At 31.5% G+C, this 111,066-nt stretch overlaps 11 protein-coding genes and 2 long non-coding RNA genes across 14 annotated transcripts in view; 8 read left to right on the top strand and 5 right to left on the bottom strand.

The window, feature by feature from the left end:
• Nucleotides 1–3,246: 3,246 nt before the first annotated feature.
• On the top strand, nt 3,247–4,816 carry LOC106644012 (uncharacterized). The gene is made up of 3 exons (XM_014359354.2): nt 3,247–3,417; nt 3,713–3,828; nt 4,462–4,816. The coding sequence occupies exons 1-3, from the start codon at nt 3,247–3,249 to the stop codon at nt 4,814–4,816; spliced, it is 642 nt and encodes a 213-aa protein (XP_014214840.2).
• Nucleotides 4,817–8,126: 3,310 nt separating this feature from the next.
• LOC106644011 (uncharacterized) lies at nt 8,127–10,194 on the top strand. The gene is made up of 3 exons (XM_089591612.1): nt 8,127–8,306; nt 8,579–8,691; nt 9,837–10,194. Exons 1-3 carry the CDS (start codon nt 8,127–8,129, stop codon nt 10,192–10,194), a joined length of 651 nt encoding a protein of 216 aa, XP_089447738.1.
• A 4,351-nt stretch (nt 10,195–14,545) lies between these two features.
• LOC106644009 (uncharacterized) lies at nt 14,546–16,130 on the top strand. The gene is made up of 3 exons (XM_089591611.1): nt 14,546–14,716; nt 15,007–15,122; nt 15,776–16,130. The coding sequence occupies exons 1-3, from the start codon at nt 14,546–14,548 to the stop codon at nt 16,128–16,130; spliced, it is 642 nt and encodes a 213-aa protein (XP_089447737.1).
• Nucleotides 16,131–23,475: 7,345 nt separating this feature from the next.
• Nucleotides 23,476–25,422, top strand: LOC149374924 (uncharacterized). The gene is made up of 3 exons (XM_089591610.1): nt 23,476–23,655; nt 23,947–24,062; nt 25,065–25,422. The coding sequence occupies exons 1-3, from the start codon at nt 23,476–23,478 to the stop codon at nt 25,420–25,422; spliced, it is 654 nt and encodes a 217-aa protein (XP_089447736.1).
• Nucleotides 25,423–28,822: 3,400 nt separating this feature from the next.
• On the top strand, nt 28,823–32,271 carry LOC106644008 (uncharacterized). Its single transcript, XM_089591609.1, has 3 exons — nt 28,823–29,231; nt 30,428–30,543; nt 31,914–32,271. Exons 1-3 carry the CDS (start codon nt 29,061–29,063, stop codon nt 32,269–32,271), a joined length of 645 nt encoding a protein of 214 aa, XP_089447735.1. The 5' UTR covers nt 28,823–29,060.
• A 757-nt stretch (nt 32,272–33,028) lies between these two features.
• On the bottom strand, nt 33,029–36,338 carry LOC106644029 (D-amino acid oxidase 2). The gene is made up of 7 exons (XM_014359373.2): nt 36,052–36,338; nt 35,581–35,787; nt 35,229–35,454; nt 34,707–34,774; nt 33,404–33,521; nt 33,238–33,339; nt 33,029–33,145 (listed from the first exon to the last, which is right to left on the bottom strand). Exons 1-7 carry the CDS (start codon nt 36,234–36,236, stop codon nt 33,029–33,031), a joined length of 1,023 nt encoding a protein of 340 aa, XP_014214859.2. The 5' UTR covers nt 36,237–36,338.
• Nucleotides 36,339–36,890: 552 nt separating this feature from the next.
• LOC106644007 (5'-3' exoribonuclease 1-like) lies at nt 36,891–44,613 on the bottom strand. The gene is made up of 12 exons (XM_089591607.1): nt 44,532–44,613; nt 42,537–42,971; nt 42,020–42,467; nt 41,675–41,960; nt 41,222–41,604; nt 40,481–40,767; nt 40,101–40,384; nt 39,745–40,018; nt 39,409–39,669; nt 39,166–39,326; nt 38,715–39,091; nt 36,891–37,225 (listed from the first exon to the last, which is right to left on the bottom strand). The coding sequence occupies exons 1-12, from the start codon at nt 44,604–44,606 to the stop codon at nt 36,891–36,893; spliced, it is 3,606 nt and encodes a 1,201-aa protein (XP_089447733.1). The 5' UTR covers nt 44,607–44,613.
• Nucleotides 44,614–47,962: 3,349 nt separating this feature from the next.
• Nucleotides 47,963–56,416, bottom strand: LOC149374923 (uncharacterized). 2 transcript variants are annotated; one of them, XR_016292939.1, is made up of 4 exons: nt 56,298–56,416; nt 54,341–54,738; nt 48,654–48,887; nt 47,963–48,049 (listed from the first exon to the last, which is right to left on the bottom strand). It is a non-coding gene; the product is annotated as an uncharacterized LOC149374923 (long non-coding RNA). The 2 variants fall into 2 exon arrangements; XR_016292940.1 differs by having other exon boundaries at nt 54,341–54,603.
• Nucleotides 56,417–61,353: 4,937 nt separating this feature from the next.
• Nucleotides 61,354–63,291, bottom strand: LOC149374922 (uncharacterized). The gene is made up of 3 exons (XM_089591071.1): nt 63,089–63,291; nt 62,036–62,275; nt 61,354–61,527 (listed from the first exon to the last, which is right to left on the bottom strand). Exons 1-3 carry the CDS (start codon nt 63,108–63,110, stop codon nt 61,493–61,495), a joined length of 297 nt encoding a protein of 98 aa, XP_089447197.1. The 5' UTR covers nt 63,111–63,291; the 3' UTR covers nt 61,354–61,492.
• Nucleotides 63,292–77,909: 14,618 nt separating this feature from the next.
• Nucleotides 77,910–79,622, top strand: LOC149374921 (protein lethal(2)essential for life-like). The gene is made up of 3 exons (XM_089591070.1): nt 77,910–78,272; nt 79,112–79,171; nt 79,297–79,622. The coding sequence occupies exons 1-3, from the start codon at nt 78,090–78,092 to the stop codon at nt 79,540–79,542; spliced, it is 489 nt and encodes a 162-aa protein (XP_089447196.1). The 5' UTR covers nt 77,910–78,089; the 3' UTR covers nt 79,543–79,622.
• An 11,656-nt stretch (nt 79,623–91,278) lies between these two features.
• LOC106636705 (uncharacterized) lies at nt 91,279–92,339 on the top strand. Its single transcript, XR_001338888.2, has 2 exons — nt 91,279–91,415; nt 91,505–92,339. It is a non-coding gene; the product is annotated as an uncharacterized LOC106636705 (long non-coding RNA).
• Nucleotides 92,340–97,826: 5,487 nt separating this feature from the next.
• On the top strand, nt 97,827–106,651 carry LOC106636712 (rho guanine nucleotide exchange factor 39-like). Its single transcript, XM_089591069.1, has 10 exons — nt 97,827–98,015; nt 98,101–98,168; nt 101,168–101,279; nt 101,360–101,490; nt 101,574–101,795; nt 101,886–102,072; nt 103,772–104,184; nt 105,386–105,529; nt 105,710–105,928; nt 106,012–106,651. Exons 3-10 carry the CDS (start codon nt 101,180–101,182, stop codon nt 106,198–106,200), a joined length of 1,605 nt encoding a protein of 534 aa, XP_089447195.1. The 5' UTR covers nt 97,827–98,015; nt 98,101–98,168; nt 101,168–101,179; the 3' UTR covers nt 106,201–106,651.
• A 4,064-nt stretch (nt 106,652–110,715) lies between these two features.
• Nucleotides 110,716–111,066, bottom strand: part of LOC106636704 (uncharacterized) — a 12,234-nt gene continuing 11,883 nt past the window's right edge. Inside the window, exons 3-4 of the mRNA XM_089590723.1 lie at nt 110,868–111,000; nt 110,716–110,769 (exon numbers count right to left, since the gene is read on the bottom strand). Coding sequence (XP_089446849.1) covers nt 110,716–110,769; nt 110,868–111,000 — 187 coding nt within the window. The remainder of the gene's footprint in view (nt 110,770–110,867; nt 111,001–111,066) is intronic.

The following is a 111,066-nucleotide window of genomic DNA, read 5'->3' as shown; positions in this document are numbered from 1 at the left end:
TTATTTTTTTTATGTATTACTATTTTCAAAGTAGTGAATTAAACGTACTTATACTGAGTCACATAAAAGTCTATGTTTTTATCGTAAATACGTGGTTTTGTTACTTTATGCATATTGAGCTACTTATGCCCTTCTAACAATCTTAACATTGCCTTTCGATCTTTTAGTGGCTTTTCAGCGTCGCAAACAGACCATGTCTCTGTGTTTCCTTCTCTCTCTTCTCACGTTCTTGGTTAGACTTCTAGAAGAACGACCCTTACAAGTCGGTCTGTTTACGGGGAGGTTAGTTTTAGTTGGTAGGTGCCAGCATTCTCTGGTGAATCCAACATTGTTTTGGAATTAAAAAAAAAAACCCACTTCCCCAGGTTTTAGTGATGATTGATGATTTCTATAGAGACAGATGGGTCAGCTTCACACTGATCCAAGTGCAGAAGGCACACAATTTTTTATTTTTAATTCACGCTTACATTATTTTGGTTGATGCATATCAACCTTTTTATATAACTATTTATGTGCACATTTTTATGCTGTATTATTACATATGTATACACTTTGTTGAAATTACTATCCTTATGTTTAACAAGGCAATAAATATTCCAAAGCAACATGAAGAATCTCGCCAATTATAGTATAAAGCTGACTTATATCACAAAATCTTGAGTAAAAAAATTGTAGATCTTGAAAGAAAAGTTTACATTTTTATGAAGTTTTTTCAAGATTTTTTACATGCTCTAAATATTAAAAAAAAATACTTCCACTTACAAAAATAAGTTCTTTTGCTACATTTCATTTTCTAGTTTACTATGCAGTCAAGAAAAGTTAGTACATTTTATTTTCCTACATTTTTTAAATAAACGTTTACTTATAAACTTTAATTATTATTGTTTAAATAACGACTATTAACAAAAATAACTGAAGTCCAATGTAATGGTATCAATATTAATAAATTACAAAAAAATTGTATAACTCATTTGAATGTGATAAAAAATGTAGCAGTAGTGCTTTAGATGCCAAAATTTTTTTATCAGAATAAATTTAGCCGCTGGTTTTAACTAATTTTTGCTTACAGAAAATTATTCTTACTTACTCTGTAACCAATAACTCAAGCTGCCACATGCTTACTCATTGTTTCTTAACTCTTAAATTACGAAAAACTAATAGACTACTTTAAAAATATTACTTTTATGCAGTCGTGTCGTAAAGCTCCAATTTGAATGCGTTATATTTACAAGTGTATGTGTGTCAACTTTATCGATATTTCTATTTTTAACTATTCTAGAAAACATGAAAAAAAAAAAATAAATAAAAAATGAACTAGAATGCATTGTTGCTGTTAATTAATCAATTTTATTTGTTTCAAATTTATTTCATTATTTTAGGATACTTTACAATAGGAAATCTGAGATATTGTAAAATTACATACAAAAATGTATTTAGTTAGCATAAAAAAAAAAAAAAAAAAAAAAATAGATATGAAAGATTGACCCAGTATTTTCTATTTTAGTTTTATAATCTTTAATCAATTGATCATTTTGTTTTTTCTAATGTCTTTGGGTACATAGGAGACATAACAGATACTTTTATTAATGTTATTTTGTATTTATTATCATCTATGTGTTGATAAGCTACACATTTTTTAAATGTTATTAATAAAAACATAAATGTGTTAATTTATTGTCTATATTGTATTTCAAGTGAATATATACTCCAACATATGAGATTACCAATCAAGATGTATTGTTCCAATGACCTTGTGAAGATCAAACGCTAGTATACTTTCTGCCATTAACGTTTTTCCCCAGTACTTGATAATATATGTGAGGTACGCACTCGGATGGAGTGGCCTTTGAAACTTACTAAAGTAACGAAAACTACGTAAAGTCTTTTGAAAGGGATTCTCAATAAAAATTTGAACTGTGATGTTCGGAATTTCAAGCTCTTGAATGATGTCAAAACAAAATATGGTGAGGCCAACTTATTTAAAAGATATTGGCGATTAATTTTATAGGTTAACATGGGCTAATGAAAAGGTGATAATAGGCATCTGTTTTGAAAAAAGGTAATGTTTTGACCCTGAGACTGAATAATTTTAATTTTTTTCCGACGAAATTGGCTCAACATATTTTTATATTTTCAGACTGTCTAGTTATGATATGAAAAAGAAGCTACATAAAAAATTTAAGCTTAATCGAGTGTAAACTTTTAAGGATACTCGAGTTACATGTCTTCATAAGCTCATACAAATGTTTTAGTATGCTATGCGCATAAATTTGTCGACCCTCATATCATGTTCAAAAAATTTTCTTACACACAAAATAGATTAATTAATCCTAATATCATTTTCCACTTACATTGTTGTAAAACAATGATAACCATTAAAAGCCCGAACTACTTACGATTAAAGCACTAGATTAAAAAATATTAAAATTACAGGTTTGTTTTGTACGTGCATATAATTATTTATAATTTGTATATGGTACACATTAAATGAAAACGCATTTATCACATAAATTTAAATCAAGACAACTGTTTACAATAGACTTGCATTTTTTTCAACTTTAAAAGCGTATATATATGTATACATATAAACCTTGGTATATTCAACCAGGGTAATCATGAAGGACTTACAGACCCTTCTTTGCGGGGGCTTTGGTTATCGGTGTTGCGCTGGTAGCATAAGGAATTTAATTTTTCCAGAAAATGTAAAATTATTTTCACTATAAAAAATTACTTAAGATTAAAAAGTGGGGATTAATTTTAAATTTTAACAGCTGTTATTTAACAAGCATTTTTTATCTATCTTCTCCATTCAAGTAAAAAGTTCTTGTGAGATTGGAAAAAATAAAATTTTAAAGACAAATAAAAGTGAATAACAAAAATATTTCCAACTACTCAATGAAAGTTATATTTTTTACTGCTAAAAACAAGAATCGTTACACTCATTTAAACTAGTAACTTTACGTAATGCTTTACTCAAAAAATTATCTTCTTTTAACTTATAGTACACATGATAAATTCATCATTTAGCTTTGACATTGGATTGGATAATTGTAGAAAAAACCCAAGTACACTTTTTATAGGTACAACCTATTTACTAGTCGAAAAATTTATCTTATAAAAGCTGACTCACGAACGTCCCTTTCAAACAGTCGCTTCTTGCATTTTATGAACTGATGAAATACAGTTTGCGACAAGACGAGTAGAGTCAGATATTTTGTAGCAATTGGTAAAAAAAAAATTGTCAAAATGTTGTTCAAAGTACTGGTTGCATGTGCACTGGTAACTTTTTTTTATACCTGGGAAGTCAATGCTCACGGCAGACTTAGGGACCCACCAAGTAGATCATCTGCGTGGAGAGAGGACTTTAAAGTTCTGGAGAATTTCAACGATGACGAACTTAACTGTGGTGGAGTTGGGGTAAGTGTTATTCCACGATTTCCATGATTGGTACACAAATTTCATGTAAAGGAAAATCTAATCTTGCCTCAGACAATAGGTACAATTTAGTTTCTAATTAATAGTTGAACGTTTTCTCTCCATTATTTAAGAAGTTTTCAAGTAATTTTTCTAGGATGAACCCTAATTTTTTTTTTTTTTACACTTAGCTAAACTGCCAAAGTATCAATATATTATTCTATACGTGTTGCTTCGCTGTAATTTTAAATTCAGGTATGAGTTACATGCACGTATAATAAATGATTGATTATTCTAGTCTCAGTATGTACAAAATGATGGAAAATGCGGACCATGTGGTGATAATTGGAACAAGACTCAACCAAGAGCCAACGAAAATGGTGGAACTTACGGCCGAGGAGTAATTGTCCGAAAGTAAGTGGTACTTATATAAAGAAATGAAAATCAATTATGAAGATTAATAACTATATACAAGTGCTTTCATAAACAATTTACGCAAAGCCATAGATGACAAATAGTAGTTTTCGTCGGATAAGTGCCATCGCCTCCGGGGCTATTTTGCGGCCCGAGTGTCCTGCAAAGCAGGCCCGAGGGTTCGTAAGGTTGCTCTGGAGGGATGGAGCTCATGTGGCGAATGCTATTTTTCCTACCGAAGGCACACCAGCCTCTCAAAAATGCCCGAGGTAGGAGAAGTACTATTTCCGCCCTCGGGTAGTTTTGGGAGGCTGGTACTTCCTCGGGCAAAAAAGCAGTTTTCCGGTACTCGTTCGAAAAGTCTCCTTTACGAACCTCGTTACGTACCTCGCCTTTGGCTCGGGCCGCAAACCTCTCGGTTCGCAAACAGAGACTTTTCAAACTCGTAGGAAAACTACTATTTGGTACCTGTAGCGTCTCTGAAGGGCAAAATAGCCCTGGGGGGATGGCTCTACTATTATTTAACTAAAAGCCGAATTCAGCCATACCAAATGAAAACAGAATTTTTCTTAAGGCACTTTAATAAACATATTTTTATTATTTCACGGATTCATTATTGTGATTTTTTTACAGCTACACTTCCGGCCAGTCAATTGACATAAAAGTCGAAATAACAACTAATCACTTGGGTTACTTTGAATTTTCCCTCTGTCCTCTGAATTCAAGCAAAGACATCGAGACCGAGGAGTGCTTTGATGCACATCCCATTCATCTAGCTGATGGCAATCTACGTTACCAATTGGGAAAACGTGGCGGTTTCATAAAAATCCAAGCTGTCCTTCCAGAAAATATGAAATGTCCTCACTGCGTCTTAAGGTGGCACTACCGCACTGGAAACAATTGGGGTATTTGCAAGGATCGCACTGGAAGACTTGGCTGTGGTAACCAGGAAATATTCCGCGGATGCGCTGATGTATCAATTATTTAAACTATTTGGAAGTTATATTTAAATGTTTATGTTCATATGTTCTTACACAATAGATTTTTCAAACAGAATAATTTACCTATACTGAATCACTATGTTCATTTTTTCTTTCAAATTTCTAATGATTATTAAACAAAATCTCTATATAAAGTTGTTAAAAAAATCTTTTAAAACTGTAAGCGAGTCAGAAAGTCAACATATAGATAAAAAAATCTGGGGTACTTTTTAAGGTGTTATTATTGTAGATGTGTCTAAATAAATTTACGTTAATAATAATTTTACAGTAAAATTTTGTATGATAAATATGCTAATGAATTAGATATTTTTTTATTCGTCCTTATTTATATTATCACAATCTTGTACTTAACTTTTTTAATTCATTCAAAAATAATACTTATGAATGATTGTTAATAACTGATTATTTTTATTGTATTACATTATGTATCGGATAAAGAAAAAATAATAAAAATAAAAAAACAAAAATCTTTGCGTGAATTAGTTGTACTAATTGATCTCTCGTATAAAAAAAACTTATTGTCACTATTAATTTTCAATAATAACTTGTCACATATACTTGTGAACATGAAGTTTTATTAATTATCTCAAATCTAGACTTATTTGTAAACTGTAATTTATTTGTTTTTTTTTTTTTTGTTTTTTTTTCAATTTGTTGTTCAAAAAAAATAATTACTTAGCAATTGGATGACATTGTTTCCACTGGGATACAGAATAAAAAAAAAAAATAATCGAAATTTGTATTGAATGTATTGTTATTGTTTCAAAATTTTTATTTGTTTTTTTAACTTTTATTTCAAGCAGTATACCATAAGATCGTCATGAATAATTTCTACATGTAAAATTATGAGACCGTGGACTTTTTATTCATATCACCGTATAATTATATAAAATGCCATCACTATCGATTACACAATACATAGACCAATTGAACCTAATAGAACTTCGATGACTTACTGCACTGCTCACCTCTTAGTCGGTGACATTCAATGAGGGGTTGTGAGTTCAAAGTCTGTCAAAAAATATAGAAATTAAAAATTTTTTGTAACCACACATCCAACACATTACATGTAATTAATTTCTTACACTTCTTACTCTTTTTCATTCAACAAATATTTTTTTAACTCATATATACATGTATTATCGATCAGATAACCTTAGTGTCTTGTTATATGATCAGTTAAGGCTTGATCCGAGGGTAACCTATTATCCTTAGCTCATGATATCTGTTCCGGCACCCAAACAGGTCTTTTCTAGAGATTCCAATGAAATTCTATTAACTTCTGAACTGGACTTATTTGGCCCACTCGGACACCTGTTCAGATCTAATTGGATTCCGGAACGAAGTTTTCACTCGATATACGCAAAAATCTAGCAATTGATGTACATGGATCCAAACATAAAACAACAATGAAATTCCACCTGAAAAAATTTCAAGTGAATTGTAGATATTAATGTTCACAACTGCCAAGTTATTTTGTTCAAGTGACCTTGTGGTGCCCTCATTTTGATATTTTTTGATACATAGACGTTTTTACCCAGTGCCTAATTAACACCTAAATTATTTGCTACAAGTTATTTTTTAGTTTATTTCAATAGCAGGAAATATATAAAGTCTTTAAGAAACGATTTATTAATAGATTTCTTAAGTAACACAATGCAAATGATAGTTTAATCTTAACTTTACTCTTGATTTAGCACTTTCAAGAAAACCAAGCGAAAATTAATTAGATCCGACTGCAGGTCCATTTTTCCAAAACCTATTTTAATCTAATTATATATTGTTTAATAAGCTTTTACAATTTGTGAGGGTGTTTTGCAACTATTTTGATTTTGCCACAATGCCTACTAGTACATCTATATTAAAATTTGGAGACAGAAAAAATTGTCGAGTTCCTTCGCTCCAAAGTATTAAATTTAAAAATTAACGCATTCTAGAATTGAGAAGCCGGTTTCAATAACTCGATCTGCGTGAATGAAATTTCTGAACCTTTTTATTTTTAACTAGAAAACTATGCATTTAACAAAGAAACTGTAAATAGAAAAAAAGTTGCGTTTTTCGATTCTGTATAAGCTATTTTTTTTTCAAACGATTACTTAAGTTTTATAATTTGTTTTATGACAGAACTTTTTAAGGCCTCCGAGAGCGGATCAATTGATCACTTGCTACGAAATTGTTTGTTGCAAGTGCCGAATGTTTGCGTAATAATTTACATCCTCACCCTAAAAAACATGTTGGTATTTCTAAAGTACAAGAAAATATCTATTACTATTACTGTATGGATAATGTACCTGAGAAACCTTGTAAAAATAACCCGTTGGATCAGTAAACCGAGAAAAGTAGAAAAACCGAAAATAATGAATCATAGATATCATAAATTAGCTTATTTACTCGATCATTTTCCATTGAACTAATTTTTTTATGAACTTGTATTACTAAAAAATGATTTGTAATATTTATAAAAAGTTCCAACCTAGAAAAATTAAATTCGATGTCACAAATAAAACCATAAATTGCACTTATATATAGAGTTGGATACAGTTAATTTCTCCCTTCGGTATCCATTATTCATGGGATACGCAGGTAACTGGCTTTACTTGAAAAAAATAAAGAATTGAGACTTTTACTTTGGATTCGTCAAAATTGCACCGAGTGATTATTTATAAATAATTAATTATTAATTTATCACATGAATTTCGTGATAATCATTTTAATAAACAACTCTTGAAGTACAGTCAAATTTTGGAAACGTTCAAAAACATGGTTTTCACGACTTGATAACTTTCTGCTCCAGTTGGTACACTCTGGGTGGATACTATTCAAACATGTAAATTAACGCAAAAGGAGTGCACAAGGCCTTTTTTGTCACTAAAAGTAATCAGCATTTTCCACGTATCTAATGTTTAATAATGTTCTTTTAATTTTATCAAGACAAAATTTCAACGTTTTCTAAACGTTGGGCGTTTATGGAATTACGTGATAAAATTATAACACTCAATTTAACAAATTCCCTTACGCAATAGCTTACACAAAATATTTTTTTTTTAATTACAATACCTTGGCTAAGTTGATCAATTGCTTTGACATTGGATTGGATGATTATAGAAAAAACCCAAGTACACTTTTTATAGGTACAACCTATTTACTAGTCGAAAAATTTATCTTATAAAAGCTGACTCGCGAACGTCCCTTTCAAACAGTCGCTTCTTGCATTTTATGAACTGATGAAATACAGTTTGCGACAAGACGAGTAGAGCCAAATATTTTGTAGCAATTGGTAAAAAAAAAATTGTCAAAATGTTGTTCAAAGTACTGGTTGCATGTGCACTTGTAACTTTTTTTTATACCTGGGAAGTCAATGCTCATGGAAGTCTTAGAGACCCACCAAGTAGATCATCTGCGTGGAGAGAGAAACAGTTTATGTTCAAATTTGAACGAAATTATAACGACAACCAACTTTATTGCGGTGGCAAATGGGTAAGTTAATAAACCAAGTATTTTGTAGTTTGCACACATTTTGTTTTGTAAATACAAATATAAGCTTGATTATCTTTACAATTCATATGTAGTTCAGATGTAAAATGTTCTGGATTCATCCAAATGTTCTAATGAATTAATTTGTATGGGCAAATGTACATTTTTTTTCTTGTGAGCTTCAATTAAAAAATTTCGTAGGAAAATTTAACTTTACTTATAAAACATATAAGTTCATGTTCCAATCGTTTGTATGAAATTATTAAAAATTATAGGTACAGAAAAAAAATGATGGAAAATGCGGACCATGTGGTGACAATTGGAACACTACTAAACCAAGAGATAACGAAAACGGTGGAAAATATGGCCGAGGAATAATTGTCCGAAAGTAAGTTGAAATTATTAGGAAACAAAAGTTAATGATAAATATACATAGTAATAATCACCTATTTGAATCATTACTTCAAGCAACACCTCACACGACAAACTGACGAGACTGAGTTACTTTAGCGATTGGATCCCTAGATTGGAGGTTCTGAGCCATTAATACAAAAATAATTACAATCGTATTGGGTGATAATGAAAGAAGTGCTTTTTTTATTAAAATGATTAATCATGTAATCTAAAAAATTTTCAACGTTAAAATCCAAATTTACTTTACTGTTGCAAGACATAACAGTAAGGTCAGGCTTAATTTTTATGAGCTTTATAATAGAGTGAAAATGATACATTGGGAGGAAAAAGAAAAAAATCTCAGGCCTTTGGCGTTCTGTACGAAGCTGAGGGTGACATGAATACAATTGACGGTTTCTTTGTTTCCTCCTAATTCTAAAAAAAATTTTTCTTACCAATTCCTCTATGCTTCCTCTCAGAGAAAGCTTTATAACTGACGAAAAATCACATTTGGCTATGAGGCGATATAAATGTGTTTTATAAAGGTTAAAATCGAAACAAAGTATGACACTGTTTTTTGTAAGTGTGAGTGTATTTTTATACAATCAGTCAGACCTTACAATTAGAATTTTCTAGACTAGTGGTTGTGTGACCTATTTTTTAATTTCTGGATACGTATTACCGCTGAAAAATTCAATTTTTATCGATTTTTTTGTATTTCGATTTTATAAATTAAAAAAAATATTTTTTTTAAGAAATTGTTTTTTTTGCCTTTACTTTTTTTTTTATTGCATATTGCTTGTTATTCATTAATAAATAATCCTTTTTTTTATTTATTTTTATACTTTCCAAAAAACTAATTCTGTCAAAAAAGTGTTTTTTCCTCATTATTTTGGAATATTTTAGATTATACAATCTTAAAATATCTTATGCCATTTTTCTTCATGATGCATGACATTTATTACACCCAATATTTTTTTATTTTCTTACCATGATCCTAGTACCTGATCCAAAAAATACGAATTTCATTCATTCTTGTTTTAAAGATTTTTCGAGATCAGTATCATGTACGAATAATCAAAGAATAGTTTAAATTACGTATGATTATATATTACACTGTCTTCATTCGCTCTTTTTCAGTTATCGTAGTGGTCAGCTGATCGATATCAAAGTACATATAAGTGCCAATCACTTGGGGTACTTCGAATTCTCATTGTGTCCTCTCAAATCACCCAAAGCCATCGAGACCGAAAAGTGCTTCGACGCACATCCCATCTACCTTGCCAACGGCCATCGACGTTACCCACTAAAGTCAGGGGTCTATGGCATCGTCGAAATTCGAGCTGTGCTGCCAAAGAACTTTAAATGTCCTCACTGCGTCTTGAGGTGGCACTACCACACTGGAAACGATTGGGGTATTTGTGAAAACGGCATTGGCAGACTTGGCTGTGGTCCTCAGGAGACATTCCGCGGATGCGCTGATGTATCAATTATTTAAAATATTTGGAAGTTATATTTAAATGTTTATATTCATATGTTCTTACACAATAGATTTTTCAAACACAATAATTTACCTATACTGAATCACTATGTTCATTTTTTCTTTCAAATTTCTAATGATTATTAAACAAAATCTCTATGTAAAGTTGTTAAATCTTTCAAAACTGTAAGCGAGTCAGAAAATCAACATGGATAAACAAATCTGGAGCCTTTATCAAGGTGTTATTGTTGTAGGTATATCTGAATAAATTTTCAATGATTATTATAAAGTAAAATGTTTATATAATAAATATATTAATGAATAAAAGAGTAGATATTATTTGATCCGTCCTCATGGTAATTTTTCAATATTTATTTCAATCAACGACCAATTCTATATAACATTTTATGTATGCGATTGACTGAGATGTATAATTATTTATTTACTCCTTTTCTCATGATATGTGTATTTGTGATGGAATTAAAACCTATAGTTACTTGTTTGGTCAACACCTATAATAACTTATTAATCGAAATTTAAGTATACATCAATGTTCATCAGAAAACTCTACAACTAGTTACAGTATCTTTAAAATTTCACCACCTTTGATTTAACTTAATCGTACGTAACTGCCTATGTAATTATTAATCTAGTTTTATTACGTTACGATTAATTGCTACAATGTTGGAAAAAAAAATCCAACGATCCTTAATTTTCACGTGTTCGATGTTGCTTTCAAAACTTACGTACATTAATTTTCTATGTTAAGTAATGAGAAATGTATGCACTTACCATATAGTATAAGTAAACAATATAAAGTTGGAAAACTAAATTTTTAATACTTTTGGATGAGACTATAAACTCTTTTCATAGTTATGTTACAGCGTAACGGGTTATTACTACAGTTAACTTAAATAACCATCACTTTCATTTTGTTGTTATAACCATGCCTTTAAATACATATTATGAAAACAGATTAACATAACAAACCGTACACTCAAATAAAATTAGTTTAATTAATGTAACCAAAACTTAATTTTTCAGTGGTGATATAGAGATCTAAGAACAAAAAAATAGGCCAAAGTTAATAGAAACTTTTCGTAGAAATTCTTTGAAATTACTGATTACACATACACACACGCTCGCGTGCAAACAGTCTAGAATTTCAAACCATAGTCCTCTTTTTAAAATTTAAACTTCAAAACAATATTTATATTATATAATTTTTTATGCACAAGATATGTTAAACGCACTTCGTGCGATCTGATTTATTATGACTACTTTGTAAATACTTTCACACTTAGTTTTGCTGTTTAACATAGTTTAAATGGCATATTGTCATGTGAATGAATAAGTAATAATTTAAAAATATTTTTTTTTTTTAAATATCCGTGTAACATAATGTAATTAATGTAAGGGATATTTAGAAATTACGTATAATTTTATTTCGTCCCTAACTTTAATCAAATTAAGTTTTTCGTCTAAATATATTATTTGGAAATTAAATGAATAAAGTAGAGTTACTCTTGATTATGTCTACATAATGAATTTATTTCATTTTAATTTTTTCTGCAATTGATACTCGAAAAATTCCGCCAAGCTACACTCAACTGGTTTTTAACCAATTACACAACGAACAAAAATGCTTCAGTCACGTGACAGTCGTCTTTTATACAGGATTACAAAGTTTCCGATTTTAGAAACTTAAACGATTTGAAGAATCAAGTAGAGGAAATTATCATTTTGTAAGTATATTATAACAAACTGCTACAGTATTAACGCAAAACATACATAAGTACATTTATTCGAGGCTTTAAAACGTATTAGTTTTTTCATTGTAGTCAAAAGGACTGTTTGTGCATAAATGTTTTGCGATTATTTATTCTAGTTGCTATCTAAGATAATATAATGAATAATTAAGAGATGATTGTGATTAAAACTAACTGATAAAAACATTAAATACAATAATTGCCATGTGCAATTGCATGGGAGCACTACAAAGTTTGAAATGTAGCATTTTAGTTTGAAACAAGCGTCTTTGGTGTTAATGAGTTAACGTTGACCAGCTAAAAATATATAAAACAATTTTTGATGGTGCAACTGAAAAATATTTTCTGTACATCGAATTTTATTCCCTTATTTAATGTTACTCTTCTACCGTTTACTCTGAAATTATTACGGCTTTTCATCTTTCAAATTGGGTCGTATCGATATTCTAAGCAATAATTTATTCTTATATGTTTTGAATATAGATTATACGTAGAGCCAGTTTGAATAAGTAACTGTAAAATGTAAATGGCAATCCATATTTCAACAAGGGTGGAAATAATATACACTTTTGTTATCTGAAACCTTAAGATATTTACGAGAGGACAATTCTGTAAAGTAATGTTATCATGTAATTATTACCAACTGTCAAATAGTGGACCATTAATCATATGTTAAATTTTGTCATGAAAAACACTATTGTGTTAAATCATCTACAAAATTTTCTATGAATTGTACACTTTGCCATTAAGGTGTTTTGTTCCATTGACCTCGTGGAGAACTGACGCTATTACACTTTTTGTCAAGAACGTTTTTTCCCAGTACTTAATAAATATGTGAGGTAGGTATTTGCTCCACCTTTTAAGTTTTCTCGATTAATGGAGTATACATAAAGCCTTTTGAAAAGGATTCGGTTAAAATAATTTTTTAACGATTTTCAATACAACTTGATGCAATAATATTTTTAAATTTCAAGCTTTCGAATGATGTCAAGGATAATATAGCAAGACCAGCTTATTTGAAAGATATTGGTGATCAACGATTGGTACAATTTTATAGATTTAAATGAGCTAATGGTCATGATAATGAACACAATATGTTTTTGATAGTCTCGCAGAAACGAGTATGTTATATAACTGTATTGGTATTATGATGAAAAATGGAAATACCCCTTCAGCACCTAAAAAAAACAGGTGATAGTGAAAAGAATGGCTCTTTTGGCTAGAAATATTTTTTTCAGTTGTTTTAAAGAAAAAAATACTGAATATTTTAATTACCACAATAAAAAAAAAATCCGATGAAAAAAGGCTCTGTGACGTAGGATAGAATAGATATACATGAGCCCGTGTTCCATGACATATGGTCGAAACTGGACTGGACCTATGAGATATGATGGTAAAGAAAAGGGATGAAGTTGAAGGGGAAATAAAGGACTGAAGAATCAAGGACCAGAAGATAAGGGCCAAATAATTTATAATAAATGTACGTAAAAAAAAATATTGTCTGTAATAAAAGTACACCAAGTGATTGGTTAAAAAAAAGGTACGTGTACATTCTATTCAAAATCTCCGCATCAAATTTTGCATAGGCTTTCTCAAGTTAACAACAAATTGACAACGCATTCAGCTTAAAGAATTGTGGACGATTTCAGCTAATTTTATTTTCTTTTTGGGATATCAGATCGACCTAAAATTTTTTTTAACAAATAGTGAGTTCTATAGCTTTTTAAGGGAGGCGTATCATAAACAAAGACTTTCAAGAACTGTTATTTTTTTAACTGTTACCGATTATAAGAAAAAAAACAATAATTTTCTTCTAAAAAATTTTAGTGCACTAGTAAGCTTAAATACAAATTCATCAATTTATCGGTACATTAGCTAGAGAGTGAGGTATGTCTCCTCAGCACCTGGAAAATTATATATTGTGTACAACCTCATCATTACAAGATCGCTGATATTTTCTTTCAACTACTAATAATAATAAATACTAATGACTTTAAAGAAAGAAAAAGTAATTTAATACTTAAGTGGAGATTAATTAATTCCTCATCAACCATATGATCCGTACGAAAACTATTGTTATTGTTTTAACATCCCTATTAAAAAGTACTAAAAATTTATACATGGATTTAGATTAACACAACTATGTACAAAAACTTTTATACTTTTGGACATTTAAGCTTCCCTTGGTGAAAAAAATTTAGTGCTATAGTTAAGTATAACAGATGAAACAAACATACTTAATATTGAATTCAAGTTATTTATCTTTAATATTTTTACCTTTAAAAACTAGAGTTGGCAACTTGGTTAAGCAAATAAACTTGCGTAATGCCTTACTCAAAATATTTCTTATCTTAATTAACAATACAAAGGCTAAGTTGATCAATTGCTTTGACATTGGATTGGATAATTGTGGGAAAAGCACAAGCACATTCTTTACGGGTGTAACCCATTTACTAGACGAAAAATTTATCTTATAAAAGCTGACTCGCGAAATACCCTTTCAAACCGTCTTGCATTTTATGAACTGATGATATACAGTTTGCGACAAGACGAGTAGAGCCAAATATTTTGTACCAATTTGTTAAAAAAAAATTGTCAAAATGTTGTTCAAAGTATTGGTTACATGTGCACTTGTAACTTTTTTCCACACTTGGGAAGTCAATGCTCACGGCAGACTTAGGGATCCACCAAGTAGATCATCTGCGTGGAGAGAGGACTTTAAAGTTCCAGAGAATTACAATGATGCTGAACTAAACTGTGGTGGCGTTGGGGTAAGATTTATTATATTTATTCTATAATTGCTACACACTCTGCATACATAGAGTCAAAGCAATGCTTGCCTCAGATAATCCATGCAACTTATTTGACGGGTAACGGTTTAACATTGTCTTGCGATTATGCAAAAAATGTACAAGTAACTTTTCAAGGATAAACATACATTTTTTTATACTTAAATTTATTGCCCAAGTGGCATTATATAACTCTATATGTATTACTTTGCTGTAATTTTAAATTAAGGAATAATTTACCTGGACGTATGATAAATGATTGATTATTCTAGTCTCAGTATGTACAAAATGATGGAAAATGCGGACCATGTGGTGATAATTGGAACAAGACTCAACCAAGAGCCAACGAAAATGGTGGAACTTACGGCCGAGGAGTAATTGTCCGAAAGTAAGTGGTACTTATATAAAGAAATGAAAATCAATTATGAAGATTAATAACTATATTCAAGTGCTTTCATTAATTATTTTAACAATTAGAAACCATAAGCCATAGACAACAAAAAAACCTTCACCATTCCATACTTAAAGTTTTCTTCGTTAAAGTAAACAATGAAGTGAAATATAAAATTATAAAAAAATCTAAGCTGCTATTTAAATTGGAACTAAAAAACCAATAGAATGTTACGCTCTAAATCTCAGTGTGTTATGTAGTTCCATGTTTACATCCAATCGATTTTATATTATTATATTATTTTTATTATATTATTAGTAAAATTTTCCAGTATGCGTTCAATCGGATTATTTCAACCCTTTTTAATGAAGTTCGTAGATAATGTTTTACTTAGTAAAACCAATTATAATGTTTACAATCACATAGATGCCAACGTATAAAAAAATGTTACAAACGCGTGATATGGGTTAAAAAACCTTAAGCAATAAAAAAGTAAGTAAAAAATGGTTCATTTTTAAGAAAAAAAGTAGCTTTGTTTAACTAAAAGCTATATTCACCCATTTCAAATAAAAAAAGTAACTTTTTTAAAGCACTACAGTAAACACATTGCAGTAATCACGTGTTGATGATTGTGATACTTTTTTTTACAGCTACACTTCCGGCCAGTCAATTGACATAAAAGTCGAAATAACAGCTAATCACTTGGGTTATTTTGAATTTTCCCTCTGTCCTCTGAACTCAAGCAAAGACATCGAGACCGAGGAGTGCTTTGATGCACATCCCATTCATCTAGCTGATGGTAATCTACGTTACCAATTGGGAAAACGTGGCGGTCTCATAAAAATCCAAGCTGTCCTTCCAGAAAATATGAAATGTCCTCACTGCGTCTTAAGGTGGCACTACCGCACTGGAAACAATTGGGGTATTTGCAAGGATCGCACTGGGAGACCTGGCTGTGGTAACCAGGAAATATTCCGTGGATGCGCTGATGTATCAATTATTTAAACTTTTCGGGATTTCTTACAGAATAAATATTCCTTACAGAATTATTTAGCTATACAAGAAGTTTACGTTTAATTAACAAAGACAAACCAATGCAGTTTACTTGTTCAAGGATTATTCTTGTTACATCTTTTTAAATGTGTATTAAAAAAAAAATAAAAATATTTTCATTAAATTTAAATTAATTTTTAGTAAATTATTCAGTATACTTTACAATATATACTCGTGCTGAAATTCAGCAGGAAGACATTTCTTTTTATTTTTAATTAATCAACTAATTTATATGTAATTATATTCATAAGATTTATTTACGTACGTGTGTGTTTATTTTTATGTTGGTTTACCGGGCATTTATCGTAATCATTTTATTTTATTTTTTTTATTTTTATTTTACAGTCATTTGAGGTATCCCATAGGTCCTATTTGACTCTGCATTGCTGTGTTACTATGCAATTATGTATGCTATCATCACCGGCATAGATAGTCAAAACTGTATGAAATTTATTGTGAATTATTCACTGTCCTAGCAATAGAAACTTCTGAATGATCGGACTATCATTTAATTTTAAACGTCTTAAAAAGATACATATGGTTACACTGATTGACGACTTTTCATTTATAATATATAACAGCTTTTCTTCATCCATTTTTCGAATTATTAGCTCGAAAGTACAAATTTTTTGTGTACAGAACATTTTTTCTTCTAAAAATATATTTTTCCAAAAATGAAAAATCGAAAAAAAGTATATAAATTATAAACAATTTTTGCGGCTAACTTAATTTACATTTTTAAAAATTATTTTGTTTATTTTTTAATCAAAATTATGTTTTGACACGAGTTTATGTTGCTTCACAGTTTTTGCTTTGTAAATAATACATTTTTTAGTATAAAATGAAAAAAGAGGGATTATTGAAATTGTTACTTCAAAAGATAATTTGCAACATACTTAAACTGCATTTCGTGGATGCATCGACTTTCACTGAAGCCACAGATTCAGAAGAAAGTCTAAAAAATCAGGAGATTAAGAGGACAATGCATACCACAAATATGCACATACACTCAGACGTTGGTGTCACTCTATCCTTTCCGTTTATTATACTTAGTTTTCTTGTTCGAAGATATTGACTAATAGAATGAGTTATTTATTTCCCATACTTTTTTATAAAAAGACACATCAATGTCGATGAATTGTTATACTTTCGAAATTTTAATTTGTTTTTTATTCTCATTTTAAGCAGTAGAGCATAAGACTGTCGTGCAAAATATTCTCAAAATATTTACATGGAAAATTAATAAATCGTGGATTTTTCAATTCAAATCACCTACAGTTATATGAACTGCAACTGTCTATTACGTAATAGATAGACATGAAATAATTAAACCCAACAGAACTTCGATGGCTAACCTCTCAGCTACAGAAATTCAATGAGTGGTCGTCAGTTCAAGTACTTTCAAAAAATATTTTCGATACGATGAGTACCCAAGATATCAAAAAACCTCTTATACGAGTTTGAGCCAATTTTTTCCAGTGGATGAATGGACCTAGTCGTCTGAAACGAACTTCGAAGTAGGGATCCGCATGAAAGTCTCGCATACTTGAAGAAATTCACCATAATATGCTTGACTGCCTGTGCAGGTCCTTAAAAGGCAATATAAGGCATTTTCTAAGTGTATCTTAGTTCTCATTGAATACAGATTCTGGTGGGGCATTGAGTTACAAGTTATGAAAAATATTTTTTATAACCTTTTGCGGTACAACATAATAATACCCCATACGGCTCGCAATATTATAAGATGATACGTTGTAATTATTTTAAGCAAACACCCACGGCTACGTTTGCACATCATTATGTGTCAGCTGGGCCTCAATCGCGTTGCAAAAACGGCGCCCTCCATTGAGAAATTTGATAACTATGTGGGCCTAGCATGATATCAGTATATCTGTATAACCGATTACAGTCAAGTTGGTCGGGCATATAGATGTACTTACCGATACGCCAAGCAATCAACACATACACAAGTACCTCACTTACAGGCATTTTTTTATCTATACCAAACTAATGATTGAAATTTACTATTAAACAAGCCGGGCAGCAAGAGCTCAGTAGCTGCGTGGTTAAATGCGTATGAAAGCTTTAGCTATCAGATATTGAGTTGCCAGGAGGTCCGGGTTCGAGACCCAACCTTCGACGTAGTTTTAAGCGGTGTTGGGTAGAAATTAATTAATCTATAAGCCTTAGTCAGTAAGCAAATAGATTTTAATGTAGAATTAAAAATCGTAGATTTAAGGTAGAGTAGTAAGACTAGATGTAAGGTAGAACAATAAGAGTAGATCTTAAGGTAGAATAATTAGAATAATAATTAGAAATAACGTAGAATAAAAAAAAAGGTGTAAGATAGAATAAGAAAGATAGAAATAAGGTAGAGTTAATCCTAGATCTAAGGTAGAATCATAAGTAGCACATTGAGGGGTTGTAGGGTCAGATATAAAGTAGGATAGGGAAACTGAGCCAGGAGCCTTACTAGGGTGTTAGGAGATTGTAATAACAACTACTAGGGATGACAGGTCAGCTAATACCTGGCTCAAGCGCTGTTGTGCGCACCCAAATTTTTGCAATTTTTTTTTTCAATCCATACCACGTGCTTAATAAACTTATTGATACCATGAAAATCTATTTGGCGATGGTAAAAATATGTTTTAATCAGATAGAAGTCTTTAAATCAAGGGTTATGAAACAAAACTTTTAGTTAGCAACTGGATACATTTTTTTGACTTTAAAAAAATCTCTGAACAAAACATTTAATATTATTTAATTGTACATTTTAAAAAGGATCACCGAGATCGTTTTCAGGCATTATCAGTACACAGTGGCTTTTATTTAAAAATAAAAGTAGTTAGACGCATTACATTACTATTTGACGGGGTTAAAATAATTATTAGCATAAAAAGTCAAGTTTGTCTTGTGCTGCGTATGAAAGTGGTTATATACTTGATCATTTGGTCCATAAGAAGAAAAACAGCTTTATTTGTATATTTGTACACAAGATAGTCCTTGAATTAAAATCTTTGGGCTCTGCAAGCATAAAAATATTTTATACATTGCGCTGTTGCGTGTGATGATGGCCTTATAATTTATTATATATGACTTTAACATTTCGGTAAAACATAAAAATTTATACTCGAGGAAGAACCATCATTTTTATGCATTCAGTTCATCTAATACATGCATGATTTGACAGACAATCATACTAGAATTATTTGATTATTTTCGTAATAATCACTAATCATTAATTAAAATATTTATATGCCACTAACGTTCTCTGATACTTCTTTTTCTAGATGAAAATTGATACTCCTGAATTGCAGAATACCTTGATCGTGCTGATAAATGACTCCAAAGAGATGAAACAGTTTCTTAAAGTTAGCATTATGTTAATTTTGGTTGTTTTGTTTTGATAAAAAATGTTTGTAGTCGTGAACTTGATTAAAGAAACAAGAAGCATTTTTCAGATTTCACGATCTGAAGATAGTTTTTGCTAAGCAGTTTTTATTTATTTGTATACGTTTTTATACTACTTTTGTAATCACAGTAATTGAGTGTGCGATACGCTTTTAGGAAATATCCTTGTGGTTTGTAACGGACAACATTTAATGGATGATTTTTTTGAGTGAAAAAACAAAAGCTGATGAATTTTTCTCCAACAACTACATTCCTTTCAACTGCCTATTTCTCGTAGTGCAGAAAATTACGGGTATAAATGCTCGAGAGCTTAGCGAAGTTTACCAAATTGCAAGGGATCGAGAATTGATTAAAAGTCATTTTGGAACTTGGGATGAAAAGAAAGGATTAAGGGCAACTAATCTGGCTTTTGATCAGCGCAGAAATGATCTTCAAGGACAAATAATCCGAGTTGGTTGCTTCAAGGTATTTTACCATCATAAAGAGGTAGAAAATAATGAAATGCATTGTTTGACGAGAAATTCTTTAGTATACAAGTTATTGTCGATATCAATAAATGTGTGTTTGACCTTGTTGTGGAATTATGCATTTTATTTTTTACACCTTTAAATATGATTAAATGTAACAGCGATTAGTTGAAATATTAGAATAATTTAATTTGGACAATTTTCAACAGAATAGGAGTTATATTTTATATGCAAGGTTGATTAAATTGGTATAATTTATACAATTAATATTTTACTCCAACGCAAATAAATAATTAAAATATGAAATAGTTATACAACAGTAATATAGAGATCTAGACATGCTGTTTATCTTGTTCTCCCATTTATGCGTGTTATTAGTGAATACCTGGAGATAAGCTTGTCATGAAAGAATTCTAATTGTCTTTTCTTGTCACGAATAAATTTTTCGTTGTCCGAGCGATAGAGTCTTAAGCGAGTATACAAACTATCTGTTTGTTTTTGTTGCAGATTCCACACATTCTTGAAATAGATACCGATTCCACTGGCAGGATAACCATACGGAATATCTTTTTACGAGCAGTACTGGACAATTTTCAGAAAAATACGAATTGCTCGTCAGTATATATTTGTCAATTGAAACTGCAGTTTTAATTTATTAAACAAAATATCTGATTATTTGTTGGAAAAATAATTTTAGTTAAACGTTCATCAAAAGAGATACCCTATCGGAGTGCACGAATAATTAAATTAATAAAATAATTAAATCAATAAAATTAATTTAAATAATTAAATCAATAAAAGATTATTATATTAATTAATACAGTGAAAAACAGTTAGGTTTCTTATCGCCAATGCTCACTCGCCTCAAAAATTAATTTTTTAATTAATTGTCAAATAATTAGTTGGGTTTCTGATCGCCAATGCTTACTCGTTGAAAAGATTATTTTATAAATAAATCCAGTGAAAAACAATTGGGTTTCTAATCGCCTATGCTTACTCGTTTAAAAGATTATTTTATCTATAAATCTAGCGAAAAACAGTTGGGGTTCTTATCGATGATGCTTACTCTTTTAAAAGATTATTTTATAAATAAATCCAGTGAAAAACAATTGGGTTTCTAATCGCCTATGCTTACTCGTTTAAAAGATTATTTTATTAATTAATCCAGTGAAAAACAGTTGGGTTTCTAATCGCCGATGCTTACGCGCCTCAAAGATTTTTTTTTAAATTAATTGTCAAATAAATAGTTGGGCTTTTAATCGCCGATGCTTACTCGTTTAAAAGATTATTTTATTAATAAATCTAGTGAAAAACAGTTGGGTTTCTAATCGCCGATGCTTACTCGTTTAAAAGGTTATTTTATTAATTAATCTAGTGAAAAACAGTTGGGTTTCTAATCGCTGATGCTTACTCGCCTCAAAGATTAGTTTAATATTTAAATCCAAAAAAACAGTTGGGTTTTTAATTACTGCTGCTTACTCTCCAAGGCAGATATTGTTAATAAATATACTGATAAACTATTGGGTTTCGTATCGCCGATGCTTGATTGCTTAAAAGGTTATTTAATTAAATTAAATTTTTTTTTTGTTATTCAAGATTTAAATCCTAATTGAATCGTTATTATTTCTTGAATCTTTGAATTCCGTGGACAGCCCCTCGCCATACGGCTAAAAAAATTAGGCAACAAGCCATTTCTCTGTTAAAGAAAATTTTATTTTTATTCACTACAATATTTTATCTTTTACGAGATTAACACCAACAACAATTAATCAAAAATATCATTCATGATCCTAAAATATTAAAGGTGTATTAAAAGGTATATTACAAGGTGTACTCAAAGAAGTATTGAATGTGTTAATTAATAATGTTCATGACTGGGCAGAGTAGGAAACTAACTGGAAAATGATAAATAAGAAAATTCTGAAGCAAAATAAATTTGAAGATTGATTTGGTTTGATTAATTATTTAATATTCGTTACTTGTTTATTTTCTTTAGCCATTCATAATTTTTTTAACCACACATCCAACACATTACATGTAATTAATTTCTTACACTTCTTACTCTTTTTCATTTAACAAATATTTTTTTAACTCATATATACATGCATTATCGATCAGATAACCTTAGTGTCTTGTTATATGATCAGTTAAGGCTTGATCCGAGGGTAACCTATTGTCCTTAGCTCATGATATCTGTTCCGGCACCCAAACAGGTCTTTTCTAGAGATTCCAATGAAATTCTATTAACTTCTGAACTGGACTTGTTTGGCCCACTCGGACACCTGTTCAGATCTAATTGGATTCCGGAACGAAGTTTTCACTCGATATACGCAAAAATCTAGCAATTGATGTACATGGATCCAAACATAAAACAACAATGAAATTCCACCTGAAAAAATTTCAAGTGAATTGTAGATATTAATGTTCACAACTGCCAAGGTATTTTGTTCAAGTGACCTTGTGGTGCCCTCATTTTGATATTTTTTGATACATAGACGTTTTTACCCAGTGCCTAATTAACACCTAAATTATTTTCTACGAGTTATTTTTTAGTTTATTTAAATTGCAGGAAATGTATAAAGTCTTTAAAAACGATTTACTAATAGATTTCATACAATGAATCACGGTAATCACACATTAGCTTTTTTTTATTATTTTCTATCAAGCTAACTTTATTCATCATGTGATATGCAGGTAATTGATTAATTGATAATTGGCATTACTTGAAAGAAATGAAGAATTGACACTATTACTTTGAGTTAATCAAAATTAAAGTGAGTAATTGTTCTCATAATAAATAGCTTTTAATTTATCACATGAACTTCGTGATAGTCGTTTAAACAAACAACTCTCAAAGTATATGAAGTTTTAAAAACGTTCAATAACATAGTTTTCACCACTTGATAACCTTCTGCTCCAGTTGGTACACTCTGGGTGGATACTATTCAAACATGTAAATTAACGCAAAAGGAGTGCACAAGTCCTTTTTTGTCACTAAAAGTAATCAACATTTTCCACGTATCTAATGTTTAATAATGTTCTTTTAAATTTTATCAAGTCACAACTTCAACGTTTTCTAAATGTTGTTCGTTTATGGAATTACGTGATAAAATTGTAACACTCAATTTAACAAATTTCCTTACGTAATAGCTTACACAAAATATTTTTCTTTTTAATTTACAATACCTTGGCTAAGTTGATCAATTGCTTTGACATTGGATTGGATATTTGTAGGAAAAACACTAGCACATCTTTTACAGGTGTAACCCATTAACTAGTCGAAAAATTTATCTCATAAAAGCTGACTCGCGAAATACCCTTTCAAACCGTCTTGCATTTTATGAACTGATGATATAGTTTTCGACAAGACGAGTAGAGCCAAATATTTTATAGCAATTGGTGAAAAAAAAATTGTCAAAATGTTGTTCAAAGTATTGGTTATATGTGCACTTGTAACTTTTTTCTATACCTGGGAAGTCAATGCTCACGGAAGTCTTAGGGACCCACCAAGTAGATCATCTGCTTGGAGAGAGGAAAAGTTTAAATTTAAAGTTCCAATCAACTATAACGACTACCAACTTTTTTGTGGTGGTATAGATGTAAGTTTTATTCTAACTATTTTTTTGTTGGTACACGTTTTGTTAGTAAACACAAATATAAGCTTGTTGCAAAGTACCTTTGACAATTTCTTTATAATTTAGATGTCAAATGTTTTTTCTCAACTTATCTAGAAAAATATTACTTGTCTGTAGAGTAAAAATCCTAATAGATTTCTTTGTTAGCAGGAATGTAGATTTTTTTGTGAGCTTGAATTTAATAATAAATCAAGCTTTATTTATTTAGCGTTTATATTATTGTTTTTATTTGTGTAAAATAATTGAAAATTATAGGTACAGTATAAACAAAATGGTGGGAAATGCGGACCATGTGGTGACAATTGGACAGATACTCAACCAAGAGCCAACGAAAATGGTGGAACTTACGGCCGAGGAGTAATTTTCCGAAAGTAAGTTGATATTATTAGGAAACAAAATCTATTGATTGATACATATAATAATAATCACCTACTTAAATAATTACTGTAAACGAACATCTCAGACAACAAAAGTGTTAGAGTATTTTGCCCTAGAGATTGAGCCTATACCCTATATTATAGAGATTTTGAGCTATTAATACAGAAACATTAACTACAATCGTATTGGGAGTAAAAGAAAACAATTTTTTTATACACCCCTTCAATAATGTAATTTGAAAATTGCTCACTGCCAAAATCAAAATTAACTTTACTGCTGTAAGAATAAAAACATCGTCTTTTCTTAATGCATGATATTAATTTTTTTACAAAATATTTCAATGCAGAATTATAAAGGAATTTAGTACATAAGTTAAATAAAATAATGAAAAATTCATTCAAATCTACTATTTATATATTCATCTAATTCATCTAATTCACAAAAGTTCATGACGTGTCGTAAAATATGTATTTTGAGTTTAGAGTTTCATTTTTAACATCAATGTCCGAATCCAAGAAAAATCTGCAGCATAAAGTCAAACCTCAAAAATCAGTAGCCGAATGATATTGCTTTATTTTTTATATGAATAAACAAAAATCAGTTTCAATTTTTTAATTTTATTTTTGACGTGTTCTCAAGTTGGAAGTATGAATGATAAATTAACGCGAGAGTCGTATATTATAAGACTCTATATTATATTCATTCGACGTTGAGTGACTGTCAAACCAACTTAGAATAAAATAGATCAATTTTTAAATTCATTATAATAGAGTCAACGTTGACTCAACACAAAGTATTTTGTTGTATTGTTAATCTTTTTCATAGTCGAATCTTATTTTAATACAATTAGAATTATTTTTTAATAAATTAGTATTATGTCCTTATGTTATTTCTTGTTCATGATATATCACATTTATTACATGAACCAAATAATATGAATTTGATTTCTTTGATTATGATTGTATATTACACTGTCTTCATTCGCTCTTTTTCAGTTATCGTAGTGGTCAGCTGATCGATATCAAAGTAGATATAAGTGCCAATCACTTGGGTTACTTCGAATTTTCCTTGTGTCCTCTCAAATCACCCAAAGCCATCGAGACCGAAAAGTGCTTCGACGCACATCCCATCTACCTTGCCAACGGCCATCGACGTTACCCACTGAAGTCAGGGGTCTATGGCATCGTCGAAATTCGAGCTGTGCTGCCAAAGAACTTTAAATGTCCTCACTGCGTCTTGAGGTGGCACTACCGCACTGGAAACAATTGGGGCAAGTGCAACGACAACAGTGGTAGATTGGACTGCGCTGATCAAGAGACCTTCCGTGGCTGCTCTGATATAACCATAAGTTAAATGATTAAATGTTTGAGATTTCTATCCAAACAATTATTTAATAATATTCTTGCATAATAGATATTTCATAAAGAATAATTTAGCTACGTTAAAGCAGTGTGTATGCATTTCATTGTAGTTTTTAATTATAATTATTGAATAAATTCTGTTACAAAGATGAGAAAAAATCTTCCAAATGATTCTTAGTTAATTCTTTTATAGAAAACAATGACCATGAATAAAATATGGATGCATGTATTATACTACGTTCTATAAAATACATAGTTACTAGATTTTATTATATTTGAACCTTTGTTGGTTTCAATTACTAAAATTATTTAATTTAGGACATTAGCCTTGGCTTGAAAGTATTAGTTACCTTGACTACAGTATTTTATGTTACGTGAGTGTATTTAATATATTTTTCCGCCCTCGGGTGGTTTTGGGAGGCTGGTACTTCCTCGAGCAAAAAAGCAGTTTTCTGATACTCGTTCGAAAAGTCTCGTTTACGAACCTCGTTACGGACCTCGCCTTCGGCTCGGGCCGCAAACCTCACGGTTTGCAAACAAAGACTTTTCAAACTCGTAAGAAAACTACTATTTCGCAATAGTCTGCGGAAAATAGGAGTTTTCGAAAAAACTTATACGCAACTCGTGCGGGACGATTTCCCGCACTCGTGTGATAGACTCGCACTCGTGGCCGGTGACGGTAACTCGTGCCGTGCAATTACACTCGTGCCATGCACTCGTGTGCTCAACTGGTACTCGTTCCCGTCAACTCCGGCCACTCGTGCGAGTCAATCACGACTCGTGCGGGAAATCGTCTTTTCCGCACTTGTTACGTAAATAACTATTTCATAATAGTGTGTGGAAAATAGGTGTTTTTCGCACTATTTTAAGTGTGGAAATGGTAGTTTTCCTACGAGTTTGAAAAGTCTCTGTTTGCGAACCGAGACGTTTGCGGCCCGAGCCAAAGGCGAGGGATGTAACGCGGTTCGTAAAGTAGACTTTTCGAACGAGTTCCGGAAAACTGCTTTTTCGCCCGAGGAAGTACCAGCCTTCTAAAACCACCCGAGGGCGGAAAATTGATTTTCCTGCATAGTGTGCAAAAAAAGTGTGCAGCAAAGGTTTTTCTACACACCAGAAATTTCACGGGGAACGAATTAAGATACCGTATGTGTACAACTATCATAACCCTACCTGGTGTAAATTTAATGACTTTTTTTGTTAATTCCATTAAACTATGTCATATTCCAATTTCAGAATATTTCATTGGGAACCACAATCCTATTGTGTTAGCGCGGGGTCCTTTGAAAAAATTTGCTAAAGTTATAAAATTCTTTGAAAATGTTTTTGTTTAAGTAATTCAAAGTTTATTTTTTAAAATAAAATTTCAACTTAATCTAATTTCTGTTTATATATTTGAGGCATAAAGTTACTTTTTTTTGAACGATCATTTGGTATTTTTGCAGTCAGGGAGGCTTTAATCTTTTTTGAACTTGTTACGTAAATAACTATATTATCACTAACATAGTATCATAAATAACGAGTGAGAGAGCTTCCTTATAAAGTGTTCAAAAACCTCTTAGTTTTAGGAAAAAAATGTTTAATGTTCAAGAAAATGTGCGTAGCGTGTTAAACATCTAATTGTAATCTAATTGAAAAACTATGAACAGTTATAAAACTATTGAAAGTCCTATCGCTGAAAGGAAAAGATTCAGATTTGATAAGTTGAAAATAGTTGAGCAACAGATGAGCAAAAAAAGGTGTAAATGAGTAAAAAAACACAGTTTTGAAAGTCTAAAATTTTGTTTCAATCAAGTTATGTTATGGAAATTTTGAAAAAAATCTTTTATGATATAAATGAACTAAGGAATCTAAAAAAATCCTTTGGGACCAAAAAAATTTTTTTTTAATTTATCATAAACAGGTCACAGTAGCATTTGGTCAATAAAATTACTGTTTAACAAAACAAAATACATAAAATTAATGTATGAGAGATCTTGAAAAGTGGCATAACTATTGTGTGACATAAAAAAATTGACAGTACTTAAAAATAAATTTATGTGTTCTTATGAAACTATATAAAAGATCTGTATAAAATAATTTTTTTTACGTATAAAAAATTTTTTTTAATTTTTTTTTAAAACTACATAAAATAATTTTTAACTAAAACAATTTTACATTGTTAATACATTAAATAATTTTTTAATTCAATCAATTATAATTGATGTTTATTGATTTTTAAATGTTGATACACACACAGTAAATAATGAATCACAGAAAATTATCTCAAGATCCTCGATAATAGGGCCATCTAATCTAGTCCATGTTTGCACACTTTCCCATTAAATTTTGAGTTATGATAGCTTTTATGCTGTAATTTCAAGGTTCTGTAAAAAAAGTGACTTATCGAGCTCAAGGGAATCAGGATTGTTGATAGCTTTATTAAGTTTTATGATTACAATTCAAATAAAATATCTATGAAATTTCATTTTGACAAACGTAACATGTTGGCCCGTAAGTAGATCTCTTATCTCTATCGCTGCATAGTTACGTATCAGCAGTATTAGAATGTATTGTCAGTGTTTCATTGTTACGTATCATTTATTGCCTATGATTGCAGCCTTCATCAGTAAAAAGACAATGAGCATTGCTTACGCAACGAAAGAAGGATTTACTAAATTCAATCGAAAGTGCTTGTTGCTTCGGATTGATTTCAGGAAACGTATCAGGTACGATCTGCAATCGCAATACATTAAAAAAAATAGAGATTGTAAATTTTATCTACCTTATATAGTAAGAAAAAAAAAAAAAAAAAAAAAAAAAAAAAAAGTAAGGTGTATGTTAACTTGACAAGGCACAATTGTCGTTTCTTAAATGCCGAAGAAAATAACTATCTACTCAGAAAAATGAAAATTATAATGTATTTGCTTGTCTTAAGTGTTAGTCAAGTGTACATTCACAATTAAGTATCTGTTTTTATTTTTGAGGTATTGTAAACTATAAAAATATTTAATTTTTATTAATGAAAAAATAATTACTTCGAAGTAAATAAGACTGCAAGAGTTTATTATATTAAAAATTCAGCTTTTGTAATTTCTCTCTTGATTATCTTTACCTGTCACTTCTATGATTAAATCACGAAGAAGTTAATTAATTTTTTTCAAATCTAATTAATGAGAGTACTTTTATGAATCAGCTGACATTTTATGTGACTGCATGAAAAGCAATTTCAGTTTGTAAATAGATTGTTATGTGATTCAAAATTTATTTACTCTCTACAAATAATAATGATAAAAAATGATCATTGAGAAGTTTAATCAATCTAGAATCATTAGGATTAAAAATAATCGGTACGTATAATAAGATTGTTTGTCTCACTAATCTTTTTTTTGCAACAGTACTCGAATCTGGCATGAGATAAGGCTATCGACAAACAGGACGTTTTTTGGAAGTGCAATCGTTATCAATCTAGATCATCGGTGCGACCTTATGGTATAAAAGCCGAATTTCTGTGACATCGCAAGCAAACGTTCGACATCTCTATTAGGTGATCGATCGGACTTTACCAAACTCGAGTGTTACGGTTGTTGGCTGGAAAAAGCCGAACGTTTAGTATAGTTGACACTCCAAGTGAAAAAAATAGTGATCCCAGCAATGGCCTTTAAAGTTATGGTTACGTGCATTCTTGTCATTTGTTTCTACCTCTTGCAAGTCAATGCTCACGGAAAACTTCTGAATCCAGTGGGTAGATCGTCTGCTTGGAGAGTGGGATTCAATGTTACAGAAAATTACGATGATAATGAACTTTACTGTGGTGGTATTATGGTAAGTAAACAAATATGTTTAATAAAGTAAAAGCGTCTATCACGATGTGTGCTGTCCTGTGTAAACATAAATATATACATCTATCTTTGTGTAACCGATGGAATTTTAGACCTAAAGATTTTTAAAATTGATTCGACAAAACAAAGCTTGTTTTTTGTGCGTTTTTTAAATATTATTTGCGTTAAAAAAATTGATTGTTGCTATTTTTTATGACGTTTCGAGTCTCAAAAATCCTGTTTCTACAGTTTTTCTGATCTATATTTTTTTATTAGCATGCTTTAGGTATGTCTTACAAAGCATGAACGTTTTTTTAGTTTTAAAAAATAGTTTACATACACATTCATAACTAATTACCTTAACAAACGCGTTTGATAACAAATTACTTGTTTCAAGTAAACATCTCATTAAGTTGTTAAGTTACTTCTGGAATAATTAAATTTTTGTAAAAAAATCTTTTTTCTGCGTGTAACGTTTTTACTTAACAAATTGTCTTAAAAATCCAGATGAAAATAGTAATATTTAAATTATTTGTTATAAGATGTACATAGAAAAAAACTTTTTTCGTAAATACCTCCAAGTGATAACTGAACTGGTGGTAATACATTGTACTTTAAATAAAAATAACACAATCAAATATAGATGTAGAATAAAACATACTATTGTGAAAATAAGTGGTAACGTGAAAACTACTACTAAAAATAAAAAAATTTGGTAAAGTGGTAAATGAAAACTTGTCACGGAAACTCTACTCATGTTACTTGGCAGTAGCTGTTTTTATTTAAATAAACATTTCATCCTTAACCTGTGCCTATATAAATTCGGATACTTTTTTCGTTATTTCTATATAATGTTCTAATTTGAGTCACTATCATTTATTGAAAAAAACACCAAAGCTCGAAAATACTCATATAATACAATTCTTATTTATTCTTATCTCATACGATTTACTTTCAATCAACGTATTCATTATCTAATTAATCGTAAACATAGATCACGTAATTTGTTTTTTTATCGAGTGCGTGTGTGTATTAAAGTGGACTGTTGCAAATACAATCAAAATTTTTCACGATTGATTAAAAATTATTGTTATGTGTTAATTAAAAGCAAACGTTTAAACTTTCTAGAGTAAAATCACAATTTAATATATTATAAGACTAAAGTTTACTCAAGTTGTAAGAACTGTAAAAAAATTTTAGGTACTGCATGAAAAAAATGGTGGTAAATGCGGACCTTGTGGCGATGATTGGTCAAAACCTCAACCTCGAGATAACGAAAATGGTGGCACCTACGGCCAAGGAGTGATTGTTCGTAGGTATGTTAGGATTTTCCATACAAAATAGAAAATTCCTTTATTTCCACAAAAAATATTCATAGTAAATTTTTATACGATTGGTCAATAAATGAGGACTCGGAAATTTTTATCAAGAAATTTGCTCTGAAATTATGCGCCAGGAACTTTTTATGTTATAACGTTAAGTTGTAGTTCAAATATTTTTTATTTGTGGGTAAATACAGTAGCATTTCCCATATAAAACTGGAATCTTTGAAAATAAAATTTGAAAAAAGATTTAGTTACATACGTTTCGTCAAAAACATCACACCAAAAAATCCTCGTACAATCAATTGAAAATAATGTTTAACGAAATTCCTGAAGTGATTATAAATTTATATAGCTTATAAAATTTTACTTTCAATACACTATTACTATATTTTAGTACTCTTTTTTAAACAACATGTAAGCCCACACTTTAAAAAATTTTTAGACTTTGAAATGCTTTTGTTTTCAAGACAGCAATTAATGAAAAAAGAAATTCTGTGCTTTTTAACGTTCGCCATAAGTCAATAATACACAGCAGTATTGACTTTATGGTAAGCATTCCTACAAATTTTTAAAACGTTGAATCAGCGTTTTTAAAACTGTGAAATGTTTTAAGAGGGACTTTCAATAAAATTATTGAAACGTTTATAAAATACGTCGAAAATATTCGCTTCTGCTTGTGACTAAGAACAATAATTATTTCATTTTTATTGTTAGCTAAATAAGGTGCCATTTCAACGTTGTCACGTAAATGATAACAATTATAGTAAACAACTAAATTATTTTATTACTATTTTAAATAACGATTATAAATTACTACATTTGTTTGAATAATAGTAAAACCACTATAAAAAAGCTTAGTTTCTGATAAATTTAAATGTTTGCATCCAAATAATAAGAATATAGTACACTGTTTACGTGCAGTTCAACTTGCAAGATTTCAAATGTACCTTTTTTTAAAGATGTAATGTTTTTAAAACGTTACGTACTTCCAGATTTGGTAGTGGTAATATGGCCAGAAACATGCCTCATTAAATTTCCGAAATATTACCTCTTTAGTTGAAAAAGTTTTTTATTTTAAATTTATATGAGATGTAGTATTTTAATTTAAAAAATTCATGTAAATTCACAAATAACTTTAAAAATTGTAAGGATTTTTAATTTTTTTTTTAGTGTTTGATGTACTTATAAAATTCAAATGTGTAATGACCTCTAGTATTTTGTAAGAATTTAGTTTTCCGCAGATCAACTACTATATCTTTGTTAAGGTTACAAGTATTAAATAACAAGAGAGTTATAACGATCTTTGAAATCTTACTTATTAAAATTATTTTATCAATTTAATTAAATCACCACTCTTACAGATACAGTCCAGGAGAGCTGATAAATATTACAGTATCATTGGACGCCAATCACTTGGGTTACTTTGAATTTTCCCTGTGTCCTCTCAACTCGACCACAGACATCGAGACCGAGGAGTGCTTTGATGCACATCCCATTTACCTCGCTGATGGTAATCGACGTTACAAAGTTATTGGAGGATTCGAAGGTCTTGTTAAAATTCAGGCCAACCTGCCTGAAGACTTTGTATGCCCACACTGTGTCTTCAGGTGGCACTACTACTGTGGTAACAACTGGGGTGTTTGCGAGGATGGCACTGAGGGACTTGGCTGTGGTAACCAGGAAGTATTTCGTGGATGCGCTGATGTATCCATTGTTTAAATAAATCTTAGTTTTAGGTGTAAATGTTGTTATACCAAAATTTTTCACTGTTCTCGAAGTACGATATTGTACCTGTATATATATATATATATATGTGTAAACTTACGTTCTTAAAGAATCATAATAAAAATTTTTTTACGGCACTTAATTCTTGTAATGTTACACGGTAATGGATTCTTAAAATACTTAGGAAATAAAAAAAAAAAGATGAGATTTAATCACTACCCTTTAAACTACTTAGCTTTATCATAGTATAATGCAAGCCAGAATGGATTTTATTACAATCGAATTTTTTTTTATATGAATCATGACAAAATCCTACACTTAAATGAAAAAAACTGAAACACCAATATTAAAAAATGCTATCAAGTTAATAACTATAGTTTTAAATAATATATTTAATACCAATGTTATAAAAATTGGGATGTTTTTTTTTTATTTTTAAACTCAAATTTACTCAATCACTAATAGCTCACAACGATTAAAAAGAATGGATCTAAAAACTTTATAATATTAAAAGAAGAGGTTGTATTACAGTTGTTAAAAATTTTTTAAGACGTTGAAAATGTTCATCAATTTTTGTGACTATAAATTGTTTAAGTACCAATAGTAGAAGATTAAATCATTTTACGGCGATCTTGCTATTAATAATAATGACAATAGTTATAATACTAAAAATACAATAATAATAAAAATAATCATAAAAATAATTAATTAACAGTACTGGTAATCAAAATAACATTCTTTAAAGATCAAATTACAGTTTGGACAAATTCTTAATCTTCAATTGCTGATGCAATATTTCAACAACATTTAAAGCGCAACCCCAACATAAAGTTACTCCACTGCCTCCATGACCATAATTATGAATAATCTGTAATTGTAAAAGGTTAATGAGTTAATCAAATTGTTGATCAAATATTGTGGTTACTAATTATTTTTTTAAATATTCAATTTTAACTCTACCACAAGATCTTTTTTTTTAAGTGAACTCATAATTTCCGGTTCCAAACGGACCTGGACTCTTCCAGGGCGCAAACCCGCCCATTCACTTATTATTCCGCATTTCTGCAAGAGATACCATATAGTTCTTAATACACCTAAAAATTTTTATGTATTGAATCAGAAATACCTTTATTGAAGGATAGATGCGTTCACATCCTTCTTTTATTGACTTAGTGTCTGACGGGTTTATAGAACAGTCATAGTCGCCCTCCTGATAGGTACCACCCAAGACTGTCGAATCAATGCTGCAATTAATTTCATTAAAGAAAAAAACCCATCTTATTAAATTTTTTCTTTTGTTTTAGTCAATTTTGTTGATTAATAATGTTGAAAACATCACCTTAACTGCACACAACATTTTAAAAATAATTCTTTAAATTTTGATCAAAACTTTGTTACATAAAAAAAAGTAAATAATTTAATGCCTCGACATTTTCCATTTAAAGCGAACATGTATCAGCATTTAATGGTAAAATTCGAGAAATTAAACTATAAATATTAAGTCTACTGATAGAAAAATAAATTAATATCTATCAAAATCCATCAAAATAAAACTGCAATAAAATCATAAGAACATTTTAACAACAGGCTTCTATTATTATGCAGCGATACTGGGTTAAGTCTTGGTCATTATTTTTCGTCTAATGTGAAAATTAAGATAAGAGAGCCTTACATCTGTACGTAAGAAAAAGAATGAAATGTATGAATAAAATATTGAATATCCACCACTTTTTGTCAACAGTGGCTATAGTAAGTATGATAATCAAACTCTTATTTAAATTAACATCACATGGTTATGTCAGGTCTTCCTAAATTTGAGAGGTTCATTGCATTACAGTTGTGCAACGTGTAATTTAAAATTAAGATGTCGTCTTACTGTTTTTAAATGGTGCTTATAAACAACTTAAAGCAAATAATAGTTCTAATTTTTGCACATCTGTATAAAATAAACTGATCTTAGAAAATTCAGACGTTCTGATGTCATACCACATGATATCTATTTTAATATCAATTAATAAAAATAAATTAATACAATTTATATTTAATATTATTAATTGAAATATAATAATATTTCAGTTGATAAAAATATAAGTTAATTGTACCATACAAAAGAAAATTATCCAGTATGCAGATTCAATGCATCGTTTACGATTGAACAAATTTTTTCAGTAAACAGGAGTTTTCTAAGAAACAAGAAGTATTTTTGATGCTTTTGTACGTACTTCATCTTTTTTTTTTAACGTTTTAAAGTTTTAGAAGCAACATTTTTTTAACATTGTGTGCTATCAGAGTGCGAATAACAAGAACATGGTTATAATCTTTCGTTTGGTTATACTTTAAAAATGTCTTATGTATGGAATTTGGAATAGTTGAGCAAATCTTGTTTTCCAGAAATTGTAAGTATATATACATAGAAGTAAAAAATTTACTTTGGAATCACATAATTTCCGTGGTGACCTTCTTCTAGAGTGCATTCAAACAACCAAGGCCCTTTTACCTAAAATAACAAAAGTTTAGCGCAAAAAAAATCTGAATTTGGTTATTATTTGGAATATCGAAATTACATAATGCTCACACTTTGTGAGGATCGTTATTAACATTCTCAGACCGTAAAATTTTTCGAACGCTTGTTAAACTCACAGAAATTTATTTATTTATGCAGTGATATCACAATTTTCAAACGAAATTCTTAAATAATCATGGGTTTACATAAGTACTAGTATCATAGTGATTACTTTACTAGTTATAGTGTTTTCGCCTAAAAACGTTGTTGAACAAATAAATGGCTATTTTATGAAAAAAGAAGAGTTGACGAGACGTTCTTGACACTCCATAAATAGGCTTACTGTATTCTTTAACATGTCAAGAATCAATGCAATAAAATCAAAACGGCACAATCGATAATGTAGGAAGCTCTCATGTTATCTTCACTTTAATTTGTATATACTTACTCTCATAACTTGTCCTCTGACTGGACTGACAGATTTATCGCCCACAAGTTCTTTTGATCCGAATCCAGTACAATTGATAACAATGTCGAAGCCTTCCTCCCCCAATTGTTTCAAGTCCGTGATTTTTCGTTGTACAAACTTTCCATTCATCGATTCGAGCTTTTTCATCAAGTAAGGCAATAATTTTACAGGCTCGCAAGTGAACGTCACAAAGTGTACACCACCTCTGAAAATCATCAACTTATATAATATCGATGTATTTTGCGATCACCCAATGACAAAATCTGCCCCTCAGAATCTTTGAAAAAAAAAAAAAATTCTCAGAAAAAAAGTTGGTGCGTGGATATTTTACGTGTGCTCGGTTTTGTTCGCCTTGCTCAATCTTTTCAGCTCTTTTTCCGTCAACTCGCAGCCACCATAGACCACCGACAGCCATTCTGGTTTTGTGTAGCTTTTACACGAGAGCCGATAACACGGCAGCAGAGACACACCGGTTTCCGCTGCCCGACCGCTTTTCCAAAAGTTCTCCATCCACTTATGCGTCAGCAGAGACCATTCTCTGGAATGTGGGTAATCAAATTTCACCTAAATATTTGTTTTTGGTTTTTTGTCGTGCATCCAACTAAATCGTGGCAAATAAAGCTCGATCGGTTTGTATTGAATCGAAAGTGCAACGGTCCGATTCTTCAAGCTCTTACATTTGAAATTGTGGGAACAAAAGTAGAGTAAATCAGATCCCAAATCAAGAATATACTTCGAGACGTTCGATTCCAGCCCGAGATGTTTATCAAGCAAATAAGGCACCGATAGAAGCGAGCATTACACAATTTTCCTCGGATCCGTGTCGGCGAGAACAAAGGGTCCCCAGAGTCCCGCGCTCCCGTCACCCGTTGTGTGAGGAGTGAAGATTTCGGCAAACACTGTTACCTCGAAAGTTGGAAAAGCTTCCTTCACCGCGACGGCCGTGGTGACGCCGATAACACCTGCGCCCACGACTGCCACCCGCATTTTACTAGCTTGACGTTTCTATTTATACACGTGAAATAATTACATGGAAAAAAATTACAAAGTTAAGTGTAACTGAAGCGATGCACAGAACTAGTGAGTCAAACGTTTCGCGTTGAATGTGATACTGGAGTTCTTATCACGCTTACCGATTGCCAGTCAACAGAGATACCACACGCCCGAGTGAGTGTCAAGCAGCTGCGAATACCTATCTCTACGTGTTTTTTTTTTTTTTTTTTTTTTTTGCACAAGTTGTTTGCGTAAGCTTGATTTACATTTACATACGTTGTTTTGTACAGACAGATTGGGATGATTCAAAGGCCCAAAAGAAAAAAAATTTGAGAGTTTTATTTTGGCGGAGATGTTTATCTTAAAATTATAATTTGACAACGCAATGTGAGTTCAGATGGTAAAAAAAATAACAACTTTTTTTATTTGTTAATGATAGAAAATTTTTCTGCCTTATGCTAATTATTTTACATTGAAAATTATACTAGTTACAGTCATCACACTTATTGAGTTATACATTTTAGGCACAATTAATATTTAATAAAAACACCATTTGTTGATGTTTTATGGTAAAAAAGGAAGAATTCGTTCTTTAAGATCTTAAAAAAAAATTGACATAACCATTGTAAAATAACCCATGCAATAAAATCAATTTTTTGAAGCTTTCTTAGCATTGCACGGCCCTGAAACTTTTTTCTGTTTTACTTTTTCGTGATGAGGTACATTTTTGTGCACCTTTTTTTGTTGTGATCCTACAAATTTTTGAGGTCTTGTTCCACTACCGGAATTTTTTTTCGATGTATTGATTGGTAGATTTTTTGGACTATTTATTTCGTTTTTGGCTACCTCAGCCCCAGTGTCTTTCTTTGGATGTTTTTCCAAATTATTATTCGGATTTCTTTGTCCGTGACTAATGTTTATGAAATCAGCTATTGTTAGTCGATAATACCTCTGCTCAGAGCTGTTGTGAAGGGACAGTCCACCTGGAAAGTACAATTAAAAATTTTTTGTTCTCATTTTCGTAAAATGTATAAATAAATTTAGATTAAATCAATCCCATATAATAATTTATACAACAAACGAATGTCAATCGATGGCGGCCTAAAAGTACTTAAAATTTACTGATTTTTTTTTCTTCTTCTTTTTTTTTAAGTCAATCCGCCTATTTTCAGATCGAAATACCTTTCCACACGTTATTATAACTGACTGGGATATAAAATAGACCATTTTTTATTTAATGAAATCTATATATTACAGTGGGGTTTTGCCCCTCCCCCCTGTGCAGTCTAGCCCACTGACTCTTGTTGATGTGAATGTAATTGTTTAAACAATATGATCTGAGTGAAACAAATTTGCTTTTACAGAAAACTGAATTCAATCGTCAATTAATAATTCTTATTATTTATAAGCATAAAGTCATATCTATGTATCTTCTGGATAGCTTGAAAAAATAGAAACTACATTTTTATCTGATGACAACGTATTTAATAACAAAAGAAACACATAAATTGTGAGGGGTATTTTGGGGGACCAACCAAAATTATATTGCGTTAAAATAACGGAAAAATGAAAGGAATTTTCCCTTTGGAGGAGAGGGGGGTATTTGAGGGCTGTGGGGGGTATTTGTGATGTTCTGGCAACGCTGTTTTCAGTTAGATGGATACGTACGATCATATACTTTACGATATTCATCATAAACGTTCTTAGATATAATGTAAAATATCTATCTATATCCCAATAGTTCCGATAAATGTTTTGTTGGTAACCTTAAAAAATGCTAAATAAAATTTTATACATTTCATTTTATAAAAAAACGCTGAAGTACATGCAAACAATCGGCGTTGGACTCAATCAGAGCTACTTTGAAGCTGTCCAACTCAGTTATTTTTGTTAATCACGCGGTCAAATCAAGTAAGTAAATTTTTAAGGTCAATTGACATGCGTAATTTTACATCTTTGTTTGCTAGAAATAATGTAAATATTGCAGCTACCGTATCTTAACCTAACGGGCCCGCTTAAAAATTTTTAAGTTTGGCCAAACTTGCGCAAAAGTTCATGTGGTCAACGTTTGGCCAAGCTTGGGCAATGAGAAAATCCCAAACTCGGATTTTTTTTGGAATATTTTACTCAAGTTTAGCAAATGTTCAACCAAACGTCTAAAAAATTAATTTGTTGCGTCAGGATATTAGTTGGTCTGCATACATGACTTACGAAAAATATTGAGTAAAATATTCCAACGAAAATCCAAGTTTGGGATTTTCTTATTGACCACATGAACTTTGGCGAAAGTTTGGCCAAACGTAAAAATTTTTACGCGGGCCGTTTGTATTAAAAAAAATACTTATCGTGTTTTAGTCAGCATCGGGTAAATTCGGGTCATCACCGGTGACTTGTGTTTAGTTAATTTAATGTTGATCCCCGAATAAATCTCATAAAATATGTGTAAGCGGATGTACGGATGTAAAAAGTTACCTGTGAATGAAGAATCGAAGAGAACTTCGTAAATGATTTCGTACTTGTTTTCTTTCTCTTTTTTTCCTATTATAGTACCCTTGAATCCCAAAGGAACCGTAAAATTGTCTTTGATGCAAACAACGCGATCCAGAATTTTGTGGTTGGCTTTTGGATCCGGCGACACAAGGCCGATAGTAGTCCCAGGTCTGAACAGCACTTTACAGGAAAGTGTCGTGTCAATCGTTTCCCTTTCGACTTTAAAATTATCCACAAACTTTTCTAGCTTTTCAACTCCTTCCGATTCAATGCTTTTGGTATTACAATCTTTGAACGGGGGATACTGTTGTGTTTGATCCGTTATCCAATTAAGGACAGCGTTTATTCCACTAAGGCCCCTAGAAACAATAAATATTTTGTACGTCTCTGTTATTATGAATTTCGTATCATTAAAAATTAAAATTGTGCCTACTCTTCCGGAAAAAAATCTGCAACAAAAAACGATTCGGAGGAGATCATACTTTTGAATTTTTGAAACATATCCGGGAACTTTTCAATGTAGCTTTTGATCAACTGAACGGCTTTGTCACTGTACGCCCAAGAATTGTTTCTTTTTGTCGTGTAATCACAGAGCTAAAATTATTAGAACCACCAATAGAATCATCAACAATCTTGTCTAAAATTGTAGGAGAATAAAAAATGTATTATATCGTACTTCCTTGTTGTATTTTGGGGACTTCATGTGAAGCCCAATATCAAAGTACTTGGATTTATCTGATTCGTCTTTGACAAACACCGACCCACTTATACGGTTTATTAATTTTGAGCTGACGCCCAACTTTTGAGCAACCGTTCCAGAACTCATGTAGACCGTGTTATTGGAAAAACATTTTTTATCCAACAACGTAAAATCAGGCTCGTTCGTCATCGCCAAAGTAATAGTTACTTTTTGCTGTGCTAGATGCAGATTTTTCACCTGGAAAAAATTATACTTTGATGTTTTTGTAAGAAAAACTCGCGTAATTTTATGTTACGTTGGTTATTAAATCACCGTTCCCATTGCACCATAATAAGGATGACTAATGGAAAAGCAGATTGACGAAGGGCTAAAAATGTCCTTAAGCAATTTGAAAGGTAAAGGTTTTTCTATTTGCGTGACATTTTTTTCTAACGTTTGGTAAGGATGAGCTTCCAAGACAGACTTCCACCTGTTTCTTGCTCTTACGATGCCACGAGCATCACAAACATACTGTTTGCCAAACGCAGGCAGCACGTAAACCATCACTTTTGTCTCTCCAATGTCGATACCCATGTTATTTTTATATCTTTGAATTAAAAACATGTAAAATTGATAAACCACGAGAGCATTTAAAGAATTATAAATTAAACGCTTACACCAAAACTTACTTTTCAGCAATAGAGTCGCAATCATTCTTCAAGCTCTGCACAACGTTGAGAGTTGGATTACTTAATGTTATATTGTCTTCCGCGTATTTTTTCCAATAATCCTTGAGAATGATTTTATTTTTAAAATCGGTCACTCCAACAACATAAGCTTCTTGCAAGTATGGCCAATTTATGTAGACTGTCTTGGTCAAAATATTTTTGGCTATTGCATCTAGGGAACATTGAGATTGATGATTCAACTTCATGTACATGTACTCAACAGTCGTCCGAGGAATAGTATTTTTCTGATGACAAAAATACATTTTTTTTTTTTTTTTTAAATAAAAAACAGAAATTAATATTATTAAACACAAACACTTCAATAAAAGAGATCAACGTACTTCTTTTTTCATAAACGAAACGGTTGACAACGAAGGCCTTTCCATTATTGGGAATCCCGGGAATCTCAAACGAGCATCTGCTTTCTTGTCCAATCCCTTGGTATCTGATAAAAATACATCCTCCAATAGAATGTGTTGAAGCTGAGCATGGTTTATGAAATCATCATACATCGTGTCAACCGGATATTTCCCCAAATTGGTTTCCGTGTAAGTGAAAATGCACGTTTGGCCCATCTTGTTACGAATTTTGTCTTTTGAACTTAATTTTTTGTTGTAAGGTTCCATAGCTGTGAAAATCATATTACAAGTATTTGCTATGTGCAGTAATCTGAAACAGCGCCACCTGCATGGAAAGAAGAGGCGATCAGATAACACAACATTACATAGTCTGTTATGAGCTGCAAACTTTGTTAATTGTTTTTTGTTGTTTTAATGCATTTTAGACACTTAAAGTATCGATTTTCAGTGTCCAGAATTTGTTTTAAACATATAACAACTATTATTTTATAGTTGAAAAATAATAATGAATAATGTAACAAAAAATTGTGTTTGAAACAAATAAGCATAAAAAATGCATTAAAACTACAAAAAAACAAGTTTTCAGCCCGTAACAGACAGTGTAATCGTATTATCCTGTATCCAACATCGCCTCGTGCAGGTGGCGCTGTTTTACATCACACAGAAAATAAAATTTGACCCCATAATTTATTTGTTATCCATAAAAGAAAAAAAAAAACCTACCACTCAATAGTTCCTTTTCATCGATGAACGGTAAAATAACAATAGCTTCAAAATCATTTGTTTTACCGTTTAAATCAATTTCAAATTTAGTCGGATAAAAATGTATTATCGGAGATGTTTCACTTATTAAGAGAGTTTGGTATGCTTTTGGTAGCAAGTGTCTGCTTATAGGTGGTAATACCGCCAGCAAGTGCTGCAGTGGTAAAAAGGGTTTTCCCCCTTCAAACTTCAAACTTACGTTTTGAACGTTCCTCACGTCACATATGTGTGGAGCATAATGATACGGATAATACCACGACCAACTAATGCATCCTTGATAGTAGTAAGCCAACGTCCACTGCACGGCCCTTACGTATTCGGTTACCATTACTTTTACATCTGATCTAAAACATTATTTTTTTTGTGTCAATACGTATGATAAAATATTCGATCCATATAAACAATTTCACTTACTCTTCAAAATTTGTCACTTTAAGTTTGGTTTTGTAATATTCTGACTTTGTCGAACATTCTGAGTCATCCAATTTCAAATCTTGCAATCTTAGATTTGTTTGAATATCCGCATTTATTGCAGTTTTCAATGGAACGTCCGCAAACTTGTCACCGTCATCGTTAGAGTTAGTTGAAAATCGAGTTTCAGCTGAGCTCTCAGATTCAAGCTTCTTTTCAAAGCTAAAAAGGTACTTCAAGAACATCTCGAATCGCTTCAGATTCAGGACTCCGGATTCATTGATATACCCTGTGATAGAATTTCGTATACAAATACCGTCTATGAAAAAAAAACTCAGATTTATTTACCATTCAGATTAGGAAAGACGTCAACGTAGATCTTGTACAAAAAAGGCAGAGCACCATCCACTATATTCAACTTCGGCAACTGAGGTACAAAATCGTTGCCAACCAAGAACCCAAGTAACACCCAGTCGTCGATGATTTTTTCTGAATCGAATCCCACAATACCCCGATCGTCGAATAAGTATCCGAACTCTTTTTGCAAATACTCTCGCAACACGCACAAGTGCAACAAATGAAATTCGGATTCTTCTGGAGTCAAGAGAAGTTTTCTTTTTCCAAACCGAATGGTTTCTTGGATCAAAGAAAAGTGTACGATATGACAACACAGGCCTAGCACGATCATGTCCGCATCAATACTGTACACGCAATGTCTTGTATTGCAGTCGTAGGTGTTTAAAGTTTGTTCATACCTAATGTATTGCATGATTTTATGCTCTCCTTCACCTGGAACCTAAAAAATAAAATAATAAAATAAATTAATAAATAAATAAAAAAAAAAAAACAATGAAAAAACTTTCACCTCTGGGCCACTGAGGATAATTTTGCATCCTTGCCACATAGGATCCGTGGAGATTTTGTAGGCTACAAAGTGTCTCATGTGCTCGATCAGCTCGGCCATGAAGGTGGTGCCGGGTGTAATACAATTAGTGTCGAGCAATTCCTGCTGTTCTCCAAGCTCGTTGTCGTCGTCAAATTTTTTTGAAACTCGGAACCGAGTGGCACGTTGCTGATTCATTTTGGCCCTTGGTGTGACACCATCAAACGCCAAAAACATCACCTTCAGAGGCTTGACTATGCGGAAGATCAAATCCACGTAGCGCGAGACGTTTTGAAAAATGTCCTCGTCGGAAAATTCCTTTCTGCCGACGCGGAAGTAAACGTCCGCATCCGTTGGATGCGAGCATGCGTGAATGATGGAATTCATGTCCAAATATAAATTGTCATACGTTGGTATCTAGAATATGAAAATGCTATGTTTTTACGTTTGTTCGCGCATATATATGCTGATTTTCAAAAATTATTTCCTGTTGTATAAAACGATCGAGTAAGTGAACGAATGTTCGTTTTACTTGTGTTTGATTTACGAGTCTGAAGTTTCAAGAGCTCGCCCAGAGCTTTTTTTAAAAATTAAGAAAAAATTTTTGACGACTGAAATATAGTTGTCCCAAATTAAAAAATAAAGCAAGAAAAAAAAATGGCCCTACATAAAAAATGAAGTAATATTTGCAAACATTATTTCTATTTGCCAAAAAATCATTTAAAAAAAATTTCTTTGATATTTCAGCTCTTCTTAATTTCATAAACGGTCACATGATGAGTTATTTGTTTAATAATATTGCTAATAATAACAATAAAATAATAATAATAAAAACACCCTAATGATCTGCGTCTACATTATTTTAATGAAAACACCCAACAATAACATCGACGTCAATTCGGGCATATGTGTTCATACCTTTTACATTTCAAATTTATATTACAAATATAACAGAGCTACAGATATTTTTTTGTACTATGCGTACTTCGCGAAAATCAGTTTAAAAACTCATGGATGTTTTGATTACCGAAAATACAACTTGTGTTCCAGTACGCCGGTGCTTGATCAATGAAATCTAGAATACTTTTTTCTTATCAACATTCGTAATTAATTTTGGAAAATACAAATAATAATAAAGCATCGTTTAGTGTTTGCATATTAGCTCAAAATGTCGGTAAAATGAAAACTAAATGACAGTTTATTATTGCAAAAACTTGTGGAAAAAAATGCACTTTTTTGACAGAACCAAAATGTAGACAAAACTTCTTTGTTGCTTATCTAATGTGCCAAAAATTGATATTAGGCATTGCATGAAATTAAAAAAGGAAGTTAATGAGCTGTGTTCGATCAAAATTGATGCTTTAGTTTTTTCTAATTAGCAATAAATTTAAATTTACCGATAGTTAATTATAAAAAAAAAATTTCAACATGCCTACACTAATGAAAGTAGTACACGTAAGGTAGATTTGCACCATATATAAGTATACATATATGTAGTCCTGCAGTATCATATACCATGCACCGGCGCACTTATACATACTCATATTTTTAGTCCCGAGAAAAACAATGGACATTCTGTATAAGAACACGGTGATGCTCACTTATCTTATCCATACACTTAGCATATACACCTTGCGAGTACAATTATTCACAATCAATTTTATAATCTGCGTAACCGTAAACGTAATTTTATTTAAACTTAGCTAGTATACCACGGAAGTGTTTATTTATATATCATTTTTTTTTCTTGTTTATCCACCGCATTAACGAATAAAAAGAATTTCGTTTACAAATCGCACTCACCGATAAAAATAGTGTGTTTAGTTAGTCAAAATTACTTTAAAAAGTCTCTGTACTTAAATGTTGATCCGAATAAAAAAAAAAAAATTAAAAAAAAAACACCAGTGGACGAAGCTTGTATGGACCAAATTATTACGTCAGCTAATTACCGTAATTCGTTACAATATGCACGCTTACCTCATGTTCCTTTATGTTTATCCTGATGCATGGATACCTGTCGATCAGAAAGCGAAAAAACTTTGGTACACCCATCGTTGCACTGCTCTAGCTATTATTTTCCAAAACTGAAATAAAAGGCCTCTTTGTTGCGGCAACGGATACGGTAGGTAGGTATAGACACTTGATACCCGATATCAAAGTCAACACTGCACGAAGTGAAATTTTATAAGTAGACAATCTGCGTCTTCTCTCGGCAACTTTAACTCCGTGACTGCAACGGCAATTCGTGCGTACTTATACGGAGCCTATGAGTTCATATACAGACGATACTAGCAGGCAACCATAGGAAAAAAATAAAATAAAATAAAAACTACACTGCAAAACGCGGCACGAACGTAGGTATACACCCTGCAACCGCGCTAGTCATGACTCGCACCGATAGCATACGCGTAGAGGGATATAACAAACGAAATGCGAAAATCGTGCCGTGACGTGTACACGAATACAGGCATACAGTAAGTACCACAGTACCTATTCTTATGTGGAATACAGTACCTATGTTTATGCGTACAGACACGTCAGGTTTGCTCACTGCAGCTTTTATTAAGTATGTTGTCATGCTTAAATAATCGGCCCGCAACCGCCTTAAACATTAGTTTAGTTGGCTCTCTTGAAAATGCAATGGATGGGTTAATTTTTATCAATTGGTCGATTCTGTTCATAGATACGTCCCAATTATAATCGAAGTAAGTAAATAACTTGGTACAAGAGGATCACCGGCCGATCTGGGAGGTGACCGGGGCCGAGAGCTAAAGTTGGCAAGCGGAGTATTAAAAATTCGAATAACGTTAGTCTTGCTTGTACTCGAAGAATTCCTGATAAAATATTGATGAAAATTCAAAGGTAGTAAGATTCTCTGGTTTGCCGCGACCTTTTTCCACAGGAAGGACATTTTTTTGCTAGCTTGAAAAAAAAATCTAACCTAATAGTGAATAACTCCAGTCTTCGATCGTGTTGAAAACTTTCAACTGGTAAAAGTACCAATACATGAAGTTTACGTAAAATTGTACCAGTAGCTTAAACAGCTTGAAACAAATATTTTTATTTTTCATGAAAAGTAAAAAAAAAATTTTTTCACATCCTTAACTTTTTACAAAATTATATACATAAATTAATCAATAATAGTGATGTATCAAGCTAGTAGTTAAAGTTTTGGTCAGACGCGACGAATGATATTTCAAACAAGTTTTTAGTAGATTTTAAGGGTGAGATTACATGGAGTCTGGCAGTCTGCAGACTGGCAGAATTGCGCTAAGTTTAAATTATGTTTAAATTATAACATCTCAGAATAATTTAGTAGAATAAAGAAAAAATTGTAATTATTGTCACAACAGAATAAAGGCTTAGTTACAATCAATTTCATTTACAATAAAACGTGTCAAATATTATTTTATATCTTTTTTTATAGATTTATGTTAACATCGCACAGTCGGTGAGTAGGGTCACTGATGTAACCTGGTATGTATAACAATATGTAACTGTGACAAAACGTTTTTCGTCGCCTTTTTTTTCATAAATATTAGTTAATACAGAAATGCAAATGTATTACGATAATTATTTCTTTGCTTGCGTAACAGGTTTTAAATATTAATATTGAAACATACTTTAAACTTAGCGCGATTCTGCCAGTCTGCAGACTGCCAGACTCCATGTAATCTCACCCTAATGTGCAATATAACATGATCAATGCGGCAATTTTTGTTTTGTTTTTTTGTTTGATGGAGCGGGGAGGGGGGGAAATCTTCATAGACACCCCAGCTAATCCGGTGGTAGTGTCGGATTCACCCGGTGTGCCTATCGACTAAAAATTAACCTCCCCGCATGGGACAGGTCCGTGAGGACCACTCCCCTAGAAGACAAAAGGGCATATAGGAGAAGAGGGAAGAAGGAAAATAACGGAGAATTTCGGAGGCCCGCTCTCAAAGGGATGAGAGGAGGGGCACTTACGCATCTGGGCAAAGCTCGAATCTTGGCTTGCACCGGAATAGAGAAGCTTAGATTTTGTGTTATTGTATGTGTGTGTGTAGATGTGTGAGTCCACTGGGTATTGTGTATTTGGATTTGGAATTTGGAAGCGTACTTGTGCTTAGTGTAAGTGTTGTATAGGGTTGAGGGTTGAGGCCGTAAAGGATACGGCGGATAGAAGGGTGCTCCTGAAGGGAGCGTACGGATTGAAGTCGCATTTGTTTCGGCGAGATCATGGAGATGCATCCGATAGAAGCAGGGAAGATTGAAGACCTAGAGTATACTGAGGATCCTCGGGGTTCTGTGCTAGAGCGCATGGACGTCGTATAAAGTCGAAGCGACCGGGTTGGAGGTACGCGAGTGCGGCGATGGTCGAGTTCGGGTGGTCAAAGTGGCAATAAAAAAATTAAAAAAAAGAAAAAAAGAAAAAAAAGTAGCTAGTATAACCTCTTTGTCACTCTAAATTAGCGTGGGATATTCGAGTACTGGGTCAAAAATGCGTATCGGTACCAATACCTGAACATGTTGTTTATCTAATGGGTCATATTGTTAAAAAAACTTTAAAATTAATATATTTGTTGTACACATGACCAAAAAAAGCTTTCATTTATTCTATCGATAGGAAAAAATCTAAATTTACTGTAGGAACAACTGTCTTGTCATTATATGATATAAAAATTTATTGAAAATTGACAAAAAAAAGATTCTCCGAAATAACTGTTCCAGTACTGCTACTATTACCTTATCATTCTACATGGTTGCTTTACGATTGATGAGTGTGTAAAATATTAAGTTTTAATATGCTACAAAAAAAAAAAATTTGAAAAGCTATTTAGTGCAAAGACATGTTGCCACATGCATGCAGTCTGACAAAGATATCCGTAGGAAAATAAAATATAAGGCTTATTGGACACTAACAAATACTCAAACCCTTATTAAAGGGTCTAGCGAATTAAGATACTGAAAAATATCATTGAACGTCACAAACAACATCAAATCAATGCCACTTTTTCAAGGGTAAAAATAAATGGTACTACGTTCAAGGGCACTGGCTAGACCCTATTCGCTTTGAGCGCAATTCCAAAATCGCGCCCCCACTGGGCACTTTGAGAACGATTGGTCGTGATTAGAAAAAGACAGTGCTATGAATTGATTTCCATATTCTTGTAGAGAAGCAAACATTAAAGGGTTGGCCACCTGGTGAATGGAGCCGGAGGCTTAATTTTGTTAAAAGTGCATCTCCAACTCTTTAATACTTTAAAATTATTTTTGATAACCGTTCATTATAAAGAAATACTGTACACCAAAAGTTGAAGGTGCATTATTCAATGTGTGTGGTAAAAACAAAGAGATTTAAAGATAAAAAAAAAATAATTTATTTGTTACATCATGTTCATTACATTGCAATGAAAATGCTTGTACATTGAAATCAAATTCGAATGTGCGCTGTGGCCTGAATGTTGAAAATCAATCATCTTTACGACATACGCCGTGGTTTTTGATAACTAGATCTGTAAAAAGAAAGACAATTTTTAAGAAGTAAAAAATGTAAATGAGTCATAAAACATAGAAATGGAGAAAAAACTGAACTGTCAAATGAAACACATGTTTTTCCAAGAAATTTTTGAATAAAAATTGTAAAACGATCAAAGATTTCGTAACTATAAATACATGTATGATATGCATCTTCTCTATCGCGATTTAACTCCATCCCCAGAATAACACCATTTAAACTTTTAAAACAATACCTTGTAAATAGTACAGTTTTGAAAAAGAACTTATTCTTTAATAGTGTCCTAATATTTTTAAAAATTTATTCTGAATGAAAATGTTGCACTTATTTTATTAGCATAATATTTCAGGTGATATAGACATTTCAGCCAGCATTTATTGAACGAGCGGGGCAGTAACAAGTTTTCCAATATAATTTTTTGGTAGAAAAACCTTTATTCAGATGACTGTTCCAAGAAAATGTCTAAATTTTATTTTTTCTTTATTTTTCATTTTTTTTTATTTTTTTTTTTTATATAATAGTACTATAAACCTAATTTTATGTACAAAAAAAAAAAAACAAAAAAAAAACACTCTTAAAATATGTCCGCAAAATAAGCTTACTTTTTCCAGTTTCGCAGTTTTCTGCATTAAGGAGGTGACTGTTGGGGAAGGTTTGTGGTTTGACAGCATCATTAGTTGGATCGTAGGCACAGACGGGCATATAGGTAGATAACAATGTTTTTGAGCAGATTTCTCTTATTTTAACTTCCTCCTCTTCTTCGGGTACTTCTTTTTCGACGTCCGTACTTAATTTTGGGCTTGCTTCAATAGCAATAACAGTATAAACTAGAAAAGCTGCCAAAACAAAATAATGTACTGTCATACGTCCAAGAGGTTTGAAAAATTCAGAAGTTTTGGGTTTTAACGTAAAATTTAAAGTAATAATTGTACAACACTAATTAAAAATCATGACAATAAAACTTCATTTTAGTTAAATAAAAGATTTTTGTGAATCAAAGACCTACGAGATATTTTTGGTTATCATTAAAATGTACAAACTTTGGTTAACACTATAAACTATTTTTGGTAACTTGAAATTCATTGGTGTACACAACACATATTGTTAGTGTACTAAGGTTATACTTATATTTCGTCATTTCGACATTATGGTACACGAGTGGATCAAGTATATTTATATGAGTAATTCCGCCGTAACTGTCTCAGATTCAGTTTAAAATTTTTGATTTTTCGAATTGAACTTTATAAACATTTTATGGCTCGTTATTGCTTTTCAGTACATCAAAAAAAAAAAAAATTTCTGTAATGAATTTGCTACAAACTGTTTGTGTCACAACGTATGCAGCTTTTATGATTTTGGAGGGGGGTCAGAACTAACCTATTTGTAAAAAATACTTATAATACGTTTTTTAACTTTAACTGTTTTAATAACTTTTTCTTATAAGTTTATTTCATGTCTATACAAATAAAATAATTGTTAAATTGTTTACAGCAGTATTTTTTTACAATGAAAACTTAGTATTTAAATGTTTCAACTGAAAATAATGGCTGCAACTATGTACGAAAGAATTTTTATCATCACAAATATATATATTTGTTTTACAGTAGCTTATTATAATTAAATAGTTCTTTGACAATCATTTTTGTAATAGTAAATATTTCATATAAATATTATTGATATTTGAACTGAACATTTAAACACATTTTTATATTTTATCAACCATTAATTTAGTTCTATCCTAAATTATAATTATTTGACTGTAAAGTACAGTTTACTTAGATTTTTTATTATTACCAATTAGTTACTAGAAAACTAATTTTCTTAGTAAACATAGTCAGTTTTGATTTATTTGCTCCAGGTACTCTGCTACTCCGTCTCAAATTCACTGCTTTCAAATAAAACTTAACTACAATTGATTATCAATTTCAAGGGGTCGAAACAGACTGACAGGGTCGAAACATACATTTCGAGCTTTAGAACTCTCAGATTTTTCGTGAAGAAAACACACCGGCTTTTTCGCTTATGCAGTATTGTCTTTGTCCTGTCATTGTCAAATAGTATAAGAAAGTACAGTTTACGGGCTTAGACAAATTGGTTCCCAAATTTATAAAAAAAAATTCAAATTCGCTCCCACTGTTCACTGAGTCATTCGGGTTTATGGTCAAATTGGCTCCCATACACCTAACATATATATTGCAGTAGAATATCGAGTAGTACAGCTTCTTTGTTGAAGTTATACATGTTTCCAATATGAGCATAACAATGAAATTTTGAATCAACGTTAAGTAAAGGAGAAATGTACACCTATACCATTTAGAAAAACAACAGGCCATTGAACTTGAGAGCGTCCGATCACATTCGACTCTATTTTTGTATTCAGTTTTAATATATTGTATACATATATGTATCAGTTGTGTTTTTATCATAGTATTTTTTTTATACTCCTTCTAGTGTTTGACAATTAGTCCGGGTCGTAATCTGGAATTCGTGGGAGAAATTATTTGGATAGGATTGTTTTGCATGATCTTACGCAAAATGATCACCTAAAAACGAATTTGCATGTTGCCAGGCTTCAAAGATGTAGGAAAAATGTTTAAACAAAATTTTTTAAACAAACAAATTTTTTTAGCTTTTTTGGACAATTTTAAACAAAAAAGATGTCTTGAAAATTTTCTCTAAAATCAATACTTTTCGAGATATTAATTGTACAAAGTTTAAAAAACCGTGAAAATCGCCACTTTCAAGTATGAAAAACAACAATAAAAATTAAAAATTTTGATGTTGCCAAAGTTCTCAAATATTCTTCAAACATCCCTTGACAAAATCCTAAGGCGTTTCCGGATGTTATTTTATTGCAAACCCTTCATTTTTAATTTACAATCAAGCGTGTGCATCGTTACGGTCGGCTGCTGCTGGCCGCGGCTCTCATGTTCCGTCTCTTTCCCACTCACGAGGAGTACATGGAATTTACTGGCGCTCATATTTGATTTTAATGGTAAGTACATTATTCTTCTTTATACGTTTACGTATACTAACTTTATTATTCTTCTTTGAAAAATCGTGTAAAACTAAAGCATGCCACTGTAAAAAAAAAGGTTTGAATTGTATCGCTCTGTGCGGTTGTGATTTAAATGTTTGCGAAAATAAATGTGTCGTATGTGTAGAAGAAGATGATTGTTGATGAAGCGTTGTAACTTTTTGTCATTTGAATTCTTATTTTTTTAATGAAGAATTAAATAAATTACGTGATTTTGTTTCAAAAATTAAATTCAAACCTAATCCTGATCCTTGTACTTTTCAGCAATTCAATTTATTTTATCTGGCTAAAAAAAATCGGCACGGCACGGCGCTTGATACATTTTCAAGTTGAATTGGATTTTCGTAATTAAAAAAACATAACTGGATTTTTATTCCCACAGTTACTATAGAAGAATAATGTACTTACCATTAAAATCAAATATGAGCGCCAGTAAATTCCATGTACTCCTCGTGAGTGGGAAAGAGACGGAACATGAGAGCCGCGGCCAGCAGCAGCCGACCGTAACGATGCACACGCTTGATTGTAAATTAAAAATGAAGGGTTTGCAATAAAATAACATCCGGAAACGCCTTAGGATTTTGTCAAGGGATGTTTGAAGAATATTTGAGAACTTTGGCAACATCAAAATTTTTAATTTTTATTGTCGTTTTTCATACTTGAAAGTGGCGATTTTCACGGTTTTTTAAACTTTGTACAATTAATATCTCGAAAAGTATTGATTTTGGAGAAAATTTTCAAGACATCTTTTTTGTTTAAAATTGTCCAAAAAAGCTAAAAAAATTTTTTTGTTTAAAAAATTTTGTTTAAACATTTTTCCTACATCTTTGAAGCCTGGCAACATACAAATTCGTTTTTAGGTGATCGTTTTGCGTAAGATCATGCAAAACAATCCTATCCAAATAATTTCTCCCACGAATTCCAGATTACGACCCGGACTAAATGAAGTGATTGTCGAGTGAAAGGGGTAAAACTCTGCTGTGCGGTGATAACTATACTTTTGGATTTCAAAGAAATCTAAAAACTAATCCTCAACGTTGGGCTTGCACGGTTCGATCGTGCAAATGTTACAAAATGATTCCTCGAACAATTCAGGCTCACGTTTCATCTTTGATCTGCCTTACTATAAATAATTGTGAATCCTTTCATGCGCATCTAACTGAAATCTGTGCTATGAGAAGTGTATATCAAGACGCGAAGTAAAAAAAAAATAAATCAAAAGAGACTATAGACAAGGAAAACTTTTTAAGAAACAATATGTTATGGTATCAAACAGGTTTTACAACTCGCTCAGAATTTATTAAAGTAGTCTCAAGAAAATTTTAAACTGTTTCTTAAACTTTGATTTTGTCAAACAGCGATCTATATTTTTTAAACACGCCAGCATTTAAATGTCCGCCAGTCCAAAGTCTGGAAAAAGTGTGACAAAAGGAATATTGTATCAACGTATTGAATAGCTGGAAAATTATTTGTATAAACACTTGTTGATACTTTGCTGTCCGAGAGTCGAGTGTGATTGGCCAAACTCAAGTTCAATGTGTTTCTAAATGGTATACCTATTTGTACACACGAAAAACAAGAAATGATTCACTTGCCACTCCCAGCCATTTCAATTTTCAGTGGCATTGGCCAGTGCACTTTTCAACTTATACCAGCATGTGATTTGAAAATCGACCAAGAAGATGTTGCAGAACTAAATGACGCGTTTTTCAGAGCTGTTTCTACGCTAATGATGATTAAAGTTTATAATGTAGGTGCAAAAATTTCGGAAAAAAGCTTTCTTTTGGTCTACGAGAGTTTTGGACTGGGAACTGATATTTTGACCTTATTACTGCAATTTTCTTCGAGAAAAGGACAACAAATCGGTTAAATACACAACTAATCAAGAATTCTAAATACTTAGCATGTCTTAGCACTGCAAGCATGATTAATTTTTACATTTTGTGAAGTAATGAAATAAGAACAATGAAATAGAGCAGCCGCAGCTCAGTTGATTATGACCAGAGGAGAGTAGTTTTTGATACCCTTGAAATACTTTATTTTAAGTTATCCAAATACGTAATTACTTTATTTAAATGAAATATTTGAACTTACTACTGTATTTATAATTATATTTAAAATAATAGTTCAAATGAAATACTTGAATAAATAATTTAGTTGAAATAAAATTTTTCAACCGTTCAAAATTTTTTAAAAGAATATTTTTTATTTTTACTTAAAATGCAGTATTTACAATATTTTTTTTTAACTAAACACATCAAATACTTTGTATTTTAAATGCATTGGTATTTAAATGAGATTAATATTAAGTACATTTGAATAAAAAGTAGCTCTAATACTTTATTTTAAATAAATTATACGAAACGCACTTTTATTTAAAATACATTATTTCAGATATAATTTTATTTGATGAAGTATTTGAAATAATTTACTTAATACTTTTCTTAATTTTTTTAAATACAGTGATAAAATATAATTGTATTTCAAGTTTTTTTGTATTTAAAACATTTTATTTGAAATGTTTTTTTTTTAAACTTTATTTAAATATTTGAAATATTTTAATTGAAACACCAATTGTTTTTGTTAGGCTGCGTATACATGGAGTCTTGAATATCCAGGACCAGCCCATGTGCCCTTATGAGTGCAAGAAAGAGAGTAATATGTTCTTCCTTTTCACTCGCACTCACACGGGCACATGGGCTGGTCGTGGATATTCAAGACTCCATGTATACGCAGCCTTAGAATTATTTCGAATACTCTAATTAAAATTTCAAATAATTGTTACGTTATTTGAAAAAAAATTGTATTCCCTTGATGAAACAGTGATTTTTATTTCCAAATAACTAATACCTTTTTGCCCGAGTCTGATTATGGTTGCATATCGTAGCTCGATTGGTGTATACATATACAAACTTTAAGGAGGCCTGGGTAAAAATCTCTGGCAAGTCAACTTGATATTCAAAGATTAAATTTACTCCCTTTCTCAGATTTTCTCCAAATTTTCACGATTGTATGATCAGTGAAATAATAAAAAATAGAGCAATGTAAGTGAACAAACATTTACTCAAGTAATGTACAGATATAAGTATAAAATGAATTTAAAAAAACAAAACAATAAAATCAATTACAATTGACATAAATATACAGACATCCTAATAACTTAAAATTGCGATATCACCAACATATTTTCTCTTTCAATTCTTACAACTAGATATGTACCATACTAATTCACCAATAAATATTATTATTTACCTAGAAAGATATACAGCTTCATGTTAGCTTGGTATGGGATGAAACTCAAAAGCAAGATGAATAGTACGCAGCAACAAAACTAGCAATTGGTAGTTAAATAGTCACCTATTACGATGAGGCACTGAAATCTGTCCAGTTTGTCTCCAACTTTTATACCACAGCACGAAGTAAAAATTAGACTGTCCTTGTTTATGTCTTCTACCTCCCTCCCCTTCATAATTTGGAAGACAAAGACCTGTCTGCTTACGAACAAATTTTAAAAGCTGTAACGGATATTAAGTGGTATTTGAATACATTTCCATCTTTCCATTGAATACACGGACAGAAAAAAGTTTTCAAATTCTAGATAAAATTCCAGCAGAAATTCCAGCAATCCTGCACAGAAAATCAGATGCAAGCTGGAAAAAAAAGAATTATCATTTTTGTCAGTAAAAATTATAGTTTCTATAGTTAGAATTATAGTATGACTAGTAAAAAATACAATAATGATACAGTAAACCTTAAACGGATTAGTTAGTACACTGAGAGAGAATTGGGGGAGCCTCTCTGCCAACTGGGGTCGTACCATGTAACTATTTTTCAGTACATCGGCCTATGTTATAACATAGGCCCGCGAAGCTAAAAAAAGTTATATGGTACGGACCCTCGAGATGACTCTTGACTAAAAGCGGTAAGGTAAAGTACCCTATATTCCGACAAAAGTGTTCTTCGGACCTATTGGGATCATGCCTCTACCACGTGACCTCAGTATATATATGACTAATATAGAGGAGAAATAACACTGGTCTTATGGGAGGAATCTTGTTTTTATTTTTTTTTCGCACTTAAAAAGATATTGAGCTTTAAAAGGTTGTTAATTCCATGTTACTGACATATTGAGAATTACGTAGTTATTTTTTTCGTTTGGTGAATTCGTTCATGAAGGTTGAAACAGCGTTTTGAACGTATACGGAGTGCCGTTTAACCCTACTTTGAGCTGTTTATTTCAGCTGTTGCTGCTGCTGCTGATAGTGCTGATGCTCAGAAGTAAACAAACAGCTCAAAGTAGGGTTAAACGGCACTCCGTATAAGTTCAAAACGCTGTTTCAACCATCATAAACGAATTCACCAAACGAAAAAAATAACTACGTAACTCTCATTATGTCAGTAACATGCAATTAACAACCTTTTAAAGCTCAATATCTTTTTGAGTGCGAAAAAAAAATAAAAACAAGATTCCTCCCATAAGACCTGGGTTATTTCTCCTCTATATTAGTCATATATATACTGAGGTCACATGGTAGAGGCACAATCCCAATGCAGCGATAATTACATAATTTTTTTACAATTTCTGAACGAAAAAATTTATTTGTAATCTACAGTATCGAATTGATTTAAGATAGTTACAACATATGTCGAATTAATTTGATAATTCATTAAAAAAAATGTTTTTTCTTGCAAATCGAGGTTTTTTGTGTTTGGCTGCTGTCTGAAAATTAGATACTACGGTTCAAACTGTACCACATATTCGGACACACATAATCCAGCAATTCACTAGCTTACAAGTGCAAAGAAATGGCATACAATGTAGGAAAATACAATAATAATTTGTTTTTTGCATTTGTTTAACAAATTAAAGCCATTAAAGTAAAATATAACTGTATATAAAGATCTGCCATAACCTCATTTTCTCAACGTTCACGACTGTCCGGATTATGGTCCCTACGTCGTAACGAGACTTATATTTGGACTATTTAAAAATGCATTGTCCGAATATAGGGGTTTTGAGACTGAATCTTTATAATTATTTTAAACAATGATCACACGGTCACAAAGAACTTTTTTTTTTTTTCAAGTGACAGAAAAATTACTTTATTATCTATACGTCAACCGTCTTTTTCGCAAAAACAGCTAATTTCTTTGTGAATTTAGAAATAGTGGATCCTAAAATTATGTGTCCGAATAGAGGGTACCTTACCTTAGCTCTGCTCTTATTGCAGCAGGACTGCCTTCCTGCTGGACTGGAGGCTATTTTCCCCCAGTCAGGATCATTGAGCCACTGGCCCAAGCAACAGAGCCACCACAGTGGAGGCTACTTTCTTTTAATAGGTTAGGAGAGCTGTCCCTTGACACTTTCGAGCAGCTGCTCGCCTAGATTGGGAAAGCAGCAGCTGTACTGGGTATAGGAGAAAGGTGCCACTAGAGCTATTGTGGCGTGTCTCTTTTGTATCCAAAGGAGCATCCCCACCAATTCCCTCACAGAGTAGTTTTTACTTTCCCGCAGAGAAACTTTTACTATTCGAAACATAATTTTTACTTTTCAAACCATAATTTTAACTGTAAAAACAATAATTTTTATTCTTAAAAATAATAACTTTCTCCTTTTTTGCTAGCTTGAATTCGATTTACATTGCACAACGATAATTTTTGCTGAAATTTCTCTGTATTTTTCATTATTTTTCTCTCTCAGAGTACTTTTCACTCCAAGATCTATCTAAAAACTTCACAATACTTAAAAGAAAAAAAAAACAATAAGCTTCGTAGTAGTAATACGGCTGGCTGTGGTTATATAGTTCTTAGTGTGTATTTACGTGTGGCTAACGTCATGGTGAACTTTTATAATTAACAATTACCATGCACTCGTGTACGATGATTATCGTTTAATTACAGTTTAATGTCTTGGTGAAGTTTGCCAACCGTAAATGATATGAGTTTCTAGAAAAACAACTGTTACAGGTAACCGTCTCTTCGGCCGTAGATTATACGCAAACAATAACAAGTTTAGTTGGCTGGTTCCCAGACGGCTTCTTTACTTTTTATTTACACTTTACTTCCGCACCTCTAATATCTTTGTCTTTTTGTACGGCTGTGACTGTGTTTTCCATAAATAGGAGATTAAAATTTGAAGTGTGTTAAAGTATAGACAGCTGTTCTCATAAAACATTCAAACTATGCTAAAGACATTATTTTTTTTAATCCTTTTGATCAAATTTGTATCACTATACACAGGGAAGGGTAGTCTGTTTAAAGTGCTTTCATCCACCTGTTATACTTCTTGTAAGACTCAATAATAGCAAAGTACATAGACTTTTCTAACGAGTGCGCGAGTAATACAAATTTTATGTACTGAAAACAGTGAGAAATACTAAGGTTATACGCTTAGTACATAAATTAATATATTAATATTTATGAACTTATGCATACAACAATAAAAATATCACAATACTATAAAGAAACACTTTTTTGCATTTTCAAAGTACAGGTCATGAATAACGAGTAAGTATTCATGTCTGGAAAAATATTTTTCATTCAAACATCGAGGGTTCAGACATTGTATTCAAATGAACTTTCATGCTAACTCTGCTCTGCTTTATCTGAAGAAAAATCAAAATTTTTTCTATCTTTTAGAATCCAAACATAATATTAAACTATTTGTTACGTGGGTGTTGTACATGAGATATTCAATTAAACAAAAAATTAAAATTTTTCAAAAATTGATTCATAAGTATTGCAAGTCGAAAAACTTTTAAAAAGTAAATTTATTTACTAATCAACTTGAAAACAAAGAACTTTTCCTGTCATATATTTTGTAGCCGTGATAATAGTTTCAAAAACGTTGATTTCGATTTATATCGTAAGTATACTATTATGTGTTTCTATGTCTATTAAATTAATATAAAATATAATGATCAATTTTTTAAATGTTATACCAGTTAAAACCGATGTAGGTATTGGTAAAAAAAAACTTAACTCTATCCAAATATTGTTTATGTAAGTATCATATACATTACATATTTTAATATAACTGAAACAATAACAAAGAAGTAACTAGTTAGAAAATGATGCGAAATTCGCTAGAGATTTCAGATTTGGTTTTATGCTAGGACATTAAAAATTGGCTCTATGAACAGAAACATTTACGTACATTTTTTTTGTGCTTTAAAATGTGAACAAAAAGGCGATATACCTTTTCCTCAACCAAAAATTTTACGTTTCTTTATTGCTTAATTTCATAAAAGTACGTTTCTAGTTCTTTTTATCATCAGACACCAGAATATTTTTTAAAAGTTCATTAAAATATAATTAAACAATCAGAACGAAAAAAATTAAAATATTGAATGTCATTATCTATTGCTTTTGTTAATGTTACTTCCGTCTTAAACTCTTTATCGTATCATTTTAGTATGTGTAACTTGAAATTAGTTGCGTACCGATAACAATTCTAAATTACTATAATATCTCAACACCTATTCACTGTGTGCAGTATTCTGAAACAGCGCCACTTGCACGGCAAGAAGGAGGCGATCGGGGCATTCGATATCTCGCTGAAGTAAGCAGTTTTTTCGATAATCCCTATAAAATAACCAAAAAATAAAAATAGCGATAGTGCGCATGCGTAGTTTAGGGGTTATCGAAAAAACTGCTTACTTAAGAACTTAAGCGAGATCGAGCGAGATATCGAATGCCCCGATCAGACCCCTGTTATGGGCAGCGTTAAGGCCTACGCAGTCAAATTGACATAAGGTGCACAGTGCACAGTGCACAAGAATAACGTTGGTTGATATATCTATAAATGTAAGAACGTAAAACACAACGCATAACGCGCTGTGCATTATGTATATGGTTATACCAACCAATGTTATTCTTGTGCACTGTGCACTGTGCACCTTATGTCAATTTGACTGCGTAGGCCTTTAGGGTAGGCGGATTCAATATCGGAACTTTTTCCCTAGATCGTATATATAGCTATACGATCCAGGCAGAATGTTCCGCCGAGCAGACAGCAGTAACGGGGCATTGCCAAAGACGGTACCTACAACGCGCAAAAATTGAAATTAAAAATATTAATAACACAAGTGCCTATCACCCAGTGACCCGGGCGCTTACTGGCCTCTCTATTAAATAATGAAATATTAATTAATAGCACAAGCGCCTATCACCCGATGACCCTGGGGGATTACGGTCGCAATCCATGTTTTTATTTTTTTCATTCTTGTAGTACACAGGACAACACTAAAAAAATTTATTACTGTACACTAACATAATACACCCTCGAATCACTGATTCATTTAGTCAATCCACTCTTAATTACCTTTTTTTAAATTTATTAATAAATTTCCCTATAAGGCTGCATGTATTCTGGCGATCTTGGCGAGGGACAATTTTTCTCACTCGACGGCGCCACCTGACATAGGCACATAGCGAATACTATTCGCTTTGAGCGCAATAATTACGGAATCGAGCACTTTGAGAACGATTGGTCGTGATTAGAAAAGGTAATTAGGGTTCGTTCAGACGCAACGCCAATACTTTCTGCAATCCATTTGAATGCACGGGTGCGAGAGAGAGAGGGCGAATGATCCTTCATCTCTCTCGTACCCGTACCCGTGCATTCAAATAAATTGCAGATTGCGTCTGAACATACCCTTATTATGAAATTGGCTTCCGGCTTCCCGAATAGAAATACACATTCCGACAGGTAGCAGGACCAGCTCCGGTGCCTTGACAGTCTTTCCGGGCAGTATACAAACTGTTACCAGGTGCGTTTCTGGGCAGGTTCAGGTTGGTGACATAAAAATAGCGTAGCTAATAAAAATAAAACCATGCAAAAACAATGTAAGGTAAATAAAAAAATTTTCTTTCCTAATATGATAAATTAAAAATTATCATCATGTTTTATGTGACATGGATAAAGTAGGATCATACTTTTTCAACTCCGTCAATAAAAAATTGATGTATCCATTAGCTGGCTTGCACACCCTTGCATAGTCTATCAGGATCTTTGCAATAAATGATTGTTCGGATTTTTCCCCATCACTATCTTCATTAACATATTCACTGGCACAGCTGCTGTGATATTTTCGATCATCATTATCATTATCATCACTGACATCATCATCATTATCATCAGCAGGAGCAAAGCGATACTTGTCAGCAAACATTTCCCGTTCATCCTTAACACTTTCACTCAACTCTAATTCATCAATGAATAAATCATAATTTATATAATTAAAGCAGTGTATTTCATCGGAATAATTATCCACGTCAATACCTTTTTCATATTAAATAACCAAATTCTGAATGTGTATTGCATATCTCACATTGATGGTTTTCGGAATTTTTTGTTCTTGTCGAGTTTTCCGGCTTTCTGTTTTCTTATACATCGCATTTAAACTTTCTCACAGTACAAACGAGATTCGAACTTTTCATCGATATTACACGTTTATTTATTACTTTAAAAGTACTTCTTTGTATACAACGATAATTTGGAGTAATCGGAGCAGAAGCTATAACCTCTAAGTTGAAGGTGGACCTTCAGGGCCGAGCATGGTCAGTATATGGTAATCGTACCTTCAGGTCGACTGAACGCGCCTGGACACGCACCTGGTAACGCCACCTACGGGGGCCATATAAATTAGTGTCCGGTAGCGGGAGATGGTCCTGAAAGAGCCTTAAGGTAAACGGAATCTATTTTTATTCGGGTTCATTCACCAGGTGGCCAACCCTTAAATGTCGCTTCTCTACAAGTATATGGAGATCAATTCATAGTACGGTCCTTTTCTAATGCCACAACGTTTATTTAAGCTTGTACTTATAAACTACAAAGCGTGGCATAATGGTAGTTTTCCTACGAGTTTGAAAAGTCTTTGTTTGCGAACCGAGAGGTTTGTGGCCCAAGCCGAAGGCGAGGGACGTAACGAGTTTCGTAAAGGAGACTTTTCGAACGAGTTCCGGAAAACTGCTTATTCGCCCGAGGAAGTACCAGCCTCCCAAAACCACCCGAGGGCGGAAAAAGTATTTGATGTGAGATACATATACATATATGCCAATATAATATATATATATAGAGAGAGAGTACACACTCTTTACATGAGGAGATTTGGATTCCACTTATTATGAAAAATCATTAAATAGTTAATTTAATTAAGTGTGCATACACAACTCTCCAATGCCTTAAAATTATTTTTATTTAATTAACGTTTGGTATGAAAAAATGATGTACACTGAAAGTTGACTGTACATTATTTACTGCATATAGTAAGAATATAGATGATTAAAGATAAAAAATAATACATTCGTTATATCATGTTTATTACATTGTAATGAAAATGCATGTACATTGAAGTCAAATTTGGATATGCGCCGAGGCTTGAATGTTGAAAATCAATTATCTTAAGGACATTCACCGTTGCTTTTGACAATTAGATCTGTGAAAAGAAAGACAATTTTTAAGAAGTAAAAAATGTAAATGAAGAATCATAAAAAGTAAAAATGAAGAAAAACTTAGTAGCCAAACTGAACACACGTTTTTTCTTAAAAAATTTTGGACATAAATTGAAAATCAATTAAAGTTTTTTTTTACATTTCACAGCCATTTTTGAGAAATGTGCCCAATAAATAAGCTTTGCAAAGACATGTTACTTATTCTTATATATATGCTATCATTATTGACATAGTGAAAAACCCATAGAGATATAAGGAGAAAGTGTGCGACCAAGAAAGAGGCAGTGTCAGATCTGAAAGAGGGCGCTTACTGGTCACTTTATTAAAAGATATACATTATTAATGAATAGCACAAACGCCTATCATCCGATGACTTGGGGCGCTTACTATTTATGTTCTTTTTTTAAATGATAGTATTCATAGTATATTGTGAATGTAATGTTATGCACAAAACAACACTCTTAACATAATAAGTATACAAAATATACTTACTCTTCCCGGTTTCGCAGTTTTCTGCATCAAGAATGTATTTGTTAGAGAAAGTTTCCGGTTTGACGGCATCATTTGTCGGATCGTAGGCACAGACGGGCTCATAAATGGCTACAAATATTTTTGGGCAGTTTTTCTGGACTTTGACTTCCTCCTTTGCAACGGGTACGTCTTTACCGACGCCCTCTGTTAATCTTGCCATTGGGCTTGCTTCAATAGCAATAATAGTATAAACTAGACAAGCTGCCAAAACAAAATAATGTACTGTCATACGTCCAAGAGGTTTGAAAAATTCAGAAGTTTTGGGTTTTAACGTAAAATTTAAAGTAATAACTGTACAAGACTAATTGAAAATCATGAAAATAAGACTTCATTTGAGTTAAATAAAAGATTTTTGTGAATCAAAGACCTTCGAGATATTTTTAGTTATCATTAAAATGTACAAACTTTGATTAACACTGTAAACTATTTTTGGTAACTTGAAATTCATTGGTGTACACAACACATATTATTAGTTTACTAAGGTTATACTTATGTTTTGTCTTTCTGTTTTTGTAATTTTATTTTTTGTGAAGTAATCGAATAAGAACAATAAAATAGAGCAGCCGCAGCTCAGTTGATTACGGCGCAGCTCTAAATTGGGGTACATATATATATATACTCCAAGAAGGCGTGGGTTACAATCTCTGCCAATTTAACTTGATAAAGATAAAACTGATAGTCAGAGATTTACTTTCTTCCGGTTTAGAATTTGCTCGCAAACTTAACGGTTGTATGGTTAGTTGGATAATAGAAAATTGAGTAACAAGTTACTGGTTGGGTTTATGATTATCACCCTCCACACAAAAGGAAGATAGAGAGTTGTCAAAAATTTTTCCAAGTTATGTACAGATGTAAGTATACAGTAAAAAAAGAGAAAAAAAAGATTGATTACAACTGGCATGAATACAGACATTTTAATAACTTAAAATTGTGGTATCACCAACATATTTTCTCTTTCAATTCTTACAACTCGATATGTACCAAACTAATTTACCAATAAATATTATTATTTACCTAGAAAGATATACAGCTTCATGTTAGCTTGGTCTGGGATGAAACTCAAAAGCAAGATGAATAGTACGCAGCAACAAAACTAGCAATTGGTAGCTAAATAGTCACCTATTACGATGAGGCACTGAAATTTGTCCAGTTTGTCTCCGACTTTTATACCAGAGCACGAAGTAAAAATTAGACTGTCCTTGTTTATGTCTTCTACCTCCCTCTCCTTCACAATTTGGAAGTTGAAGACAAAGATATATTGGCGGCTTACGCACACATGTTGAAAGCTGTACGTGGTATCTAAATATTTCCACACCTTTTAATTAAATACTTTTCACTCCAAGGCCCGTCCAATAAGTTTGCAATTATAAAAAAAAACCCAAAAAGGTCCATTGCAGTAGTGCAGCAGGCTGTCGTTATGTGGTTTTTAGTTTATCCTTACGTTTGGCTAACGCCATGGTGAACTTTTATAATTAACAATTACCATGCACTCGTGTACGTGATTATCGTTTAATTACAGTTTAATGTCTTGGTGAAGTTTGCCAACCGTGAATGATATGAGTTTCTAGAAAAATAACTGTTACAGGTAACCATCTCTTCAGCCGAAGGTTATGACCAAACAATAACAAGTGTATATTTAGCTGGTTCACAAACATTGTACGTCGGCGTCTTCACTCTTTATTTCCACTTTACTTCCGCATCTCATATCTTTGTCTTTTTGTACGGCTGTGACTGTGTTTTTCATAAATAGTAGATTAAAATTTGAAGTAAGTTAAAGTATAGACAGCTGTTCTCATAAAACATTCAAACTATGCATATAAAAAAGGGTAAGTCTATATAAAGTGCTTTCATCCACCTGTTGTTATAATTCTTGTAAGACCACAATAATAGCAGAGCATAAAAAAGTACTTTCAGCGTTTAAGCCGTACACTGCGAGGTGATTTATTAATAAAAAAAGGAGCTTCGTTCAAAAAAAAAAAAAAAAAAAAAAAAACGGAAAAGTAACGCTAAAAACTTGAGATGTAACATCAGAAATAATGACTTTATTATTCTCTGAGACATAGAGTCCATGAAAACTCTGGTCTCAGAAGTATCATAAGCCTATTTCAAAACGAATGGTTTTTCCAAGTTCTTTAAATATAAATGCATGTAAGTTCATAGACTTTTTTTACGAGTGCGTGGGTGATAAAAATTTTATGTACTGAAAACATGGTAAGAAATACTAATGTTATACGCTCTGCTGTAGAAAATACAAAAAAATTCTTACTGTTGTATTTTAAATATTAATTAATATATTGATATCAGTGAGTCGAGAAAAATCGAAATTTCTTCTATCTTACATAATTCTAAACAGAATGTTAAACTATTCGTTACGTGTTAGTATCGTATATTATACGTGACGTATTCAAGTAAATAAAAAGTTAAAGTTTTCTAGACATTGATGCATAAATTGTAATTCTGAAAATTGATCTTTTTATAAATACAAACATCAATAAAGATTTATCAGTTTCATGTTTAAAAAGGCATAATTTTTTTATCATGAAATACTGCCTTCCCAATAACTTATGGTAAAGACGTTTACCAATAAACTGAACAACAAAGAACTTTCCATGGCATGTATTTGTTATTATTATTAGTATTTTGATTTTTGCCACGTGTTGGCTCTCCTTCGAAAAGGAAGCCTTCGAAAGTCCAGACAGCATCAGAAAAATCGACTATTATATAGTTATAAAACTCGGGTAAGTGGTGTTCCGGCATCCTGGGTACTTATCTTACCGTAAAAGCCTGAGAAAAATATCTCGACGATTTTCGACAGGATTCGAATCCATGACCCCTTGAGTACATCTCCGGCTAGGAGACTGTTATGCTAACCACTAAGCCATCGAAGCTCACCATATAGTTATTATAGCCGTAATAATAGTTTCAAAAACTTTGATTTCGATGTATATCAGTAAGTATACTACTATATGTTTCTATGTCTATTAAATTTATATAAAATATAAAGATAGTAATGGTGAAAAAACTCAACCGCATTTAGATATTGCTTACGTTAACATCTTGTAATTAACTATTCTAATATGACTGAAACAAAAACAATGAAGTAACTAGTTAGAAAATGATGCAAAATTTCCTAGAGATTTCAGATTTTGTTTTATGCTAGGAGATTAAAAATTGACTCTTTGAACAGAAACATTTATGTACAATTTATTTTGTGCTTTAAAATGTAAACAAAAAGGCTATATACCTTTTCCTCAACAAAAAATTTTACGTTTCTTTATTGCTTAATTTCATTAAAGTGCGTTTCTAGTTTTTTTTATCATCAGACACCAGAATATTTTTAAAAAGTTCATTAAAATATAATTAAACAATCAGAACGAAAAAAATTAAAATATTGAATGTCGTTATCTATTGCTTTTATTAATGTTACTTCTGTCTTAAACTTTTTATCGTATCATTTTAGTATGTGAGCATGCAGAGATATGCATTTCTTTATTGCTTAATTTCACAAAAGTACGTTTCTAATTATCTTTATTATCAGACACCACAATTTTTTGAAACAGTTCATTAGGGTATAATTAAACTACCGGAACGAAAAAGAAAAAAAAAAAAAATTGAATATCGTCATTCATTGCCTTAGTAAATCTTACCTTTTTCATGGACTTATTAACGTATCGTTTAAGTTTATGTGTAACTTTAAATTAGTTTTGTATCGATATCAGTTCTAGATAACCACAACGTCTCTACACTTATTTTTCGATGCAAACACGTATGAGCAAATTTACAAAACCAGTAGGATGATGTTTTTTATTTCTAACAGTTTCACTAGCTCTGAACTACGACCTGCAATTATCATCCTTCATAATCTTACAGACCACACGTTTTATTTGGTTACCTTACTTCTACGCCTTATAGCGTAAAAAATAAAATTATGACGTTACTCCAGCAGGTGACACTATGTATAAAATATGACGCTTATTGAATAGCGTAACATATTAAACTTACATGACCCTATATTTTTGTGACATGTAACTTAATCTTTTTAATGACCATTTTTTAAATATTTATTAGAAATAAGTATTTTTAGTAACCTCGTGGGTATTCAAACATGTAGTTATGATCTCTGTTTTTTCCATGATATCTTGTAAAGTCAGTCTGTAACGATTACCATGAATCCATGGTTATAAAAATCGTTGCATGAAATATGCAGTTAGACAGAATAGCTGTAAAAAAATTACTATGAATTAATGTAGGTGATTGATTGATTATTAATGTATAACTATATTAATTACCCAGGTTATGGAGTCAAATGAAGCATAGGTTAACAGTCTAAAGGCCAGTCTGTAAACTGAGTATAAAAATGTGTAACATAATTTATCATGACAATAACTGTTCCTATCTTAAAAATTGTATGGCCTAAAAGTGAAGAATCAATAGTATTGATTACTATTTTACATCTGATCGTACATTGCCTTACAAGAGCACTCATTTTGAATGTATTTTTCTATCATAAAATTTTCTATTTAATGGACTTGAAGTAATATCTTTATTGTTGCGACATTTCAATTTAAAATAAAAGTGTCTCACACGACTAAAGTCTTTTATATGTGATGTTATTGGTTGAGACAAATCATGTTTGTAATTTTCAAAGTGAGAGAATAAAAAAAATAAAAAATTTCAAGAAAAAAAAGTTAAAAAAGAAATCAAATTCTTGGAATGTAATGTACTTACATGGAAATAAAAAAGAAAATTGTGAAATAAGTTCATCTGTTAGTGCATTCAAAATACGCATAACGCTTAAATGTAGAAAAGGCTTATTATTACGTTCTGCTGAGACATGGTCACAGTGTCAATCAGGATATAGTCGTCAGTCGTCAGTCGTCAATATATATATATATATATATATATATATATATATATATATATATATATATATATATATATATATATATATATATGTCGTCATACTCGCCATACATTTGCTATACACACACTCGCATATGGTCATATATATATATATATATACGCAGCTCTGTTGCCAAATATTTTAGATATTCACGTATGCAGCAGATAAGTTACATGACAATTGTTAAATGATTCACTACTTTGCATTTATACTGGTGACTACACAGTTTTGAAATTGTATAAAATAGTACGAATCGTAATTTTTTTAACGGTATATCTCTCAGAATTTTCTTAGTTAATTAAGTAGCTCTTTTTGTCTGTATTTAAAAAGTCCCCTTATAACCTGTGTTAAAATTTTTAATTCGCAACTTTATTATCTCAAAAACCAAAGTGGTAGGAACATTTTTTTATAAATTATTCCCGAAAAAAAAAATTTAATCCATAACATACTATTTTTCTAACAAATTAATGATGTTGCCAAACTCGGACTTGACTATTTTTTGGAAAAATTCTGATTCGATCATTTAAGAATCCAGCAATTCCCTGCAATTTTCTTGCATGTAGTGAAGCTGTAGGATAAGATTAAAGAAGCTAAACCAAACCAAAATGTATTAGGCATACCATAACAAAAATCTTGCTTGCTGTTTAAAACTCCAAGTATGTGAATCCAAAGTGAAAAGTTGCCAAGGCTTCGTTTGATTTGCAAACTTACATTGTAGCGCTTTCGCACTACTGGATACGTGTAGTAAGGATATAAAGATTTAAAAAATCAAAAGATAATGTGCTTTTTACACTCGGTTTATTACGTTGCGATGGAAATTTTACAGTAACTGTAAATTTGTTTAGGACCTCCTACATTACCGAAAACCCATCATTTTCAGGACTTGCACCAGGACTTTTGGCAATCAAATCTGAAAAAAAGTAATGAAGGTAAGGGATGAGTTTGAAAAAATAATACTTAAATTATGAATAGAAAAAGCTTTAGCAACCAAACTGCACCCAAATTTCTTGAAATTATTTTTGGATAAAAAATTAACAACGTATGTGTAGATCCTTCAAATTAATGTTACACGAATGCATTTATTTAATTTAATACAATGCACGAAAAAACAGTACCTTAGGGTTATAAAAATACTTTCTGTGGAAGTGCAGTTTCAAATAAAAACTTATCCTGAATACTTATGTGCCAAATTGAATATGAATTCTATTAAAACGTACAAAAAAATGAGCAGTAAACGGTCTTAGTTCTTTTAAGGCATTGATTACACATAGTTTTTTTTTATGGATATCGGTAATTTTAAGATAAAATCTTCAATAACAATGAAATGTCAAATATACGTCTTTAGATCATTTGACTTCATTTTTTTTTTATATTTTTTTTTTTTAATATTTTATGTCAATATTCTCCTGATAAATTTCAGCTAAAATATTTTCTAAGATGGCATGTATCATGTGATTCGACATGACATGGTAATATATTAGATGTAACTTATAGACTCTGCACAGTAAACCAACAAATACGCATATAGAAGCGATATGGCGTTGCTTTTCAATCATTAACTTTTGCAAAAAGTTTCAAGCAACATGTTGATTATTAATTCAGGTTACACGTCAGGTAATTGTTACCTCATTTTAATTTTCAATTGTTAAATTATGATACGGCACTTTTGAATATCACTCGTGCCTAAAAATCAACAATTTATTGGTGTGGTTGGCGTATTGTTGCCATATGCCAGATAGTAAAACAAATTCATTTTATTAGAAATGTTTGATACATTAAAAAGCGTTCATGTCTTATTTTGACAGCTTTTCATTAAATTTAACATTTACACGTATGTTTACAATCATCATGCTGTAGTGACATAATATCAGCTAACATTTAGCAGATGGGCAGTAACAAGTATTTTTATTCTTTGTATGATTTTATCAGTATAAAAAAGCCTTTGTTTGAAGGAATATTTCGAGAGTGTATACAATTTTTTAAGAGGATCTGAATAAAAATATAATTTCATAAAAAAAAAAAAAAAATAGAAAAAAGTAATTTTAAAATAATTTTCGAAAAACAATGTACTTACTCTGTCTGTTAATGCAGTTGTACGCATCAAGCTCGTTATAACTAATTAAAGTTATTAGCTTAAAAGCATCATTACTCGGATCATAGCACAAATGGGAAAAAAATCTCCAAAAGCTACTGATACACATGTTCTCCGTACTTGAACTTCCTCCTGTGCATTTGATGTGTCTGTTTTGGTGTACTCCCTTAATCTTGCCATCGGGTTAGCTTTACTACTATTAATAGTACATACTAGAACAGTGGCTGAAAAGATAATACACTCTATGTTATACATCTGTGTATCCATGTAAAGTAGTCTTTAGATAATTATTATAATCTTAATGAAAATTGTGACACTGAAATTTCGCTAGTGTGAAATATAATCTTCATAAATCACAAAAACTTACAAAACTATTAGGTGTATTGTTAAAATCTATAATTATTTTGTTATTACGGCACACTACTATTAATTAACTGAAATTAAATTGATGCATACTTAGTATAATAATAGTGTTTTAAGTTTGTATTTATTAAGTGTTTTTGTACAGGGTGTGAGCACATAGATAAAATTTACAAGGAGCTATTGATTTTTATTTATAATATTCGAACGATGATTATGTTTAATTTGTGATTTTAAATATTAAATTTGAAAGAACACATGAAAATTTTATTCTCACTGCAATTATATAATTAAAGACGAAGAAATTTTCGTGAAACTTTCATTCGTATGTTGAACAATAGTTTTATTAGTATAGAACGAAAAAAGTATGCGAAGAAATGTTAACAATTTTTTTATTAAGAAATGTAATGTGCCTATTAAATAACAAGATACACGAATTACAGATGATGATGGCAATAGTGGTAATAATCTACACAACTAGTAGTGTATCAAAATAAATTATTTTCTTGTAAGGCAACAAATAGGCATTTTTATAACATAATAATTAGCCTTGTTCAATCGAACATTCAAAACACGACGTGACACTTTTAGTAATATCTAAATATAAACTTTTTTAAATATGAAATTGTGGTGACGTATTCTACAACTAGTTTCGGTTAGGTGGTCAGCCAACCTATTATTTATTATAATATCGAATGATACACTTTCATAAAAAAACCACTTTCCAAAATGAAAAAAAGCTTCCACCCTCGCTTATCTTAATTCAATTAGTCATTAAACATTCGCAATCAAGTATTACAACGTATTGTTATCTATTATTTGTATAATTATATACTTTAACTACTGAGAGAGAGAACTTGTTCTTTTCTTTTTATTAATCGTATTTAGGGGTACCTTCACTGTGGGGGATGTTTCGGTGCAATCCTTGGTGGTTGCGTCGAACTGCCAGTGAATAATTCTGTAGCGAGAGGTTGCTTCTAATTCCACCATTTTCGAAACAATTTCTCATCTTTCCATTTAATGATACGTATTCGTCAATACGTTGAGGCGAATTTAAAGAAAATCTTTGCAAATCTTAACCTCGGTGCGAAATCACGTTTTGTCTTAAGTCATTACTTTTCTTTTTCCTGTTTCTGCTTATCTATTCTGTTTTCGTTCTTTTACTCTCCTCCCCTGCTTTTTTCACACCCTCCTTACCATCTAATGGTTCTCTCTCTCTCTCTCTCTCCGCCCTTCTTGGCATAACTGAGGACATTAGAGAGGCAATATACCGTCAGGAGGTCACCATACTAGTTCTTCTCGACTTCTCTAAAGCCTTCAACACTGTCCCCCACCTGCAACTTCTCCACAAATTAAAAAATCTCAATCTCTCCAATAGTGCTCTAACTCTTCTCCATAGCTACAGCTTTCTAATCGTCAACAAGCCATCGGGGGGGGGGTAACGGGGAAGCCATATCCAACTGGAGACCTGCTCTCGCGGGTGTTTCCCAGGGAAGTGTCCTTGGCCCTCTCCTATTCTCCTTGTATATAAACGACCTCCCCGCCACCCTCTCTTATTCTAAACATATGATTTACGCTGACGACACCCAAATATACCTTTATTGTTCATTTGCGTCTATCAATGAGGCCATTGCCCTCCTGAATCGTGACCGTGAAGCCATTGCGGCCTGGGCTCATTCTAACGGCCTAAGTCTCAATCCGCGGAAATCCAAGGCCATAGTTCTCGGCAGCCTCGCCTACTTCTCACGTCTAGATCTATTATCCCTCATACCCATTCATATTCATGGCATCGCGATCCCTGTTGTGGAGAAGGCCTTGAACCTGGGCGTTGTTTTCACCCCCACACTTCACTGGTCCCCACAGATTAATAAGATTAACCAGAAAGTACATAATACACTCCGTTCCCTGCGATTCAATAGACATGCCCTAACTCGTACCTTACATAAATCTCTGATCGAATCTCTGGTCTTTCCGCATCTGGACTATGCTTCATCGGTTTTCTTTCGACTGGACGTCATGCGCAATCTAAAAATGCAGAGAGCCATTAATGCTTGTGTCCGCTTCATAGCCGGCAATATTCCCAGAGATGCTTACATTACACCATTACGGTTGGAACTGGGCTGGCTCTCTGCTCGACGTAGACGTGAGTACCACTTGGGGTGTCTTGCCTTCAACATAATTCGCCTTCATTGCCCCACATACCTCGCCGATCGTTTTCGCCTTGCATCCCACTCAGTCACTAATTCCCGCACCCTACGCCGCCCACAACCCCTGCTCATCGTCCCTCCCTCCCGCACCTGTGCTCGCGACGATTCCTTCTACATTCAAGCATCTGATCTCCTGAATTCACTTTCTCCAATAAACCTTGCCGATCACTTATATTCATCATTCCAAATCATACTCCATAATACCCTCTTACAGCGCGACCAGAGCGTGTGGATCGAACGTGTTGAGTGGGAGGGAATTGTGCTCGCATAGCGCAAACAGTGCTTTAACCTTGACCTAAAATTAATAACGGACGCTCTGACGTGGTTAACCTTTCCCATCACACATAATATACAACACCATAGCCCAACTCTGACATCTAGCCTATAACGACTTTTCCTCGCACCAACCATCATTCACTTCATCTCGCCTACCTCACCCCCCAGTCCTTCACCAGCTCTCTCTCCACCTGACTCCTCTGCATATAAATCCCTCTTCCTATCCCTCTTAACTCCCCTACCACTAACCATCCTCTCTCACCACATCTCTTCTATTGATAAGCCTTCTCTAGCCTTCTCGCATCCCACAACCTTCAAAACGCCTTCCTTCGCATCTCCACAGCCCCCACACCCTTCAGCTAATCAATCTACCAACTGAATCTACACTCTCAGCAATCACACGCATTCAATTTTATCATGTTATGTGGTTCTACCTTTTATTTTTAGTTTTAAGTGGATTACAATTATATACCTTGCGCTAAAATCAGATTAATCCTTCAATTTGTAATCTATACTTTGCTCTCTTGCTGTAATTTGGTTGCTTGCTACAATTTTAGCTCAATGGAATTAGTTTTAAGTCTGCTTATCTTATTGTATTATACTTTTAGGCCAGATAGGGGTCTTCCCCAAGGCATAATAAATACTCTAAACACTCTAAACACTCTCTCTCTTAACTTTTGCACTTTTCCTATTTCTATCAAAGCGTATCACACTTGATGTGCTTCTCGCGCCACTGTGGCCGATTTATCCAGTCACAGTGTATTAAAGTATTTAAAAAAATTACTTACATATTTGACCGGATACTTATGTCACGCACGATGTCAACGCGAGTATCAAGACACCAAAAATGCATAGCAGCGAGTGAGGCTATAAACTATGGTCCCATGTAGGTATAGGCGAAACAGTTAACGATGAGCAACATAGTTAGACAGCAAAGGCCAGGCGTTTGAGGTGTTACAGTTGCATTGCCGATAAGCAGCGAGCAAAGACTCAGGCCCACGGAGGGAAAACACTCTCAGCTTCCCTTGAAAACAAGGTGGTGTATTAAAGTCAATTCAATCTCAGTTAGCGTCTGGACGCATTATAAATAGCTGAGGAAATCCAAGTAATACTTGATAATAATCATTATTTTCTAAATTTTATTGCAGTTTCACATCTTATAATAAAGTCATTTACGCTTGAGGGAGAAAAAATATCTTAAAGAATGATTTATCATATTTATAGGTGCACGTAACGGTAAGAGTTGGCGTTAACTCTAAAAAACATTTACATCGAAGAAAAAAAAAGATGGTCTAAAAAAAAAAATGATGAATACTCCTTATCGCTCGTAATTTTTCTTACCCAATAAAAATAAACTGAGGATTATATTTAAGTAAGAGTTTTCATCGGTTTACATGTGATATACAAAGCTTATGGTAAAACAGTTAACGGGTTTTTTCTTACTTGGTCACAAATGAGATAAATACTGCTCGGAACGAGTATAACAGGAACATTATTTTACCCCCTTACAGCAAAGCTGTTTGTGGAAGAAATTCATAGTTATTCGTTTTGTCTTTTTATCTGTTCTTTTAATCGGGTAGTGCCTATGTATAGGACTAGGCCACTTATCGATTGCCCAGGTTTGCATATTTAAATAAAATTGTTTTCGTTTAACCAAACTTATTTTCGTCACGATGTCAACTTGATGGTTTGATTATAGCTCTAGGCTGCTGTTTTACCACCAACGAAACAAAAAAATCAAACTTTGGTTAGTGAGCACTTCGAGTTTTTCACAGAAAATAATCAATAGCCTGGACGAGTCATTCCAAAAATAGGCCATCCATATTTGTACCATCAGTAACATTGGTTTTCGAAATAATTAATTGTCAAAGTTGTCTTACCATGAATTTCTGAATTCATTCTGGAAACTTTTGAAATATGTCATTTTTTTTTTTTAATCCCATCGAAATTTTTTAATACAGTGATGTTGCAGTGATAAATCCAAGATTTGAGTAGAAAATAGAGATACAATGAAAATACTCCTTTTCATCGCATTTTGTCTTTTTCGACGTATACAGTAAAAATTCCCCCCCCCCCTTCCCGTGACTCCTCTTTTATGTATTCATGGTCGATATTTTTATGAGATCGTAGTCGTTGTTTTACGACGAATAAAATGAAAATCAAATTGCATTTTAAGCTTCACGAAAAGAATACTCAATGACATAAAGACATGACATTCCAGAAACAGAGCATTCAGAGATTCAAGTCGTCAAAACTCGTAGTTCGCTAATAAAACTTATCAACAGTATATTTAGTAGGAAAAGTTTTTATCTATCTAATATCTAAAAAAAGTTCCAGTGTATAACATTTTTTATGAACAAATTAAAAAAAAAATTTTTTTTCGACTGATTATAAAGTCAAGAAATGTGTGAGTACGTAATTTTTTTTCTATTTAATGAATGCTATGAATATTTTGTTGAAAATTTATATAAAAGTTAGGAAGGAGAGTAAATACATAATTTAAATACATCATCAAATTTTTTTTTTAAACTTCAGAGATGTCGTTGAAAAGTGAAATTAATTTAAAACTATAGCTACTAATATTGCACATAAATTTTTGAAATGCACTAAATCGTTGGAATATACTCATTTAAACATTAAAGAAAGTTGTATTTTAGTTATGAAAATAATTTTTATGTATTTAAAATATTAATTAGTTTTTAAGATTTAAAATAAGACTTTCAGACTTTTTTAGTCTCTATAGGAACCTTTTTTAGTTAATAGGAATAGTAATTTGAAATTGGAGAATAAGCGTCTATAAATTATTGTTACCATTATTGTATTTAATAAAATAATATATTTATATGATGTTTAAAATCTATCCTGCAGTAGCTTAGACACCCACTTGAGGTGTCGTAATATTTACGATAAAATTGTTCCAGGCAGCTACTTACAAATTATTTTTTGCGAGACCCAAAATTAGAATCCAGGTTAATCCAAATGACGTACAATTTTACGAAGTTTTTTTTTGTTTGGAAACCGTATAATGTTTTAAAAAAATTTTTTCGACATTTTAAAAATGTTTCACACCAATAGGAATGTCAAAATTTGGAGTCAACTACACACGATTTTGAGTATGTAAGCATGTGTGAATCATATTTCTGCTTTCAATTTTGACTTATCAACAAATTTTATAATAATTGAATGTGACAGCCTATACAATTATATTTGATTAACTATGGCAGTGCTTTTCTAAACTGAGTCTCCAAGACAACTGGTCAGGACTACTGTCAGCTAAAATAATTTCTCAAAAGTATGGGATAGCAGTAAACGTTGGATTTAGGAAAGCTTAAAACATTTGAGCATTCAATATTCGATAGATTTTTTAAACATTTTTGTCACTTTAACGATCTTCAAGTATTGGGCTAAAATTAAATATTCTTGGAGTATTCATAACTTATATAGTAACAGAACCATCAACTTATAAGACAAGAATTTTCACGACAGTTTGTCACGAAAATCGAAATTGTATATTTTTAAATGAACTACCTTCCTCCATTTATAGCAAAAGCGAAAAAACAGCTGCAGCAAAGTAGAGAATCATAGTATCATTTAAATGGTACATACGTATGATAGATATAAAATGGTTACAGCTATAATTCTGAAGGTATGATAACAGAGGAGAGTAATCGCTACGACTAGTTTTAGAGTAATTTGACATTTTCTTAACTACTTTATTAAAATTGTAACAAAACAAAATTAGTCATTTAATAACTTTATTGAAATACACAAGTTGAATGAAACGCTTTAACATTTTCTTATTGAAATAAAATACCCAGTAAACCCTAAATTTTATTTTTTAAATAAAGTCATTTAAACTTACCTAATTTTCGGTGATTAAATATTTTATTCTTAACACTATATTCTAGTTATAATAATTAAACTGTATTGTTTTAAATAAAAAAATTGAAACAAAAAAAATCGTTTAACATTAAATTTGTACTTGAACAAATAATAGGAAACGAAATATAATTTAAATGATTTTGCATTTACTGTAGTTTAATAACTAACATTAAATGCAATGAGAAACTGTAGTTGGCATACCCACACACGTACACTGAGTGGTTGATCAATGAGGAGTGGAACGAAAAGAAATTTTTGTATGCACGAAATTCGAATAAATAATACTTTGCTGTTTAGGAGATAACAACTTCTGACAATACTGTCATTTAGTTTCTTTACTTTAGTCCTATACTTTAAAAAGTAACTATTGGTAAGTATTTTCAATTCAAACAGTGAGTCATTCAAACCGACTTTTGCTCAAACTGCCATAAAATCCACGTACAAAATGTATGCAGTGAAAACTTACTTTTATTTGTTGATGTTAGAGAAATATGAACTCATAAAAAAGGCAATATATCGGTAAAAGGCACCATGTTCAATGACAATATTGAACAAGATTTAACGTTTTTAAAGTTTCTAATTTGATTACAACACGCAAGTTAAAGCGGCAGACATGCACAATCTAAGCAAGTTACGGCAGAATCAGTTATAAATATATATAGATATATATATACCAAAAAGACCCAGAAAAAACATTCTGCGGAATTTACTTAGACAAGGTAACCAGCCATGCCAACGAATTTAGCTTGACTTAAAAAATTCCTTCTAATTGCAAATAAAAAAAATTTAGAATAAATTACAATAAAAATGTTACAATTCCTCCATTGAATCTGGTCTGAATAAACGAGTAAAAATAAAAATTAAACAAGCATTTATCAATGTATATAATAGCTGTTACTTAAAACAGATTTGTTAAGTTAAAAAAATTTTTTTCACTCAATGAATAATTTATTAACAAAAATATTTAGTGTCGTTCTGATTTCATATATATATTTTTTTATTACTACGACCTTATAAAATGCTCCATTGTAGCCCCTGTAAATTAAATGTATTTATTAAAGGGTCACACTATTTTTTTAGTGAATGTAAAAGAGAATATTTTTCATCGTTGATAAACTGATCTAAATACTAGGATAACTAATCGATAAAATTACCCGTACCATATAATATTAAATGTAATAATAGTTTTTTCATCTGTTACTATTATCATTACTATTATCATTCTACTTCTACAATATCACTATTATCATACTACTTATTATCATTACTATCATAATTGTCTACATTTCAGTAAAATAAAATGAAATATTTTTGCGGTCAACGCAAACTTCTAAGCGTGTGTATTAAAAAAATAGCGAATGTACCCCAGCTATCTCGAGTAACCTCGCTTTTGGCTTGACTAGCAATTATCTATACAAGCGATTACTGTAGGTTACTCTTAGGATTAGGCACGTGATTTACTATAATGTACGTTATGAATAACATCAACCAAGCATAGCGTTTTCTTAAGTCCGTCACAATTAGTCATTCTATAAACTAAAATATAAAATTGGATTAGCAGATATGATTCAAATAAGTAGAAGCTGTGCTAAAGAGGAAGCGCAATCCTATAGTTACACTTGAACATTTTTACTATAAAAGAGCGGTGCTGGCTCGATGCTTAGCATGATAATCACACAAACATCATTACCGTAGGAGACGTGAGGGTTTGATTTTCAGTGACATAAACTTAGTTTTTTATAAACGACATTTTACCACACTGATTAATACTGATTAATTATAAACTGTTTCAAAAGAATCAATGCTTAATCACGGTATACGGAAAGCGTGTATATGTAAGCAATACACACAACTTGTATAAGTTAGATGTAAGTATGGTATTTTAACATTTGCATCTAAAAATTTATTTCATCCGTGCCCCTTGACATTTTTGAGAAACTGATCACATATGCCATAGTGCAAAGGTGGGAAAGTATATCTATTTGGTAATAAAGAAGCTCTACTAAAGCTATGACGGCGTGGCTTTTCTAAGAACCATTCCTACCAATTCTCTTTTACAACAGTACACGCAGCGCTAGTCGATTACACTCAAGTAGTCCATTTGCAGCGGGTGACGAAAGCGTTTAGTATTAGAACTAGCAGTGATTGTTGCAGCTCCAGCTATACAAGTAGTACACGGAGCGCATATTAAATTTATCAGAAATCAGTTTGATATTCTTCAATCGCCGTTTGAGATCTTGTTAAAGGGGCAGTTTCAACGATTATTTGTATTCAGATTTTTTGTTATAACTCATCATGTGTGATCGCGAAGAGAAGCCGATCACTGAAGAAAAATTAAACGAATACATGGAAAAAAGTTACTATGATGCTTTGGCTTCACGGTCCATTTTTCGTGCAACCTGCAATGATAAAAGGCTAATATTACCCATCCATCAGAGCTACGATGACAACAGTTCATCTAACGATAAAGTACACGAGGTAAAAGACCATTTTCATATTTAAGGTGGCTCATCATTCTTATACTATCTGTTTGTATGACATTAGACTATCACACATAAAAACATTAAGTAGCAGGCTCGATATGTATACCTATAGATACGAATCCACTTATTCAAGTGCTGAGGTTAGCTTTTGGTTGTGGATTTTCAACACGTCATGTATTTATTTTTGGTCGGCAACCTTAGACTTTCGAGATTTCATTAGCAAGAGGAATATTTAAACAATCTGCTCCCAGTTTTTTTAGCATATGGCTTGATTTTTAGTCTAATAAGATATAACTTTCAGTGAAAAAGTTAAAATACCCCACAGACCAATACTAAAATTCCGAATTTTGAATGTGTTTTTCATTTGATTTTGGTCGTGTTACGTGGGTTTCTCGGTGCAGGAACTAGTAAAAGCGCGACTTATGATAACCTTATACTTTGTTAGGAGTCTTTGTACTTGAAGGAAGTTGCACGTGTATTTTAGTCTTGCGGACCTGGTCTTTTCGCTATCGTGTCTTTAGCTAATCTCCCCTTTACTGCGTTGATTCGTCTCCTTCCCCATGCCTCATCTTCTCTATTCCTCTACGTTTTTGGGCCCAGGCCAGCAGAAGCGCACGCACGCACGCACGCACGCACGCTTAGATATATGCTATCGTACGTAACAGTCAGCAACAAACTCTAAAATTTAAACTGCACATCTGTTGAGTAATATTGTACCATAAATTTCAATGTGAGTGCAAAGGCTAGACTTTCAAAAAGATGATGAGCCACCTTAATTATAACTATGTTTTTCCAACGAATTCTAACGAATTTAATTAACGAGGGTTGTTGTAGGAAGATTTTAATAAAACGGTAGACTGCACAGGATTTGCTCTGAAAGAAATTAAAGTGTTCGTAAGTATATTTTTCTTTGATTCGTCATGCACCTTATTTAAATGATAGATATGAGATATTAATAATAAAAATGACATAATACCAAAAGCAAAGCAAACGCTTAATAAATTTTGTTTCGATTGTAGGTGGAAGACGAATTGATTGTAGTTGGGGGAAATCACAACGAAATGCAAGATGAGCATGGTAATGTACGTCAAAATTTGTTGAAGACATTTCCCGTCTCTGAAACCTACGACTTTAATGATGCTAAGATAACCTTAAGCTTGGATGGTGCATTAACTGTGTATATTCCTTTTAAGAATGAGCCATTAGTTGGTAAGAACTATACTACCAACAACCCTTCAAACAATAAACCAACTGAAGAAAACTAACTTCAGTAAGGAGAGTAATATTTTAAAAGTGTTTTATAATTTTATACTTTTAAAGTTTGAAATGAATAATAAAAACTAGTTAGAGCATTTTTAATTTTTTGTGTTGTTAAGACATATATATACATATTATGTCGTCTGGAATACACAATTTTCATGCAATAAAAACATTTCTAATGGTAGTAAAATTTTATTGTGTGTATTATTAAATCCTCTCGCAGTGCATACCAACTTACTTTTTTCCAATTAAATTTTCATACAATGTTTTACATAGTCATATGATTGCAAAAAATTGTTTATCACGTGTTTTCAATGCGGGATACAAGAAGCTTTTTCTAAAAATAGGCAATAGATATTCCTGAGGAATTTTACTAATAATCATATATTACATTTAAATAGAAATACGACGACCATTAATGAAGTAACAGAGTTATACAATCCCTTCCGTTACATTATAATATAATAATATGCGTACATTATGTCCTGAGGCAAAAAGTATCAAGTCAACAGAAGAGGTAGTCTAAACATATTTATTTCAAGTGTACCATTAAATTTCAAGTAAAGTAACATGATCAAATTATTTAATTGCCATCCCGCTGGTAAATCCATTCGTAGGTTTCGATGCCCCTTGCATGGCAAATCTCCATAGATTAGTCTTCTCCATATTTAATTTTTATGATTCTGTGTGTGTCGTACTACCCGATAAAGAACAGTGTTTTTTTTGTCCAATTGAAAAATGGAAAAAGGTGTATTTCAGCGCAAGGGCCTTCCTGTTGCCAATTAGGTCTCCTCTTGCTCAGACCAGCCTGAAGTCGCTACTCAACTTCACGTCTTTTTAAAGGAAATTTACAGCCTTATCAGATACGGTTACTTGCTATTACTCAGGCCTCATAGTCTGGCTTGACAGTTTTACCAAAATCACCGCGCTGCGAAGAAACGATAAACGTGGCCAGACCCAGAGAACAGCCCGTGAGTGAACCTATTATATGTCAATGTAGTGTGTCAGTGTATTGAATGCTCTGATGAAAAAGTTGTAAACGTCACTGTTTTTAAGTTGATAGGGGAAATGCTATTTGGTTTAAAGCCCCCTCAGACGATCTAAGCTGCCAGCCAAGGCTGTTTGCTCTATCTCTCATCGACAGAACAGAGCAGGTATCCCTTCTAACTGACTAACCCTGGCTTACTCATCTTTGACATCATTTTATACGTTTACGAAACAAGCTGGCTTCTACGTCATTATAGTCAGAGACTACAAGCGAAAAGAAAGACAAGTATTATAGGATCAGAGACCGGCATGAGTAGCTGTATTTATTATAGATACAACACCGTACCCTCGTGCTCTTCCCACTTCACAGTAGACGCAACTAAATCCGAGCTGTATACCTGATGATTTTGCCTCGTTCTTTATCAATGAATATTGTATACTGAAGTAAGCGGTTCCAGGATATATGGATGTAATTATTGACTCTTTAGAGGAAAAATATAGCCTCACGTATACTCTCATGTTTCTGTCTACTTGAATTCTGTCACTGCCAAAATTGTCAACTCCAAAGCTAAATACCGTTTAAAGCTGCCGTAAGGAGATAATTTTGTATCTTGCTATGGCCTACTCGTTACAGCTTCTATAAATACTTACTTCCTGCATTTTTTTTTGTAAATCATACAACGATACACAAAATTTTCATCAACGTTTGATGAGATGTGCATTAAAAGAAATACTCTGTTCAGCTATTTTGTCAAGCCCAGTCGTAAATGACTTTATTCACAAATTTTACACGGAGATCGCGTGTGCGTTCCAAAAGTTTTGATTAAGAAATAGTAGTTTCTCGAAACAGGTCCCTTGGGACGCAAAATATCCCCGGAGACGATGGCACTTATCCGACCAATACTACCATAAAAAAAAAACTTGTGGTAATTCTTCAAATTGCAAGAAGTTTGAAATATGATGTTAGAATGACTAATATCTACAGCGAAAACGGCCAATGACTGTATATTATAGTATGTTGTTAGAGTTACTTGATATTTTATATCAATTACAAAAAGTTCACGTATTTACTGAAGTTCTTGTGTATAAAAATGAAGTTATCTTTTGTTTTAGTTAAACGATGTGCGTACGCCAAATAACGACGCACATTAAAATGACACGATTTCCAAGTGATTTAAATAATTCAAGATTGCAATTTTTTTTGAAAAAATCATCTTTTGTTTTTTGTTTCCGTACAATAAATTTTACGAGATTCATTGGCCGATGAAAGAGTTTTAATTTGTAAAAAATAACTCTTTTTATTCAAATATGTAACCAATTTTTCAATGCAGTATAGTAGGTAACTGTCACCTAACGTTGGAAATCTAGCCACCGAAAAATCTAAAAATACCTCTATATAATTTATATATATATATATATATATATATATATATATATATATATAGGCTCTATTCAAAATGCATGTGGCGGTCAATCACTATTGGGGGGGGGTAAACAACTTTACCCTTTACACCTAATTTCTTAGAAACCTTATGTATTAAGTGTGCTAATGGTTTTTTTTTTTTAGTTATTACAGCAATAACGATGACAAGAATAGTAATGATAGCAATAAGAAAAATAATTATTACAGTAGTAATAATAATTAAAATAATAACAATAAATAGTAATGATATTAATAATCTTCCTCTCGGGTGTGCAAGACCTTGACGGAGATCGCGCATGTCATACTAGTAAGGCTATATTTTTTTGGTGGAAAAAGATATGACGTTTAATACGACATGTGATTCGAGCAGCATAGTTGTAGGTAATCTGTTGGGTGTGACTCTTTTTCTTTAACACAAAGAGGTACGCATTATTAAAGAGTATAATGGAGTTGTATAGCTGTAGCTGTTACTATCCTCGTTTGATTTACGTTAAGATCCAAAATTAGAGTAAGCATAGCTATATACTTGTGGGTATTGTAAAGAGCTTTTGTCTCGCGTAAAACGCCAAAATATTATACAAGGCTTCGCTTATTTAGAGTTTTTGAGTCGTAAATATCAAGGTGAGTTCGTATTTTATCGTATAAAACGATTTTTGCTCTGGAAGTAACACTTTTGCCATTAAGTACAAAGACTAGTGCTATTTCTTAAACAAAAATGTATTAAGTCCTGTGTACTTAACTAGTATAAAACATTATTCTCTAAATAATTATTATCATCCAAAGTACAGCCCGTGACAGGAACATCCCCTTTCCCACAATCAAAAGTTAATATATTAATAATCGTTTTGTTATTGTAAAAGGCTCAAGTTACTTTGGATTTTGATAAATAAATATTAAATAAATAATTTAAAATATTTGAACTATTCTGTATCGTAGCTTTTCAAAAATCATTTATAAAATAACTAACTACGATAACTGGAGGGAATATATTGATAACGAAATTTTCCTAAGAAATTCCCGCGATTTGGATAAAAAGATAGAAGGTTTCTAGAATATTTTCGATGCATATTGGGAAAGACTAGAAGGTTTAAAATTATAAGAAAAAGTTCTTACTTTTACTTGTAGAACGCAAGTTATCGACACATTAAATAACGAATAGACTGAGAAATGAAGAACTCCCTTGATAAAGGCTTAGCAGCATTCAAAGAAAAAAATACTGGAGACCATATACTTTTGCCAATAAGTGATTTATATTTTAATTATTTTTAAGTTTGTAGAGATTAATAATTTTATTTTTGTTTTCCTATTTTTTCAGACCAAATCCTGAGAGATGGTTATTTAAGTTTAAACACTGTTTTTCAACACGTAATACTACCTATTTTTCCTCTACCCCCCTCCTGTTATAGGAGGATTCTCATTCCTTTTTCTAAGCGTTTACACATATATACAGCAACAAACCTTTTTTTTTTAGTTTGACAATTTGTAGAAAATTTTCCGATTACATATTTTTGCTTCCATTTATTATACTGAAATAATGATAAATGACTGAAAATATTGAAAAAATCAACTTAAAAAATGTGGATTGCCAAAAATCAATTCAATAAAAAAAATTAAATAAAGGAAATACAAAAAAATGAAAAAAATGTAATAAAATGAAATATGAAAAAAAATAAAACAAGAAATGAAAAAAAAAATAAATAAAAACAGTAATAAAGAAAAAAAAAAAAAAAAAAAAATTAAAAAAAAAAATAACAACAAACCAGGGGGGATAAATGGGTCATGGGACCCACGGTAAGAACGAAGTTCTTTGAACATGACGAGTATAAAAACACAATTTCTCAGGTAACAAGGGGGTCGCCAGACCCATTGAAAGAACGAAGCTCTATAAACGTTAATACTGCATTCATGTAGTTCACTAAACAAAAACTTGAAAAACGAATAAAAAAAAAAAATAAAAAAAATAGTTCGGTACTCACGATGGTTGAACTTCGTGAGAACGTCGTGCATGAATACAGTACTCACGAAGTTCAACCATCGTGAGTACTGAACTATTTTTTTCATTTTTTTTTTTTATTCGTTTTTCAAGTTTTTGTTTAGTGAACTACATGAATGCAGTATTAACGTTTATAGAGCTTTGTTCTTTCAATGGGTCTGGCGACCCCCTTGTTACCTGAGAAATTGTGTTTTTATACTCGTCATGTTCAAAGAACTTCGTTCTTACCGTGGGTCACATGACCCATTTATCCCCCCTGGTTTGTTGTTGTTTTTTTTTTAATTTTTTTTTTTTTTTTTTTTTCTTTATTACTGTTTTTATTTATTTTTTTTTTCATTTCTTGTTTTATTTTTTTTCATATTTCATTTTATTACATTTTTTTCATTTTTTTGTATTTCCTTTATTTAATTTCTTTCTTATTTTCATATTAAATCTTTTTTTTTTCATTCTCTTTTTTTTCATGAATTATTCTTTTTTTTTATATTTAACTTTATTACTTTTTTTTCATTCTTTTGTATTTCCTTTATTTCTTTTTTTTATATTTTTCTATTTATATTCATTCTTTTGTATTTCCTTTATTTTATTTCTTTTTTCATATTTCATTTCATTATTTTTTAATATATTATTTTATTTGTTCAAATTTCATTTAATTTCATTATTATTTTTTTTTCATATTTTATTTTTTCATATTTCGTTTCTTTTTTTTCCATATTTTATTTTATTATCTTTTTTCATATATAACAGTAATTATTAGCAATACTGCAATGCCAAAAAAACCTCAGGTTTAATGAAAATACAAATATTTAATGCGTAATAACACGCCTTATTATATTTAATCTACATAACCATATTTATGCTAATTAAATTTTTTATTATTTTATTTTTAGATGTATTATTTAGAAAACAAATACACAATTTATAAAACGAATTCATAATTGAATGTATTATCAGTGAATACATTTAAAAATGGAATGTTATAGTTACGAATTACACGATAAGTACAAGAAATCGAATGTCCTACAGACGGCAGCGCTCGTAGCAGAGTGGGTAAGGTACTGGACTCACATGCAGGAGGTCCAGGGTTCAAAACTCATTATTGGAAAATGTTTTTTTTTTTTTTTTTTTTTTTTTTAGAATTGTAAAAGAAAAAAAAATTCTAAGTCAAAGAAAAATAACTGTGGGGAAATGAGATTAAAATTTGTTAAAAAATTAATTGCCTAGGAGTGTGAGGTGGAATGGTGGGTAAAGGTGTGCAGAAGAGTAACACGGCACGGTTGACAGATATACATATATAGTTAGGAGAGGGAAAGTGTGTAGAGAACACTTGGTGAGGGGCGACGGGGTGAGGGGAAAAACTTGAGAGGAAGAGATTTCTGATTCAAAAAAAAAATCTGTCGGTTTTAAAATTCCAGCCCCCCGAGTAACGTGACATAAAGAACTTCGTTCTAAAAAATAAATCATTTTTATGTACACTTTTTCCACGGTGAAATTGTAAAAAATGCTTAATTTGTTTAAAATGATATGAAGGATTCCACATGTATCGTCCTTACGTTAGATAAAAAAGAAAAGATATGCAGGTGAGCATGTCATAAAAAGTGGACGTAAAATCCTCGATGTCTTTGTTTATACATTTTACTCAAGATTTGCTTAATCAAATTTGGCAGCAGCATTTTTTGCATCTCTATCCATTTCTTTTTTCAACACTATTATAATATCAAGGGCTGTCAAGCTTAAACATTGAGAGAACTATATAATACTACTTTTTTTTAATTGCACTGATATGGCAAACGAGCGAATGCTGGGACTAGTATCCCTGCCATATTTTCCCAAAAATAACGGCAGTATATGTGAAGGAAGTCGGAGTAGATATATTAATCATTCCAACTTCCTGCCACGAGATGATGCAAACTAATTCTAAGAACTTATGTACGTCTCATTGTCTCTGGCAATTGTGGTGACGATAACAAGGCAAGACTTTTGGCTGCTGAAGCCCATGGTATCCTTTTAGAGGGGTTTATTCTATGGCCACACCAGCTTGAGTGTTATACCTAGAATATTAGCGAGACTCACCACGTGACCTAGACAATCCGGTCAGTTTCGCTTACCAAAAACTTAATTTCAATGTGGACATATTCTGGATCTTGTCTCGAGTCACAAATGTAATGACCTAAGTTGACGATAATTAAAAGTGTACTCTAAGCTTTAAATAAACCCTATGAAGCCTTCTCTTTTCATTGCATAAATTATGTCATTGTGTGCCATTTAATTCGGATGTTGTTTGTCAAACAGGAGCTTAAACCAGTGTGCTAATTGAGCCCTTGAGATTTATTGTAAAGTATCATAATGCACCTAAAGAAGGTACTTACTTAAGTCTCGTTATGCGCGAGTGGTTGGATTGACTTTTATCTTACTTGCACTCACGGGCTCAAACGGGTTGCGCAACGGTCTTTTCTGCCTATTTAAACGGGATAAACTTTGTCTAAACAGAAAAGAAAGGCAAGCAATAGCTATCATTGGTTCGCTCTATTGCGTGAAATCTTTTTCGCAACTTTATTAGGCGCCGTAGGACTGCACCCTTAGATGTTAACTACTTAGGTAGGAGAATCGACGTTTCTGTCTGCATAGTAAACGTCCGAACTACTAATGCACATCAAGCCATGGCAATCACAAAGGTCCCTTTAAGGTACCTTTGTTAACGTCCTTGGGCATGATGTTCACCATAGGGTGGATGCGTATGAGGATAAATCATGGCGATTGAGCTCATGATTTATCCTCATCCATACAAGCTGAATTATAATTGTTGGATGCAATATTAAAAGCCAATACCAACAAATTTATTTATATCTATATTATTTTCAGCGGTTTTAAATACTCAGCACTATACAATGAACAAGATTCATTGTGTTTTATCTGTCGTTTCATAATTAGTAATTAATTTTATTGCAATTGTATAAAAAATACTACGACAAAGTTTTGAAAAACGAGTATGGTGCTTACTTAGTTGTAATGGCCAGAAGTAAACATAAAAATTTTATGTATTACAGACACTGGGAAAATAATCAATATTTCTTCATATATTGTAAAATATTATTTAAGTATAGTTTTACAGCCAACTTCACTATTTTCTAGTAGTACACTTATGTAGAAATAGTAAAGTTTTACTATGAAATAGTCGATATTAACCATTTCTACTAGATAACTTTCCACTAATATAATTAGATGACTCAATATTTGCTAACTATCTGTGTGTTAATTAAATTTTAATTTACTCTAAAAAAATAGTTATAGGCTGTAAGATTCCTTGCAACAGAAGAAAAGTCCTTTATTAAACCATAAATAAACTTTTAGAAAATAAAATTAAACTGGCTAAATGGTGGCTCATGCACGTTGTTGATTAATTGATGTTATTATAATTATTATTTTTTCTTCACTATTCTCTAACAAAAGTTTACTAAGCAAATAAAAAGAACAATATTTAAAATACAGAGAAAAAGAATTTCTCACCTTTAAGTATGCGTTCCAAGCGACGTGTGCATTGTCTGGCGTTCTGATGAACAAACAGTGCAGATGCGGACTCAATGGGAATCACAAGTTACACTTTTATTCATTTAACCAGACATCATTAACCTAACGAAATACGATCTCACTTTGCGCCCTTAAAAAGAAAAATAATATGGAACTCGGGTGGAGGCCTCCCCACCCTTGAGCGCACGCAACAAAACGACGTGTCAGCCGTTTGGACAATGTCCCGGCCCTCATCAGGTACAAAAATATTTCTACCGAAGCATGCACGAATGGAGTCAAGTACCCTTGAAAGCGATTCAAACTTCTTACTGGTAAAGATAGTTAGTAGTTGTTGCAATCTGGTGTTCTCCATAGCAGCACAGTGTAGATGCCGATGTAAATATAAAAGACGTACAGCTTCCACCAGCGTCCACAAATAGTAATACAAGACGTCCACCACTTTCATGGGTGCTTGACTCCATATGTGCAAGCTTCGATAGAAATATTTTTGTACCTGATGAGGGTCGGGACATTGTCCAAACGGCCGAAACGTCGTTTTGTTTTTCAATAAATACAAAATTTAACAGTACCACCATGAGACGTTATTTTAATTAAATAATTAACATTACATTATTTGACTTTTCGTGCACAGTACACAAAAGTGCTTTTTAAGGATTCAACTATACTTTATGAAAAAATTTTTCAGATCAATTTTTACAATTTTTGCGATTTGTTTTATAAGTAAACATTTAAAAAAATGTACTACTTTTCGCGATTTCTTTATACCCTTAGTAGTATATTGTAATTTAAATAAATAAAACTTTTTCTATTCATGCAGCGTCTTTACGCTTGGACGGTATTATTTATTTGTGCAAATTATTTTCTATGGATATAATTATTATGTGTTGTGACTAGCTGTGCTATTCTTCGAATCTTTTGTATTCAAAATAACGACTGAAACGCTTGCTTTAAATCGTAGGTGGTTATTACGTTGTAAAATATTATTTACTCTATTTTTATTATCACATTATACTAAAATTTAAATAATATTTTCTTGAAATAGGTAACATCAACAATCTTTATAATTTTACGCTTGTAACGTCTAAGTATGCCTTTTCTTTTTTTTTTCTTTCATCATATACTTACTAAGATTGTTCCTCGGATGATTCTCTAGCTTTTATGTAACAGCGTCGCTCTTACCTACTTTGACCTCTCAATTCCCAAGAAATGCTCAATCATCTCGATTGACCCCCTACGTACGCTACTAATAGGCGCTGAATTTTAATTTCCCGGAATTTCAATTATCTTGACTAGTAAAACTAGTTTACGATATAAGATTATGTGATTCCCCTACGCGCTTTTTTCATATAAAATAAACCTCCGACTCACCACAAGACCAGTAGTATAATTTGTACGCTTACAGTGCAACATAATATAGTTTTTACTTCCTTAAGCTTAAAGCCGCAACACTGTCAAGACAAATATTAAAATCTTTCAATAATAATTGTACCTTTTTTTCTTCTTGTTGTCATTTGTTTTAAGTTTGAAGTAAAGTGAAAACGAAAGTAACCAGCGGAAAATAAAAAAGTCGTTTTAACGTTAAATTTATTAACAATTCTCTATTATTTTCCATTGCAAAGAGATTTCTGAGTCTGAGCCATCCCTATCGCTCCTTTCGCCTCCTTCGTCAAAACTGCTAGCCACCCAAAAAAATAACTAGTTGCCCAATCGCTTGGGGTAACATAATAAATAATAAACCAAGTTTGTGGCCGTCACCCGAACCTTCACTACAGGTCGAGTACGGGATAGATCAAATAAAACAATTTTCCCATTGAACGTGACACACTTATTAGGATGATGCTGTGTTTTTAATGTGTAAAATTTTTTTATGGATAGCGACGTTGCACTTTATACAACAGAAAATGCTTTCAAAAAATGAAGACCGCAAAATTTTTACAATTTTCTTAAATAAATTAATTACTGATGAAAAAAAAAAAACAACAACAACAAATAATGTAAAATTAAATTATCTATGTTACTTGAATCCTGCATGTCGTGAAAAATCTTTCAATAATAATAAATGTACATTGCGTAAATATTCGTTCTTAATGTGATTTGTATCACACTATAATGATGGGAGTCATAATTTTCTTGCAGAATAATTGTTTATACAATATATACTGATTTGCAAACTGATAGGCAACATTTTTGGTATGAATTTTATAATTAAGAATTTGAGAGGTAAAAATCTGGTTCAAATTTGTTGAAACCAATTTTTCTTTAACAAATTGCAGTAATCAAGAAACCCATTTTCTTATTACCATCAATCAATTACTTAGTAAATAAATTTTTTTTGTAGTTTCCTTGAAAAAAAAATTTGTATGAAAAAAATTAGACCCAGATTTTAATCAAGCTAAGGGTATGCTTGAATACTTGAAAGTTTTGATGAACTCAAATGATCTATTTGTACATGCTAAATTTTAGCCTTAAAAGTTTATATTCTTGTGTTTTGAAACATCACATTAGTCAACTTGGAAATGGTTCACTTTACGAAAAATGAGACACCTTTTTTGCTCTAAATGACCAACTAAACCGAGAAAAAAACTCTTTTTAGACTAAAAAGGCAAATTTTGGCATTTCGTTAAAAAATAAAATAAAATAAAATAAAAAAAATAGTTAAAACATATTTGGTCCAAATTTTTACTTGGAAAAACTCTTGATTCTTATTTGAGAGCATGCCAGAATTTTTTCCCAAGAAATCGGGGATCCTACCTTGTCGACAGGGTTTAACTTGGAAATTCAAAACTCCCGGTAGAGATTGTATGAAAATGGGCATTGAGCAAAGTTTCCGTTAGATCTTTTAAGTGTCTCAGCGAGTGACACAGCCGATACAGACACATTTGACGAATGAGAGGTCTTTTTTAGCTCGTCCAGCACGGAGCATCGGAGAAACCCACAAAACAATTTTCTAGCTGATATTGTGTGTACATGTATGAGAAATTGAGACAACTAATATCATTTTGGGCAACTGATAACTAAAGGCATTTTAACAATAGAAGTATGTCATCGATTTTCCAAAAGAATCCTCTAGTGTCTCTATACTCCTCACTCTACTCTCTACTTTATTCATACATATGAGGAAATCCACAAAAGTGATCCCGTTTTTGTCCTCCATTTTGATAAAAAAAATTTTTGAGGTATACCTTCAAGATAAGACCGATAAGACTCATTTTACTCGTTATGTCATGTACTATGAGGAAAAAGTTTTGAACATGGGTTTCAGTGAAGGTGAAAATTTTTTTCCCACGATTTACATGTTAAAATTATATTTATAAATATCATATGTAAGTATGCATACATAATTTTACCATATAAATTGCAGAAAAATGGTGTAACCCTCACTGAAACCCATGTTCAAAATTTTTTCCTCATAGTAGTACGTGACATTACGAGTAAAATGAGCCTCGTTTCAAAAGGTGTGCCTCAAAAAATGTTTTCTATTTAAGTGGGGGACAAACACGAGATATTTTTTGTGGATTTTCTCATCTATACAAAAATATAATATATTATGTGTATTTTCTAAAAGGCGGGCTTTCAGGCAAACTCAGCTAAGAGGGGTACGATAAGAGAAGAGCCTTCCGATTCACTTACGATAGAAAGTATATATGTATGCATCTCTTCCAAACATGGCGCTGGATCTATTTCCTTTTTATTCTGAAATGCTCTAATCCCATTGGCTCATTGGCCGGAGGCTTCTCTCTCTAGCGCCCTCTGAACTAAGTTTGCCAACTCGCTAGGTGCTACGGCGCTAGCTATGCAGCCATAGCATCTGCATCGTATCGTTCATTTCTCTTCAGTCCCCGAAACGACATCATGTCTGTAGTGCGTAGTGCACACGAACGCAGACCCGAAAGTGGAAGCCGTTCCGGCTCATAAGATGGCGAACTCGTGTCCGGTGTACTCGACAAATGGTACGTAGAAGAAGAGAGTGATATATATTGCAATATTGTGTACGGAGGTAAGTGTTTTTGTAATTTAACAAATTTCTTTTTTATTACAGATAGGACTTTTCTGATGGTGAACTGAAGAATAAGAGTGCACTCATGTGGAGCCATGCTTGTGTAGCACTGCGGGAGACGTGTCTGAATAATTCATAAAGAAGACTCCGAATTCTCTCCCAGATATCACACTCTACTCGCATCATAAAAATGGCTACGGGTTTGTACATCGTGCCACGCTTTCGTCATCTAATAGATAAGTTTAATGCGACCACGTGCTTGTGTTACTTTAAATGAGGTAGAAAATATTTTAGTCAAAATTCAGTTAGTCCAAAGATTTTAATTTAAGTAAAGTATATCCAAAAAATTTGTTTATAATTTTAAAATGCTAATGATATTTCAAGTTGTTAGTTATTCCAAATTTTCATTTTTTTTACCTACTAATGTACGCCATATTGGCTTCAACGGACGGAATTTTTTACTTCGTCATTGACTCAATGTGAGAAAAAAAATTTTCAACTTTTTAAATTTGCGTCTCTAATTTGTTCTAATTAACTTTTTTTTTTGAACAAAAAAAATTTCAATTGATTTAAAAATATTTTTGTATTGTAGGTAGAAATTCTTTTATCTAAAAAATGATGTTCGTGATTTAATAGAGTAATACAATTTTAGCTACCCTCTGCACAAAAATGATTTTGTCATTTAAAATTTCTTATAGTTTTTCTTGATAAATTGTGTGCTGTAATAAAAGACTCTGCTTCCTTATCGATACATCGAACAAAAATTTTAACTGATTCCTCATACGATCTTCATGTATTTTTCCTTAAACTGGCAAGCATAATTTGTGCAAGTGTTAAAGTAGCTTGCATTATTAAATCATTCACCGTACAAATTTTCTAGCAACGTCACAACGTTGAAAAAGATTAATTTCACCTACTTTATCAATTCATCTTGCGAAAAATCCAAAGTAGTTCTCAATATAAATGAAAAAATTTCACTTAAATGTCATCATCACCTAAAATATTTGATTGTATTTTGATTGCCCAGTAAAGAACTAGCAAATATGATAAGCTTTGTTTCGTCCTCAGGCTATCAGTCGATTGTCTTTGTACTTACACAAAATATAATGTACAAAGTACCTGTTGGTAAAAACAAATCTTCAATTTTTCATTTGAAGCCATTACAAATGAAATATTAATTAATCAGATCGAAAGCCATCCTCCAAAAGCAATATTAATATAGCTTGCATTATTAAATCATTCACCGTACAAATTGTCTAGCATCGTCACAATGTTGAAAAAGATTAATTTCACCTACTTTATCAATTCATCTTGCGAAAAATCCAAAGTAGTTCACAATATGAATGAAAACATTTCACTCAAATGTCATCATCACCTAAAATATTTGATTGTATTTTGATTGCCCAGTAAAGAACTAGCAAATATGATAAGCTTTGATTCGTCCTCAGGATATCAGTCGATTGTCTTTGTACTTACACAAAATATAATGTACAAAGTACCTGTTGGTAAAAACAAATCTTCAATTTTTCATTTGAAGCCATTACAAATGAAATATTAATTAATCAGATCGAAAGCCATCCTCCAAAAGCAATATTAATATAGCTTGCATTATTAAATCATTCACCGTACAAATTTTCTAGCGTCGTCACAATGTTGAAAAAGATTAATTTCACCTACTTTATCAATTCATCTTGCGAAAAATCCAAAGTAGTTCTCAATATGAATGAAAAAATTTCACTTAAATGTCATCATCACCTAAAATATTTGATTGTATTTTGATTGCCCAGTAAAGAACTAACAAATATGATAAGCTTGGTTTCGTCCTCAGGCTATCAGTCGATTGTCTTTGTACTTACACAAAATATAATGTACAAAGTACCTGTTGGTAAAAACAAATCTTCAATTTTTCATTTGAAGCCATTACAATTGAAATATTAATTAATCAGATCGAATGCCATCCTCCAAAAGCAATATTAATATAGCTTGCATTATTAAATCATTCACCGTACAAATTTTCTAGCGTCGTCACAATGTTGAAAAAGATTAATTTCACCTACTTTATCAATTCATCTTGCGAAAAATCCAAAGTAGTTCTCAATATGAATGAGAACATTTCACTCAAATGTCATCATCACCTAAAATATTTGATTTTATTTTGATTGCCCAGTAAAGAACTAGCAAATATGATAAGCTTTGTTTCGTCCTCAGGATATCAGTCGATTGTCTTTGTACTTACACAAAATATAATGTACAAAGTACCTGTTGGTCAAAACAAATCTTCAATTTTTCATTTGAAGCCATTACAAATGAAATATTAATTAATCAGATCGAAAGCCATCCTCCAAAAGCAATATTAATGTAGCTTGCATTATTAAATCATTCACCGTACAAATTTTCTAGCGTCGTCACAATGTTGAAAAAGATTAATTTCACCTACTTTATCAATTCATCTTGCGAAAAATCCAAAGTAGTTCTCAATATGAATGAGAACATTTCACTCAAATGTCATCATCACCTAAAATATTTGATTGTATTTTGATTGCCCAGTAAAGAACTAGCAAATATGATAAGCTTTGATTCGTCCTCAGGATATCAGTCGATTGTCTTTGTACTTACACAAAATATAATGTACAAAGTACCTGTTGGTAAAAACAAATCTTCAATTTTTCATTTGAAGCCATTACAAATGAAATATTAATTAATCAGATCGAAAGCCATCCTCCAAAAGCAATATTAATATAGCTTGCATTATTAAATCATTCACCGTACAAATTTTTTAGCGTCGTCACAATGTTGAAAAAGATTAATTTCACCTACTTTATCAATTCATCTTGCGAAAAATCCAAAGTAGTTCTCAATATGAATGAGAACATTTCACTCAAATGTCATCATCACCTAAAATATTTGATTTTATTTTGATTGCCCAGTAAAGAACTAGCAAATATGATAAGCTTGGTTTCGTCCTCAGGATATCAGTCGATTGTCTTTGTACTTACACAAAATATAATGTACAAAGTACCTGTTGGTAAAAACAAATCTTCAATTTTTCATTTGAAGCCATTACAAATGAAATATTAATTAATCAGATCGAAAGCCATCCTCCAAAAGCAATATTAATATAGCTTGCATTATTAAATCATTCACCGTACAAATTTTTTAGCGTCGTCACAATGTTGAAAAAGATTAATTTCACCTACTTTATCAATTCATCTTGCGAAAAATCCAAAGTAGTTCTCAATATGAATGAGAACATTTCACTCAAATGTCATCATCACCTAAAATATTTGATTTTATTTTGATTGCCCAGTAAAGAACTAGCAAATATGATAAGCTTGGTTTCGTCCTCAGGATATCAGTCGATTGTCTTTGTACTTACACAAAATATAATGTACAAAGTACCTGTTGGTAAAAACAAATCTTCAATTTTTCATTTGAAGCCATTACAAATGAAATATTAATTAATCAGATCGAAAGCCATCCTCCAAAAGCAATATTAATATAGCTTGCATTATTAAATCATTCACCGTACAAATTTTCTAGCGTCGTCACAATGTTGAAAAAGATTAATTTCACCTACTTTATCAATTCATCTTGCGAAAAATCCAAAGTAGTTCTCAATATGAATGAGAACATTTCACTCAAATGTCATCATCACCTAAAATATTTGATTGTATTTTGATTGCCCAGTAAAGAACTAGCAAATATGATAAGCTTTGTTTCGTCCTCAGGCTATCAGTCGATTGTCTTTGTACTTACACAAAATATAATGTACAAAGTACCTGTTGGTAAAAACAAATCTTCAATTTTTCATTTGAAGCCATTACAAATGAAATATTAATCCATCATAGTGAAAGCCATCCTTCAAAAGCATCTTGACAACGTGTTATATTACAGCTAGTAGGAATCAAATGCTGCGCACCAAGCTTTTACGCCATCTCAGTGACAATTTCTTCTTGTCATGTTAAGGAGTTCTAAGTGTATTAAGAAAATAATCTCTTACAACTGTAAGCAGTTACAATGGTATAACCAATAATTTCTTAGTTTTATGATGATACTTTTGTGTCATCAAGACATGATAAAAAAAAAGCGGGCTATTGAAATAGTTTATGATGTTTGGATTAGCTTTATTTTTCAGGAGAATTCTACTCTGATAATTTTTATGTCCAATAGTATTTAATTAGAGCTAAAATAACTCTCTATTGATAAACATATATTCCTGACGTTATTGTTTATCAAGTGCAATACTTTTAAAAATTTGAAATTCCAATCATTTACATAAGATGAATCTCTAGAGAACATAATAAAGTCAGAGGCAAAATTTTCCAAAATTTTTGTCTATTCTTAACTTACCAGTTTTTTAAAATTATTTCCTTCAACTCTAATGACGCGATAAATTGACGTTCCATTGAAATCGTCTTAGATTTTTGGATCAGCTTTATTTTTCAGAGGAACTTTACTCCGTTAACTTTATTCACGTCTACTTTATAGTTGATACGCAGTTGTATGATTGATAGTGTATCATCAGCTTCGTCAACAAAATATGAAAAACTGACGTAATCGCTTACCAAATGTAAGACTGTTCTAAACTTAACATTCATATTATCTACACAAGATTAATCTTTAGAGGAAAAAATTAAAAATGAAGACGTTATTTTTAATAATTTTAGTTTTTACTTTTAAATCCATTCGATATTTACTCGTCGACATCGTTTTGTCTTTCAAATGAACTATTGTAAAATAAAATAATGTGAAATGAGAAAATCAGTAAGACTTGAAATGATGTAATGTTCATTGTACTTTTTTTAAACGTTTATTCACGGAATAAATAAAATATGTAAACAGATTATGAGACTGTTATTTTTTCCTCGTATGTGAACGAGAAATAAAGTAATTACGAAATAAAGTTATTGTATGAAAATGTAAATAGATTATAATGAATGAAAAAAAAAAGTTCTAGTTAATAACAAATCTGTACAAGAACGTTTGAAATGTATCAAGACAAACTTACTTTAAAAATGTAAATAAAAAGCAGAACTACTTATTTTACATATTTTTGTGTTGTATTATAATAGTATCCTTGTTATTCCTTTATAACAAAATCTAAGGTTATCATATAAATAAGACTCAATTTTTTACTAACGTATAATATAAGTTGAAAAATTTATAACTTATAATAAGTAGCTCATATCTCATTTTGTACATAGTAAAAAAAGTAATAGATTTACGAGTAAAAAGAAAATATTGTTGAGCTAAAATAAGTCAGCAATAATTTATGAGAATTTTTTTTCATGTGATTCAAGGAAAGTACCTAATTGTTGACAGAGTTAAACACACGCAATATATTTTATTTAGTTAAGTACCTAGAATTTTTACACAAAAAATTATTATAAAACATTTGATACCTTTGAAAACTCAGATAACCACCAAATTATTTAATAGTTTGAAAAATATAAGAAAAGAATAACGGAAGAAAGCTTTGTGCCATTTAGCAAGCAGTAATTTTATTTAGTAGTGGATTTCAAATTTTAACAACAAATTGGTATACATTGTCATATATATTAAATAAAGAAATAATGAAAAATTACTCATAGTTAAATAAAACTTTGTGCACTATTTATTGTTTACTAACGACGTTGAAATTATACAAGTACATTTTGGATATTGGTAAGTTATTGTGGCCTTCAAAATCATGTAGAACCTTTGTATATGTTACAAGATTTTTTTTTTAATTCAATTTTTATTTGCTTATTAATAACATAAATAAAATAAAATCTTTTTCCTAACTTGGGCGATTTTAACAGGCTGGTGCGCCCTTAGTAAAAAAAATAGGATTTGCCACATAAGCGCCATCGCTCCGCGGTTACCTTACGTCCCTCAGGCCAGCGCTTCACAGGACCTTCGGACCCCAATAAAAACTACTATTACACTTTACAGTAATGGAACTGCCGAAGGTCATAGCAAATGTTACATAATGTTTATCTTAGATAATAAATCAGCAATTTGAAAAAGTAATTCCAAAGTTCGAATAAAATTTCAAAAAGTGTTTTATTTATTTATATATATTTTTCACTGTCAGTCAGCAGTAAACATCACTGACCATCCTTGAAGCATAAAGCTCAAAATTTCAGGCCACTGTGTAAGTAAGCCTCATAAACTTTCTTCACCAAATCATATAATTTATGACCCTATGGTAAGCTATTCAGTCGAATTACAGGCCCTTGGGCCTAATGTACATCGCAGAAAGTTCCGTCGCACTGCGCGCCATCTCGAATTTTTTCCATCATGCTATGAGAACTGGGCCCAAAGTTACTGACTCGTGCATAAGTATGAGTATTTCCAACCGCCTGCTCGTTGCTCCTGTTTACATACACTGGGTTGTGTGATTGGTTTTTTCTTAACTTACTCTCATAAGTTACAAAATTAAGACTCAAAATGTTTCTCTCAAATTTTTAACTCATAAATTATGTAAAAATAACGTGCGTTAAAGTCTTGGCCGAATTGTATTGATGGAAAAGTGTGTAACTAAAGTAGCTGTGAAAACCGAAATTTCAGAGTGAGTGTCTGCTGCAGCGTATACACCAATGAAACCTGTTTGAATGATAATGGTGAAAATTCATTTAAATGTGTCTGTAAAATAGTTTCTACTTCGGTTGAACCAAGAAAAAAAAACGTGACCAAAACAACGCTGCTACTTTAAGGACTCTCCGTAAGTTTATTGTGTTAACATTTGTACGCTTGAATTTTAAAAAATGCAAATATTTATTAGTGGTTAATTAAATTTTCTGTTACATTTGTTTCTTACTTTAATAAGATCTTGTTGTTTGGAGATCTTTTAATTATTGCTCATATTTTACGGTATCTACTTTGAGATGCGTAATGCTTAGGATTGAAAACATTACAATTATTTAATAATAACAACAATAATAATAATACCAAAAATAATAATAATAATGCCTGCGATGTTTATGGCTCAATCTTACATCAAATATTTACAATCTTTTAATCTCTATTTGATCAACATCAATCTATATATGCATACCGATCAAAGTGCTATCCACCTTCCCACACAAATAAATACATAATCACTCATACGCGCGCACATGTTTATACACATTCGCATGCATAAACAACGACCTTCGTTAGAAGTCTCAAATTATTACATCAAAATAATATTTAAACAAATAAACAAAACAAAAACAGAAAGAAAACAATATAATTAGAAATTTTTAATACTTTTGAGGAAAAAATATACGGCTAAAGTTCCGCAAAAATAAGGGTCAAATAGGATTTAAGAGACATATTGTGTAATGGCATTTCTATGAGTTAGGCCCATACCTAAAAGACGTTCATCTAAAGGTTATGTTAAGAATTCAACTTGTGAATATTTAGTGAATCAGTTAAGGTCCAAAAAATTCAGAGACATTCCTCAGACTGTTTAGTTTTTCATAATTTTTTAAAAAGCTTATGAGTAGTTTTCCTGCAAAAGATTTTAGTATAAAAAAAGTGTGTTACACATTTTCGAAAATCGAAGACTGTTTTATTTAATAATTCACTTGAAAGAATAGGTGCATAAGATTTGAGATTCAAATGTTTAACAAATATTTAAGAAAAAAGGTTTAGAAGCATTGAGGTGAGAAAGTTTTAAGCTGTACGTGCATTAGCACAATTTCACTAAAGAGGATCAAGTGATTGGGGCTGTTTTTATCCAGAGCCTTTAAGACCGAATGTGGTTGGATTGTCCCTTGGGCCATCTCCATTTACAAGAATATGAACATAAATCGGGACTATAATCAGCTTCTTCTAATACTGTCCTAATAATAAAAGAAGAAGCAAAATTTCTTAGCTTCTGTTGCCAGAGTTAAATTGGTTCTGAGTAGCCCAAGTTTAACATTTTACTTTTTTCAATACCTTTTCAATTCACTTTCTTAACGTCATGATTACAAGAAAAATTTCAGAATTAAATGTATGTATTATATGTTTTGAAAAGCAAGTTTTTTCTCAAAGTCTAGGTAAAACAATTCAATTACATGCACAAAACAGGTTTTTCCATGTTTACGGTAAAAAAAAAAAAAATTCTTCTTAAAAACAAAAAATAACAAAATGCTCCTCAGTGTAGTTATCATGATGTTTTGTGTCTTACATGAATGTTTCTAAAAATTATGACATACTTGTTTTGTTTCTACTAACGCCATGTAAAAAATTTAAAAGATCTACCTTTATAGGTTTTGAGAAATATGCCATTGTACATGTGGTCTTAAAAATTATCCGTTGCTAAAAACGCGTTTTTTTCTCTAATGTCAATTAATTTTTTTTTAATCGCATTAAAAATACAATATTTTAAGTACTCTATGATAATTAAAACCATTAATTACAACTTTATCAAGCCTGGATTCATGTTTTTGTACATGAATTAATAAGTTATTGCATAATGTTATTCGTGTATCTATATTTTAGTACAAGTTAAAACAAAATTTTGTTTTGTCTCGTGATTTTTTCATTCCTGGCTTTTTTTGGTAATTTTTATATGTACGTCAGATAACAATTATTAATTGTCTCTCTCGCACTACTCGCGTAGCCTACAAACCGATATTTTGTTCATATTTTACCTCGATTATTATTAAAATACACAATAACATGAAATAAATTTTCTAACTGAATCTTAAAGTAACTGCGTGTTTATTAATAATAATAATTACATTTTTTCATAATGTCTTTTTTTTGCATTCGTCTATGTGAAAAAAATTGGAAATTAGTTATTAATAAGAACGTATGGTGAAGAACATAAATGTAACATTTATTTACTTTAAAAAGTAACCTATATAGCGGTGAAAATATTTAAGGTGATACAAAAAAATCTAAAAATAATTTTTAATGGACTCTTGACCATTCTTAATACCAGAGAAAAATTTTTATTACAATTAGATAAATTTTCATATTTAGTAAATAACATTAAAAAAATTTTAAGATCTCTTCGTGTGTTCATCCCTTTCGTACTTACTATTTTATCTTCCAATATCAAACGAAAAATTTGTATTAAATTGTTAAGGTATTCTTTGATTTATTAAAAATGATTTGAGTTTACTAAAGCGTTAGAATGATGTTATAGAGAACATAAAGAGTATTTTTTTTACTTACAGTTGTTGTATTCAACTCTTGGTCAAAGAATATAAGTTTCTTTTTCGAAAAGGAAAAAAGGGGTTTTCATTTAATTTTGTGTGCCGTCTATTGAATTTAGTATGATTTTAAAAATTGTATACTCACATAAAATTTTTATATACTTTTTCTTATAAAAAATAATGTTTACTTGCCTGAAAATGACGTATTTAAAAAATTTTTTTTAATTAACTGACTCTTTAAATAATCCCTAAATAAACTTAATCTTATTAAATATGTTGGAACAAAAATTTGATGACTTTCTAGGTTACGCAAACTGTAATATATGTTTCAAAAATCTTAGAACCAGTCCTTATATGTGTATTCAGTCACGCAAACACAATCACAATCAGACATACATACTTCGATGTATACACACATACAAATGATCGCTTTTTAATTTGCAAAAACAATTACTATTTAAAAGCAATGTGATATTACAAAAAAGTGTATCAAAATAGATAACTTTTTTATAACTGAAGATTCTCTAAGCTCTAATTTTATTCATGTAATAATGTACACGTATTAATATTCTCAATTACATAAACTCAGACCGAAGTGATAATGGATTCTCCAAGAACTCCTAAGGCCTCTTCTTTGAGTGCTGAACTGAAAGACATTATCGACAAGAGAAATATGTTAACCACGCGTTCGAGAATGAAAGGTATAATTTTAACTGAACATATTTGTACCTACATATTGTATCTATTATTTGTATTTTTTTTTTTTTTTTTTTTTACACAGTACTAAGTGCATTGGATGACATCACTCGTCAATACATAGAAGAGAAAGAGCAAAGTTTGAGAGCTCAAACGATCCAAGAGATCTTGACCTCCGAAGTTGCCTATTTACGTCAGTTAGAAATTATCAAAGAGGTGATTACTTCTTGATTAAATATTTTAATTTATTGACGGTAAATTATTTCAAACACAGTCGTAAGAACGTGAAAAAATTTTAGTATTTCATGACACCACTGCTTAAAAGAAGACTATTGAGCCAATCCTCGTACACAACATTATTTGAAAATATTGAAACCTTGTACAACGTAAATGGAGAGCTGTTAAACGAACTGAGGCAGAATCCAGAGAACGTAGCTCAAGCGTTTCGCAAGTTAGCTCCTTTTTTCAAACTGTACTCGGTGTATGCTTACAACTACAAACGCGCGTTAGTATTACTACAGGTGAGAATAAAAAATTTACTAATCGTTGTTGCGGATAACATTAGCTGAAAATATGACATCAATAAAATCATTTTTAAAATACTTACACAGGAAATACAACAAAACGACCTGACCACTATGGAGTTCATATCGAGTCAAGAAACCAGACCAGAAGTTAACAGTAAACTCTCTTCTTTGCTAATAGCACCGATTCAAAGAGTACCTCGATATAGGCTACTTTTAAAGGAAGTGTTACGACACACAACACCTAGGCAAAAAGATTACAACGATTTACAAGGTATGAAATACATTTTGCGCTTGGACGTTAATACCTATGATGGGGGCTATTCTGCCGCTAGGAGCGCTCGCCATCACGTGAGGTACTTACGTGAATTTTGTATATCTATATATTACGATGCGCACGCACTCACATAAAATATAGAAAATAATAGTAAGGCATGCTGAGTACCCCATGTGATGGTGAGTGCCCCTAACGGCAAAAAAGCCCCTGAAATGAAAACTAAAATTTTTTCCAAATTGTATGAGTCCTTGAGCGTTGGCGCTCAATACTCAAAAGTATTAATCATCAGTACTTTTATCATTACTTTATCAATTTTATTTGTTACTTTAGATATGTGTTATGAAATGGTATGTTAAAAGTGCTAATATGTTCTCGTTGAAGTAGATTTGGTTAGGTTTATACATTACGACTGGCATTTGAAGACCTTACCATATGATTTTTAGTGGTCTATTCAGAAATGATAACATAAGTAACCCAAGAGAAAAAAAAAAAAAAATACCCCACAGTTTTTTCTTATAACAAGGTGTGCCAGGTACTCCGAAATAATACATGTAATGACCTGGGTTTTTTTTTCATCTAATGATTTTTTAATATTTTAATTGAGTTCCGTCCCAACAAAATTTGTGAACCTTTAAGGAGAAGTACTACTATTTCAAGTTTACAATAATTAGATCTCATTCAAAGAGTTTATTTTGTTAGATAAAGTCTTAATTCATGATAATAAATTAAGATGCCAGATGATACTTGAAAACAAACGTATTAATTATGTCGTAAGAAATAAGGCTAACTTATGTGCTAAAACACCAATTATTTTTGTTTTACGATATAACATAAGTGTATAGTGTCAATCTTTCAAAAATGCGCTTTCAAAACATTAAGGGTTCAAAGAGCGGGCTCCAACTGTTAGTTCTTTTTTGTTGAAGGATAAACAATAGTCTAATAAGATTAATCTTATTAGACACTTGAAATTTTTAAAATTCTGTTACTCCAAGTGGGCAATCGTTTGAGGACTAAAATTAGCTTTAAAAAATTTAAATCGAACAAAAAAAAAGTCTCTGTTTCTTAAGGCAACTGTAAAGAGAGATTGACAATATACATTTAATTGTAGGTATGTTTTTTTTACCCCAATAATAAATAATTATATAATGATATAAGACAAATAGTTAGGAATCATTTTTATCTTACATGATGTTAGTGATATTTATTAGTCGTGTCAACAACGTTTCGCCAACAACTGGTTGGCTCGTCAGGTCAAACTGCAATTTGATGTACATAATAATTTTTACGTGTACCTCTAATAGATAAGACAAGGCTAGAATTGCAATTATTACTATTACTTAACTATGAAAAAGTTTGGCACTCGTGGTGTTTATGGCATTTTATACGTATAAGACTGTTTACCACGCATAAGTATAATATTGGATTTTTAAATTGATTTCAATGGTTTCTATTGATTGAAGATTATTTTTGTTAGGAGATGCAGGTAATTTCAAAATATAAAACTACTCCTGACAAACTCGTGGTCTGATAAAAAATGATTATTAAAAAGATAGTTTTTAAAGATTCATTCAAGCACTTTACTTACTAACGATATGTAACCCTTACGAACAAGATCTTTTTTTCTGCTAAAATGACCACATGACCTACGAAGTTCAGTATTTAGTAAAAATCTGTTACTCGAAAAACTTGATTGCAGCTTCTCTGGTAGAGATCGAGAAAGTCGCTTCTCACATCAATGCCCTCGTAGCGGAGTACGAAGACGCCCAAAAGTTGCTCGAGCTGCAGAAACACATATCCGGTCGGATCAACCTCATAAAACCAGGTCGTAAGCTCATTCGGCAGGGGCCTCTCATGCGAGTCTCCCGGCGTGGTAACTCGTCCTTCCGCCGTCATTTCATTCTCCTCAGCGACACTCTACTCTACTGCAAGGGCAGTCCTGAAGATTCGCTCACGGTCTGCTGTCTTTTACCGCTGAACAAGTGCAAAGTCGAGCGAGTACTCAGCAATGGACTCTTCAAGGTTGTCTGTATGCACGAGACGCTGCTAGTGTATTCCGAAACAGGAGATAGCGAGGCATGGATCGAAGACTTACAAGGGGCCGTGAAAAAGGTGATTGTACTTGCGTATCTAAAAATTCTCAAGGTCATGTTTGATGAAATGATGATTGTCAGGATTCAACGAAGCTTTACGATTTTTATGAGGAAGGAAGGGATGCATTTAAAATGGCAATTCAACGTGAAGTCTTACGAATATCAGTATACGTATGGTCTTGACGTTCTTCATTACGAATGAAAAATTTTACCTGACAAAAATAAAAAAATTAACATTTTTTTTATTACTTATGCAATTTTAAACGGGTTGACACTTGAAAAACTGTTAATAATCAGACCTAATCAAAATATATTAACGTAAATGCTGAAATACATGGACATGGCTTACATTAAAAGTATGGACGAACATTTCTAATAACTTTTTTTATAAGATATGAAGATCTGAAATTTCACACAGGTACTTAAATTGATTTAATAAATAATATTCAATAAAATTTTTATGAGTTTCAGCATTTTAAAAATAATGTATTTGCAAATCGTATCTTTGACTCTGGAATCAAATATAAAGCGCTTAAAAATAGATTTAAAAAAATTGTTTTTACAGCAAATTTGTAAGGGTTTTTATTAAATTAATTTTTTTTATCAGTATTAACTTTAGTTTCAAGAATTTAATCGTTTCTTTGAAGCGTATATTTTTCTACGCAATATTTTTATTTTTAAGTCGATATTTCAACAGGATTGTAGGATAAAATAATTTTACTAAGAAAAATTTAACAGTAGATAATATAACCCCCGGTATAAAACATCACTAGGAAATGTATTCGTGCTTCTGGAAAAAATGTCCCCTCTTTGGAACATGCATGAAATTTAGATGGGTTATACCAAGAACATTTTATACTTTTATCCGTTTGAAATAGCAATGTACCGTAATAATTATTTTTAACTATAATAACAAAAATCAGTCATTATGCTAATATTTTTATTAAGGATGGTCAGGATTCACGTGGCAGAGGGATAATGATAGGGGATATTCCATTAATTAATTAATAAATCCAAAGAACTTCCATTAATTTTATTTAATCCAGCTTTCGACATACTATTTTTAGTAATTTTATTTAACAGATTTGAGTTATGCTTAAAATAAACTATCAAGTAGTATTCATTCGTACTTTTAATTATGATAAATTTTAATACACATCGCCCCTTTAGTTTGGGACATCTCAATTTACAATAACATATTTTCATTATTTTGGCATAAGTATATTGAATGCAGACAGACTTTACGGAAAGATAGCAGTTCTCGAGTCCCCATGAGAAAAGCAAAACAATTCCAAACCGAGAACAATATAAAACAACGACGTAGAGGAAAAAGGCCCTTATCCTCGTGCGATCCAGCAACTGAGGTAATATTTTTATTTTGTAATTATACTACGTAGCATGTGAAATATTTTGCTTAGAATTTTCTTTAAAATACATTACGACGTACGGGATTAAAATAGTTAATTTCAGTTTTTTAAAATTTTTTTTCGATGACATTATGTGTTTTTGCATTAGGTAAAAGAAAATATATTTATTTTTTACAGAGTAACAATTCCGACATAATTTATATAAACAGAGATACGGAGTCTGAGGGCACATCAGGAGGCTCAAATTTTTTTCAGGCTTTGAAACGGTATAAAAAGTCGTCATCGAATGAGCTTGAATGTACTGTAAATGGAAAACTTAAAAATTGGATTGACACTGCGGAGAAAAAGACTGGATCAATGGAAAATTTGAACACTTTCTTTCATCAAACAAAAAGGGTAATACAAAATTAAGACAATTTAGTTCTCATAAAATACATATTACAATAAATAAATAAATTACAATTATACTTTTCTAACAGCATGAAAAACATCAATGCCAGAATGATTCAACGGGTGAAAATAATAGGATGGTTAGCAAAGAGAACAGGAGGGTTACCGTTAACGAGTCGGATAACTCTGAGAATATGCCATTGTTATCTCTAAAAACTGTCAGTCACATTTTTACAAAAATAGGAAATACATTTAAAGAACTTTTCAACCGCATCTGAACTGTATAATTTCAATGTAATAATATATTTAAATGGCATTTAGTTCATTTATAGGGTCCATTATTTTAATTCAATAAAAATCATCTTTCGTAATACTTGGTACACATAGACTGTGTACTATTTTGTAAGATTCAATAAAATCATTTAAAAAATCGATGCAAACTAATCATTGATTTTTTTTTTAAGCCAACATTATGTTGTAAATTAGGAAATAATTGTTTTTCGTAATTTCTTCAATAAAAATTATACACACTGCAATCAAACTAAAATTTCCTATTGTTTGAATGATTTTTACTTCTGTCGGAGTCTTATAAATGCATTCAATTTAATTAATCAAAATGTTAAGAGTCAAATAATTCTAATAACTATATGTGCCGAGGGTGAAGAAAATAAAGTTGACAGTCAGAAATAAATATATACATAAACATCATTAAATAATGTAAGTCCTAGAAGTGCCTACGAACATGAAATAAAATGAGAATATTAACTGATATGTACTATTTTTTGGACTCACATATACGTACTTAATATTTATTTAACCAGCCTGTTTTTACTAGATAATGTCTTTGATCCCTAATTTATACACTTATGATTAATTGTTAGCAAAAATATTACTAAAAGTTGGTTTACTCATCGATTATTCATTGGTACCAAAAGTGTTTTTAAATACGCATTATCATCATAACAATAGCCAATAAGTACGTAATACGAAATGTACCAAATTAATGTTTCATGCCTAAATTAAAAAATTGCCTGCATATAAGTAAGACAATCTCCTCAAAACTGCACTTACTGGGTGAAAAGTGGAAAATGGCACCATGCGTCCATGGTAAGAAAAACAATGACTCGAGAAGTGGACAAACAAAGACTCGGGCACAAACATACAATAACCATCGCTCATTCGGACGCTCATGTTTATACTTTGTGCCCAAGTAACGTAATGTACCATTTTGCGATTCATGGTGTTAATTGTTTCTTAAAGACAAAAATATTGGAAAATCTATAATATAAAATTAGAAAGTCTTGAACGTTTTTGGTAATGATTACTTTTCTTGTGATATTATTGCAAAAGGTCTTCATGTTTGAGAAACAAAATAAAGATTCTGACAATTTTAATTCTACAAAGGCAGGGTGACAGAAAATGATCTAAGACTTTCTGTAAATTCTTATGACATTTTTAAAGACTTACATTATTTTATGTGCTGAAAGACTTCAAGTATGTTGAAAAAAAAAGAAAATTCATTCAGGCAAAATCGGATTCAGTTTACCTTCAGCGTACTATTGTGAAGAGTTCTCCCGTGTATTTGTAACATGGCTTCTGTATAAAATATAATTGCTGGTCTATACTGCGTGAGGTTTTTACGTTAATAAGAGAGAGTCTTGAAAAAGGTCTCCAAGATGAAACGAAATATTGACTAATATATGTGAATAAAAAGTTTTGCTCAAGAAAACCAAGTGGTGTTTTATTGTGGAAGTCAACCCTAAATAAAATCGGATTCATTTTTTTGGTGCCCTTGAGCACTTTTTATGAGAGAGTCTTGGTAAGACGGGCGATTTTTAAAAAATTATGCAACTACAAATTTTTAATTAATTTATATTTCTACGTTTGTGTAAAAAAAAAAACCTTAAAAAATGACTAAAACTTGAAAAATGATCTTTTTTTATAGAAGTAGTTTTTTTTATGACAAATGTGTTAGCAAAACCATCTCTACGCTTATAAATAATTTTCTTATTTTCTTTATATTAATAAAATCATTGCTATTTCTTCATTGATTTTTTAGTTATTTTTCTTGAATGCCACCAATCATGAGATAGTGTTGCTTTTTGTTTTAATGGATTGTGAATAATTTTTTACATCCTTTTAATTTTTCTATAGATATGAGGACCCTGATACCAAACAAACATTTTGTCTGAAGATTTTCTATAGATGTGACGTCGAATGCATATCTCCACCTGAAAGACGTCTTTTTGACTTTTACCATTAGAAGTATTCTGAGTGGATTTATTTATTTTGGAATCCAGCGATATTTGTCAGAAAATGAAAAAAGACACTAATTACAGGTATACGTACTTTACCAAAGTTCTTGTGGTTTAAAGCAAAAAATATTCCTGCCGTGAGAACACAAGGCTGCATACTTAGATCTGAATACCTCATGATTTTTAGAAAAGTTTTTGATTTCCCTGATAATTCATACCAACTACCCATATAACTAAAGAAACAAAGGTTTTGATACATTATTGTGAATTATTATTGACGAAAGATTTATATTAGCTTGTACTCATACCTACGTTGCTAAGAACAAATCATCGTTTTCGTCTATAATCCTTTTCGAAAAAAAATATGTCTGTTTCTGATGCGTGTAGCTAAGCTCCTTGTATAGTTAAAGTGTTGTAGTTCAGATTATATCAAAGCGAAGATCAAACCCAACCGATTAAAAAAAAAAAAAAATTCGTTCCATTTAGTGCCTCTGATCAAAAGTTACAGCTGTTTGAAGATGAGCGACAAAAGCTGGTAAAAATAAGGTTTCGTAAATTTTTGTCGGAAATTCGTGATTTAAAAAAAAATCCTATAACTTTTGATTGGGGGCACCAAAATTCAACAAATTTTTTTTTAAATTAGAGTTTCGTTTCAACAGTCATTTGAGCCTATTTTGGACTACCTTAAATAATGTACTCCTTCGCTACTAGTGTTAGAAGTGAAATCGATATTCCTCGATGTGTCTCACGAAAAAAAGCCAATTAAACCAAACGCTGAAACACGTGTCTCATGTTTTATCCCACATGGAAAAAAAGTTTCGTAGAGTTCTGATGTACAAAAGCTAGAAAAAGAGGACACTTCTACCATTGGGGGTACGGAAGTGACATTTCGAGCTTTGGAGTACTATTGCGGCTCGTAGACTTAATATAAGCAATTTTCCGCTAACAAAACATCTGTCGTCAATAAATAATACAAGGAAAACAATTTTCCTCACCTGTATGAGTAACAGAGTAGTGAGTTTAGGTGGGGATGAAAGTGTCCAAAACTTTTGTATACATAAAAATTGAGAATTAAAATAAATCGTGAGACATTTAGTGCTTGATGAAAGGATGTGGCAAAAATAGTATATTACGTACGAGTTTGCAAAGGCTTCGATTTACGAACCGAGAGTTGCGCCTTCGGCTCGTGCCGTAAACCTCTCGGTTCGTATAGAAGCCTTTTCGAACGAGTTTCGTCTACTATTTTTCAGCCTCTTAAATGTATTTCATTGCTTTTTAATTTATGACCTCCGACATCTTTAATACTTCCTTGAATTTTTAAATTAAGCACATGTCTTGACTTATCCTTTTTGTTCGTCTTGGGTCAATTAATGTTTACGGCTCTGCCATGTCATATTAAATTTATAAATCTATAAAAAATTCTAAAGGACCGCAAAATCTTACTGTTCTAATGTCGTAAGAACCATTAGGGTCCATTTTCATTAGCGGTAATTTTTTGCATTTAGAATCAAACAGGCTGATGCTATTATTAAATCATAAATGCTTTACGAACAACGGTTTTTTTTTTTTTTTTATGAGAATAGTTGTTATTAAAAATTTTTTTCATGAACGACCAAAGCACTGATATGCTACACTTTTAAAACTATAGGATTCATAGAAATGGACTTTTACACCTATAAACCAGGCACCAATTCCTTTTATTTCAAATAGCACGGCTGTTACGATAATAGATACATATAAAAAAAAAATCACAGAGACATCCACATTCGAACCACGCAGCTGTAGATTTCAGAACAAACGATCTACATACAATACAGCACTTACGGAGAGATTTCAAATTACAATGTTAGATTAAAATATTTCAATTTTTGAACAACTGAACACAAAATATTGTCAACTGCAGAGATTTTAGGGCTCCTATCGTCATTTTAAGTGTTGTTGGGGAACGCTAGTAATACAAGAAATCAGGGAGGGAAATAATGAATGAGTAGATAGTACTTAGATTACTCACTTTTATTATTGCTCTATTTATTTCTTACAAAAGTTTGCTGTGAATGAGCTACACATACATTGAATACTTCGAGTCTTGTGCTAATGAAATACATATATCTATGATAAGTAAATAATCATCCACAACCTTTTACTAAGACAACGTGTTGAAAAGTATTTGCTATAGGCCTATCAAAAAATAACATTAAAATACTTATGTATACACAGAGTTTTAACAGAAAGTACGTACGGTTTATTAAAAAAATCCATAGCGGTTGTGTAATAAATAATAATTTTAAAGAATGCTAGTCAGCGAATCATGGTTGGGAAAAATCGTTATCATTTAAATAACTTTTTTATTGTGTAATTGTTAATTGATTACCGCCCCTTACTATAACATTTTTATTAACCTTTGACTGACAAATATTTAGCAGTCAACTTTTAAATTAAATTCAGGCATTGAATGAATAAAGAATAATCTTGATTTTAAACTTAAGTAAAACTTTAAAAGGTATAACAGTCACTTTTAACTAAAACTATCACACATAACTACTGTCTTACGGAACGTAGGCAAGCCATATAAGAAAATCCCGTTTTCATGATCTGAAAGAAAAAAAATTGTTAACGTGTGTTAAAGAAATTTGATTGAGAAGATCATGAAATAAAGATCATGATACGGACAGATACTCAGGTATACGTACTTTAACGAAGTTCTCGTGGTTCAAAGCAAAAAATATTCCTGCAGTGAGAACACAAGGCCGCATGGATCTGTACCTCATGATTTTTAGCAACACTTTTGATTTTTCTGACAATTGATACCATTGGCCTGTATAACTAAAAAACCAATGGTTTTGTTAAATCCTCATGAAACATGATAAAAAAATTGATTTATATCGACTT

The sequence above is a fragment of the Copidosoma floridanum genome, unplaced genomic scaffold (genome assembly GCF_036245765.1).
Source record: "Copidosoma floridanum isolate Cflo_tuat_1 unplaced genomic scaffold, Cflo_Japanese_pri ptg000013l, whole genome shotgun sequence".
Taxonomy (NCBI): Eukaryota; Metazoa; Arthropoda; class Insecta; order Hymenoptera; family Encyrtidae; genus Copidosoma; species Copidosoma floridanum.
This window is presented reverse-complemented; position numbering and strand designations above follow the sequence as displayed.

Coding starts and splice junctions, on each gene's coding strand:
- LOC106644012 (XM_014359354.2), top strand. CDS start 3,247: ATGTTGTTCAAAGTACTGGTTGCATGTGCACTGGTAACTTTTTTTTAT. Junction 3,418..3,712: donor TTAACTGTGGTGGAGTTGGG/GTAAGTGTTATT, acceptor TGATTATTCTAG/TCTCAGTATGTACAAAATGA. Junction 3,829..4,461: donor CGAGGAGTAATTGTCCGAAA/GTAAGTGGTACT, acceptor ATTTTTTTACAG/CTACACTTCCGGCCAGTCAA.
- LOC106644011 (XM_089591612.1), top strand. CDS start 8,127: ATGTTGTTCAAAGTACTGGTTGCATGTGCACTTGTAACTTTTTTTTAT. Junction 8,307..8,578: donor TTTATTGCGGTGGCAAATGG/GTAAGTTAATAA, acceptor TAAAAATTATAG/GTACAGAAAAAAAATGATGG. Junction 8,692..9,836: donor CGAGGAATAATTGTCCGAAA/GTAAGTTGAAAT, acceptor GCTCTTTTTCAG/TTATCGTAGTGGTCAGCTGA.
- LOC106644009 (XM_089591611.1), top strand. CDS start 14,546: ATGTTGTTCAAAGTATTGGTTACATGTGCACTTGTAACTTTTTTCCAC. Junction 14,717..15,006: donor TAAACTGTGGTGGCGTTGGG/GTAAGATTTATT, acceptor TGATTATTCTAG/TCTCAGTATGTACAAAATGA. Junction 15,123..15,775: donor CGAGGAGTAATTGTCCGAAA/GTAAGTGGTACT, acceptor TTTTTTTTACAG/CTACACTTCCGGCCAGTCAA.
- LOC149374924 (XM_089591610.1), top strand. CDS start 23,476: ATGTTGTTCAAAGTATTGGTTATATGTGCACTTGTAACTTTTTTCTAT. Junction 23,656..23,946: donor TTTTTTGTGGTGGTATAGAT/GTAAGTTTTATT, acceptor TGAAAATTATAG/GTACAGTATAAACAAAATGG. Junction 24,063..25,064: donor CGAGGAGTAATTTTCCGAAA/GTAAGTTGATAT, acceptor GCTCTTTTTCAG/TTATCGTAGTGGTCAGCTGA.
- LOC106644008 (XM_089591609.1), top strand. CDS start 29,061: ATGGCCTTTAAAGTTATGGTTACGTGCATTCTTGTCATTTGTTTCTAC. Junction 29,232..30,427: donor TTTACTGTGGTGGTATTATG/GTAAGTAAACAA, acceptor AAAAAATTTTAG/GTACTGCATGAAAAAAATGG. Junction 30,544..31,913: donor CAAGGAGTGATTGTTCGTAG/GTATGTTAGGAT, acceptor CCACTCTTACAG/ATACAGTCCAGGAGAGCTGA.
- LOC106644029 (XM_014359373.2), bottom strand. CDS start 36,236: ATGCGGGTGGCAGTCGTGGGCGCAGGTGTTATCGGCGTCACCACGGCC. Junction 35,788..36,051: donor ACGGATCCGAGGAAAATTGT/GTAATGCTCGCT, acceptor CCCACATTCCAG/AGAATGGTCTCTGCTGACGC. Junction 33,340..33,403: donor GCATCTATCCTTCAATAAAG/GTATTTCTGATT, acceptor TATCTCTTGCAG/AAATGCGGAATAATAAGTGA.
- LOC106644007 (XM_089591607.1), bottom strand. CDS start 44,606: ATGGGTGTACCAAAGTTTTTTCGCTTTCTGATCGACAGGTATCCATGC. Junction 42,972..44,531: donor TAAACATAAAGGAACATGAG/GTAAGCGTGCAT, acceptor TTCATATTCTAG/ATACCAACGTATGACAATTT. Junction 40,019..40,100: donor TGCGACTCTATTGCTGAAAA/GTAAGTTTTGGT, acceptor TTTAATTCAAAG/ATATAAAAATAACATGGGTA.
- LOC149374922 (XM_089591071.1), bottom strand. CDS start 63,110: ATGAAGCTGTATATCTTTCTAG. Junction 62,276..63,088: donor GAAGCTGTATATCTTTCTAG/GTAAATAATAAT, acceptor TTGTTTTGGCAG/CTTGTCTAGTTTATACTATT. Junction 61,528..62,035: donor AAACTGCGAAACCGGGAAGA/GTAAGTATATTT, acceptor TTCTTTTCACAG/ATCTAATTGTCAAAAGCAAC.
- LOC149374921 (XM_089591070.1), top strand. CDS start 78,090: ATGTGTGATCGCGAAGAGAAGCCGATCACTGAAGAAAAATTAAACGAA. Junction 78,273..79,111: donor CTAACGATAAAGTACACGAG/GTAAAAGACCAT, acceptor GGGTTGTTGTAG/GAAGATTTTAATAAAACGGT. Junction 79,172..79,296: donor TGAAAGAAATTAAAGTGTTC/GTAAGTATATTT, acceptor TTTCGATTGTAG/GTGGAAGACGAATTGATTGT.
- LOC106636712 (XM_089591069.1), top strand. CDS start 101,180: ATGGATTCTCCAAGAACTCCTAAGGCCTCTTCTTTGAGTGCTGAACTG. Junction 101,796..101,885: donor GCGCGTTAGTATTACTACAG/GTGAGAATAAAA, acceptor ATACTTACACAG/GAAATACAACAAAACGACCT. Junction 104,185..105,385: donor TACAAGGGGCCGTGAAAAAG/GTGATTGTACTT, acceptor TTTTGGCATAAG/TATATTGAATGCAGACAGAC.